Source organism: Tyto alba, unplaced genomic scaffold (genome assembly GCF_018691265.1).
Source record: "Tyto alba isolate M040663 unplaced genomic scaffold, T.alba_DEE_v4.0 Super-Scaffold_28, whole genome shotgun sequence".
Classification (NCBI taxonomy): Eukaryota; Metazoa; Chordata; class Aves; order Strigiformes; family Tytonidae; genus Tyto; species Tyto alba.
This window is the reverse complement of record NW_024881302.1, coordinates 7943287-8087465: the sequence shown is the minus strand read 5'-3', so window position 1 is coordinate 8087465 and position 144179 is coordinate 7943287.

Genomic DNA, 144179 nt, shown 5'->3' with positions numbered 1-144179 from the left:
TTCTCTCTTCCACTCCCCGAGTGTGGGGCCAAGGTCTGTCCCTGTGGTTGACGTAGACACCTGGTCCAAGGCTCATGGGTTTCCAGTGGAAATCTTCATTATTTGACTCCCAGATTATTTTGTGCTGTCTTGACAAAACTAGAGAAAAAAAATCACCGGGTAGTAGTATTTCCAGTTGACAAACTTACTTAGCAAGTTTCTATTAATTATTCTACAAAACTTATAAATTGACCCTTTTGTTTTCATAATCTCAACGTAATTAAGATATTCTGTCTGCCTTCCATACCCATATGCACAAAGAGACTATTCTGTTATGGAAATATGAAAAGCAGTGGGCACATTTTCTTTAAAGGATGTAAGGATTTATTTTAATAAATTTTATAAAGGAATTTCAAACCTACCACACTCTTAATATATCATCTGGGGGAGTGGTTGTTTACCGCTCTTCTGTTTTTTTTGTGTTACTGTATCACTGCTTTGCACCAGTAACGTTTGGTATGTTGTCTTCATGAACTAGTGTTATATTCCCACTTCTCTCCCCCATTTGCCACAAATGGAGACTAGTTAAAAATCCACTCACTTCTCCTGTTAAATGTTTCCAGCTGAGAGACAAATCAGGCCTGTATTGTTTTCGTTTGGTAGCTGTCAATGTCATTTTCCTCTGAGGTACTTTTGTAAACTGTGACCATGATTGTTTTGTAGCTATTGCTTTCAGACATGCCAGGTACTTCATCTGTCAAAGCCAGGAAATATGTCATAGCCTAATTATGGTGTTTGTGAGGAACAAACTAATCAACTGAGTTCTAGTTTATTATTTCCAAAGATAGACTTAAATAGATGTATGTACATAATGCGGTAGCTCTTTGTGTGGTTAGGGGAGCTGACAGTGAAACCTGGGACAGAGGAAGTGGCATGTGAATGTTATAGCTTTTGCTGCTGGTTTGTTTCCGGGACTGACCAAAGGAAATGGATAAAGGATATTTGATGTTTTGCTCCACTTTACTTAACCAATCATGTTTTGACCTGTGTTTTTTTTGAGATGATTAAACTGTTGCACTTGTAGACAGTTCTCTACACAGAAACAGTTCTTATAGTTGATGTAGCATAGACACAAACACTGACCAAGTTTTTAGTTTAATCCTAAAGAGGGGTTGCCTTCTGGAGGTTGATCTTTCTGTTTCTCTTTAGAAATCTACTCCTAAAATGTCAGGTTGCTCTATGCTTAAGAACCACTACCTGCTGGCATGGTGCTTTGTTTTACATGTGGAACTGTGAAATAGATAGCACTACTCAACGAATAAGGTATTATTTGTTGTCTATGAGATTGGCAGGGTAAGAATAGTCATTGGTCATGTGTTTCATAAGGCTTTGTGGAAATCTCCTGCTCTGGGATTTGGCCATTGCATTCCCTGGTATCACAGAACCTCCTCTTCTTCCCTGTATGTCATGAGGAGTAAGTGAAGGGTCTTGAGTTACACTTTCCCCAGCAGAAATGAATAAATAAAATCCATAGGGAGTGTTGTTAGACTCCATCTGGTAAAGAGAACTTTACAACATGGAGAAGTCAACTGAATTAAAGGATCAAGACAGCTTTCTGAAATTCCAGGGCTGACAGTTCTTTTCTGGCTGTAAATAACCTACTACAGGCTTATCACAAAGGAATATATTGCATAATGGATGGTAGAGAAAATGCACCCACCAAATTGCTAAATTAAATAAATAATCTGCAGAAAATAAAATCCGATACATGTTTTCAAAGGGTTATAACTAATAGAAAGTACTTGATTATTTAGATTTGTCTTTCAGTGTGTTCTTTAATGAAATTACCTTCTTGTGGAATTGATTCAATGTATGTCTTCATACACACTGACAGTTTATCGAGCTAGAGTTGAGGTCTTTTCTGGAAGTGTTGACATAAGAGTGAGTCAATTTACCAGAAAAACACTAACCACCTACTTAGCTTTGAGGTCGGTATTTACAGTGGAGCTCTTAAATGCAAGAATGGCACATATATATGTACAACTCCAACCTTAGTATCAGTGTCTTCTCTTTCATTACAGATATTTCTGGTCTGTTCCATGTCTGAGGATGGGTAAGCACTGTTTGCAAAGTTCTGCTACCCATGCTTTTCTTGTGATATATAATCAGTACTTTTTCACAAGGTTGTGCTAGTTGAGTTAGCTCAAGGTTGTCTCTGTGTCAGGGCAAAGTCCGGAGGGTGGCTGCATAATAATATACACCTGATGTCAGAAATGGTCTTTGGAAAAGCAGAAAAACATAGTAATCATACACATATTGCTTACCCAATAAGTGAATCCAGTCTATTCCATAATAAGAGCTTATTTTTTTATCAGAAATTCTGTTATTTCAGAACATAATTCCAATCTGAAATGAAAAACTGAAATATCAAGATTTCCTGCAGTTTGGAAATGAAAAAGTAAATGTCAGATCAGTTCTACTAGTTCTTATTATGTCAATACCGGAATAGTTATTTAAATAAAGTAGCTTTAATTGAAATACTGATTTTAACTCATTTTGAATTTGTGACTTTAGTCGTGCTGTTTAACTTTTATGCTTAAATATTAATTTCTGAATCTATTCTGAAATATATCAAAATGAAACAGATTGCCCATATTGAAGCGTAGATGCTCTGGTAGCTTTGCACCAAAAAAGGGAAGTAAAAAAAAATCAGTAATTTTGAATTTATATTCAACTCTTAACCTATATGTCTCAGACAAAGCTAACCTGACAAGCTCCCTTCTTTATAAATAGAATATGAAGACAGTAGAAAGCTTCATTCTAAACCAGTGTCCTTGAATCCAGATGAGATGGTTTGCTTGACCCTGAGGTTATTTAGGTGTCAAGTGTATAGAAGTGGTTCTTTCTTATTCACTTTCGGGAAATGTCTCTTACGTAACTCAGGTCTCATTTGGATCCAGTTTGCACAGTGCACAATTGCATACGCATGGAACAAATCAGCAGTTTCTGACACTTTGGCTCTGAGTAACTATGGAGCAATGTCACCATCAGTGGCTCTCTGTGCAGGAAATAACTTATATTTTTCATGGGATATTCAAGCTGTAGACAATTTTGAAGAAATCAGTAATTTTTACATCTCTAAATTCTAGTGGTGTTAAATGGAGAAGTTGATACTCAACTGAAAATTGCTCTCTCTTCCCCACCTAAATATTTTTATTTCCTTTTCTTTCTGATTATTTCACCAAATCTCTTCCACTGGCTCATCTTGGCCTTTCAAGGACTTGGTGTTACAGCTTCCTTTCCTCCTTAATAAATCTTTCTGTGGTTTTGAACAATGGGAGAGAAGTGGTAGCCAAGACAGCTTGGACCATTAGAGTGATCACCTGTCGTATTTTATCACTGGTAATTTTTCTCTAGCCTAGCTGCCTATTGTTGTTTGTCCCTTTGTTCCCAGAGTACGAGTGTGATCAGTGAGTTGGAAAGTTTTCAGAGGTGGTGGCTGTATTGAGTAGGAACATCCTGCTTGCTTCAGGTTCAAATTTAGGCTAAGTGTGGCATCTTCCAGTTTTTTGGCAGACAGCCTCATTTTGTGAATGTAAGGGAATTAATAGTGAATGGGGTCATTAGATATAAAGCTTTTCTGTTGTTCTTCTTCAGAAAACATATCTGCAAGCAACAGCTTCATTGTGTCATGTCTGGGGTCCTGATTAAACCAAAGTAAATGTCCTTTTTTGATTCCTGACATTTTAGGACATGGAGAGCCAGAGCTGGTACCTGTGGACTGATTGCTTGGGTATTCTGGTGTCTTGCTTTGGGATTGTATTTAATGGCATCACTAAAATAAAAAAACATACATCATCCTAAGACAAACCATTGTGAATTCAGACTTTTCATAAATCAACTTACGCCTCAGCAGTAACTGACAGACTTTACATTGGCTTTACCTTAAATGGCAATTGGTATCTAGTGCCCCAGTTCTGCTGCATTGTTTTGTTTAGGATTCTCAATATTTCACCTGCAAACCTGCAACTCGAAGTGTAACACTTTTAATTATCTAATTTCTACCACAACTTACCCTAATGGCATTGAGGAACTGTTCAGTATGCTGTGAAGTCTACTGGATAACAGAATGAGACAAGCCAGACAGAGAATGGTATTGTTCTGTATTGTGGCTGATTGTAATTCAACCATATCCTCCTTTTGATTTCTTAAAAATACCCTAAGCAGGAAACATACAGTAAATCATTTTTGCCTAGTGAACCTGTTTATCAAAGGCTGTGATCATAAATCACCAATTATCAGCGGCAGTTTCTTGAGAATTTCAGGGCTTGTGGCATGTATACAAAATTTCAAGGCTGATGCAAACAAACCTCAGGGTGGTTTTCAGAGATCCAGGGAGGTTTCTCTCATACTGTGATTACTGCCAGGCATTGGTCTATGCACCTCAATGTTTGTATTGTGTTCAGTCTTGTTTGTTTCTCATTGTTTACGCTGTGTTGCTTAAAAAATAACCAAGCCCAAAAACTCAACTGATATTTTTTTTATGGAAAAATGTTTTTTTGATACAGTAGGTCAAGGGATGCGATGCCTGGCATGGTTATGACCTCAGGGATGAGAAACACATGAGTTTGTACCTGTGCCTTCACACATGTTCATTTCAGGACAAGTATATGTTTTGCAGGCAGAAGGGGAAGCAGTAACTTCCCAGATATCTAAATGCTTGTTTGGACCATTCCCCATCTTCATTATTACTGCACTTCCAGCCTGACCCTAATACGAGTCATCTGCCTGCTAGCACTTGGCATGAAAACTTTACAAACAACCTGTTTCATAAATAAGTTTGCATTTGGTACAGTTGAACTAGAAAGATTCCCTTTGTGGTTTTCTCCATCTCCTTGTTCTCTTTCTTTTTAATCAGAGGAGCCTTGGATCATATTCCTGTTTGGCTATTCTGCTTCCAGCTCAAATGGAATAGATTACTCCTTGGCATTGGGTATTTACTAAATAAGTTTCAAGTAATTCCACCCTAGGAACCAGGGGAATGTCTGCAGAGAGTGATGGTGTAATTAAAAAAAATACAGTGGGGTTGTACAGCAGCAGTGCAAAACACTGCAGTAATAAGAGTGCACTGAGAGTGAGTTCTGGGATTGGGAGTTTTTGAGTGGGTTCCTGAGTTAAGCACCTAAATCAGTGAACTGTCTTTCAAAACAAATGAACCTCTGACAGATTTCATTACCTTTAATTCTCCTTTCCCTCAGTTTGCCTGTCTGTCACATGAATGGGATGATTTAGCTCACTGCTGGGATATGGCAGGGTTTGATTCTTTTGTATTTTTTAACAACAAAATGATAGTCTAAGGCTAAAGCACCGGCATGAAACTGAGGAGACTTGGGATTTCATTTCTGGCTATATCACACAGTACACGTGACCCTGGGCATCCCATTTGATCTGTCTGTGCCATGGTTTTCAGTTATAAATAGGGCAAATCCTATCTTTCACACAGCTTTTCCCCCTCTAGCTCTAGTTTGTCACCTCTCCAGGCCAGAGGACTATTTCTTACTGTGGGTACATTCAGTCCCTCATACAGTGTGGGACCTAAATGTAATTCTGCTGCTAGCAGGGCAAAATAAAGACCAAACCATTACACAGAATCCAAAGGACTTAGGGCTCACTTCGCTGCCATTGCACAAGTTTTTCTTCCATATTAACTGAAGTATTAACTACAGTTCACTCAGGCTTTTGCAGCACCTTGCCAGGAAGTGTTTCAGAAGCATAAAAGATGAGCATGCTCCAGTGATGAGTTCTGCATTAAAATCCTCTGCACCTCCATTCTCCGCCATTAGACAGACAGTTCTGTGTGGCTAAGCTGCAACAAACTCTCAACACTTTTCTAAAGCTCCTTTGCTTTTTTTTTGTTATTATTTCCATCTTCCAGAATTTTCTTAAATTTGAAGCATTCTATTTAATTGAATTAGACTTGTATGCTTGCTGATGACCGTGCTAATTGTGTTTAATTAAAAAGACCAGCTTCTTTGCCAGGGAACGACTTCCTGACTTATTTCCGACTCAGTGTTCATATTTTCCAAGATAATATTTTATTAACAGACACCACATAAGTAATTTGCTTTGCTTTGACATTTTTCAGCTATCTAAAAGAATGCCACCTTTTGCTATTTTTTTCAGTGGGTGCGTTTCTATCAGGGGACTCCTTTTTCTGCCTGTATATGGTTTATGGTGATACTTTGTTTAGTCAGAATATTTTTTCCAAGCTAGGAAAAAGAATCACTTATTGACCAGACTTTTATTGCTGCTCTGAGCCAAACATCACTCATAAATTGAGCATCTTCTAACTTTTATCTGAATGAAATGCTGTAAATTTTATTAAGCATTTTACCATTTCTCTCTTGCAAGAATGTTGGGAGTGTCATCCAACCCAGAGGAATAGTTTCATTTTTTTATTAAATAATCTGTTCCTGTTCTTTATCAAACTCTACTTTAAATGAGTTTGGTTAAATTAAATGACTCTTTATAGTGGCTGGCAAGACAGAGCGGTTTAGTACTGTGGCCTTTTATCTCCGGAGACCCGAAGGCCATGCTTTTGGTCCAGATAAGCTGCTTTGCACCTCTGAAGCAATATAAAGCGGCATTCAGCTAGCCTCAGAGGACTGTTAGCAGAATCCTTTATAGCTTGAGAGCACTGCACAAAGTCTTTTTTAAGAAAGTTCCTTTCCAATCATTGCAGTGTACCAGTATAGTGCAAAAAGTTGGAAGACTCTTGACTTACTCTCAAGAACAAAGTCTTGTGCTGATTTCCTGCTTCAGGTCACAGGAAATCAATGTTTGTTTGGATTTATCCAAGTCTAGGCGTTACTGGCCATGTCACAGTGACATGTTACAGTTTGTTCTAAGTACAACATGCCTGCTTGCCAGCTTCTGGAGTAACCAGACCTGCAGCCTTGGGCAATGCCTGCAAATCCATCTTGGCAGAACTGTCCAATGCTTTTTTTTATTTTGCCTTACCCTAAATGCCCAGGAACTCATTTTGCCTAGAGGGTAATACTTTTGTTTATATATGTTGGGCCCAGTCCAGCATTCTCTGGTGGTGTTGAGGGTTCTTGAATTCAGCATATGCCAAGACCAGAGTTGGATTTTGTAATGTCTATGGAAAGAGCACATGGGTGTGTGGAACATTTACAGCACAGACATACAGAAGTAATGTTGTACACAGGTTTGATCCATGCTTGCAAAACTTACATAGTTGTGAGAACAACTGCATTAGCTCAACCCCACAGCCTCTATGTGTTGAATATCTGTCTTGCTGGAAACTTTGGGGTTTTTCAGTTTAACAGTCTTGTGTGTTTTGATGAAAAGGCAGTTACTTTCAGGATTTTTATTTCTGTAAGCTCCAGTGAGGAAGCTATTTTGATAATGTAGACATAGAAAAGCTTTACAAAGTAGTTGCAAAAAGAAGGGGAATTGGCTTGCCAAGAAAGATAAGCCTTCAGCAATCTATGAGGGGATCTAATGTAATTGTCAGAGATGCGTAAAGTGACATTGGATGCTGTTGTACTCAGGTAAGTGAATCCTCATTTGGTTGCAAAACAGGCAGGTATGATTGTGTCTCTGAGAACCCTTCCAACCCCATAACTTTGGCTGCTTCCATGGTGATCTGGCTTTATTCTAATATTAGTGGGAGCCTTGCTGAAATTTAGGAGCCCGGGTACTGGATTTTATGTGGTTCAGTGTTACTTGTGAAAAAAGTTCTACCATTTTCCTCTCCCTCCAGTAACAGCTTCAAAAGTTATTCATGCAAGTGTAGCAGGATTGCCTCAGGTGATAGTGCAGTAGTTGAACATTTGCTGTAAGAGGGCTGGGTAAGGAAGCAATTGGATTTATACCATGCTGATACAGCAGCATAAGACAGGGGCTGGAGGAACTCCCAGATCTGCAAACCTAGACTTCTAGGGAAATTCAGATCCTTTGGCTCCTTTCCTTTAACTTGATGTTGGTGCACTTTTCTGTGCTGGACTCTGCTGAACTCAGTTGAGTTAATCTGAGGTAGTAGGAGCATTACGTGCTCCTCTTCTCAGCTACAGAATCAAGGCTTTAATGGCCAATCTCTAATTTAATTAAAAAAAGGAAACGAAGAAAAAAAATAAAAAAGGAAAAAAAGAACTTGCAGTTGCAGAACAGTCTCAATGAACTTTCTAGCTGTCATCGTAATAACCTTTATTGCATTATGTTTGAGATTTCATTATGCTTTAGTCTGGCACTGATTCACATAGACAGTGAGAGGGTATTAAGACCAGCTTGTCAGATAGTTGCAGTAATAAAGTATTTCCTGCCTTTCTGTGGCGAGCTTTATAGAATTAGGGAAAAGGTAGAAGTACATCTGATGAGGGCTTCATGATGCTTCATACCTCAAGTACTTTTTGCATGTTTTTCTATTTCACAGTTTGTATCAGATTTTACAGATAAAAGACTAATTTTGTTGCTTTTTTGGCTTAATTTGTTTTGTCTGCTTCATGCGACTAGGTGACTTAAACGGTCCACAAGCGAGAGATACCTTGGGGACAAAACTTAGTTTTATGCTTTATATTATTCAGAGTCTACAGCTCAAAGTAATTGAATCTCTACTCAGAAATGAAGATTGAGTGTTTTTATTTTAAATTTAAGTGTCTATATAAACATGATGCCTCAGGGCTTTGCTGATTTATAATATATATGTTTTGAAGGGTGCCTTAGTGGCTTCAGCAGAACCCTGTTCATTATATTAGTCTTTGGCAAAAAATATGCAGCCCATAATTCTTTTTTCCTACACTATAATATTGCTAATGCTCTTTTCTATCATGATCCTGTATAATGCTATTAGCTAAGCAGCTGTTCTATACCTCAGACATGTGACAAAACACCTTACAATGTTGGTTCCTCCATGTACTAATGATAATCTCCATGCAGTTTTCCCCCCTCTTTTTGTGTTTGCCTGCTTTCCCCTGCTGCCTCTCAGCCAGGTGTCTTCAGCCTAATGGCCATAATAATAGATGATCTCATGTTTCCAGAGCCTGCTAACGTCAGACCACCGTTCTTTTGAAGCCTATATGGTATTATTGTAAACGGTAGGATGGCTGCCTTCATCCTGGAGCCTGTTCAGTTTGAAAGGCAGGGCCTGAAGGCCTGTGCAGTGTCTTGCTGACTTATGTGGGGCCCTGCCCGAGTCTGGAGGGTGACTGATCAGATTCCCAGTGTGTGATTTAACTGCCTCTTGCTGGAGTGCAAGTTCAGAGATATGAAGCATGTTGAGTGACTTCAGTCATCCTTTTCTGTGACTAGAGTCCCACAGCATCAGGTGCTAAGATTATGTCACCTGCGGGAGCAGTGGCTGAGGCAGCAGGTTGGTTTGATCTTTTCTAGCCTGCTGGCAGGCTGTGTTATGGCTTAATCTATGTCAGATGTTTCCAGACACAATGAGTTCAAAATACATTCCTTTAAATTAAAAACAGTGACAGGTCAGAGAGCACTGCAGTTGGAGTGATTGGAGAAAAGACCACAAGATGCCCTAGTGGGGACCAAAGTGAATAATACCTTGTAAAGATAACCAATTCAGTTTTCATTTGAGACCCAAACCAAAGCTTAAAAGTTGCAGAACTGGCAATTTTAATGTGAGAGCCAGCTCAGCCTGACTCTGATAAGGTTTCATGAGTCTGTAGTTTCCTGTGAGGACCTCTTGACTCTTCTTTCATTTCATAGATGGCCAATGGTCCATCCTTTGCAAAGCAGTCCAGGGTTGAAATTTGGAATGACCACATGTTTGAGTGGTAATCTCATAAATGCAGCAATTTACATACTGTAACCTGATGGTGAGACCATAGTGTTGCTTGAAGAACTGTGTTGTTTTCCTCAGGGAGCAATGGTAAATTTACTACAGGCTTGATCTGGCTTTTTGGTGACACTCTGACTGTCTTATGTTGATGTGCAGTGAACTGGGGAGTTAGACTGGGATAAGTACTCCTAGTGGCACTTTCTCTTAGGGAGTTTGCTCTTGTCACTCAGGCAAGGACAGTGGACAGAATTATCTATTGCTTGGGATAAATGCCTCACCTTCTGCAGAAATGCAGCAGATATGAAATGAGATTTTTTTTTAATTTTATTTTATTTTTGACTTTTTTTTCTCCTAGACTTGCTTACTGGCCACTGAGATACAAGTTGGCCTCCTTTTGTGTGCAGGAGGCAAGAGTCCTTTTGCACAATACAAATTCCATGCTTTTTTAAAAACTTTTTTTCTATGGGCTTCTTAGAAGAACATTCATTCAGTATAGAACTGACAAGAAAATTGGCTTTAAAATTGTTCAAATTATTTAAGAATGGTGTTTTCATTGCTGGTACTTAGATACCAGTGTAATAGGTCCTGTAGAAAAAACCTAAGACAATGAGATTTAGCTATAGATAGAGTAGTATTAATACTTCCATTGTCATTTTTCGGCATGGACTGAAAATGCTTATTCTCAAATGAGTTATAATTTTGCATATTTGCTAGTAAACTTTTACCCAGACCTCTTTTCAAGCTCTGTGCAAGTATTCACGTAGGTATACATACAAAAGAACCTGTATTTTTGTATTTTCTTTGCTGGAACAAAGTAGTTGGCTTCCCATAGTCTGTTGTGCATGTGTGATGTGAATCTGATTTGTATCAAAGGAACGTGTTGGGACCTGTAATTTCTGATGTTGAAAGGTCAAATCCTGTCTCAAGGAGCAAGTGCTAGTTCATGCAGAGTTGCTAATACATGCAAGCACAGGCTCTTTTGGTGTGTAGGAGAGTGTACATACACAGCTTTTCATGGTTAAAAGGGAATGATAGCATTTAAAAGATGAGGTCTGTAAATCACATTTTTTTATTGAACTCTTTTTCTATGTCCCACACATCCCTCAGACCACTGACTATGAATTATCCCACGCTGTTGGCCTATTCTTATCCTTGGGCTTTCCTCATCTTCACATTTGTATAATTGCATGTGTTACCTAAATACACTGTATACCTCAGAAATAATGTGTTTGTTTTTTTTTTTTTTTTTTTTTTATTTTGACTAGTATTTAATTTCCTAGTATGCTTCTTGTTTCCTCAGGAGCCATAGAGTAACAGCTGGGGCACAATATGTACTTCCAACAGATTAGTAGGGGTATATGTGGCTTTAGTTCTTAAGAAAACAAACATGTTGTTTATCATTTCCAGGAGCAGCCTCTTTTCCACCAAGAACAAATATAATATGACAAACTAGGATTATTCCTCTCATGCCTGACTAAACAAAACAAATTAATGTATAGTATTTCTTGCTCTAAATACTTCTGGGAGGCATTTGGACAGTCATTCAGGAAAAGTATTCCCAGTTCTGCCAACTTCACAGGTGAAAAGAAAGAGAAAGAAAGGAAATGCTGTCAATTAAAGAAAAGCTATTATGGCTGGAATGTGTGAGATCAATGAAGAATTTTAAAACATTAGTTATTTGAGTTCTTCACTTTGCTTTGAGTTCCAGTTGTAGTTTTGGGTTCCAGGAAGATGTGTTCCCCCTACCACCCTGCCCCTGCTTTTCCAGAAGCAAAGTTATTATAGAAAGGGAAAATCAGTTATCAAAATCAGGATACAAATGCCAAAAGTTTCTGTTTTGATGTAGTGATCTGTGGAGCAGACTCACAAGAGAGATATATGGTATTTCCTACTGAACCCTGGATATGGGTAAGCTCTCTTCCTTCCCCTAGAATTTTGATTTCTTTCTCGTAGAAGACAGATTGTGTTGTAAAAAGGAATGAGTGATATCCATGGAATGACGAAATCAGTAGATTGATGTGACTTGGCCGTTGTCAATTAAGAGGTCTGTGATAGAGCAGGTAATTGCTTTGGATCTTGTGAACTCCAATATTTGGTGGCCTTTTCTGAGGGTCTTGCTTTATTTACTTTATATATATATTTTTTTCTTTGGTGGTTTGGCAGCATCCCAGATGTGTTCTGAGAGACATCTAAGAAATGAATAAAAAATAAATTAATACAATGGAAAAAGCAGTCAACCATTTCAGCGACAATAAGAAGAGGTGTGAAGAAAAAAAAAACCACCAACAAAAAACCTCAAACCTCCCCTATAATAAAAACATGGCTATTCATGAACCATTACTGAACTTTCTTTCTAACATCTGATTTATTTTTTTTTTAATAGCTTCTTTGAGGAAGAAAGAAAATAGGATCAGAACTGCAATGCAAAATGACAAGTGTTTAGTTTGTTATTGATTCCAGCTAATAAATGTGAATATTGCTATGAGCCTCTTTCAAACTGGTGGGCATAACAACTGAAATTCCATTCAAGCTAAATGAGGGAGCAGTTAAAAACATCTTTATTTAGTGAGAGCTGAAACGATAGAGGCTGCTGCCAAAAGCATAAAATGGTAAAGCACAGCAAATAAGTTAGTCTGGTTGGATTGAGGCGTTTCCTTGGATTAATAGAGAAAATTGAGACATTGGGGTGCTGGAAATGAGGAGCATATTTTGAGAGAAGGAAGCAGGACCAGAACAGCTGAGGAGATGGTCAGAACAAGCATTAACACCATTGGGAATATACCTTGGAGAAATAAGATGGGGGATATTCTTCTTGCAAGAAAATGGGGTGTTATTGTTTCCTATTTTAAAAGAAAAAAAAAAATAATAATAGCAGCAGAATTGCGTTAAAAATGGGTCTTGACTCCAGCATTTGTTTCTCTTTCAAATGTGGATAACAGCTCAGGTTTGGCTCAATGCTCAGGTAAAAAGGGAGGTAACAAGGTATATCTTTTGGGCTGGATTCTCAGCTGAAATAAGTGAACACAACTCTGTGATCCTGATCCCTTGTTAGGACAAGATGTGCAGAAGCAAGTGGGAAAGGTGAATAAGTTATCTTCCTCTTTCTTTAGGGCAAATTAGATGTCATTTAACACAGGATGGTTTCCAGTTTTGACATATTTTACTGCCAAAAAATGATGCTAAGATGAAAATAGAACTGCTGGAAAGAGCTAACATTCATCCCTTGTATGACCAAACTGCAGAAAACAGGATAATTATAGGTGTGTGGGGGATGAGAAACCTTCTGAACTTTGCCATTTTCCCCGTAAACAGTATACCCACTGAGACTCATCCAAACTCTATCTGGAAGTAAACAGTGGGAGTCCATTGCTGTGGTGAGGTTAGGGGTGTAAAAGGCATTTCTCTGTCTTGTTTTCAATTTTTAAGTGAGGAGATAGTAATTTTGAACAGGGTGTATGGTCCCCAGCTCATGTCCATATACCATGGCTATGGTGAGGCCCAGTGATGTGGCTAGGGTATTTAATTTATTGGAAGGCAAGTACTGTTATGAACGAACACCCTGGTGTGTGCTCAGAAACTTTTTGTGGCTTTGAGGATATGTGCAGCGGAAATATTTTTAAATAGTTCAGCTGAGTGCATTCTCTAACCTTCATTGGCACTGAGTAGGAGGAAACCTTGCTGACTCCCTCCACAGTGAGGGCTGGAAAAGCCTGGTTATTGAGCCTCAAGTTATTACCCTCTCAGCAGCAGGAGATGGGGCTGTGTGTGGGGCACTTACTGTAAATAGTTCACAGCATTTTCCATTTACCACCTTCCCTCTAGGATGCAGTCACTATTTATTTAAAATATATGCCAAATACCAAGGAAAACAACTTTATTTCAGCTGTGACATCATATCCTCAGTTTTGCACACTGCACTGCCTGGATGTTTCCTTATATGCACCTAGCATCCACATGGAAGGGCTGGTGAGGGACCTGAACATCTCTTGAATTTATCTCCTTCCTATTATTAAAGGTTTAAAGAGACTATTCTGATCAATTCATCACGCTTGGATCAGTGAGATGGTCTGGTAGCATCCTAGGGGGAGCAATTCCAGTGGGAACATAGGAGGAAGTATGGAGATACCGCTTTGAACATTTTAAGGAGTCAGCTCCTGCCAGTCAGCCCTGCAATTCTGACTGAGAAGTAGAGGGCGAGCAAGGTCTCATCCTCTTGTTTGGCTTATTTATTGGTGTTTAGTGGTCAACTCCACTGTCTGCTTGCTCTAAGGCACTCCTATTCACATGCTGGTGAAAGCACAGATGTTACAGGCGCTCTTATATCTGCTCACAAGAAAAGGTACTGCACATATGATGCTATCTTCAAGTTTGGTCTTCCCATCACTGATCTATTCCGGCAATAACAATGACGTGGCTTTGCAAATGAGAGATTTACAATTGACTACATGAGAGCCAATGTGGTCCTTGCTTCCTTTCCTTAAGCAGTATTCTCCTCTACTGTAAGCCTTTACAGCAAATTAAGGTTTCTTATTGTGACATGTTCTTGCCTGTTTGAGGAAGTCATGTTCTCTCCTTTTGTGATTGAAAAATTCTAGCTGCAGGATTTGTTCATCTACTGACTTTTTTAGTTACACCCATGTCAGCAGAGAAAGCTGTAAGAGAGCACTTGAAGGGACCAGACACTGTGGGAGGAAAGAGTCACTGATCTGCAGGGAAGAACTGTTGTGGTTAGAATAACTCCAAAGCAAGAAATTTACCTCAGAAGCTGTGTGATAGCCTCTATCTTTTAAAGTTTTCTTTGGCTACAGTTAAAATCTTGTCAGGTCTCTCATTCTGGTAAGGCACAGAAAGACTATTACTAGCTCATCTGTACTGTCTTGGCTTCTTTGCTATAAGAGAAATTGATTTATAGCACTTTTAACTGTCTCAGTCACCCCATGTGTCTAGGACTGCTGAATGTATGTTGTAGCATGAGCCCAGGGGGAGGACAAACAGCATTGAAGAGTAGGGAGAAACTGGAAGGAGCAGAAATCTTTGGAAAGGTGACATCAAAGAGGTCCAGGAATGTGCCTTGTCAAGAGTCATTGTAGGACCCTGCAAGTACTTGCCACCTTGTTCTATATTTACAGCCTAATGAGAGATAATGGTATTCATGGTTTTTGGGTTGGGTTTTGGTTTTTTTTTTTTTTTTTTTTGAGGCTGAGTTCTGTTTGAACTTAAACTCTTTCTCCTTCTGGGTTCTATGTCTACATGTATCAAAATATGTATTAAAAAAAAAAAAGTAGCAAAAATATCCATTCTGTAATGCCAGGCCCACAGATAACCACATCTCACCTCTAGGAAGATGTTGGTTTTCCTCATCTTTTATTTTTTAGCCTCAGAAGAGTAACTATTCTGCTTTTGCAAGGCAGAATGTTTGGCAAATCTTTATGTGTAATAAATATGGCATGCTGATTATAAATGAATAGTGCCACTACAGTAAATTCCACTCAGACATGGTAAATAAATCAGTGGGAAGTTACCTAGTCAGTGATTTGCTGACAGACTTTAGTTAGTCAGCTGCTATTTCACTCTGTTTTAGTGACTATAAATTCCAAACCCACAGAAACTACTTTCTACCATTCTGTAGTTATTTTGCAGTTTTTTATGGTGTCAACGTTATTTCCTATTCAATTGCATAACAGCTAATTTAACTTAGATAAATTAGCTGAAATGAAAACATAGTGTGACTGTGGCCCTAATTGCTTACTTTTTATTAAAAAAAGGCCAGAGAGAAAAAAGTTCTAAAACCATGAAGCATATCTGCAGATATGCAATTAGCTCCAGGCTACAGAGAGACCCTTGAAGAAGGTGCTGTGCAAGTTACCCATCACTTTAGTCACTTCTCACTCAGTGTGTACCATATGGGAACATTCAGCAGACATTTGTGTAGAGGTAAACATCATCTTTTTGCAGCAGCTCACCCATGGAGCAAGGTTTGACAGACAGCAATGCTTAGATTTGCCTGTAGAGTTGTACTTCAATCTGAAAACCTTCCTACGTATTTAGCCTTCTACCCACCTTGATTTGCTTTGCTGAATATTTGAGTTTTGTGGAATGGGGAGATAAAGGGAGCTCTACTCTGAGTTGCCTTTACCCGTTGGAGTCTGTTATAATGCAGCTACTATGTCAGAAGACCTACATGGTTAACTTTTGTTAATTTTCAGTCTGCTTACTTCATGATCTGTGGTATAACTGAAACACAGCTGAGTCACCAGTTTTTTGCAAACATCCTAAATTTCTTGAAAGCTTTGGCACTCCTCAGAGGAATAATAAATTCTGGAAGATAGGTGTATTTGGTGAATTTGTTTTGTGTTTGAAGGTTCATCTATAATAGTAAAATCACTTGATAGGAGTGCCCTTCTCTTCTGGAATCTAATTTGGTTTACCTAATGCAGAGACTTGGTGATTTTTATTTACTTTTTTAAAGGTAACATAGGTATAATAGAGCTATGACTCAAGTTTTCCAGGAGAATAAGGGTATAAGTATCCTTTTGCTGAGAAGAGAAACATATTTTCCAGCGCATGAGATGTTAACTGTTGTTTGCTATTTAGATGTCTGTATTTATTTATACCTACTTCTTCCTACTGCATGTAGTTTGAAAGATGCTATTCTACTCTTCAGCTGAAAATTCTGTTGTTGTAGTTCTATAATAACTAACATAATTGGAGAGTGCGTTATTCCACTGATCATGAGGCACAAAGGATGGTGTTAAATGATTATAGGGAGGCTCTTCTGATATTAATATCTATAAGCCTCAGACAGTAGATTACATGCCACATGGTTAAAAAATGGCTTGTGTAGCATGTGAATGATGTTGTGATGACAAGGAACAACTGGGGCAGATATGGTAGTAAAAGTTTGGTAAACCAGCATTTCTGCCAAAGAAATGACATAAAATATTTTATCCTGATTTATGATAAAGTAGAAAACATTCAGGGCATTCGTAAGTTAGGAAAACACCCTGATTTAGGTTCATCTGCTTTTTGACCAGTTCTTAGATAGTTCAGATGAGTCTATAGTGCACAAACTTTTCTAAGAAATGCTCAACTCCCTTTTCATGTGTTTTCCACACTTTGTGTCTGAAGTGTTCCCCTCAAATCCCCTTAAATCACCTCCTACATGCTGACGTTCTTGATCTTCTGACTTTTTCAAGCAAATTAAAAAGACACTCATATACCTCTCTTTAGCCACATTTTTCTGTTGATAAGAATTTAGAATGTTCATCTAACACTTTTCAACTTCAAAGCTCTTCAGAAGTGAGGGGGCCTGATCCAAAGTCCGCTGAAATAAATGAATTGTCTTTCTGTTAGCTTCACAGGGATTTAAACTCTAAATTGTGCTCCTGTTCCTGTCATTTTTTCCCCCATCTGTTCTCTGAAGACCTGATGTCTCTTGCACCTGCTTAAGTTTTAGACTCTGGGTAGTAACTCTCCTACTGTGCTCCTGCTTAGCAATGGCATAATGAGACCATTTGACAGTAGCTTTCTGAAAGATGCTCAGAACTGGGGTATAAATATAGTCTCATGAGCCCTTTGTAACTAAAAGATGTCTTTATATGTGAGCTTCTACCCTGTCATTCACAGGAATTTCTTCAGATGAGATGGCATTGAGGTCTCTATTTTGGTAACAAAACAAGCCCTCCTTTATGTTTCCAGGTAGTTCCATGATTCTTCCCCTAAGCCCTTCTCGCTGTTAGAGAACTCCTCCTTTCCTCTTGTCAACAAACTGAATGGGTAATTCCACTACTTTAAGGGCTAGAGGAGGCTTTATCATTGCAAAACTATCTCAAGGGTCCCGAAGCCCTTTGCTGCTCACAGTTTGATCAGTGGCTGTCTCTGTGCAAGGATGTAGGTAGAGACTGTTCATTTAGCAGCTCCACTTTGGCTTTAATAGTGCCTCTACTTTGGCATCCTTTATAACTCCCAGTTTTTAGCTTTTGCAACATTGATTCTTCCTTTCTGGCAGATTTCTCTGCGCTGGCAAAATACTTCTGCACAAGTTCTTTCCTTGTTCATGTTTTAATTTCCTTGTCTGTTGCATGCATTTTGTTTCTGTGTTTTATCAGCTTTCCTATCTGTTTGTTTGTTTGATTATTCATTCCCAGTATTTGTTTTTCTGCTCTCCCTACAGGATACTCTGCTTCTGGGGAGGTGATGGAACATTGTCAGCTGATAACATGTAGGAAGGTGGGCAGTAGGGATTACTGATACCAAAAATAGTCTTCCTTCAGTCTGTTAACAACGTGCTGTTGCTGTTTTCATTGTAACTTTTTCGGCAAGTCAGCCAGAGCCATTTAAGATCGCTGTGCGACCGTCAGTGTGTATGACTCACAGGTCTGAGAGCTCCTTGGGCATCAGAGTTGTGATTTACCTTGTTGCTGCTGGTGGTTTTGAGCACTGTGGAACCCACATTCAACAAAGTACGCAAGCAGTGCTTTTACACGTGCCTGTGTAACCTTCTGTTCCCATCACTGGTAGGCCCTTAATTATCTCCAATTATTTGTCTTTTCATTAGGTTGGAGCTTGCATTAAATTAGCTCTCAGTTCTGCTTATTTCTGCACTTGACTTCCTGGACCCTACTCAATTCACATTTTCATTTCTCCTTGAACAGCATGACCACTTAGATCTGGTACAACGGATGTTCATTAACCATCCTCATCTTGCAATTGCAATTAGATAATGCTGCAGCTGAAATATGTCTAATTCTCTGTTTTTAATATAAGAAAAATAGATTCTGCCAAGGCAGCCAGATTGCCTCTTGCTTGTTTGCTTTCCTCACAAGTATCTTGGCACTGTCTCCCATTTCCCTTTCTTTGAACTGATGTTAAGTCCAGATTTATTACAAACAAGATGTGGGTTTTATTTACCAGCCAAAGTGATTAACCATTAGAGCATGCTGCTGTAGATGGTAGTGGGAATCTTCCTGATAGAAAGTGAGCATGAATCAGGGGGTTTAATTGTGGCTTCTCTGGGTGAAATCCAGTGTGGTTTGTTTTACAAAATATTGGTCTAAGTGGTGTTATTGTCCCACCTGAATCACTGGTATGCTAGATGCACTGTGAGACATGCTCTTGTTATTCAGTATCCAGGGGAACTGCTGATGGGGCTCCTAACTTTTTCAGAGATGTGTATTGATGGGGTCTACAAGCTGTGTGGGTTTCCTTAACACGCAGTTTAATGATCACTATCTTCTACATGGTATGTAACAAAATGTTGTAGGAAAAAAATACTTCAAGGAAATTATAAAGCTGTGAAAATCATATGTTTGAATGCAGCATTATGGACTTCCGTGCTTTTCTTCAAACATCATCTCAAATAATTTCCCGAAGTGCTATCACCAGAATTATTTATATGTGCTGTGTATGCTCAGCTTCCATTTAAGCAGACACAATACTATGTTCCAAATCTGCATTTCATGACTGAAACCAGAACCACTCCATAAAGATGTGATAACACATCAAAAGAAATAATGAGACACTGTGACATGTGAGTGCATTTTCCTAAGGCTACATTAAATGCTGACTTTAATGTTAAAAAAGATCAGTATTTCACTTCAAAGATTTGTTTGCAGCAATTCTTGCTTATTTGTTAAACAGTGATTATTCTATGGGTGGCTAAGGTGTTTGGAAATAGTTTAATATGGTATTTTGGTTGTAATTTATGTTTCTTGCAGCCGCCATCAGTTTTAAGACTTGTGAGCAGAGAACTGGATATTATACATCAGTTCTTTGGGGGCCAAGGTTGGAAAGGAGAGAATCTACATAGAAACAGTGAAGATGGCAGCTACTAGTGTAATTATTGGAAAATAAGTGGTGATAGACTATGGAGATCATTTATAGCCTTCAGCTTTTTTCCCATTCATTGTAATGATTAATCTAAAAGCTATACATCTCTTTCTTCAACCATATCTCTCCTTGATACTCTAGCAAAGAAACAGGATTTTTCTAAAGGCAATTTTCTTCCAAGGAACAACACAGACCATTTCCTTTTGGACTTCATTGCTGGCAGAAAATTTTCACCCTGGTAATCTCTACAGCAAATTGAAGAGTTTATAACAGAAAAATGAAAGCAATTAGTTTTCTGATTAAATTCACCTTGGCATCAAGGAGAAGGTAAGTATTTTCAGTTTCCATGTGCATTCAGGTGAAATGGACCTGATAGAACAATGGAAGAGGCCTTAGTATAGAAAGTAATGAAAACATAATTGACTCTTCTGTGTTTTTAATAATTGTATTGGGTTACTGCATTCTTTGGGGAAACAAACACATCTTTCCAATACATATGTCACTGTCATCACAGGGCCCTGTATGTGCGTGTGTGCCTGTGTGTGTTGTATATGATCAATTTGGTTTTGCTTGCTCTGAGTTGATAACCAGCATTGCATTTACAATCATCCCACAACTGATACTGTTGCCACAATTACTCTTGTAAGGCATTGGTGGTACGGAGCATAGTTTTCTGCAGACTTGAGCAAGAATCATCCTTGTCATTCTGGAAGGTAAGTAGGACTAGAATGAATATTGTGGGTTAGATCACACCTTGAATAAGAGGACATATGTCACCTGCACCTTTAGTGTTAGCTCCTTGTGGTCTAAGATACCCCTTTTACTAGCAATTATTGGCTCTCCTTTCTCTCCAGGAGAAGGAGCAGGATGATGAATGTCCTGTCACAGCCCCAAATGTGAATGTGCTTCTTCATGTCTAGTGAAAGGATCTATATAATCCAGGGTCTACCTTTCCCCTGCCCCTGTTAACCTCTCCTCCTTGACTGTTGACCTGTTGAAAGGATGTGAAGGAGGCATTTCAGGAATTTGGTTCCTGTGCAGGTCTATTATCCATGTTTAAAATCTAATCTTAAATTGTGATACCTTAAAGATGGGAAATGGTAAGAAGTTCTCAATGGTTTGACCCTATAATAGAGGTAATTGCTGGTGAGATGGTGCTTCATCTTGGCAATGTTGTCATGTTAGAGTGAATGATGACAAAGTATATCACAATGACTGAGTGAGAAACACTTATTTAAACTTCAGTCCTTTTTCCTTCAATGTTTTATTAGGCTAAATTTGCTTTTCTCAAATGTTAGATTTATGCTTGCATTGCCTTGTATGAAAACACAGTTTTGTCCAACTAAAAGAGTTTGTTGTTTCCACTTGCAGTGAGATAATTAGCTGTTGGTTCACAGAACTAGAAGAGGATATTGCCCTTGTGTACTGAAATGGAGAGACATGCTAATTTTTAGAACAATAATTAATTTAATTTGCATGGCTTCAGTAGTTAAAAAGCCCAGGTGTTTGTTGTTAGGTCATTGCCTGAAGAAAAGGCCACCATTTCTTCTTCAGTGCTTTAAATTTAAGGATTTTGTGCGCCTCTCTCAACTCTACTGCCTCAGTCTGAAGTGTGCTTTTGAAGGTCATGATGCTCTAGGTCCTAAAAGGGAGTGAAAGTTGGATAGAGATCTGAATCACTGAAGAAGGCTTGTTTCCTGAAACTTGTATGTTCTTTACAAACTATATTTGTCTAATGAAAAAGGACCAACTTCCTACAAACTTTGCCCTACTCCTATTACAGTTTGTCTTTGGTGTAAAGGCTATAACCATAGGCAGTTCTAGATCTACAACTACCATCTACAGTGGTTTAGTAATCTTTAGGCAAAATTTTCCTTGCTTTGAGCTTGTTTCCACTCCAAGCCAAACTGAGGAAAAAGGACAGATATTTTCTGTTTTGATGACTCTTCTGATTACTCCTGTTATTTTGTATCATTTTTTACCATTTATGGACATGGTGGCATGCTTGACTGAGGAATGAAAAAGGTATCTTATCCTGTCACATATTTCTTACTTTGTTGAAGATGGCCCTTCACTTTAATCCTGGCTTTACCTGGAGCATACTGCTTCCTGAGAAATCATCTTATCCATCATCTGACATGTGATTTTGTAGGGTCATATGTGAAACCACATCACACAATGCATCATCTGACCTGTTTCGATGTGATGTGACATAAGTCATAAGAATTGCTACTTTTTTTTTTTTTGCTGCTGGTACAGTCATTTTAAGGGCACTTTACTGCATTACCCATGAAGTAGATCTTTAGCCTGTTTGCTGACAATACACATTACTTTTGGGATTTTAAGCATATCTCTAGTTTCCACTCTACTTTAAGAAATCTGAAGGATTCTTAGGGATATATTTGCAGTACAATTTCTAGGGATTTGTGGCACACCTATTTCTGTCTGGGGAAGTTATGTTGTTGTCAGTGCATTCATCTCATGAAAGATGAGCAAGTATTCACTTAGCAATGGTGTATGTTGAAATTTGATTTCTAACTCATTAAAAATTATAAGGCAGATAAACAAAAGGGGGGAAAAATACTGAAACCCTCACCACTTCTTTTGCAAAATGAATTCTACTTATATACGTTTTATAAACTCTTTTTGCATTAGGCAATCAGAACAATATTTAACAAATCTTTGTAAGGACATAAGAGCAAAACATACCAGGATATGTGCTTACACTGTAAGCTTTCCAATGCAAATTATAACCCCTCAAACACTCGTTTATAAGACACTGATCCATGTTGAACAGGTTTACAATAGCAATAGCAGTTTCTGACTTAGTGGAGAATTATTGAAATGCCCACTTATTCAGAATCACTTGTGCTAAAAGACATCCTATTCTTCCAGAACTTAAATTAAAAATTATGTGAAGCAGGAACTCACACTGGTGCTTCTGGTATTGCCTAAAATAATAGGAGTCTGATCTGTGATCTCTTATGAGACACTGCAATAATGATAAAAAAATAATATACTTAACAGGAAACTATGAAGAAATACTCATTGCAAACAATTTGCCCTCATGTTTCCGAGAATACCCCCCTTTAAGGCCTTACAGCTGTATACATATATTTGGTACAATGATGTGCAAGTGTATATCAAGTAATTTCACTACCATCTTTGAACAGTTTAAACCATACACAACTAAGTTTCACCACAATTTAGAAACAAACTCATCCATCAGCTCAGGGTCCTTCAAAGTGGGTCCAAGGGTTTTCAAATGTGTTTGGGCTTTCAACCAGTCTCAGCTGAGTTATGACTTAGTAGCAAAACTGCAAACCCGGATGAGCTTTGGGGAGGCTTTGGTTTCACTGTGAACATTTTATTCAAACCTGAAATCTGATGAGACAAAGCATAGTAGAGAGGGTTTTTTTCCTTCTAAAGCTTCTGATGAAAGTTATCTACTTGATCTCTTTGCAAAATCCCCATAGGTTTTACACTGTAATGTTCCTTTATTATTGCTCATCTCTCACCTGTAACACAACCAGAGAGGCTGCAGATTGCCTGGAGACTCCTGGAGTCAGGGATGGTGCCCCAGGCATTGTTACATGTTTTGCGTGTTAAAGTCAGATGGTGGAAGGGAAAAACAAAAAAAGAAAAGCAAGTGTAGTGTTCTTTGTGGCAGCAATTTTTGCAAAATACTTTAGGGGAATTTGTAAGTGAGAAAGAAGCCTGTTTTAGCGGTTTAATTGTGTCTGTTTTAATAAAGAATTTGAAGGGGACTAGAAAAGTTTGTTACAGTTTAAGGATCTACTCATGAATTGCAGTGCAGTGCAATGGATGGCTGTAAAACCTGGCCAGAGAATTTTAAGTACAGGTCAAAAACAGCTCACTGGAGCAAAGTTGTTTTGCTTTGCTCTGGACCTGGGGCAGCAGTCAGTTAAGTGCCATAAGCAGGGGCTCTGGATTCTGTGGAGGGTGTATGTGTGCATGTGTGGAGAGGATATCTGTACTTTAATGGCACTATTTTGGTAGGTGCTGCAATGTCGCTATTCAAAAATGTGCTTTTCACAAATGTCGTTCTTCTAAGCAGTGAACTATGTTCAGCTAGGATTTATTCTGGTTTCATCTCTGTTTCTGTAGCCACTCAGCCTGTCAGGTGCTAAGTACTCAGTAGCCCATAACTCAGATACCTGTTTCCCTTGATCTATACAGGCAACTGCTGGAAAATATGAAACCCCTTTTCCTTTTAATTGCAAAACTGTACAATGCTGGCTCTTGTTTGGTAGTGCATTGTTGCATACATTTCTTTTAATAATGCCTTCTGGATCAGAAACAGCGTACCTATCACATAACGGGATGCTTCTTTTGAACTTGGCTTTGACTAAATAGCAGTGTCTTACAAAAATCAACATGAATGTCTGGAATTTGTATCAGAAGTGACCTTAGGCAATAATCTTTGAAATAACCCTTCTTTGAAATTTATAATCAAGTAGCCTCCTTTTGAGGTCAGTCCATTCCTCTTTAGCTTTGTTGATGTCAAGAAGGTGAACAAAGGTGCTGTATGCAGTGAATGAATACAGATTTAATGAACAGGAGAAAAGCAGATGATACTTATTATACTGTGAGCTGGTTTTGAATAAAGTCCTTGGAAACCATATGCAAATAAAGGAACTCTTTTATTGAATGGACTTCTTTGTGTCAGCTGCAGAAGTGGACAAAGCTGATGTTGGTATCTTCAAGAGGAAAGTCTTTGAAACGGCAATCCTGTTCCTAGGGGAAGATACAGGAATCCTATGTAGTAGCTTGAGAGGTCAAAATACTTTGCATTATGAAAATCAGTAGGGCTTTATCAGTGTAAACTCTATATTACAATAAACTTTCTAGCCTTAGGAACTGATTGCTATGGTGCTCTCAAGTTGTGCTCTATAATTGTCTCCATTAATACTTTGATCTTTGGCTGTGTGCATGAAAAGCATTTTAAATGACCACCAACCCACAGTGTTATTGAACAAAACGACCTTTTATATTTTATATCCTTGTCCATGCAGTAGCATTTGTTTTCCTGTGAAGTTTTGTTTTATGTATATTTCCTATCAGGTTTTTTTACTAGAGAAACCATATGAAAATAACCATAGTTTATACTTGATAAGTTATTAATCTGGCAGCAGTTGCTTGCTAAACAATTCTCTCTCATACTAAAAGTGCTATTCTGCAGTATAGTGGAGACTTATTTTGAGCTTTTGTTTAGAGATAAAGTTCATACCAAGCTCAGAGTTAATGCATGTGACAATAATCATCTGATAGCAAATTAAGTGACACCTCTACCCACTGACAGATTTCTTTTTACCTTTTTTTGGTGGCTGTTGAAATTAGAGGGGGATATACCTTGATTTCTGCATCGTTGATTTCTGTCGGTGATCTTTGACTCTTCAAGCCTGAGTGTGTACTTCTCAGCTGCTGGGAACAACTGACTGACATTCATTTGTCTTTGGAAGATTTAATAGAAGACCTTTATTTTAAAGTGGGTTTTGGAGACCTCTGAAGCTGTAAAGCTAAAGCCACCCCAACTGTTAATACCACTGGACTGAAGTTAGCCCTACAGATAACCAGTAGAACTTCAGTATGAAGCCATAGTCATGTGTTTTGCATAAGGTCACTTTAATTTAGGATTAGTGTTGCTGAGGTAATTAACAAGTCTTATGTATGGAAAATGACTTATCTGTATTAAGGAGGGCATAAATTTTCACCCAGCAAAATTAGGATGTTTGAAAGTGATATGCTGTCAATAAAAAGGATAGAGAAAGAAAAGATCTTATTATACATTTCCTTCCAATGGGCATTTGAAAGTCATCATTCCTATTACAAATACATAACATATTACACTATTTTCTTCTAAGCTGAAGTTTCTTTCTTGGCTCTTTATGCTTTTTTTTATGCCATTAGTCCCAGCAACTTCTGTACCCTAGACCCAGTTAAATAAAGTTATGCAGATATATGCAGAAAATTCCAAGCTGGAAGGAAGAGAGCATATCCTGAAAGGGGAGCTTGTTCTCTCTACTCCCTTCCTGGGATGGGTGCTGAGTGTTGGCAGGTAAGGACAGCACCGAGGAATGGATTTCAGGATCAAGGACACTTCTTCTAATTTTGGGAGAATTGAATGGAGACCCAGGGTTGGTCACCCTGCCAGTTTGGCCATAGAGAACTGAAAGATTTTTGACCTAGTTTAATAGGAGCTCAAGTCCAGAATTGGGTTATAATGATTGCATGTGTGATGGGTTAGAACTGGAAGCAGAGATTCTAATGGAGGCTTAACATGTAACTGAGAAGAGAGTTTAGCCTCTCACCTAGTAAAACATAAGCCTGGAAGAGTTGTGATTCCTCTCTAAATACAGTACAGGCATGAACAGAGGAGGAGGTGACCTTGCTGGTGTAAGAGCAAAGGGTGAGAGTTGTCCAGAAGTGCATTTGGATTTGTAATTAGAAGAGTTTTTCTCAGACCAGTGAAGCAGTAGACTTCTGCAACAGCCTTCCAGGAAAAATCATCAGGGTGAAAACCTAAGCTTTTAAGTTCTATTAAAGCTGACAAGAGTTAAGAGCAGCCCCCCATTCTAAAGGAGAACTTACACACATGTTTTAATAAGTTATTGAAACACTTCTTAGCCAGAGTATTAGAAATGCAGGGCATCACTTGTGAATTGTTGTCATGTTTATTACTTATTACTATCGTATCCAAGTGAGGTCAGCATCTTATTGGCTGGATATGCTGACAATGCAAAGAGCACTCCTGCTTCAGATTTTTTTAATTGTACAAGACTGACCAAAGGTAGCAAGGAAAACATCAGCAATGAGAAACAAAGAAGTGAAGTGACTTGCCCAAGGTCACCCGGCATTTCTTATTTCTGTTTCTGTCTCCCAGCACACACATTTTCTCTTCCTGGAATAAAATCGGTGAATTCTGCAAGGCATGTCTCATTTGTTATGAGTAGTCAGGTGAGAATTCTTATCTTACAGTTTCAGGAGCTGCTGGCATGCTGCTACTTCAGTGAAAGAAACATTTTCCTTAACACAGAGCAGAAGCTATAAAATAAAAGGTGAAGTGAAAAATGGTTAAGATACTGTAACCTGCACAATTAAAATCCAGTACTGAACAACGATAGGAAGGAGAGAATTTGCTGAACAATGAGAATTTCCCCTCTTGTTGTGCATTTGAACTTGCATGTAAAACCAAAGTTTGTCCTATATGCCAAATAATTAACACAGACCATAAAAATAAAGAATAGTTAAGGTAATGTCTCTAATTTTAGCTGAGAAAAACCACAGCTTGCTTTGTCCATGTTCCACCATAAAGAAATTAGCTCCTCTCTTCTTTCCATTGTTAATGTCCTAAACTGAGAAGACATCCTCTTTCTTCTGAGCTCCGGTCCCTCCCACAGATGAAGAGAACCCTACAGTCTTTCAAAAATCTTATTTTTAATTAGCTGTAATGATATAAAGCCTCCTAATATACAATTTTGCTCAAAATAGCACCTAGATACAGTCTGAACTCACAGATCTTGAATAAGTTGATATTAAGATAATTAACATGTTTTGTTTCTCTGATGTAAATGCAAAAAAAGGATGTGACTTGGGTATGGAGGAGTAACATGAACTCCATTGCCAACATTACATGTAAAGCACAACTCAGTGGAAGGATAAAAATAACCTGGTTTTTTTTGTAAAGAAATATTCCTGTTTATTTATTGAAGTCAGTGAATATTTTGTTTGGCTACCACTATCAACATACTTATTTATTTATTTATCTATCTATCTATCTATCTATCTATCTATCTATCTATCTATCTATCTATCTATTTATTTATTTATTTATTTATTTATTTATTTATTTATTATGATAGTTGCTTTGCCTGGAGCGTTTTATAAACAGATACGTAGAAATAAAATATCATGTTCTCTGAGATGTAAAGAGGACTTTTCATCTTTAAAAGGCACATTCTCTGTCCTATTTTAATTACTATGACCTTTCAGATCTAGAGATATCTCGCACATAGGTCAGGAAAACTTCATGACCTCTTTTCCTGTGCTTGGAGCAGCTGCACCTCCTCACAACCTGTTTTACACCCCTTAGAACAGTTTTTGAAATTAGTTTTGCTTATAAATTTTTTGATCAGCTTTGAATCAAGAAGCAGCAGGAGTATGTAAGGACCTGAACTGGTAAAATTCAATTAATTACAGGGTTAATGGAGATGCCACTTCGAACAATCATGGCTAAAAGAATAAGCTGCTTCCGCTTTGTTAAGAGAACAACCCCTCCAAGTTTTGAAGGGGTGGTCTTATTTCTTGTGCAACCCTGATGTCAGGGGACAACACCCAGTGTGGATTGACTGTGGTTTGGGAGGCCTCTGGGATGTACACAAGTGCAATGGTTTACCACTGAGAAACTGTTCTACTTCCTGGTCCTTCAACTTTCCAGTTTCTCACTGTGACATAAATTGTTGGAGTTTAACTCTGGATTTCACTATATTGCCGTAGGGTTTTTTTCTCCTTGGAAAGATTGTTGATAACTCTTGAAGTAGGCCAGTTTGAATTACAGGTTTGGTCTAGTAACTTTCTCATTAATCTTTCTTAGAAGAGTAATTAACTTAATGATTTGCAGTGATTTATTGGTGAAATTCTGCTAAAAAATTGATCTATACAAGGTTCTGTGAGCTGCAATGTAAGATGAATCACATGTTGTACTATATGCTGAAAGGATGGTCTCAGCTGTTCCTTCTGTAAAGTGAGAAAAATAAATCCAGTGCACTCTTTATACACTTTTGATCATAGTTCGCTTGTGTATGTGGTGTTATCTTCTAACAAACATGTTAGAAAAAAGTAAAGCATTCAGGAAGGACCAAATGCATTCTCTAGATGGGAAATTCTTTACAAGTTGAGCAAGGGAAGGAGTGGAATCTTTTTCAAAGTTTATTCCCTACATGAGGAGTTTCTGCCTGAGTTGCTGAAATGAGATGTAGGACCTGTGGGATACTACAGATGTTCAAAATATCTTTGTGTAGTTCTCTGTGCCCACAAACATGGTTCTCTTCTGTGAAGGTGACATATCCTTGAGCTCTGCCAAGCTCCCAGGCTTGCCCAGGGTAAAATTAAATGTCAGTGTTACTTTCCCAAATAACGTCACAGCAAATGACTTTCACTTTGTGTTCAGTGTCAGTTTGTGTTACTAGGGACAGTAAATGGGGCAGATAGAATGATAAAACTTGACAGGGTTTCTTGATTGTCAGTTCTGGTCTCATTATATCTGAGTTTCCTTCTCTTTGCTCTACAAGGAATGAAATGGTCATGAGTGCTGACATATAATTTACCATCACTGCACATCCTGCTGAATTGAACAGGGCAGATTTTGTTTCTGAGTGATATTCCAGATGTGTTCTTGACACCTCTGAATTGTTACACTCTGCTTTTGTTTATGATCACTGGAATTCCAAAAGATAGAAACTTACTTTTTTATTGTTGTTGTTTGTTTGTTTGTTTTTAACAATAATTAAAAAAAAAAAAAATCCAGAGAGCTAGGAGGCTAGCTAAAAGAATTAGCACATTGGACTTGCTCATTTTAATACTAAAGACAAATTTTGTAGACTAGAGGTCAGAAGTTCCTTCTCTATTTCCATGGAAGGGGGTCATATTGTTTTATATATTGAGGTTCCTGTCATGCTCTCTTAGCTGGGTTTTCAGTTCAGAAGAAATTTGAAAATCAGGGTTCTGATGTGGAACCTAATGAAATGAAATGCTTCATATTTGGCAATGGGTATTTCAAGAATTCCATGGCTTGGGTAATGCCTCAATGTAAGCCACTCTTTTTGTTGGCTTGATATTTACTGTGATGTGTGTAAGAATTAATCAGTGAATAGAGAAAAGTACCTGACTTTCTCCTTTTATTTCATCATGAGCATTTGCTCAAGTTTTCACTTGGAGGAAAAAGTAATGCACGTGAGCCAAATAATCATTAAATTTTTTGGTGTCTATGACTTTTGGAAAGTAGTGTGATCCCTTGGTCTTTTCTTGCTGTTACATTGCGCCTTAAACTAGAGAACCCATGAGCAAAGCCCCACTAAATTAAAAAAGACACTGTTCTTTTATGAATAAGCCACTGTGTGCCTGGCTAAAGTTAACTGTTACCTCTGTGTAGGGGATAGTCTATCAGCAATCTGATTATTATGCAGAAGTTCCTCTTGATTTAACAAGAAGAATCAATTGGAAAGGCAGCCAGAAGTATCACCATGTGTCATGTTAATTTAACCATTGTTTTCTGCAGTTGAAAACTTTATAATCATCAGCAACTTGTTAGATTTATTCCCATCCTCCCAGTCTCTAATGCACAAAATTATTAAACTTAATGGGGTTTCTCTGGACACTACTCATTTCTCAAAATTTATTGCAATTATACAATATCCATAGTTCATTTATTTTTTTTTGTTTCCTAGTAATTAAAACTTAAGACACTGAAAAATGTTATATGTGTTTTCCTTTTCATTACAAATTCTTTTCTGTCCCCTACATTCAAGACACATTCTGTAGTCATGAATCATTAAACTAGCAAAATTCACAGGCAGATTTAATTTATAGCTAAGTACAGGAAAACCAGAATGCAGGTCAGAAGTCTTGAAACATTTTTAATAAGATATTCTGGTTTTGTTTCAGACTATGTTTTTCTTAACAGCTAAAGCATTTCTGTATATCTTATCTTAAATTCAAGTAAAAATTAGGTTGCTACAGAGCATCATAGAAGCTGGAGAAGGGAACCTTCCTGTGGGTGTAGCCACAATGTGTTGTGTAGTAATATCCCACTGAGTGGCTGTCTCTGCCAGCTGTGATATTAGAGGTCTCCATGTGGTTTACCGTGAGGAAGGGAGACCTGAGTGAGACATTTTGCCCAGTTCAGAGCACAAGGAGGAATTTAAAAAAAAAAAAAAAAAGTGTCACTTAGCCTCCATGTATCATGACTAGTCACACAGACTTATTCTAGAATGTGTTCCTGTATCTACAGTGAACTGAGAAGACACTAGGTAAATTCACGGAAGAAATCATGTCGACTGTGGGCTCCTAAGCCCAGAGATTCCACTGCTTAGCTGCTGCTTTTTCAAGGCTGGGCAGTATTCCATGGAAACACCATCACATGCTTACCCTGTTTTTATCCTTTTTCTAAGCTGCCAGCTATTAGTGGCTTTTTAAAAAATTGTAGTTATATTTAACAAAAATATTGTGTCAGCAGCACTGCATGATATGATTACACCCAAGCAAGGTAAAGGGAGAGGAAAGGAAGGGAGGTAAAAGTGGTGAAATGTCTTTGGGTTTCATGAGCTGGTGCTGGTCCTGATCACCTTCACATTTGATGTGGAAGGCTAGTTCTGCTTGTCTCCACCCAGGAGGTGGAGGCTGTGCATCTCCCAGGGCTCATTCAACCCCTGCCCTGTTGCCTGTAGCTTCTGGGTCAGCATCCCAGTGATTACGTTGCTTTCTGGGACAAGGAGCACTTCTCGGGACTATTCCCACTGAGTGGCAGCATGTTGGGGCAGGGTCCTCACTCTGCAGCATGAAAATGTGCCAACTCCTTCACCTTCATCTCCAGCCTTGGTTCTGCTGCTCCTCCCAGAGATGACTGAACCCAGCTTCCTGCTCTGTTCTGAGTGCTTTCCTGACAGGTGGTGGCCCCTGGCTGCACCTTCCCCACGTGATGCCCATTGCATTTCCCCCACACTGACTCAGGGAACAGAGCTAGGTGGGATTTTGGTGTGATCCAGGGTAGCTGTTCTGACATTTTTATGTCAGGAGGCATTTGGGAGATCCCATTTAGCATAGTCAATGTGCATTCTATGCCGAGATGCTACTTTGTCATATTGGTAGATGAGTGATGAAGGTGAAGAGGGAATAATTAATACCTTTATAACAACAAGTGATATTTTATCATTAGATAAAGTAGGAGTTAAATAGGCAGAAAAACTCACAAAATAATGCAGCAGAATAATGCGTGTGACAGGGCAGTGATATCTTTTCAGGACAGTGCAAAGTATGCTAATTTGATATATACTCAAATCATGTAGAGTCTTTCCCAGCTGAAACAGCAGCAAAGCTATTCAAAGCAAATATATGCAATGGCTGAACTTCTTTTAGCACTTTGTGAATGGAGTTTAAGTACTGAGAGGTTGGCCTACTTCCAGAAAGCAGGGCTTCTGTTTCCAGTGCTGGCAGAACAATGTTTGAGAAATAAACTTGCATCTGAAATGTAAACATATCCTCTAGTTCACCAGACTTCTGAAATCAGCTGAAGTGAGTTAAAACAATTAAGTAGCATGAGGTGGAGGTATGGTACTTGAAGATACTGTAGAGAAGTGATTTGAAGTGTTCATCTCTGGAACTGAGGAGCTTCTTTGTAGACAGAGATGGGCCTGTGGTGTGTTGTCTTTCCAATTCTGCTTGAGGAGCCCACAAAATTCAGTCCACAGAACTACCAATCATTCTTGCTCTCAGTGTTAACAGAGGAAAATGAATTGGTATGCAGACATTTATCTCTGGACAATTTCATTATATTCTTCCTCTTCTTGTCTCCATGGTGAAAGATGGGTAAAAGCTAAGGCGAATAGCAGCCATCTATTTGTAAGTTGGTTTACAGAGCTTGTTTATAAGGAATCGTTATAGGCCTTTTAGTCCAAATCTTGCTCATATGGCAGCCAATGGAAAACACTCCTTTTGACCTGAATGGGAATCGAGTCTAGTTTTTAATATTTTATAAGTTCTATAAAACGTTGTCTTTCCTCTCAGATATTTTTTTGAGTGAGTGAGAAAAAGAATAAAAAAGTGTTTCATTTCTGTCTTGCCTTCCAGCTGAAGTCTTTTAAATGCTTTAGGACCTGTGCAGATTTAGCTTCACAGCACCCCTTTAATTCTGGTAACACTCATTTCAGCACTATAGATGGGGAGGTGAGAGAAGCTACTTGACATTCTCAGGCCAAATCTGTATGAGCACCAATCTCCTCTTCTGGCACTGTTCCCATAATGCTATTTTTCTCCTTAGCTATAATGGGCCTCTACCAGCAAGCTGGATTTTTTCCTCTAGTGTGAGCACTTGAAACAGCTGAATAAAGTATCTCAAATCATGACTAGGCCTGAGTTGCACAGACTTCAGCACTACATGACCTTTAAGTGCTGTCAAGGAGTCTTGCAGAGAAAGGTGACCTGTGAGGCCAGTTTGCAGCAGGAACTAAAACAGGTGAATTTTGGTGATTATTGGATATGCCACACTCTCCCCAAATTCTAGGTAGCACCCCACTGCACGTATTTATTCTATCTGTCATCTGCCTGGAAACACCTTGCAAATATTAAAGATTGCTGCTGTTTAAAGCATGAAACAACATCCTTTACTAGTATAAAATGAAAATCAAGCTGCCTATATCTAACACCTCCTTGATTTCAAACATTATTTAGTATGTATTAGTGATTATTCAACTCTCCCATGTTTTCATCATCCTCCTGCTCTCAAGTGATAACTTTTCTTTATTTAAACATGTAAGGAAAGAAAAGACTTGTATTCTTAAATCAGGTTATTTGGTGTTTGAGATGATAGTCTGATGAAAAACACCACAATGGTTGAGATGAATCATGGTCTCATTTCAATTGTTGGCATCAAAAATAAGAATTGTGATGGTTAAGGTAGGATAGGAGTATTTGACTGAAAGCTTGAGGATTTAGGCTGTGAACCACCTATGGATATGACCGCCTACAGTGATTTCAAAAACTGACTACTTGCGACAAGTTGCTAGTTGTGTTGTCTTATCCAGATTTATTCCATGAACCAATGAGGTTAATGAGCTTAAACTCCCCACCTCTCTTTCATTTGCTTGACAGGTTTCTGTCAGCTCTGATTTTGATTATCACTTCCTGCTGACAGCGAGGAAGTCCGGCTACGTTTTGTATTAGAGTTGGCTGAAAAACTTCAGCTGAAGTTGTCCACACCCGGGACTCCATTCCACCTAAGGTGGATTTTCCAAATACTATAGTTTTATCTGATGTCAAAGTACCAAATATAATTTGCAAAGTGGCATCATCTTTTCGCTGTGTATAGCTGAACAAAGCAACACATGAGATCTCTAGTTTGAGAGTAGAGGAGCTGAGATCACAGGGCAGAAAACAATAACCTTACAAGAGGATCAGTTTAATTAAAAGGTGAATGGCATATGAAATGCATTATTATAGGCACTATAGCATTTAGTTTCCTGAAAGTAACTAGAATACAATAACACATTATTAATTACATCTTATAAAAGACTTCTGGAATTTACACTGACCTTTTTTTTTTTCTTTGTAAAGCCACTGGCTAACTTGTTCATCAGTCATTTCATTGTGATTTAGACTGTGTAACTCCATAATCATGGGATTCTTGTAAAAAAGCATTTTGGATGCATTTCATCAAGGCATTCTACTTGTGCTTAAGTCGTGGGGAAATGAATGAGCTTCATGTACCTGCTTAACTTTAAACATACAGGAGAGGTGGTGTTTCAGAGTGGATGGGAAACCATTTTCATATTCTGGGAAAAATTATGCCATCCTGAAAAAAATTTTGTCTGTACACAGAACTAAAAAAAAAAAAAACCCAACCTGGAGGTTTTCTTGTTGTTCTTAAACTGAAAATAGTAATGAAATAATTGCTTCTGGTCAACTGAAAGTTTTGTTTCCATTACAAGATTTTATTGTTAAGTCTTGAGTTGTTCTTTTTTTTTTTTTTTTAATTAACAATTTCCTAAATAAAAATTCATACTGAAAGAAAGAAACATAAGATTTCAAATATGCCAGAATTACTACTGTCACATACTGAGCCTCTGGCAGCATGAGCTGAAGATTCTTCAGCTGGAAATCAGCACATCTGTATGCAGGCAAACACTAAAGTTACATGAAAAGGGTTAAGTAGAATGGAAACAGAAGGGAATCTTGACTTGGCTCATGATTCTGGAGTAAAAAACTGTGAGAAGTTTAAGTCCTCCAGCACAGGTCTGTAAAGTCCTACAATCAAATTGATTTCCATGCAGGGAGAACTGCCTTTTGCATTGAGGAAATGAGCACATGCATCATAGCACAGGAGGGAGCAGGAGGATAACGGGCAAATTTAATTTCACTCTGAACCTGATCCTGCTGTGACACAGTGGGGGTGCTCTGTCCCTTGTTCTCTTGCTGAACAATGAGAACTCACGCAGATTACCGGAGCAAAACATCTGGTAAAGTGGATGGTGTAATTATGTGTGCAAATATGAGACAAAATTTTAAAAAATAAAATGAGCAGATATTGATTCAGTGCTGTGCATCTGCAGTTTGCAGTGATGTTGTTCTGTAGAAGTAAATGTAATGCAGTGATGGCCTGTGGCTGCTGTTTTGTTGTCACTGGTGAGGCAAAGTGAGAAGGCAGAGAAGTGGGGTTATATTTATTTTCCTTCTGTTGAAAAGAGCTTTCTCATTCAGAAAAGGCCCCAAAACTAGATTAAAATAACATCCTGGAAATGATTCAGTGAAGCAACATGTGAGATAGTCTTTAGCTTGCTCTCTCATGAGTGTGTTGCCATTACAGTTGAACTCAATCCCTTTGGAAGTTGTCTCCTTGCAGCAGTGCGTATTAACAACAGATTGCCCTGGGTTAGTAATGAAAATGCTTTCAGTACAACTGTGTTTGGGAAAAAACTGTTTCAACAGTGCTACAGAAATCCCTCATCAATTCTCAGTCTCCTGTGGCTGATGTACACAGGTGTTATACATGCAATGTTATTGTAAGTTTGGTCTTTGGTGTGTCTTCAAGGAAATGAGATTACAGTCATGTTCTGAGTGTGTATGTGAGACTAACACATTGCCTCATAACTTTTGAACCTAGGGATTGATTTCAGCCGCATTTGATGGAGAGGTGGACATGTGCAAGGCATTTAAATTCATACATGCTTCATGAAAATAGATGCTGATGGAAGGGCAAAACCTTAGAAGTATCTTTTGTATGCCCTCCAACCACGGGAAACGGTTTTCTTGCAGGTTTTTAAACATGCATAAAAATCCCCACAGTAAAGGGTGACCTATAGAGGCTCCAGCCACGTATATCTTTGCACTTGATTTATTAGAAGAAATGAAAAAGTGCAGCTGTGATTTAAATATCTTATTCTGTAGAGCTGGATGAAAAATAGAGAGAATGTTATCCAAGAACATCAAAACAATTTATTTGGCCTTTTTTCCTTGAAATTCAAAAAAGTGAAGGGAAATTGAAAACTTCAGCCAGCTGTACTTATTTAAGCAATTAATGGAACATGCTCAACCAAATTAAATCAAATATTTTTTCCCTTATGAATCCATTTTGTGACTCTTCAGATTCATTGCTTGAAGATGATCTCATGCCATGATATGAGTAAGACAGACATATCAGTTATCCAGGGCTGACCCCTACCTGACCCTTTGCTCTAACTATTGATTTCTCCTGGTATTTTATTTCTGTATCAGTGATAAGATAGCAATCTGTTTAGGAGGTGATGAAAAACTGAAATACATTGATATACAAAAAGCTCAAAAAGAGCTAATTGAGAAATAAAAGTGAAACACGTAAGCCAACTCTTCTCAACATTGACATATATCTTCTAAAATACAGAAAATCTTTTAAATCTCTCCAGATCTTGATAACTAACAGAAGTTAGATTAGTCAATTTAGATGTAAGTTTGTACCCATGTAATTTTTTTCCTGTTGTACTTGGAAATGGTTAAAGGACCTGGAGATTATTGAAGTACAGTGGATTCCTTGTTCTTGAATTTTTATAGCTAGATGAATTATTTTTAAATACGGTGTGTATTTCTGAAAAAAAAAATCTTCAAAAATGGCAATACTTATTTAGTCTACCTCTAAATAGCTTTTAGGAAGGTACAGAATGTGCCATTCATTTTTGTGCCTTCATAAAAATGTTGCTGATGTGACAAGCAGGGTTACTCTTTCATGTGTACTGGCTTCCTTAAATCTACTGGCGTCACAAAGGTGCTGGTTAATAGCTCTGTCTTTTAAGCTTTAAATAATTCAATTCCTTGGGCTACTACATACCCTTTTTAAAACTTGGCAATGCTTGAACCTTTTAACAAGCCTGATATGAAAATGACACCATCTAAATAGCTGAATTTGAACATAACTACTCATGGCTTGACAGTCAGTTTTGGTTAAAAAAATATCTCAAACTGAAATATTTTCTCTGTTGTCAACTGCTTGATTTTTGTGGAATGTGCAATGCTATTGCCAAGAAATAAAGCACAAAACCTAACCCTGAGTCTGTGGGAAATACTTAGAAACACAAATCAGTTGCACTCCCTGATCACACTAGCAAATGAATTGGTGCCAAATCCTTGAGAAAGCAAAGAGGCTCCAGTGAACAAAGTCACAGGACTGGGAACCCAATGCTTGTCAATGCCATATGAGGATGCATTTGAAGGAATATGATAGTGCCCATGAAACCAAGGGCAATACCCTAGGTCAGTGAGAACCTGCTTAGCTTTTCCTTTAGCAATGAAGTACACAGTGAATCTTCTAAGTAGTGAGATGATCCTAGTTAGCTTTGCAGGAGTAGTACTTTTTCCTATGCTTAATTATTTAAAAGAAGCTGTATAATGGGTCTTTGGAACTGTGTGACCCACTCATCAATCCATCCAATTTTGCATAATGTATGTGGCATCAATGTTATTCCTTTTCAAGATCAGTTAGGAAAAACTTGCCAATCTGCTCATTGCTCCTCTGCAGTACAAACACAAACACACAGCTTGCATGCCATTTGCCTTCTGTGCTTATTTAGAGCCAGCTGTAAATGTTCCCAACAATTAGCATTTAAAGAAGAAAAAAGTCTGTAAATTCCTACCTTTGAGCGAGATCACTCAAAGTGCCTGAGATTTGGACCTGTGAGAGTTTCCCTTCACAATGCTGAGGAACTTTAGACCCTCACTGAGAAATCCTGAAGATGAGTACTTGGTAAGCCTTGCTCTGCAAGATGGCATTGCTGTTCAACTGGAGTTCTTGAAACCTTTCCTTCATCATCTGTCAAAAGAACAAACCTTTCAGGCAACTGAGCAGGACTTTCCTCTTGCCTTTTAAATCCCAATTGCTGCCACAATGTAAACTTAAGGAAAAGGCTACTCATACTTATTTGCCTGTAACAGCATAACTGAGTTCAAACCTGCTCCTCTTCCACCCCTAGGGAAGCTCCTTCAAATGAGGTTTTTTCTGCTGAGATGGAAAAGGGTGTTTTTTACCCTATGAAGAAGAGCGGTAGGAAAGGAAGAAGCACAAAGGAGAATCTGCCTCTGTGCTTCATTGTTAGAAAGTACTTGGGGGGGCAAAGGAAATCCTATGGCCTAGTCTCCAAACTGTTCATCTGATGATTGTCTAGTGTGATCTGTACAACAGGTGCTGAGGTGCTCTGTTCTGCTTACATGGAGGCTGACCTTCATCTGGGCAGATCTGAAGAAAGTACAGCTGTAGGATTTAAGGAGCAGCTCAGCTATGTTTTACACTACAGATTTGGATGAGGGTACCTATTATCTAGCTAAATTAATATACAAGACTAATCTTTTATTAGCTATGGTTGAGTAACATCTAACCAATGCCTTGGGCTCTTGTGCACACTGATGAACTCATTGTCTCAAAGACTCTTGTGAGCCTTTTTAGTTGTGGCAATTTTGTTTGATGGATTTTTTGAGGAAAACATCCCTTTTGATATATACTTAAAAGCCACAAACATGACATGACTCTTGCATTTTATTTATATTTCCATAGTCATTTGTTCTGTCTTCTGTGAATTGGGCCTTTTCTTGCAAGGTTTTGTTTTAAGCTGTGCATAAAAAACACAATATGCCAAACCAGTTTCCTAGAGTTTCATCCTGCATGGTGCTAATCTTTCTGGCCTGGTTGTAATAAACATACGGAAGAATTTATTAACTAGTTAGGATTAAGAATGGGCTAAACCAGTTTTGCTAGCCTGAGGTCAGTGTATAGCACTTTGCAGGACTGCACCTTTAATTAAGAAAAAAATATAACCATCAAGCCATGCAGTAAGCTCGTTAAATACCAGGTACTCTTATTCCATCTCTATTTACATCGAAATGCTTTTGAAATACCATTAAGCCTCTGCTAAACCCCCATTATTTTTGGAATTGCTATAGGATTTTCCATTAAACACATGGGATATTTTTATGGACAATAATGCAATTTGTGGTTATGCAAGCTAAAAAAGGTCTATCTAATGTAACACTTGAGAATATGCTTGCCATAGAAGCCAGGAAAGAATTTATCCTCTTTGCACGTCTATCATTATGTCATTCTATAGGTGCTTTATGAGGATTGTTTGGGTATGTTTTCCTCTTTATTTGGAGCACTGTGAATTGGTTAATGCCAGAGGCAGGACCGCAGAACTGACAGTCTCATGGTTTAGTCTAGTGTCCTATCTATCATTTTCTTGTCTTTTAAACACTGTTTGTTGTCTTGACGTCATAGTGGAAAGTTTGAAATAAACTTGATCGTACAAAGGAATATGCACTACCCTAGAATATGCCCTACTGATTTTTATTTTTATTAAAAAAAAAAAAAATCCACAATAATACATAATAGTGCCAGGAGGCTGAGTTAGATTAGCTACTGGGTGCTTACAGAATATAATTGTTTTCAAAAGTGTTTATGAAGTGTCTACGTAGTTCCTGCAGATCCCTGGAGCAGCAGAGTATCTTCTTTGTAAAATATGCAGAAAACCTTCTGAAGGGAGAATCATCTTTGACAGTATTGTGACCCTTTTGCCAATGAACTGTTTCAAACACAGTACTGGAGAGACATAGATGCGGGAGTTAAGGAAAACTTACTATCTAGCAATTTTCTGTGCCATGTTTTTAAAAATATTTTCCCCCTGCATCTGTTTTCAAGGGAACAGCGTTTGGAGATTTTCTTCCAGAATATTATACCTTTTATTTTTGTTTCCTTCACTCATGTTTTGATAGTAAAGATACATTGCCCTATACATTTTAGCCCTGTTGCCTGATTAAATGACTGATGTACACCACAACAGGGTTAACAAAAGCAAGAGGGAAGGAAGGAGAGAGGCTTCAGGAATGGTAAAAAACTTGCAAGTGACACTAGGTCTGGTAATGCTTCCTTTAGTTGTTTACTGGTGGTTTGAGATGCATGTTGCTTGTGTTGCATTTGAAGTGTGTGTAAGTGCTCGCACATACATATGTCATTAGGAATGGACAGGCTTTTAGTTTCACAGAGGGAAGAACAGATTGTTGTTACAAAAACTGCTTTAGCCTGGATTTTGCTTCATCAGTTTTGCTGAGTTTATTTTCATTTTATGTTTCATTTGGCTTCATCATCAGCTTGCTGGACACTGGTCTGTGGGAACACACTATTTTCTTTTCACTTGGGGTCAGTGCTGACTCTTTCCTTGAGAAAGAGTTTTAATACTTTTAAGGAGAGATGTGACAACATGGTCTCATTCATGAATATGGTATCTTACACTTGTGCAAAGGGCTTTACACCGAAAATGGTACATGTAGTTGTTTACCGGTCAGTTGGAACTACCAGAATAGTCTGGAGGACTGATGCTTCCTCACATATCTCCCAGCCTGAATCTGTGTTTGAACCAACCAGCTATTGAGTTTCTACAGGCAAATTTCTCTTCAGGACAAAGCATTGAAGCCATGTTTGTAGCTGTGCAAACATGAAGAACTTCTTTTGACTTACTGCCTGCTGCCTTGTTTTCTGTGCTTGGTTACGTTTCCAAATTCTATGTTTGTCAACAGAACCTTGACAAATTCTGTTATATTCTGCAGTATTTCATAAGGAAATTTGTCTCCTCAAAATCCTATTGAAAGCTTTCAAGCTTTCTTTTTTTTTTTTTTTTTTTTTTTTTTTTTTTTTTTTCAGAAAAGGATGAAGAAGGGTAGGAAACCAACCTAGAAATTGCCCTCTCAAGAATCAGAAATATACCTATGTAGTCTTACCAGGTTTTACATCTTCAGGTACAGTCAGATAATGTTGTAGAAAGTGAAATTATTCTTAGACTTCATATGTTGTGTTGTTTTAATTATTGTCAGGACCATGGTATCAGCAATCAAGGTCCCATTCATGAGAAAATGAGCATTTCCATCACCCTGGATAAGGGTGTGTCATGGCTGAATGTGTGTTTCTGAAATATATGTCAGCATATGTGTGGCCTTGATAGCAGTTTTGTGGCTAACAGGAAGGAGACTTACTGTCAAAAGCTGCCTACTTACAATGACTGCAGGGAGGGGATAGCTGTCCTCCTCTTCTGATGTCCAGTGAGTTGCTGAGGGTGAGCACAGTATCATTCCAGTCTTGTGCTCATCATCTGATTTTGTGAAGAACATACGTCCAGAACTCTGCACCTAACTGTACCTCCAGAATGAGGAGGAAGCTTTGCTTTGAAAAATGTTTTGCTTTGGAAGATGAGCACAGGATCTTGGACATGATGTGGTCTGGACATTCTTCTTCACAGTTGAGATTGGGTGGAGAAGTAAAGACAAAGTGATAAACAGATCCAACTCTAGCTCCAAAACTGGACTCTGCAGTCTCCAAAATGGACAAAAGCTGAAACTTTCTGAAGTTAAAAAGAAATTTGGAATTACCTATTCACTTCTGCTTTCAGCAGGGCCTGTCCTTACAAATACAGGAAAGGAATTTTTAAAGCAATACTCATCTGACTCAGCTTAATTTTACAGGGATTTCCATTGCTGTTTCCTGTTTAAAGAGGTTTGAATTGTTTATTTTGTTGATGCCTTACCTCAATCAAAATGAACTAGAACAAGGCTTTGCATTTTGTTATTTTTCTTTCTTCCCTCTTCTTCCCTCCTGCAAGTGCTATGCTTATGATCTGGTTCTTCAGTCAGCCCCAGCCTCTTGGCTGTTTTCACAGTACAGCTTTTTAGAAATACTTAGCAGTTGTGTGTTGAGCACAGATGAAATGAGAATAAAGGTACTGTACTGATGTTAAAAATAAAATATTGTTTGGAATCAGGATTTTATTTATATTTTAATTTCTCATTTTTTAACACATGTAATGATTGTATAAACCTTGAATTAATAGAAATGTGTATCTAGCATGGTGGACTAAATCCCTTCCACATTGACTTATTCCCTGCCCTATATCTTTTTAGAGCTTTATGTAGGCTGCCTTGAAATGTTTGGGCCTTCCGTCTCTTTGAGAGGATAAAAAGCAATGTAAGTGAATGCACTATATAGAGGTTTTCTTGCACTTAGTGAAATATTTCCTCATCTCCTTTCGCCTTCTTTATTAGTTGTTGTTGTGACATTATACACTGACAGAAGTACCTAGCAGATTTCCCTGTTGAACAAATACTGAAACAAACAAGATAGTGCTTGTCCAAAAACTTGGAGTCTAAAGACGCTCTACTCTTTGCCTGAGAAGTATCCCCTTTTGGCTTTGTGCTGATTGCTTTCATATGACAATGATCAATGTACTACTCATAATGATACCGTTAGAGTGCCTGCTTACAGGTATTTGCTCCTGAGAGTGGGCTAGTGAAGTACAATTTTAGCAGGAATTTATCTGGGGAACTGAATCATCAGATAAGTCCTGATGATATCAGACTCTGTTACTATTTGCAGTTGGAAATAATAGTGGTGGTAATAGTGTTTTTTCAACTTTAAGTGAGGGTTCCCTCTGTAGGAAAACATCATGCAACTTTTCTACTTTAAGAAGTCTCAGTATAACTTTTTTTTTTTTTTAAATAATGAGGTAATAATGACCTTAATTACTAATATTTTAAGATGGAACATTTTCTAACCTCTGTTACTTTCCATAACCTCCAGGAAATTGTGTAGGGGCTGAGAAGAGGAAACATTAATTAGAGTAGTATCTTGATTAAATGCCTTATCTTGTACTTCTTTAGTTTATTTCTATTTCTGTTAACTTGTTGTTATTTTGTGTAAAGGAAGAAGATTGCCTCAGTCCATGACAATCCTGCCAGAGACAAGGGACTGTAAATAGTAATTTCTAGGAGCATATGATTATTAAACATCAAGTGGCCCAGGAGAGAGGGAGACAGAAAATGTGTTTGTTCTATTGCTTCTCTGCAACTGCCTTTGTGACCCCCAGTGTTGCCACCTGAAAGATAAAATTATTCCCTCTCGTTAGAGTGATTTGTGATTGGTTGATGAGATGTACTACATTCTAGCCAGACCTATTTTCCCGAGAAGTGTGTGTATCTTCAGGATTATTCCATTAATTCATATAAAAGGTTTCTTACTTAGGATTGCTGATTCCTAAGTCTGGACTAGATAAATAAATTCAAATACACCGACTTCCTTCCCATGCTCCTGGTGCTGTAGTGTTGAATATGCTGCAAGTAGGCTTGTCATACCACAGTGCTTATGCAACGTCATAGATAGTCACAGATGATAGAAAGAATATAACCCGATAGGTTTACATTTGTCTGTGTTGGTCCATTTTACAGCTGTGGTCACAACGATTAGTTCATGAGCTTCACTGCTTCAGATTTTGAGACATTTGAATGTATACTTCTAATTTTAGATTATCTATGCTGGGTAGTTTTCTAGGTGAAATCCTGGTCCTCACTGAAGGAGTGGAGTTTTGCAATTGACTTTGTAAGGACTAAGACTTTACCTTTTCTATTTAGTGGTAATGATAGGTAAGTGTACATTAGCCTTTTAAGAAAAATGCCCTGCAGTGCTGCTTCTGCAATGCACAACACACACTAATATATTGTAGATTTAATGATTTGTTCAATGAATGTAAAAGCTGGTTGCATAAAGAAGATTTATTTTTAAGTGATTATTACCATCTGTCACTAGGTTTCACTGTGCTGCAATAAAAGTGTGTTTCAGATTCTCAGCAGTTCAGTCACATCAAAAACCAAAAGGATGAGTTTCTTGTAATGGCATTCCCCAGCTCTACCCTTAGAATTGCCTGTCCAGATGGTAGGTCTGTGAGCATGGAAATGTACAAAAACATGGATGAAGCTTGGCTAAAAGCTTCCCACGTGCAGACTGCAGAACTGTTCAAGGTGAAAGAATTGGCCTGGATTTTGGAAAGTGGATATATTCCATATCTAACTTCTACAGTCTCCCAGTCATCTTCCATCCTGCAAAAATATGGAGACACATATTTGCTTGTGGCTGTTGCTGCTCTCATCTTTAGTCTGTGCTCTTTCTTAAGGGCGTGTAGGGGTAGAATGAGGGGTAATGGTTTTAAACTGAAAGAGGGTAGATTCAGATTAGATGTAAGGAAGAAATTCTTCCCTGTGAGAGTGGTGAGGCACTGGCACAGGGTACCCAGAGAAGCTGTGGCTGCCCCCTCCCTGGGAGGGTTCAAGGCCAGGTTGGACGGGGCTGGGAGCCCCCTGGGCTGGGGGAAGGTGTCCCTGCCCATGGCAGGGGGGGTGGGACTGGATGGTCTTTAAGGTCCCTTTCAATCCAAACCATTATATGATTCTGTGATTCTATGACCTGCATAAACACTTCTGTGCAAACTGAGATAGCTGATAGCCTGATGGACATGGTATTAACTCTTCAGCTTTTGCAGCTGATGTGGGCTTTTTCATAGAAGCCCTATTATCTGTTGTCACATAAGGGAATTCTTTCCTCTTCTTTCCTCTACCCTGTTGCTGGTTTTAACAATAACTAACTTGCAAGTTTAATGTATCTAGAAGATTTTGAAGGTTTGCTTGGACACCTGTATTTCTCATGTTAGTATGAGAAAGGGCAGGATCCATCTCTGTTTCTTCCCTTTGTTTTGTTACATCACTTAATTCCCTCCCCCCCACCCCCCCCCCCACACCTTTTTGCTGAATTTTTTCTCACAGAGGTAAATACAGTTTTGGGTAGGAGCTGGTAGCAGGGACCTGAGCTTCTAATTCAGTCTGCTGAGCTACGCCATCAGCCTCTCTAAGACCTGCCTTCCTCCTGGTTGCCATGAAAATGTAGAACAGAGAAAGTAGAAGGAAAGGGAAGAAGAACACTGACAGGAATAACACTATGGTGGATTCCTTAATTTTTTTTTCCCTATTTTTTTTTTCATCCTGTGATTCTTGTAGTGATTGATGGAACTTCACCTTTCCTGAACTGTAGGTAGCACATGTCTTAGGATGTTTTGTTTTGTTTTGTTTAAAGAACTAGCATTCTCATATCTCCTTTCTTCCTTCCTCTGACACAAAATCTGAAATGTCTTTAATATGACAAGAAGAAAAAGGAAAGGAAATAGTTAATAGTTTTTGGTTGGTTTTTTTTTTTGTTTTGTTTTGTTTTGTTTTTTTTCCATCTCAGATCTAAATTAGAAATACAGAAGGTTAGTATTTTGCTATAAGCAAGTGATCAGGACATCAATCATGTTTTCTATTCATGCCCTGGAAAAACCAAAGCAGGAGAGTCTGATTTGAATCTTACCAAAGACTATTAATGAGTAACAAACAAGAGAAACATGAAAGAAGGAAAAGGAAAAAAAAATGTTATCACTATCATAAAGTTTTTAGCTGATTTCTACTGACTCCTTTTCTTGGTGCTTTTGTCAATTTCCTAAAATTAATCATTTGGTATTTTCTTGGTTTAGTAATGCCTTAAGCTATTGAAAATTATTGCTTGTTTCAATGTCTGTTGTGTCATGGATTTCTGTGCCTAGTGCTTGTGAGGTGCTTTAGGATTTTACAGGATGAAAGGATAAATATTATACATATAAATAATATTTATTGGTTTTATTGTTCAGACACAGGGTTTTCAGCCACAACATAGGCTGATGATTTGGTGAAGTATTCAGCTCCATGTGTGTCAATCCCAGTCGATTTATTTTTCCCTGTAGGGTGTTTTTAGAGCCATTTTGTTTCCTTGTACTTGTGCTTTGTTCCTCTCATCCCCCACTGTCCTTTCTGAAGACAAAGGTGTAGAATATACATACAACATCTCTTTGTCTGTGTAAGTGGAAGCACTGAATAGCTTTTTGATACTCTAAAGAAAGATCCAATTTGGATTCTGTTGTAAAAGTCTGGGACCCTGATCAGGGCTTGTCAATTGGTCTCTGAATAGATCTGGTTGTCTCTGGCTTTGGATTGATTCTTTGTGGCTTGCACAGTGAATGCTGTTACTGAAAATACTTCCCTTAACGATGGCTATAAGTGCTGTGCTTGGACTGTTCGTAAGTAATTTCCTTTGATCAGTGCTAAAAGTATGAAATAATTTACACCCACATTGTTTGATAGTCTGATTTGAAGGTCTTGGTCCTGTGAGGCTCTCTGAACATCTCTTTGCTGAAGGAAATTTTTACAATTGTAGAGTTGAAAAGCTTTGTGCTTTCTAAGGCTGCAAAGAGATAGTGTTTGCCTGAACTTCATGTCCAGGCTGCCTCCCAAAAAGTTGCAGCAAATTATTGACAGAAGAATCAAATGCAAACCTTCACTGTTTTCAAATATATTTTCACTTATTTTTTTAACAACATCAGTGCAATGATGGTATTATTTTATTGAATCAAAGGAAAGAGGTCAGAAAATTTTGAAAGAGGGATGGAATATTTTTCATTAGCAGTGGTGTTATGTAGTTACGTATTTGTCTTATTCTTCATGAAGGTGTACAGGAAATGTGTACATGAATGGATCTGGACATACACTAGTTGAAGCTTGTGAAGTACTGTCCAAATTTTCTATACTTGCTAGTTAGTTTGAAATAATAAAAATAAAATATAGAGAGTCTGGAGTACAGAAAAGATTCCATATCCTAAATTTCCTCAACTTGGAAAATTTTTTGGAAAGGATCTGATTGTGTTATAATCCCATGTTTCTCTGGATGGCTGTGTCCATGCTGTACCCCAGAGAATGCTCAGGAGCACTCTAAACTCCAGGTGACTCTGGAGACCCCAGTTCTCAGCCAGTTCTCACCATATTCTTGCAGCCCATGATATTAGCGTATTGGTGACAGCCTCTGAGACTTCCGTTCCTCTGAATGCCTAGTCACGTAGTGAGTTTTTAAACTTTATCTCACATATTCATGGGTAGACAGGACTTAATTTGTTGTTTTGTATGAGGTTTTGTGAGGATCGAGTGGTTCTGTTTGGAAGTTCCTTAATTTTTATTGTCTTGAAGGTGGAGGAATGTGAGGAAGATGAAGGACTGTATTGTGTTACTCCTAGTCATAGAATTCCTTTTGGTCTAAATTACAGTACAAGTATAGTACTGATAGTATTGTTATTCTCCTATGGTCTATTTAGACCTCAGGTGTCTGAAGTATATATTAATTAAACATAATGGATTTTTTGACATATGTTCAAAGCTCATTACTATCAAAAGATAGGGTAGTGCTCCTTCCTAAGGGAAGAGATCCAATAATAAGAGAGACATGTTAAATCATTATCCGTCGTTTCTCTAACCAAGAGTCCTGGTCAGTGTGAAATTGAAGATATTTTTGTCTTTTGAGAAAATGACAGTAGGTCAAGGGAAGTGTTAACCTTGAAGTTTGTTGTCTAGATCAGCTACACAATGATCAATGCCTCAAGAGTGACTTAGGAAGTATTTCCAAATTGGCTTTGGGAGAATGTTTTTATGTTCCTTCTTGTCTATTTATATTCTATCCAGGAAGACAAATGTTTGGATAGTTCCCAAATAGTCCACTGGAACTCTTGGACACTGTCCAAGAGGCAGAAAGGATCAGATCCTCAGCTGGGGTAGATCACTACAACTTCACTGTAGTAAGAGTCTCAATTGGAGCTGATGGTGTAACAAGGTAAGAAGTTATGCAAGTCAGCAGTGCTAAACACTTAAGATTTCTGCTGGAGAATATTGTATGTATATTTTCTGTGGTGGTTTCCTGCTGTCAAAGTCTGAGTTTCCTCAGACTTTGCCATCAAGAAACTATCTTTGAAAGCAGTCAGCCTTACCTGCCATGGTGTAACATATAATCCTGGAAATTACAGAGAGAGACACACCAGCAAAATTGAGTAGTATCTTGTTTTCTTTGTTGCACTGCATAGCCCCAGAACAGTGATAGTCAGGAAATAGCAGTGAATTAAGCTATGGAGTAAGATAGGAGATGGTGTATTAGCTAAGTATCTGGTCACTTGAATGTTCTTTCTAAGTAATTATCCTTTTTCTCTGTGTAGACTTGCTCTTTGTAATCAGCATCACATGCCGGTCAAGGTTAAGTAAATATTTTTGGATGAAGCAGGCTGAATAATGAGGAATATAGGAAAAAGGCACCAAAATGCCAGATCAGCTCAGGGTAACAGCAAGTCTACTATTTTATCTCTGAGAGAGCTAGAGATCAGATGCTGCAGAGAAGGAGGACAGTACTATGATAACCTGTACAGGGAGGTTTTCTAGCACGTGCCGGTTAATATTTGATGGTGAAACTTGGATGCTTATGCTCTTGTAATTTTTTTGGATGATCGCTATCATTTTTCTCTTGTCATCCAGAAAGCTATAGGTTTAATGCTGATTATTATGTTTGCTTTTAGACTTCTGTTGATATTCCTTCTTTCTCTGTCTACTACACTCTCCTTGGTTTATGGTATTACCATTTGGATATTTTCTTCCCAATCATCAGCTGCATATCAAATAAGTTTCTATTATATACACTAATGCACTGCCATCATTTAACCAGTGATAACTTCATAAACTTATCAGTGATATTCCATGGGTTGGAAAATGCACAGAAGTTAGTGACTATGCAAATGAAAAGTGAAGAGAAAGGCTATAAATTGGATGGATTTGTTTGCATTCTCACTTAAACATTAGCTATAATGAAGAGAAGAAAAGGCAAATCTTTCCTACATTATAAAAAGATACTCAATTTAGGAAAGTGGTGAATTAAATAGTTGTGTTGAACATGCTTCTAGCTTTCTACTATAGCAGTTGCACCAAATTGTTGTCTTTAACACAGAGCTGGTAAGGCATCCTTTGTTAGAAGCAATGCATTTGTACAGTTTAGAAGCTGAAGAAAACAGAGGAATAACAAATAAAGGCTAAATGTAATCATCACGTTTTATTGTTGTGCCTTGAGAGAAGTTTTCCTATTTTGTGTAGCAGAGTGATTCCTGAGAATTCTGCCAAATGGGCCTCTGATGGCTTTTGTAAAAAATGGTTTGCAAATAAAGCCATTTGTCCATTATGTGAGAGTACCTGTGTGAGGACTTCACATTGTAACTTGCATGTGCTATGGTAGAAAATCTATTGACCAAGTAAAGGGCTTGACTGAGCAGTGTTCTAGCAGAGACACAGCTGGGCTTGGTGTGAATAGAAGTAAGCATAAAGACATTCTACTTCAAATTTTACAGACTTGGCTGCAAGGGCCAAGTCAACCTGCCATCAGGGAAAAAAGAACAGAAAAAATATTGCTACCTTATTGATATTCCAATACTGTGTTATATTTGATATACCTTTATTCACAGAGAACTTAGGCATCTGTCTGAATATAAAGAGCAGGGGAAAATGCTGAGCTGCAGTTTTTACTATTTGTCACAATATTTGGGTTGTAGCTCAATAGCTTTTCTATTGTACTGGAAAAATCCCTCTTTGGTAAGAGCACAGATTGCAAGAACAACTTGTTAGGAATATACTTTGCTTATTTTCCACACAAACAGCATTATTCTTCCAAATATAATCTGGAAGAGATCTCTCCTTTTGAGATGTACATTTAGGATTGGGACAGAGACAGTTTTCTGACAGCTCTATGAAAGTAATACTTCTTTATGACAGAGTGTTTCACTGCTTGCTGTATGTAATAGTCAGCTTCTTTCATTGCCACTTATGTTCTCTGCAGGGAAAGAAATTCACCCTTATATGACAGCACACTTTGAGTGTCACTGGTTTTCACATTGTCTATTAAAAAAGATAATTGTGAGGAGCAGATCAAACCTCAAGGAGGCCTTCTGAACTGAACCCATTTCAAGTGGGGAAGCCAGAGCTTTCAAATCTTTGACTTTCTAATTCCTAAGGAGACGTTAATTTGCTTGACTGCATGATCTACTGGGAGTAGAAATGAAACTCCACTTGCATGACCTCTGGTGTCAGTCATTATGGGAGGCATCTGCATTTATATTGTCAATGCACAAACTTTCTTTACTTTCTGAAGCATGAAATCACCTTTCAGATGAAGAAAGAAATATAACCCCCCATTATTGAGAGATGTAACATTTCTGTCTAAGGCTTCAGTTACACAGAGAAATGTTTAAGGACTATATTCTGACTTCAACGTCAACCAATCTCTTGGAAGTTGTCTGCTTTGAAAGTGAAAGTTACGCTATTGTTTTTAAAGATATCTATTACTACTTTATATTACTTTAGGACTTCTAATTCTCCATCCAAGACAAAGGGGGATATATCACTAAGTTTGACTCTGTCAGCAGAACTTGGCCCATAGTGTCCCACATTAAGTTCTCTTTTAGGCCCATGTTCCTGTGGAACAGAAAACAATGAAGAAGTATGTATTTTAATGAAACTTTACAAACCATAAGAGAAAGGTTAGTTCATAAGCTGCAGCAGCAGGGTGCCTGCTAATGTGTTTGACATACAGTCCTTTAATGTCATTGAATTCATATGTTTCTTTGGGCTATTTTAGGTTGTTTTGTGCTAGGTCTTTATGATCTATTATGACATTCATTTTGCTGGTGGATTCACAAAGACAGTTCTGTGGAATCCCATTGAATTATTTCACAACGAAGTCAACAAAATGAGACGTACTCATATATTTTATTAAAATATTCGGGCCAGAGATCCTGAATTGCTTGCTAGGGCAATGGCTTATTTCTTGCTGGTTTTGCTAATGATTATGACAAAGTTCTTGTCCATCACCTGAGCGAGTCAGACACTTCCTATTTACCCTGCAGCTCAGAAGAGAAGTTCTGACCCTAAAGAAAAATATGCTTTTGATAAACTTCTGCAAAGGTTAGCTTTTATTTTCAAAGTTAATGAGATCACAAAATAGACATGTAAACTTTCTTATTCTTTGAAGTACAGAATATTTTTCTTCACTCTAAACGTGCCAATTTGAATCACAAACTTAGTTTGTCTGTGCTGGTACAACCTATATTATTTCTCTGTGATTGTGAGTGCCTCAGCCTTCCAGGTATTGTCGCAGTCATAAGGTGTGCTTCAAACTGTCAACCCTCTAAAAGTAGTCCTCATTTTGAAGTGAATGGGAGGGAAATTTGCTTAATTTTCTAGCTTCTTTTTTTGTTTGTTTGTTTGTTTGTTTGTTTGTAAGCTGTGATTTGCTTCAGTTCTTTTATTACCTGAATCATGTGGTAGAAAGTCTTAGTATCAAATGAGGTAAGATAACTCTCAGGGATCCATAGAAATGAAGCCAGCAAATTTGCTCCAGTGCATGCAGTTGATGCTTTAGCTTCAGTAAAAGAATGATAACAAAAAACTTAGGGAGAAATAAACTGCACAAAATATTTCAGAGCTTTCTCCTCAGGACAGGTATGCCAAAGAACAAGATGGGGCTCAGTTGTTTCCAATCACAGACCAATCTTGAGTCCATTCAATATAGTTGTCGCCTATATCAGTGATAAAGCTTCTGGAGCAGGCACTGAATACACTGAATATGAAGGAAAATATAAGCTTTAAAAATGAAACTTGTGATTTCAAACCCTGGAAATTTCTGTCAGGCCTCGCAGTTAAGCCTGCTGTACTTGCTGTTAAAATGTGGTTATAGTAGGAGAAATGACTTAAAAATGGTACCTCCTTTACTCAACAGATTTTCTATTCTTGGGGAATCAAGCAGGATTATTTTAATGCCCAGACTATACTCCTCATCTTCTTAGCCTTTGCAGCCATTAAAGTTCAGAACAGTCTAGTTCCTTCTTTCCTTGCTCATATATCACTAGATTTACTGACACTCATTGGCTTTTCCTGAAAGATGGCAATTGTTAAGATATAGAGAGTATGTTCATTTGATGAAGGTCATGTTTCCATGACAGCAGCAGCAGTATAGCATGGAGCATAATGCAAATAGCCAAACTCCAAACAGCTGTACCAAACTAGAATGCTTCTTTCTTGTCTTAACCATCCAAGGTACCTGTGTCGAAAGCAAAGGATGCTGTGAGATTCCTGTATAACAGTTGACAGGAGAGAGCCCTACATGTACAGCAGCCTTGTCTGAAGGGCTTTGGGAGGGTGCTAGAAGGGTGTGCCCCAGGATTCCCTGCCTGCAGCAACCCAACAGATTCCATGGATTGAGTCTCTGCATCTTGATGAACCCTTCTGATGACAAGGCTGGGAATTAAATAGGAAAAAAAGAAAATGAAGAACAGTGCAGAAAAGATTGTTGGAGGTAAGGAGAATCAAGTTTTCTTTACTCTGTTCTAGGTCATGATGGACTGGAATCAGGAGTCAGCCAGGAACTGAGAGGATGCTGGGATTTGAAAGCAGGTTGTTTTTCTCTGCCAGCAGACTATAAGTTTGTTTATGAAGGACACAAATTAAACTGAAGATTAAATCTTCCTGGTTTTTTTGATCTGCATATGTTTATATGGACTGACATGAGCCCAGCAGCATTATGCCATGAAAGTCTGCAAGATGAAAAGCTCACAGAAGCCTGAATTTCTCTCTCTCTCCCTAGAAACTTGCTAGAACCCGGAAGGGACATGGACATAATTAGAGGCCGAAGACTTAAAGAAAATTTGTCCTTTATTCTTCAAACCAGAAAGCACTTGGCATGATCTACTTTCCTTTTTCTGATATTCAATAGGATGTGAATATTGCAAAGATAGCATGACAAAATATGAGACAAAAAAAGAATCTCGATTGCAGTATTAACTCTTCCCCCAATGAATATGGTGTCTTTCCATGACAGTTTTGTAAAGGGGTTTTTCACCAAATTGCACTGCAGTTACCCTGTTCAAGGATCAGTTGCATACCAGGTGTAAGATATCCTGCATGTCACATGACACATGTTTTGGCAGGTCTTGTCACATTTCTGTACTGTTAGCACAACTTCTGTTGTCTTCTTGGCATAACGAAGATTCTAGCACACTACCGAACTGTCCTTAGATAATTCTATGTCTATCTTAGCCTAATAACTGTCAAGTTTAGTGTGACTCCATGTTTTACATCTTTTTACAAAAGACCTATCGTTCCTAGTCAGATAGTCTTAGTTATATGCTTATTAGCACATTAAATAACCTGCTTAAAATGTCACCTGAAGCAATGCAGAAAATCATCAATACCAACTGTGAATTTAGCCCAGATACTTTGAACTTGTATCTGATAAGCCTCACATCTAATATGTTCCACAGAAAAATTCAGAAAAACATCAAAGTAGCATTTTCCCATGAGCCTTCACATCTTGAAGAGCCAAGGCAATGGAAAGCAGCCAAGTAAGTTCACACTGCAAAGTCATAACTCACTTTTCATTGAGTGATGAGTCCATCATCTCTCGGTACTCACAGTTTTAAGAAGCAGGAATCCTTCAACCAGACCCCAGGAGTGCAAGCTGCTGACCCTGTTAATCTCTTCTGTACTTCAGTGTCATCTGTCCTTTTTTTTTTTTTTTCTCTCTTTCTTTCCAAAAACCCATCTGTACATCCTGGCCAGCAGAAAATCAAGAGCAAAAAGTAACTTGTCTTCTCAGTAAGTAGGGCACCTTTCATCCTGTGAAACAAAGTAGCTTTTTCTTTTTTAAACTAGAGTCTGAACTGGAAACTTTAACACATGAAGAACCTTAATTTGCAGAAAACTCTGCCAACAGCCTGTTTTATCACACCTAATGTTTACCACAGCTAATTGCGAGAAGAGCTTCTATTTGTGCTGTGTCTTGTTCTGGTGGAGGTGGCTGGTATATTAGACAGGAGGAACGAAGGTGCACCTTCTGGGTTAGAAAAACCTATGTATGGATAAATTAATATATGAATGTAGCTTACAATTATATGCCTACTTTTCTGTGTGCACAGTGGGAAATAAGGGCCTGGCCCTTCAGAATTCCTCTGCTGGCCAGTGCTGAGATCTCTTGGTAGAAGGGGTGGAGAACTCTGCAAGCCAACTTTAGGATGGCTTTGAGCAGTCCCAGATCTATCTCTGCAGCAACTACCTGTTTTATAATGCTATCTGTTGTATTGAGAAGAGGGAACAATGGTACCTATGGGTCCACACAATGTTCAGTTTACCATGTTGTGTTTGTTTTAAAGCTGGACCATGACTTGGGAGAGAAACACTGCTCTAGAACGTGTTCCAGTGTGCCCATTACACTGAAGATTAATGCTATGTGAATACAAGCTCTGTGTGTGTGTGATGTACATGCATGCCAGTATGAGCATGTGTATATAAACAATAGTCTAAGCACTAAGTTTCAAATGCCTTCAGTAACATTGTGAATTTTCTGATTTAGAAAGAATATATAGTCAAATTTGCAACCATGATTAAATCTCTTCCACTTCTATTGAGTTTAGGAAGACTGTATTTTGGTATTTGAGAGTGCAACCAAAAGACAGCTTTTTAAATGAATTACTTCTAAAACCTCTATTTTCTGTAATAATCTCCCATATCAACATAGAATACAGATTTGGGGGTCTTCCAGTGCACTCAGTTTCAGACTGACTACTTGTGCCTGTATTATCTTTTCAGGCTGGAGAACCTGCTGATTAAAGACACAGACTAAATACAGCTTTCTTATTCAGGCCTTTTGAGTTCAGATCTTGGCTTAGCAAGTGACTGCTTTGTGACATGACTAAATGGTTTTTCTAGCACAGGCTGTTTTAAAAATGCTAGGTCTGAAGAAGTAGAAAACTTTGAGACTCTAGGAGGTATATATATTTGTAAAGGAGAGTAGAAAATTGAATGGAGAGCAAATCTTAACATGAAGTGTTTTGTGGAGAAAGAAAACATTTGTCTAGCTAAGTAATAAAAAGAAGCTTGTCTGGAAGAGCATACTAGCTGCTCATAAGCTTAGTATCAGCCAGAAGAGCAAGGACACTAACCTGATTCTTTGTATACCTTTTTATGAAGATGATTGGTCATACTGAAAGTTCTAAATGCAACACAAAAGGCATGTTTTATGCAGAATTATGTGGTTCTTGAAAGTATATTCCTGATCAGAAGTTAAACGTAAAACCTCAGCATCCAGTAAAAGCAGAAGCAAAATTTCCCACTCAGGTAAAAAAAATGTCCGTTTTCTAGATGAAAATGGAAAACAATTGCATAGATTTTTTTCTTTTTCTTTTTTCTTTTTTCTTTTTTTTTTTTTTTTTTAAACCCTTTATTACCTTTTTCTCTAGATATCCTTTATGTAGATTTCAACAAGCTCCTTTGTTTTTGCTGTTGCATTATTTAAAATTATAAGGATTGAGAACCTCAGAAAAACATGTGCGGTTCAGGAACCTGCAGTCATGCTCCTTGTCAAAATTTCTAGTTGATTTTCTGTTTGTTAGTTTTCATAATGACATGTAAAAGGTTCTTGAAATCAACAAGAAAACAAGAACCGGGCAAGGCCAAGGACACACTTCTTAGAGCTCATTGCTTTGGACTTGTTCTAGATACTGGATGTGAATAAGGGAAACCAAGGACCCTGTAGTCAGTCTTCTGTAGCCCCAAAGGCTTAAAGATCTTTTGTGAAGTTCACAATTCTGATTGTTAAAGCATGTATGGAAAAAAAATCCCTGGAGAGAGAGATAATGCTTAGTTGTAGCTTTTTTAATTAGCAGCCTATATTGTGTGTTTATAATAAAATCTTACTGACAAAGCTAGAAACATTTCTTGAGCTCCAGATGGCTGCTTTTCTTTATGACTTGCTGTAGGGTACAGACTTTGATTTTATATATTTTGATAATCTATCCTGATTATTCATCTAATACTCATTGTTCTCCCTATGCTGCAAGAATACCCTTTGAGAAACTGCAGCATATGGCTTGGTGAGGGAAATTTCAAGGTTAAGAAAATCTTCTTTAGCTATGTTATATCTTTGTTATGTCTCATTTCTTTGTTTCCCTTTTCTTAAGGCTAGGACCTGTAACTTTGTTAATATCTCTTTAAATATCTCCTAGTGACAAGATTCTCATTCTAGGCAGCATCTTTCAATGGATGGAGAAAGGTTTTAAAATATTCCCTCATCTTCAGAAGTCTCTTCTAAAGGCACCCAGTATGTGGGATCAAGTTCTAATCCAAAACAAGCTAGGAGTAACAGCAACAAAAAACACATGGGAGAATTCGGTGGAAAGAAAAGTGCAAAGGGCGAAGCTGCACTTATTTTATGTGGGTGACAGAGGAGACAGGAGCAGAGAATCCAAAGCCTTTGTACTGCTGAGTGATATTGCCACATCATGAGGTGAATTGGCAGGATGCAATACAGTGTAATTGCAACACCTTCAGAATCACAATATCATCATTAAATAACTATCCATTTGGGAGGAGGAAATAAGGAGCTTTAAAGAAATTAGAATATGGACTTGTCTGGGTGGTTGGCATTTTGATTTCATCCTTTCTCTCTTTCTCCAGGTTAAAATGTATCTAAATACCTGGAGCTCACTCTTTGCCCACAGATGTGTTCTTCTAAGAATACTGCATTATCTTGCAGTTACAAAGCAAGTAACACGGGGCTGTGCTCTCCACAGAAACATGCTACACTTTACAGTCTCTCTGAAAAGTTGTTTTGAAACAATCTGTGGTTTGAAAAGAAAGCATTCCTCTGGCTACCTGTGAGCCTCATGATCTTTCTCTTCTCCAGACATGCCCTGTTGCAAATAAATCTCCAGTAAAATTATTTCATATGAACTATGAGTTACTTCAGAGTCTTACTGGAGGGAGGGAAATGTATGAATCATGACAGCAGAAAGCACCCATAACACCCTCTGTCTTCCCAGAAAATAACCAGGATGAAATGGGCCAAAGCTGTGTCTGAGAAAGCAGGAAATTATTGCAGTGATAGCTCTTACTGAAATCTTCAGTTTTATATCCTTTCTCAAGAGTGTCATGTATTGAGCCAACATGAGACCTCTGGGCTGCACACCAGTGTCTCTGGTGGTATGCCATTCTGGGCCACGAGGTTTGTTCTGGAATTCTCTGGCAGCTTCAACAGGCTACATTATGTCCTATGTCCAATGGGAATTCCCTGATTGCTGGACTAGGATTAGTCCAGTGGGCTGAATCAGTTAATATTTTACAAAGTCAGATAAAGAGAGCCTCTATTCTGGAAAGCAGAATGGCACAGACTCAAGACTCTGATCTGAGTCAGAATGAAGCAAGACAAAGATTTGAACCTGGGGTCTTCTTCAGTTCCAGTGTGCATGTTGGCCTATTAGCTATATGTAGAGACCCTCTGTTTATGAAGAGTGAAGTTCTGTGTTATTTCTCAATTGTTTTTAAAAAAATATTCTACAACAGAACAACAACAACGAGATACTGAAACTCAAAATTCTAAGTGAAAAGTATTTTTTTTTTTTGTTGGCCCATGTAACAGAATCATTTGAGGTGTCAAAAGAGGGTAGTTAAATTTTCCTAATTCAGAGGTTCAGCTGTGCTTGGAGATGCACACATTTTTCTTTGAGTTACATTTAAATAAGTGACATTATCACAGCAAAATTAATTTTAGAGTCATTTACATTTCTTCAGAGTTGTCTATAGTACTTTCCTGTATTTAACCAGATTCGTAGTAAAACTAGAAAATAATAAGTCCACTAATTCTGGCTTACAAAAATAATACTTGCTTGAGCTTTGTTTGTGCATCCCAAACTAGGAAGCAGGTTTTGTAACTCCTTCGAAATACAACTGCTTCCTAATATACGTCTCTCTCTCTTCAGTGTGTTACAGTGTTAAAATGGTCCCCTGATTAAATGCACTGATCACATTCTTAACAAATGGGGAAAAACTAGTATCATGAGATTCAGAACAGAGCACTCAAATTTTTCATTTGTTTTTGAAAAATGAAGTTGAGCCAACAAGGAATGTGCACAATATTTATTTTTCTTAAGCTCTCCAGTGCTGTTGTCAAAGTAATCAAAGATAATTATTATGATCAGCTGATGAAAGGGGTCTGTGAGTTATAGGCTATATCAATATTTTGTCATCAGTTCTATATTCATACCATGTAATAAACTTGCTGAACCTCTGCGCTGGAACACAAGTAAAAGGGAACATAAGGAATGTTTTACATGGACATTGTTTCTCTTAGGGAAAAGTACTTCATTCATCTCCCTATTTTTCAGATTTTCTACATGGTTCCTAGATATATATAAATCCCAATCCCTCCCAATTTAAAATACAGCATAAAGAAAAATAGACAACTGTTTAAGAAAAATATTTTACTTAACTAGACTCAAGGGGTTGTTTAAACCATGAGAAATCGGTGGAGCTCTTCACTAGAGAGACATTCTTTGTTGTACAGGGCTCCACAAAGTTCTTCTGCACTGCTCAGCTACCATTTAATTGCATAAACTTTTGCCAGCTGTCTGCAAACAGAAGAATTTGATTATAGAAGACATGAATGACACTGGTCATGTTACTAATGTGACTACATTTTGGCCCAAAGAAACCTACAAGGTTAAAAATTTGGGAAGCAATTGCCTTTAAGAAAAGAGTGATAAAGAAATGACAAGGCGAGTAAAGTTCAATGGTATAGACACCATGTATTTATTAAAATGATCTGTATAGGGCACAAGTGGGCCAACATAAAGTGTAAGACCTCTTGAATATTCAGCACCTGGGAAGACGTTAAATGTTAGTTCATCATCTATATTCTCTAGCTAGCTTTGCCCTCAGAGGGCTTGACACTGTAATGGTATCTTCAGATGAGATGAAAAGCTCTCTGACATCCATAATTTTTATTGAGTGAACAAAAGAGTGAATTTGGTCAATCTTAACAAGCACTGCTTGGTTTCTGAGTATTTTCTGCTGCATCCTGCAGTAGTGCCAACTATCAGAAAGCTGAACCCAAATATGCAGACTATGACTAAAATTCTCTTTTCACATTGACCTTGCTGGCGTTACTCTGCATTTACATACCTGTGGGTGAAAGAAGAAATTGTGTGTGTGATTCATAGGTAGGGTAGACTGAGTGTGGGCTCGGCCCAAATGGCTTATTCAGAGACATATGTGTAGTTCTGACTTCAGGAAAGAACTTATAAACAAAGTGTAAATGAGCATGCAGTTTACTTGATTGATCTATGTGTATAGTTTAATGCTGAGGTTTTTCACTTAGTATTCACTTTGCAAATGGGAGATGTAAAATGTTTAAATTAAATGAAACAGGAATAAAAAAAAATATTGATTTTCTCCTTTCCCTCCATCCTTCTTACTAAAAGTTTTTGGCTCTTTTACATTATTGGCTGTGCTATATATTGGCATTTACGCTAATGAAGAGCCCAATATGTTTCCTAAATGTTCCACTACAAGGACCTTGTTAATAGTTTCCATTTATCAGCAAAAGAAAAGCTCCTACAATCTCCAACCCATTGTACAATAAACCAAGGACACAGAAGGGGCATGAAACTGGAGTTCCTCATTTACAGTGCCATCCTTTATTCCAGTACCACTATATACTTTGCTCAAGGAGATAAAACCTGGAACTGCAGGTTAAAATATGCTTGCTGAAGTTCCACTCCAGTGATGGAAATAGACAAAAATGAACTCTGAGTGTGGCCCTGGGGTTTGTATCACAGTGGTTACTGGTAATCTCGCTGATTCATGTGGAGCTGATTTTATAATTAACATAAAGGTGCGGCACTGATGTTGACAATTGCTTTCTTAACTCACCACCAATCTTCATTCAAGAAAGTGTAAACCACAAAATTTGTCATTAATCTTGGAGGTTTTGAAATAGGTGATCTTAGGCAAGTCCAGTAAGGCTACAGCAGCAATGCCAAGGACATAATTCTGTATGGTTCATCTCCCAGCCTGTGCTCTAATAGCTGTCAAACTGAAGAGTAAAGTTGCTTTTCATACTCTAAATGTGATACTTAGTCACAAAGAATAAGAGTAATTTTATTTTTTTTAACAATTATTCGTTTCTTGACACATTATAGTAGATTCTGTAGTCTTCATCTGATCCGCAATTTAGAAATGGTCATTTAAACACTGTGAGACATAAAGATTAAAAAATACAAATACTAATAACTTCCTATGATTAAAAAAATCAATTGGATAGGAAATTAGTTTTATCTTAGTGCGGCTGCATAGTATATGAGAAGTCATAAAGATATACAAATATGAAATAATCAATACCAAAATGTAAAACATCTTTAGAGGACATTAATATTATTTCCATATATTTTCACTAATTTGTCTGTCTTTATTATACTGCAGAATGCAGTCTTCTAAAATCCTCCAAATAATGTAAGGTTTTCCACTGAGGCTGCTGCTTTATAAATATTTGTATTTTCTCTTTGAAAATAGAAGTACATAGAAATTTGCTCTCTGTTTATCTACTGTGTTAACCTCTATTTTCCTAAGAACAGGAAAAAAATAGTTAAAGGCTCTCTAGATCGATTTTTATAGTTTTCTCTTCTGAACAAAAAAGGTTGAGTACAGAATCTTTTTGTTTTGGAGAGCATCTGGTTTTTGTTGATGTTTCTTTTTCTGTCAAAGTTATTAAAATAGTATGTCAAAACTGTGTTTTCAAATTAGTCCTTCATAAAGAGAGATAAACTCAGATGTGCCACTGTGACTTCCACATTCTCTCTATTTCTGGTGTAAAATGAACATCACTGTAAGGTATGCAAATACAGCAAGAACACAGAACTTCATTGTTTTCAACTGACCTGAGATAATCCTCTGGCTCTTCTATATTAATCCATAGACATTTCCAATTTGCTGTATTTTGAAATGAAATCCAAGCCATGGAGTTCTTTGTAGATGGGATGAGTTGGATTTTTATGCCCTTAGAATGTAGACAATTTTGGGAACAAGGAAAGGGATACCTGTTGCAATGTGTTAAAAAACTTTATTCATAATTTAGTGGTAATTGGCATATAATTCTTTTACAATGTATCAGTAATGCTAATAAATCCTACTGTGCACTCAATACAGGAGAAAAATAGAAAACTGCTACATCATATTGGCACTGCATTAGAAACAGCAGGAACAATTTCTGGAAGCACTGCCAGATTTCCCCGAAGATTTCAGCTATGTTTGCTACATGCTAGAGGTACTAATTTGAAAATGGAACTGATGCTTCATGCATTCTAACTCTCACTTTTGCAAAACTATATAAAAGGTTACTGTTTTGCTGTGTATCAAATATAACACAGCTCTTCTGAGGTTATGACATTGTTTTCTCAAATCTACAGTCAGTACTTTGGATCATTTAAATTAATATAAGCTGACTGTTTGAATAGAGAATTCTTTGAAAGCTAACAGAACCCAAACAAAGTTAGATATATCATGTCCTTGTATGTTTTTCAGTGACCAGTAATCTGGTTTTTTTGGGTCAAAGGTCTTGAAGAACAGAAAATACAATGACTTACAGAGGCAGCTTCTTCATTGTTTACCTGCACGAGCTCTTTAACAACAGCTTTGCTGAATTAGTGGTTCTTGAATATTGTTGAAAGCCTACTGTTGTGACAAATGGACAGATCTGAAAAAAACCAAACCAAACCAAAACACACTGACTCAGTTGGATGCTTTCACAGGTTCCTTCAGCATCGTCTTGGTTTCTTAGTGGAAGCAAAAGTCTATAACCACCGTCATGTATGAACACATTCCAAACTTGAGCTGTGTTAGGGAATTCACTCTAGAAAACTGGCATTTTCTTTCCAAAGACTTGATTACCAGCAGTTGTCCAAAATTGTCCTTGTGATCCAAGAAGTCTCTTCCAATCATACTTCTGTACAAGTGTAATGACACATTTCCTTTGTGGACATATTGCCACACTTGAGCTCTGTTTTAAATGCTGTGTGGAAGTCTCAATTATATGCAAAGTAATATCTATAAAATTCCTTGCTAAGACCCAGTGAGACTGTAAATGTGTTGAAATAAGGATATTTTCTTGATTTGTTTTTCTAAAGTGTTTTCATCGTGTTTCTGCTCATTCTCTCTCTTCCACTCTCTTCAGTTTTATGTTCACTGTTATTGGCAGCAGTTTGATTACAAAAATAGTTCACAGGGAAGTAGTTTTACAATGGCACTCCCTTAAACTCACAATTATACCTGCATAAAGAGACTGAGTTACTTCCTTGCTTTCTGTGTTTCCAAACATACCTCCTGTGGGTTTGAAGGAATAGCTACACTTCCAAAAAAGTTGTTCTGCAAGAATAGTTACTGACCGGTCAGATATGAACTACAGACTTGAAATAGTGGTGGCTGGAGGTCAGCACTAAAGTAGAAAGAACTACCAAAGTGCATATCTTTCCTTCCTCAGGATGACCCTGAGATTTTTGCTGTTCCAAATGTAGGAAAATCATAGCAAAAATGCAAGACATAATACTAAATCTGAATGGTGTGTGCTTTGGGGGAGGTGCAGGTTTGGGTTAGGGCTTTATCTTTTGTACAGGCAATATTCTACTGCTTTAAAGAAGATACTTTACTCGAACATCCTGCTGGCAGAATATAAATGTATTAACACAAAATGAGCTGAAAGTAAATTTCAGCTGGAAGTAAATGAGCTGACTCCATTTTTTACCAAGTTAAATCTAAATCAATCCTAGATAAGCACTAATTATGTCAGATCCTGTTCATCTCTTGAGGCCAAATCCCACATATCTTTTTTATATGCTGACTTCAGGGTTGCTGTTCCTGTTAATTTGTTGAACAGGATTTGGTACTCTAGCCATGACGTTTGTCAGCAACTGCAAAATCCGATGTGAATATGGGACCTATTCTGGCTAATGAACACTGTGATTATCTCAGAATCATAGTATCATAGAATGGTTTGGGTTGGAAGAGACCTTAAAGATCATCTAGCTCCAACTTCCCTGCCACAGGCAGGGACCCCTTCCACCAGCCCAGGTTGCTCAAAGCCCCGTCCAACCTGGCCTTGAACCCTTCCAGGGAGGGGGCAGCCACAGCTTCTCTGGGCCACCTGTGCCAGTGCCTCATCAGCCTCACAGGAAAAAATTTCTTCCTTATATCTAATCTGAATCTACCCTCTTTCAGTTTAAAACTGTTATCCTTCATCCTATCCCTACGCTCCCTGATAAAGGGTCCTTCCCCATCTTTCCTGTACCCCCCTTTAAGCACTGGCAGGCTGCTATAAGGTCTCCTCAGAGCCTTCTCTTCTCCAGGCTGAACACCCCCAACTCTCTCAGCCTGTCCTCACAGGGGATGTGCTCCAGGCCCTGAGCATCTTTGTAGTCTCCTCTGGTCCCACTTGAGGAGGTCCATGTCCTCCTTATGCTGAGGGCCCCAGAGTTGAATGCAATACTGCAGGTGTGGTCTCATGAGAGTAGAGTAGAGGGGGAGAATCACCCCCCTCGACCTGCTGGCCACATTTCGCTTGATGCAGCCCAGGGTACAGTTGGCTTTCTGGGCTGCAAATGCAGATTCTCAGGTCATGTTTTCATCTACCAACACCCCCAAGCCCTTCTCTGCAGGGCTACCCTCAATCCACTCATCACCCAGCCTGTATTTATGCTTGGGATTGCCCTGACCCATGTGCCGGACCTTGCACTTGGCTTTGTCGAACTTCATGAGATTCACACAGGCCCATCTCTCCAGCCTCACAGTCCCTCTGGATGGCATCCCTTTCCTCCAGCGTGTCAACTGCACCGCACAGCTTGGTGTCATCACTGAACTTGCTGAGGGTTCACTGGACCCCACTGTCCATGTCACTGACAAAGATGTTAAACAGCTCTGGTCCCAACACTGACCCCTGAGGAACGCCACTCGTCACTGCTCTCCACTTGGACATCCAGCTGTTGACTGCAACTCTTTGAGTGTGACCATCCATTCCACCAAGTGATCCATCCGTCAAATCCATGTCTCCAATTTAGAGACGTGGATGTCATGCTGGACAGTGTCAAATGCTATGTACAAGTCCAAGTAGATGATCTCAAAGTATTCCATTAGTAAGCTGATGGACAAGGTTTTGTTAGCAGTTGTTAGCTTTTCTATAATCTTATGCTACTTTTCAGATAGCCTTGAAACACAGTTCTCTGAAAGTGACAGATGATTTATTTTTGCTGCAAGTAGCTGCTGAAGTCACTCATTAACAGTTATGGATACCATAACACTTTTTGCTATAACAGACTTTCTTTTGATTATATAGAGCTTCTTTTAGCTTGGGTTCTCAAGAGCTTACTCATAACAGATTAATCAATATTTTGGTGTCTAATCTGTTTTGGTTTTTTTTTTTTTTTTTAAACTAATTTGCCCCCTTTTTCTTTATTTTGTAAAATGTTGATTAGAATCAAAAGAACTAGTTCCTCATTTTATTTTCCTGGAGAAGACTTTTTCATAAGTTCCAGTAACTCTTTGCAATAGCTAAGAATCTGAAGTTCTATGTATGGTTTCTTTCTTGGATACCTGTTTGAAATTCTCAAAGTGCTCAGAAGTTATTATATATAGTGTCATCATGCAAACCATGTGCAAATAACATATGGGGATGAATCTAACATATTGTCATAAATATAACCAACTTTGAAAACCAAGCTTTATTCAGAATCGCAAAACCTAATCCAAACTAAACTAAATCTAAAACATGGCATTCAGCACAATAGGTTTTTCCCACCAAAGACTAAGCACATCAGTAATAATTTTAATGTTATTTTTATTTGTGTTTGATCTGACTTTTGATTAAAAAAATGTTGTCAGTAATTTTCCATTCATTTAAATTGGAATACACTTGGACTAATAGCTAGATTTTTTAATAAATTTGCATACAGCTAACCCAGAGAAGCTGTTAGTACTACAAGTTATTCCAATTGTTTGGCTTGCCTTGTTATTGCAATATTTATAATTAAATGTTTTCAACTTTGTTTGTGTTAGAGCTTTGTTCTTTCTAATTTTAAAATGCATTTTTATAGCAAGGCATTTCTCTTGGGTATTAGTCTTTGTAAGAAGTAATCTCAAGCATGCCATTCTGTCCCTAGTTTTTCTGTAATTTGTGATACTTTGTATTGTATGCACAGCGTATCAGGTGGATTCTTTTCTGTTGCTTTGTGTGTCTTTGTAGTGGGAGAAGTTTTTTATTTTCTGTTGTTTGAAGAAGGGAAAAATAGAGTTAATTTGGCTCTTTTCTTTACAGTCATGAAACTGCCTGAAGTTTACTTGGCAAAAACGGGAATGAAGAACTGACATGCCAGAAAGGAGCATTTCTCCTTGATTCATCTAGATTTACCTCCCCACTCATATTCAGAATCAGTCTTTCCCCTCAAATTTGTCAGTTCAGATTAAAAGAAGGCATCAAATTTTGTATCAGTAAAAGAGAAATCTGATTAAATAAATCAAATTCAGGACTTCTATGGTTGGTCAGTTTAGATTCAAAGCACACTCTGTGACTAAAGCAAAATTCAGCAAAATGCTCCAGCATTAGCTTCATCAGGCTAAAGTTAGTGTTCATGTAGTCATCAGCAATTTGAGCAAACCCTGTTGCTGTCTTAAAACTCCTTACTATAGTTACTCCTTTTATACTTAATTATGGATATGTATCTGTAGAAGTTATGCCAGATTCCTAGCTTCATAGCATATGAGATAAGAATATATTTTTGGGGAATGAACATCTATACTACAGTTTGGGAGACTTCTTGAAGCTGAAGTTTCCTAGGCTACAAAACAGAGATTCATGCTCCAAGTTGCAAGATGGTAATGATCATATGTCTATTTATACACACACATACAAAATGTATATCTCTTCCTTGTTATAAGACTAATGGTCCCATATTTTCATTAACTCTTTGATAGCGAATACTCTTCTCCTTTGTTTTGTATCCAGTGAACTACAACTGGCTTAATCCAGAAAAGTACTAATGTGCAAGTGTGTTCATGGTAGAGTGTGAAAGTGTGGATGATGATTGGTAAGGGATTGCCAAAGTTCCATAATCTTTAGGTTTTTGTTTGGGTGATTTTCATAACAATGCGTAGTGGATACAAGGAGGAACATGGAGAAGTATTTTGTTTTCACATTGCAGATATCTGAGTTAGGTTTCCACATGGACCCTTTCAAAGGATTGAACCAGAATTGTTTTAAGGCATATTTCCAACTATTTCAACCTCATCCTAGGGGAAAAAGTTTGGTGTTCAGCCAGCCTAACAATGAGAAGACATAGAGATGGTTTGCAAATACCTTTGTTCAATAGACTCACAGTTTTACTGCGTATTCTGTGACTGGGGCTGAAAACTCAGAGCTTTTAATTCTATCAGACAACAACCCCCCCTTTTATTAAACAGACATTGTTTCTCTATCAGAGTGTGATGGTGGTCTGGGATGAGTATTTGAAATCCTAGTAAGACTGAATTAATGGCTCATTATTGTTCAATATTTTAACAAGAGACCATATTTTTTTCCACTGAAACATTGAAAGGCTCTGTAAGGAACCCAGTCAAACATTGCCACTCTGAGGTCCTTCTGGACAGTATTTCCCATTGCTCTCCTGCTTTATTATGAATTATTTTATTTTCCCCTGAAAAAAAGATTATGTTTTCTTTGAGGACGATTTTCTAACGGAATTAGTCCATTACAAAAGCAAAAGAAAAGTTTGTTTGTTTGTTTGTGTTTCTTTTTATTTTATTTTTTTTTTTTAAATAGTCTTAGAGGATTCAGTCTAATCATTCTAATCCTTAAATCTGTGAAGTTGATAATAGGTTGTTTTTCCCAGTCCACAGTGCTGTCTCCTTAAATATTTCTAGAGAATTATACAAATAGGGTTTGAAGCAGGTGAATATTCTCTTCAAGCTTCACATTATCTAAACATACATCTTCTTTAGGATTTAGCTGTTTTTTAGCAGCAGTAATGCAGAGAGGAATTCAAACCCCAGTGCATTTCAAGGACTGATGTATCTTTCTGGACTCTTTGAAAATCACACCTTAAGTAATGCCAGGACAAGGCATGTCAGATGCAAGTTTTTAGACAATACTGGTTGCTTATTTCATGAAGAACACCTTTTCATATTTCCATGCATTCATGCCGCCAGGGAAACCTAGTGATCCTAAGCTATTCTGCAGATGATTTTACTTACTGAGAACTGAGTTTGGTTTGTCTGTCAAGCTTCTGACATATGTCTCTGAAATTTTTAGTGTGACTGACCTGCTGGCTGACAACAAGTAGGTCTATTGCAGAAAGAAGATTAGAACAGAATTGTTCTGCCTCATGGCCCAGGCTTTTAAATACCTGAGAAAGCAACAGTCTTCCCCATTCTGTAGAGCTGTTATAAAAAGTATATATATATTTTTTACTTTTTTTTTTTTTTTTTTTCCACAGCTGTCAAAATGGTACTTAGTAGGTTTATCCAACAGACTGTGAACTGGAGGTGTAGTCACTGAGCTGATCCTGTTTTAATCATTGACCTTAAGTGGAAAGAAGAGAAAGATCAAACAAATATTTTTTTTTGATCTTTGAAAAGCTGCCAAAACTAACGAAGTTGAATTCATTTGGGACAAAGGAAATGCTTTTGTTTTTCTGTCTCTTTCAGCTTAGTTGCATTTTGGATGGCACTCCGCTATTGCAATTGTAATATAAACCAACATTGCATCAAATCCCTCTGAAAGCTAGGTCTGTCTCATGTAATTACAGTGCCACCCAGAAGAGACTTGCTTGTGTATCTTACATGTGTATACTTCTTATCTTCTTGGTAAATAGCCCAAATTCACACAGTGGTGTTTTTTGGTTAGGGGAAACACTCGGGGAGATAATTTGCCTTTCCTGCAGTTCTTTAGCTTGACCACAACAGATCAACCTAAACCAAAGGTTAATCCAAATACACCTACTTTTTAAAATGTTAGAGGTGAATTTTTAAATATGAATCTCAATTTTTTGTTATCAGACAAACTGCTGACATGAAAACCTCTGGAACCATTGCTTGTGTCCTTATGCTTAATGCTCTGAGGGACATACACCTGTTCATAGTTTAGCAGCCTCATATGCATAAAGATGGCACAGCCTGTCCAGTATTGATGTATTTTACAGGTTCAGTACACTGGGAATAAATCTTAAAGAAAAGCTATTTTTCTTAAAAGGTCATTAAAGCTTTCCAGAGGCCAGAACTGTTTGTTAAGGTTCATGTAGTGAGTGAAGTGGTGCCACATTGGTGATTAATGTCAATTAAATAGTGTGGGCTGATCTTGTATGATCTAAAACAATCTCATCCCATATTGTCTGCCTTGGGACTTTACTGGAGCTTTGGTTCTGGCTGTGGGCTGCTGTCTGCTCTTGAGCCAAGATGATAGATTATGAAGGTCATTTGCAAAGACTAGGAGGTGAATTGTTCATTATTGGAGAGGTTGTTAACATATTCTTTGTGCATTAGTCAGTGCGGCCCATTATATTTTATTCACCGAATTACAACTGAAACAAAAACATGAGAGCAGAAATGAGCTCAGCTGGGCCAGCTTTGTTTCATTAGATGTGTTACTCTGTGTACTGGCCCTGTGATAGAATAATTTGCTTTCACAGGAGTGTAAGCATTTGCAGTATTAAATAAATAAAACCAATATCAACACTAATAAGTGGAAAGCAAATAACTCCCTGAAAGTTTGATGGACGTTAAAATATAATGGCATGTGCCCTACAAGTCATCCTATGGAAAACTTGCACTTTGGCTAGTTATTTATATTATGGAAAGTTCATAGCAGGAGTGAATAGCCATTTTAGAATTTCTTAGCAGAGTGTAAACCAGACCTTTGCCACCACTGTTGTGGATGCTGGGCTGGCTCCAGAATTGGGACAGCCTAACTCAGGACAGTCTGTTTAGTTTAATTATAGAGGAAGAGCTCTGGAGACCGCTGCTAGGGGAAGAGTGGTGACAGCTCTTCCCCAGTATCAGCCACCTTGATAATCCTTAAAGGCAAGTTTTCTATCATTCCCTTAGCAGCCTGTTTCCAAAAACATTTGCCGGCTCTGTCTTCTCTAAGCATGAGCTGCTGAGGCCTAGTCCTGCAGCCAGATGCATGTTGTCATTAGATAACATATTGCCTAAGAAAGTGTATTAAAAGTGTTGGTTACCTGAATTTAAAGGGAGACCCTGGATCAAGCTAGTTCTGAAATACAACAGAAGCAATTTCCTTAGTTATCTATTTAGAAGTGACTGAATATACTTCCCCCACACCTCAAATGTAGTTCATGAGGACAGAAAGAGAATATTTGGATTTAAATATTAACTGGAATCCCTTCTCTCCCCTGCCTCCCTTGGGTGATGAATGGCTCTGAATCATACTGGGAGACTACAGGGACTTGTATGCAAGTAAGTCAGGCCTTTTGTGTCGTTAAACCACATACTGAATATTGTGTTAAAGGACAAGATGAATACAGTTTTGAAATAAGTAACATGCACCCTGAAATGTAAGGATGTTAGCCAGTATTTGATGTAGGAAACAATTTTCACTCACCAAGGACAGAAGTCGTATACAAAAAAGAATCATTTGAAAAGACAGTACTTCAGAAATATGATAAAATATGTTATTTTCAACTGGAATTTGGGAAGTTATTAAGCAAGTGCTTGTAAATTTATTCTGTCCTGCAAATTTTGTAAACAGATGAGGTATTTTTTTTTCCTCTCTTCTGACCCCCTTTATTTTTATTTTTATCTATTTGTATTGCATATGAAGTCCAGACAGGCTATTTTCTGTAACAGTTTTTTTGAGAATTCACCAGCAAAGATCTTTCAGTTGCACTGAAGCCAACAATGCCTGGTTTACAGGTATATCTGTTCCTTTCCCTCATATTTTATCATTTATTCATCAAAGCCTACAGCTTGGGGGAAAACAAAAATTATTTCAAAATCATTTTGTCTGAGTTGTATGGGGGAAAACATTTTTTAAATTTCTAAGGCTTTTCATTAAAAGTAGCGCTTCAGTTTTGTGAAGCTATGAACATCATATTGAAACATGGCTAAAAGTTCCAGTACTTGTTGAAACAGAGGTCTAAGACATATTTTTTTTCAAACAGGTCTGTAGTCAGATTGCTTGCCTCCAATTGTGGGTATCAGTTATTCTGAATCTTTCTTCTACACACTCTTCTTTAATTTTCAGCCTAAATATTATACTTTTTTGTTCTTATGCCAACGTCCTTTAGTTTAAACAGTTCTTCTGCCTCCATAATGCTTACTCCCCTGGGAATATTTATAGAAGGCAATTACATTATCTTCAGTCTTCATTCTGCTAAGCTAAACAAGATAAATTCATAGTTGTTTCTTGTAAGTTGAGGTCTGTGTTCCCATCATCCTTCTAGACCATTCCTTCACCAGCTCCAGTTCTGTGCTATCTTGAAGAAGAGTGAACACAACTGTATCTCAATATTACCAATAATGCTGCAAAAATGTCTTGTAAATACTGTTAATATGTCTCTCTAATTTCTGGAAATTACTTTCCTCAATTGTGGTAGACCTTAATTTGTCTCTTCTTCAAGACAGGGATGCCACAACTTAGTAGCTCATAGCCATTTTGATACCATTGAGGACCTTCTCTTCCTCTGTCATGTGGAAATCAAAATGGTTTATGTTCTGATGAAATACTTTCTGACCAGCCCATAAAGTTTTTGGATACCAGGCTTCTTGATTTCCTGAGAGTTTACTGACTCCTGGGCTCTACTTCTGGGGCAACTTTGCCAGGCAGAGTCCAGTCAGGTGTATAACATTTCCCATCATGGATAATGAATTCAGAAGACCAGATCTCAAGCAAGTAACCACCAGATCCAGGCATTCTAGTCCTCACCTACCTTGGTCTGAGGTAAACTCCCAAACTGTAGCTTAGCCATCCCAGGGCTGTTGACACATGTGTACGAAGATTCTCTAAGGTCCAGTTTTATAATGAAACAAAATCATCTATTTCCAGTTGAAATTTTAGTTTCTTTTGAATGCTTATTTCTTTTTTTTTATTTTTCATTCTCAAATATTCCACAGAACAGAACTATTTCTCTAGCAATAGTAAATATCATTGTGCTCTGGAGTAGTATGTTAAAAGAGAAAGCCTATCTATATCTATATCTGAGATTGGATTAAGACACCAGCAATGAGTACAGCCATTTATATGTCTCTTCATGGCTCTGCTATTCTTAGCTGTCAGCATTTTCTTGAAGGATATGTCCATTGTACATTGTCACCTTCAGTTTTTTATTAGCTAACCACACTTTTCCTCTGAAAAACAAGAACCAAATATTTAAGAAGAAAGAACTTTACTCCTTCAGCCCTTAACCTTGATAGTCATACTGGTAGCCATATCACACTAATTCATCATGTACAGCATTTTATTGTTAGAATTCCTCAGGGAAAGACAATTTGTCAATTATCGTGTTATTGTATGCCAGATACAGCGGCTCAAGGCTTCCATTTTAAAACAACACCTTATGTTATGTCAGTAATCTTAAAATATTAGACTTCATTCTCTGGTAGATTAATCATCACTTTTCTGCTACTACTGATTTTGCAAGCTGGAGTTCCTTCCTAGGAACACCCCCAAACAGTTATCTGTGATGATTCTATATTGCCTATGATTTTCAACAATTCACTCAAAAACGGTTTTGATAAGGCAAATCACACTGCAAGATGCTTCTCTCCAACCAAGTAAATGTAAAGTTGATACATAGTAAAGTGAAGCCCAGTTTAACATTTATTTCCTGTAAAACATTTGTTTCCTATAATGCATTACCGTCAACCTTCCAGACACATTGTTCAGGAGTCAAAATAAGTTGATTCACTTATAGGAACAGGCAGTTTTTAATTTTATTGTTTATATTCATACATTGTTGAATTATTATCTACCAGTTAAATGCCAGATTACCCTCCACTGCCTCCTGAAAGGAATGATTGTGCATGAGTGGTAAACCATAGTACATATGACTGTAGAATAAAGCATCACTGGAAATGTGATTGACATATTTCACTGCCTCACTGGGTTGACTCTTTCTTGGTTTCTTTTCTCCGCTTCCCTCCCTGTCTCCTTCCCTTCCTATATCAACACTGATGTGTTGTGTTTTTTTCTGTTAAAACCTAAAAAATCAAATACATAGCTTTCTCTAGAGCACAACTTTGTCTCAGTACTTCATGACTCATTTATGTTCATGAACAAAATGAGTAGAACTGTCTGCTTTTATGAAGACTTGAGACTTTTTTTTTATGTCAATAAGAGATAAATTGACTGGATATAATTGAGAGGAGGATGTGACAGATTCAACTGCTGTATGTGAGCAGAGAACTTTGTTTTCTACCAATACAGATAGTGTTTTCATGATTGTGATGTCAAAAAGCCTGATTTTTTTCAAGGGAGTTCTTGCTTTGCATATTCTCAAATTGAATTACTGTAAAGATATACAGAAATGAGCCCCCAAGATATCTACACAGTTCTGAATAATCTGGGGAGTTGGTTGTCCCAACAGGTTTAACAGGGCCAGAAAGACAAGAGAGGACAGAAATGTGAAATAAGCTAAAGCTTTTTGAATGCTGTCAGTGCTGTACTGAAAAGTTTTGAAGGGGGAAGAAACAGAAATATCTTCAGGGATCTGCTTGGTAGAGTAGCATGGGATAAAGACCTGAAGGGATGAGGGGTTCAAGGAAGCTGGTTAATATGCAAGGATCACCTCCTCCCAGCTCAGGAATGATGCATCCCGACAAAGAGGAAGTCAGGCAAAACCACCAGGAGGCTGCATGGATGAAAAAGGAGCTCCTGGACTTCCTATTTGAGAAGTCATGGCAGTCTGGTGAAGTTCCCGCTGACTGGAAAAGGGGAAACATAACCTCCATTTTTAAATAGGGAAAAGTGGACCTGGGGAACTACAGGCCAGTCAATCTCACCTCTGTGCCCAGCAAGATCATGAAGTGCATCCTCCTGGAAACTACGCTAGGGCACATGGAAAACAAGGAGGTGATTGGTGACAGCTAACATGGCTTCACCAAGGGCAAATTGGGCCTGACAAATTTGGTGGCCTTCTAAAATGGGATTACAGCATTGGTGGATAATGGAAGTGTAATTGATGTCATCTGCCTTAGGTTGGGCCAAAGAGAGCTTTGAAATGCAGGACTCTGGCTGACTTGAGATCACAGGAATCCAAACTTCTGTAAGCACTGGAAAAAAGACTAAAAGCCAAAAGCAGTAAGATAGTATCATAGTTTGAAGAAGTGCTTTTTATGACACATTTCTAAGGAATACAGGAGAACTTTGTAATTTTTCTAGATGCTAAATTTGGAAAAAAATTGTGAAAATAGTAGATGCTGTGCTTTTTCTCTTTATTTTCCCTTTAAAATATTAGAATTCCAAATACATTTTTCTTTTTTTTTTTTTTTTTTTTTTTTCCCCTGCTCTTTTCTGCATGTAGTTAATATGCAGGATATCTGCACAGTATTCTGTTGCGCTTTTTTATAGAATATTAGCTACCTCCTCATCAGGATATAATTTTCCTGTACCTCAGTTTTGCTAATAAACTCCAGAGATGGATGAAAAAGTACCTCAAGAGAGGAAATGGGATGCTAAAATCTGAGTTATGCCTGGATAAACTGCCACTTCTACTTTTGTGTCCGCCCTGATTCCCTTCCTATTTCCTTCCTGGTACTTGCATCACTTTTGTATCTGTCGTCTCCACATGAGTCCCATCTGACATAAGGATTTTGAGTTCTCTGACTTCCCTGTGTGTTGCACAGCATAACAGGGTCTTTTCTGAGGCTACTGGTTGATTATATACAACGATGGTTATATGTTCTGTCTTGGAGATAAACATTCTTGAGTCTATTGGGATGAATGTATGCTCACTTTCAGATTTTCGATGTGTAACATCAAGCCTCTGTACAGAAGATTCCTGCTTAGTTCTTTGAATACACTTTTCTTTCAAAGCTACCTTTAAAAAAAAAAGAAAAAAAGAGAACCCATTAATTTGAAGGCATGATCTGAAAGTTTGTCCCCTACTGCTGTAAAATTTAATGTCAAAGTCTCTGTGTTGAAAGCTTATTTCATATTTCAGATTCCTTTGTTTGTACCATTGGTAGTGTTTACAACACTCTTCCTTTTTAATAAGGGTTATACTGAGATTTTAGAAGAAATAACCTTTTATTTATTTATTTATTTAACCCAAGATATTACAGGCTTCTTAATGGTGTTTAGTCACAAGGAACATATTCTATATGAGTGCTGGTGTTCTGGATAAATTTTACTGCTTTATAAGGGTCAAATGATGGAATTTACCTTTGGATACATGTATGTGTGCATCAAAGGAAGAAAGGAATGTGTTTAAAAGAGAATTTAATTTAAGGTTGGATAGAAAGCCTCTTAGGGCCATAGGAAGCTGCCTATTGATTTCAGTGGATTGGCAAAACCCCAACCCAATAGGTAATTAAGTTAGAAACTTGACCTAATTTTTATGGTATTTGCTTAATGATCATATGTGTTGTTTACTTGCTGTAGTTCCAGAAACAGTGTGTTGGTTATCATTCATTGAGTTTCCTTTGCTCAGGTCTATCTGATTATTTGCTTTTAAAAGTTTAGGGGTGAACAAGAAGTTCAGGAATTTCATCACGAAAGGTGTAGAATGTAAAGGAATTGACACCTAGAAAAACAAGCAGAGTTAAACAAGATTTGACAGGTTGCAGAAAAAAGAGAGTGAACAAGATGGGAACAATGAGCAGCAACTAATTATTATTTCACTGGTCACCACAACACATTAAAAACTTCCAAAGGCTGTGAAATTAATTGCATGCAGAACAGCACTCAAGGTGCTTAATATTTTGTCTCTCTGGGACAATTTGCTAGAGACATCTTTTGAACTACAAATACAAAGCAGGAAAGATGGGGCTCTCTCTGGCTGTGTCATTCTTCATTTTAATGAGGAAAAAATGTCACACAGAGCAGTGTGGATTTGAAATATTATAATATGCTTCAGTTTTATGTCAGAGTAAGTATGTTTCTTAAAAGAGCCCTAATGATTCTAAATTCTAGACCTTGTTGACAAGACATCTGCTTACTTGGCCTGTGGTTTGTGTCTCATCTATAAGCTCATTATCATATATATTAAAAGAAACCTATTAAAATATTTGCATTTTAAAATGAATGATAAAAACCCCCTACCCATCTTTGAGAAACTTGTTCTTTTTGTCGTGCAAAACATTCCACTAGGGAGAGAGAAATATTTCAGTTATTTTCAAACCATTTAACATTTGGGTAATTCTTATAATTACTTTTCTCTTTAATCGTTAAAGCTGGAAGGCTTATATAATATTATTTTTTAAATTCATAGTTCAATGTAAATAATCTTTTCTGTACCCACAGACCGCTCAGCTGGATGCTGACTATAACCCTAAGGGTGCTCATTCTTTCTTTTTGTCTTATTTATTATTTTCTTCTCTCCTCATCAGTTTTCTATTATTCTCTTTCCTGCCTCTTCAGCTGTCTAGCTGCACATGTAACGGGTGAAATGACACTTGACACCACGCTGGCTGTTTATTTAAACAAATCACATTGAGATGAAGAGAGTAGATGGTTGCAATCTTCTGATGATCTTCTGATCTAGAAGATCATCAGCCTCTTGAGAGGTCTTACCATTTTAGACAATCTCCCCCCTGGGCTTGTGGCTCTGAGAACTTTAGTGTCAGCCCTCCTGGTCTAGCACAGTGTGCAGGAAGTTCCTTTTGTTTTGGCTGTCTGGGTCTCGTCCTTAGTTGTCACCATGTGAGGACAGGCTTGGGTGAGTTTGGCTGCTCAGCCCTGTCTCAGCTCTATTAAGTTCCTCTGAGAGCAAGCTGGTGGCTTGCAAGTTGCAAGCAGTTCTTTTGGGTCTCCTTTGGTGGTAGGATTGGCCAGTGTAAGAAAAACATTAGAATATACCCACCAGCTAAGGGGCTGCTTCTGTCCAGGCTATTTCCTAGGTCCTGTTTGTTCGAAAGCCTCTGCACAAAGGATAAGAGGGGTACTACAGCAAATAACAGGGAAATAACCAGCTGAGAAGATTCAGCTGCTTTCTAGAACCTACTAAGCACAAAATGGCATCCTCAGAGCAGGATGTTTTCCCCAGCAGGTTTAGCTAGAGGAAACTAAAAAGAGATAAAACTAGCTTCATCTGCAAAACCAGAAAGGTGGTCTTCTCTGAAGATGTACATCAGCTCCTGTCACCTCTGCTGGAAGAGGTGTGTGGCTTGGATGGCATGTGTCTGTTAAAGCTCCCACTATGACTAGCATCCCCTATCACCGTGCTGTGATTTTTAGTTCAGGAAACAGATTCCCCCAAAGGAGAAACAGTAGCAAAGATAAGATAAATTCACCCTGGAGTACTCCAAGTTACCATGAGATAAGTATTTCTTGGTGACAAGACTAGCAAAGAACAATTTTGGCAGCTAAGGTTCTCATACCTAACAAGGAGACATCCTTATTGTCTGACACTCCTCTTCCAGTCTTTTCTCTTAAAAAGCCCCTTTATTGTGGCAGTTTCTTAAAATATACTTAATGCCTTCTCAGGCATTTAAACTATTTTGTTGCATATTGAAAGCAGCTGTATGGGGAAAGGAAAGCTCCTGCTGCTTCTCAAAAGCAGTATGTATAACATCACAGCTGGAAATAATGTGCTTTATGAACTTGATTTATCCCCTCTGCTGTGTGGTATAAATCCTGCTTCCTCACTGCATGGCCTGCACATGCATTTTTGAGGGCCTTATCCTGCCAGGTCCTGAACAAGGTGCAGTGGAAGGATTTAATTAAAAGCAAACATTGGTTTGGGGATTGCTAACTCCTACACACCCTCTGATGCCTGGCAGGGGAAGCACTAAGTAGAACGGTAGGAATCAGTAAAAATATTTCCTACCCGCTGGAATTATTGGTACTTACCATACCTAATACCTTATTTCAAAATCACAAGTATAACCCATGCAAAGCAGTGCATAATAATGCCTCATGCAAGACAGCATGGTCTGTTTTTTCTGTTTCATAGCAGCTAGTGGAGGACAAACTTCCATGACTTCCATTTTATGTTGTTTTTTCCTCTCAGACAATGCATTTTGTTGCCAATTTTAATGGACTGACAACTACTTTTTCTTTTTTATTAAAAAAAAAAAAAAACACCAAAACCGAAAAACAACAACAACAAAAAAACCCCGGGCAGCTGCACAGTCCCTATTCTTAGAATACCTGAGTAGCTTGTTTTCTGTCCCTAGTCCCTGTGTTGGAAAGGTTCACAGATAACAGAAGCAGAGAGAAAATGAGGTATGTGAGCACCTTAAGTGATTGAAATCTGTAGGAGTTAAATGTTTGTAACTGAGTTGTTTGCTGTCATGCAGGACTAGAAGTAAGTAAATCCCAGATGGAGCTATGTTCCTAGCTCCTGGCCCAGGCTGCCATTTCCATCTTACTTGTACTGCTGGTTGTCTTTGGATGTGATATATTCTATTAAAACCCAGGAAAGTTGTTTCCTGTTTCTCATCTTAGAAAATCTGGTTATTGATTTAGATACCCAAACATCTAGACCTGTGATGAACATTAAATATTGAACTAAAAAACCTTGAATAGCTCTCTCTCCTAATTGTGTGCAGTATGTGCAATGTGATTTTTTTAATGAAGGTAGTACTTTACACAGTGATCAGAAGCCCATTATTGTTGTTACTGTACAAACCTGCAGCGAAATGTCCCTGTCCTGCAATTTGAAATATCTAAGATGTTTAAGAGGTGAGGAGCTTCGTTTGAACAATGGGGGAACTGCAGCACACTCATTAAATATTTCACCTGGCATCATGAAAGCAGTCTGTGGTGGAAAATGCTTCTGTCTTTGGTCTTATGCCTATATCTTAACAGCAAGGCTCCTGCCAGTCCTGTATGCAAACCTAATAGATACATAGCCCAGTGACAGTTACTGATTAACAAAAAAAGCTGCTACACTGTATGAAGTGTTGGAATATTTTATCTTTTCATGTCTGTTGTGGTGTCCTTCCCTCTCAGCATGAGAGAGAAAGGGAGCAAGATCATCCAGATAGCAGTGTCCTTATTAATGAGAAGTTCAGCCAAGCATGTGCTAGTTTGTCCGTCACTCTGTGCTGTGGTTATCTGCAGAACAGGAATAGAAAGCTAATATCTAATCTTTAAAAAGGGCTTTGGAAGATTACTTCAACCTTTACCCTGCCCCAGCTGATCTTCGCTTAAATCCTAAAATGATCTAACTTTTGTTTCAAAGATGGACATTGGTGTACCATGGTGGAACCATGAAAAGCTGCCAGTCGGAACTAGCTGGTGAGAGATTTTCACATAAAAACAAAAGTGGGGATTGCTTCCTTTTCAACTTTCCTTTTCTAACAAAAAAACTTTGAGCTGTGCATATTGGAGCAAACCAGCGGGAGAGACTGAAGGTCAGATGAGGAGGACTATCACCTGAATGTTAACAGGAAATGCTAACTCCTAACTCAGAGTGGGCTGAATTCTTTCCCTATGTCATTGTGATTTCATGGGCTCCCAAAGATTTACTTAGATCTTGTTTTTCACTGAAACTTCTAGGAAAGAGTAAATACATTTTCAGTAGGTTGTGAGGATTTCACCTAAGCCAGTATCAACCTTAATTATTCCTGCTGCTGGAACACGTTCAGTTGTGCTCTCCTAAGACACCCTTGTTCCTTCAGGATTGTCCTGAATATATGACCTGAGTTTAGGGTGGAAGAGGATGAGATTGCATAACCTTGTGATATTGGCTTGCCTGATGGGAAAGAGAAGATGTAAAAGACCAATTCCCAGAAGAGAGTCCTTTCCTTTGGCATTGTGGGAAGAGAGTGGGCAAAGCTTATGCAGTTGGAGGGTTTTTTCTTTAACCTCAATTTCTACTAGAAAAAAATGCTTGATTTATGATTGTCTTTATTAGGTTCAAACTCATTATTAATTTGCCTGTACGTTTCCCTTCAGTCTGGACTGTGCTGTCATATAGAGCAGAGCAGTTGCCCCATCTAGATCACGCTCTCTGCTCTTACAGAGCTGGAAGAACTTCCCTGGTAAGTGAAAGGGAGATTGCAGGGCCTGGGTTACTTCCTGGCTTGCACACTCCAGTTGTTAAGTAGTCAGGACAGCAAGAAAGAGAAGCTGGCTTATGAACTGAAATAAGATTTAAGGAGCGGGCTCTGCAGCACTGGCCAATTGTAGTATTTCAGGATGTTTCAGTGAGATTTATCTCAGCCGAACACAAAGTGCCTCTGGCTGCTCCACTTCATTAGGTACCTGCAGACAGTCTTGATGGTATTCCTAATGGATCAAGGTTGATCTGACTGTAATAGAAACTTGATTTGCTTTCATGTGTGTACTTTTGGATTCAAAGTGCTGTCTTTCCTCTTCCCCAAACAAAGGCAGAGTAATGAAAATAACTGCTGGTTACCATGTATACAGAGGAGATTGGGAATAATGTTAACAGTTCTCCCGTCACACCACTGCCCCTAGGAGATAGACACTGGGGAGCGTCTGCCACAACTCACAGAGTCTGAATGCTCCATATCACCATAGGAGTCAAAGGCACTTAATACTTTTCAGGAGGTGTTTATGGCATCAATCTCTAGGGCAGCATGTGAATTAGAAAAATGATCATGTGTGTACCTGTCCTTGCTGTTAATTACCTTGCCATTGAATAAAACACAGCAACATAAAATGGCCTTAGGAAATATTTAGACTAGCTGGAACATAAGGTTAAAGGTTTCTAATCTACTTTATGATGGATAGTCCCAGCAGTGCTTGGGGGGATACAGGAGGAGGAAGGGCGGGAACAGTTCTTTCTCTTTTTGGTTATAATATGGCTAGAAAATTTTCAGAGTGCAAACTAACTGCAAAGTTCCAGCACCTCCCCATCTGCAGTGCAGCTGCAGTCCCTCTCCCTGATGTTTGCACAACATTGCAGCAGTCTCTTGTTGCTGGAAGAAGAGAAGTAAGCTTTCCTAGTGAAGCAGGACCATATATTGTCCCCCTGTATGTTTTCCTGATAATAAGTGTATGTATGTTGCAGTTGCTTTTTGCTTTATTATCCATAAAGTTAAATTATTCACAACCAATTTCACTCTAAAGAGCTCTTATGTACATTTCAAAAACAGAACATATTTAAATGAAAACAAAATCTTGTTTTTAATTTATAGAAGAGTTAGTGTTTCTGCTTCTAAGAGATGTCTTTGAATTGCTTTGAGGATGTTACTTTGTCCCTTATAACGTACACCTTGACCTGTCAGCTGGTCCACCTCAAAGCCACTCTTTCCAGCTCAATAATTTCAGTGTACAAATAACATACTATGAAAATATTGTGTTTTTTTAAGACTTTTTTTTTTTTTTTAAATTCTTGAGTCTTTCCTTTATGTGAAAAAAATTCTGTACCTATAGACAAGAACTTCAGTAGTGAAATGATCTTCTCCATTATACTGATCTTCTCTAGAGTCCTTGTAGATCTTAATTTTTTTTTTTCTAAATTCTAAAATACATTAGAAATAACTATGCCAAAAACCAGGACTCTGACTTTGAAAATATCTAAGGTCAAGGGGGGAAGAGTCTACTGAGTAATACAAAGCAGCATTTTGCTACTCAGAACTCCTTGAACATTCACAATGCAGAATGTCAGTCAATACCTTTCCTCTACTCTTTTCTCTTTCTCTTTTTCTATCAGCAGTTTTTAACTAATAATCTTCAGAGCCCAGTGATTAAAAAGTCTTTCTTGTGAGCAGTATGAAGACACTACCATTCTTCATGTTACTCCATGAACATCAGCAGTGATCATCTCTGTAAAAATGTGCACATTTTGTTAAATGCTGTCATTTATTTCAGTGCATTTATTGCCATAAAACATCAATGACAGTTTAATTAAGAGCTTAAATTTTTTACATTATGAAGTAGAAATATTTATGAAGGAGCTCGTTAGAGCCAGAATATTGAAACAAAACAGGTGTTTTTGCAGAAACACAAATAAAATGTCTAACAGTAAACATTAAAAAAATCAATTATTAATCATGATTCTTTTCATTCCTATTGAATTGCCTTCCAAAGATTTTGTATCTAACTAAGTCTATGGATCTGCAATATTGTCTTATCCCACCACTTAATCTTCCTATTTGTATCCTGTGGTATAGCTGGATAGATTACTTGCTTCTTCAGAAAAAATCTTGAGACCATACTACAATGAAGGTTGAAAACTAATGAGGTTAAGTATCTGAATTCTGTCTTTGCCATTTCCTTGGCATGAGCAAATTTTCACTGTTAATGTTAGTATTTCATCAAATTCCAAATGCAGAAACTTCATTATGAACCCTTTGGTGGCTTGTAAAAAGGCATGATGTTTTCTAGCTTTGACTTATGTTTCCACTGTTAAAATAAAATCAGATAAAGTTGTTTATCATCTGAGATACCTTGGGTTTCTTACCCAGTCCAGTTAGGAGATGTCTGGGAGACTGGAGTGTGACGGTGGGGCTGCAATGTCATCCCTTGGTGAGTCAGACTCTATCTGGTATTTAATCACTGCTGAAGTTGCCCTTTCTTTCCCTCTCCCTTTGGTGGCAGATCCTTCAATGATCAGCACTATCTTTATTTTTATGTCAACACCTTAATGTTTCTAGGCTTTTGACTTACTGCACTCTGTAAGTTTTCTTCAACTCAGTTCCTTTCTGGTGATACTGTTTTAAAGTTTGCCCCCTACTACCTCTTTGAAACACTGGGGGTTTATTACAGCAAGCTATAAATTACATATTATTTATGGCTTGCTCACATATATTATGGAAAAATGTTGCTATTGGCTCCACTGAAAAAATGACTGGATTGTAACAGGATTCGTAAATTACAAAATTACAAAATCTCTGCTGTATTTTTGGAGAGAAATTTGTGTATAATTGTCTTTCAAGTTTCTGATTATCTCCAGACTTTTGAGAACAGAGTCTACCTCTGTACTTAACAGCATAGTGTCATCAGCTGTGCTGAAGTTGTCTGATTCACAGCAGGTGGCAATAAGGAGAGAATGCAATCATGGTAATTAGCAGGAGGGAGAGATGTTTTACTTCCTATAGCTCTGAGAGCATACTCCAGGGAAGTCCAAATTTTCCTTGGTGAAAAGAAGTGTGATGTAGTGAGAAAACCCACGTTGCTAAAACTTACAAAGAGAGATCAGGCAGGGGTTGTTCCTTGTGCAGGGAGGGACTGAGAACCATGAACAGCTGACCAGGTGTTTGCAGTTGCCTATAAAAAGCTCTCAATGGGGTGGAGAAGGCACCTGAGTTGCAGGGAGAAAGGTTTTGGTGCTGTAGGTCAATCTCGGTGTTTGGTAAGAGGTATTGGGCTGAGACAAGATGTCAGCACCTGGTTCAACTGAAAAAGCCTTTCTTAGTGTGGAAATCTGCTTCATCCTAGCAGAGATCAACTACACATCACAGCTAGCTGTGAGGCAGTAAAGAGAAATGGAGTAATCTTGAGATTGTGCACATCTGTGGTGTAGTCAAGCCATCAGAGTGGATTATAATCAGCTGCTTTACAGGAGGTGAGGGTACAAAAGGAGACAAGGTGCTTGGAAAGGAAGAAGTGTATCTTTGTATAAAGCTCTTCTATAGCGCTTTGGATCAAAGGAAACAGAGCAGTGCTGGTATTGGAAGTGGTTGGTCAGCTAAAGGTAAGTGAATTGCTACTGCTGTTGTGATAACTCCCCCACTCAGTAAAGAGGAAGATGGTGAGGGCTGATGGTTTGGCATAGTTAGGGACTGGGGTCAAATGTTTGAGAAAATGGAGTTTGCCCACACCTTGCTACATGCTTGTGGAATGAAGCCTTCCTTGAGGATGGATGACCCTTGACTTGATGATCTATAGCTGTTTGCTTTTTGCCCTTTATATAAAGCTAAAAACACAAGATGATAATACTTACTGAAGGACTTCAATCCCATAGTTAAACTCTGTGATTTCCTGCTAAATGTTTTCTGAAATGGTAAGACTGGATAGGTAAACTAATCTTTACTACATTTCCACACTGATGGCAGTGTATTGTTGCAAAACTTAGCATGCCAGGTAAGTGTTCTCTCTTTCATTGATGTATCATCCTGTTCCACTATAATCGACTGCCAAGTGACTTTGTTTTCTCACTCCAAACTCCTAATGGAGCTATTTGTGTTTTTTTCCAACAACTATTGTTAAACTCAGTGGGTGAACTTGGCTGGCAAAAGTCCCCTTGGTTGCAGTGGAGGCCAGATTCCACATATTGCTGTTTGTCTGTTAATTAGTGGATTTATGTTTTTTCCCTTCCCAGTCTTCACAAACAATTGTGGGTGCTTCTCATGCTGTCTGCCGCTTAAGAGAGTGAGGGAAGGAATTAAACTCTTTAAAACACATTTATGTTTTGTGATTTAAATTTAATGACTTAATTCTAGGTACAAAACAGCTAGTGAGTTGGTCTGCCAGCTTTGCCGATTTTGCAGTACATGAAAATGAGAGCCTCAAATATAGAGGGTTCCAGTAACTTGAACAGTGGAAACAAGATTGTTGTAGCTCTTTGATTAGATGCTCAAAACTCTGTATCTAGTGCTGGCTGTAATACCAATCCTGTCTTCATCTCGAGTTAGAAGAGAAATTGGGCTATTGGTTAAGAATCTTGCTGCCTTTGGAGAAGCAGAGCATTTTCCCTCTTAATTCTTTCCCCCAGGGAAGTTTTTACACTAATGCTGGGAATCTTTTCTTTTGCTAAGCTCTCTTTAACTTTCAAATTATAGAAATACTAATCTCTTTCCTGTTTTAGTGCCCAAATTCTTTACTTGCTGAAAGCTGTAGAGAATAAGTGACGACTCAAAACACAGGGCAAAGCTCTGGTTTTGCTGATGGGTAGGGGAGGGAGAAGAAAAATAGCCCTTGTCAGAGCAGCCACTGCTTGGTTAGGAATAAAATACTGCATAGTTTCACCTGAAGCGTTCCCTCTAGCTTCTTTTTAACTATTTATTTTATTCAGCTACTTTAAGTCAGTAAACTAGTGTGGGAAAGTCATGTGCCAGTTCAGAATCATTTTTCCTGTGGATAACATGATCAAAACTCCCTTAGGATGACATTAACCTTTGTATTGATTCAATCAAAGAGCCTCATGTGATTTCTCAAGCTGCTGCATGCTATGTGTGGAGGGAGTGCAATTCAATATTATTCATCTTGTAGCAGTGTAATTAAGCAATGTTTTGGTAAGAGTATTATAGCGAAGATGCTCACTCTGATATAATAGGTTATAGTTTTATAATTACAGAACGTTATTTTGATTCTTCTTCATCTTTTGAAGTTCAGAAGGTATTATACTGAAAAGCATAACTTCCTCTTTCTTTCCTCCCGAATCAGTTGCTGCTTTAAATGCAGCTGTACTTTTAATTACCCTTCAGCACTTGTTTGACCAGCCTGAAAAATACTCTTTCTTGTTTTGTGACTTTTGGATTGTGTCTTACTAGATAATTAAATAAAGGAAAGTCTGTGTAATACAAAGTATTGAAGTCATCTCTCTGAACCCCAGCAACAGAATAGTAATGTTAGAGTAACACTACAAGGCAAGATGTTCACTAATATAGATGGAAATAGTGGACTGAAATCAACAAATCATGGGTATATGTCTTTACTAATGCTGCTGCTGCTTGTTCACACCCTTGTTTTTAATGCAATGGGCTTCACTAGTTGCTTGAATCTATTGAATATTATATTTCAGTAGTATTTTTTCTGCTAAGGAAGGCTTGCTTTAGAAATGTTGCATGCAGTAAAAGTAAACTCTTTGAGTATGCAACCCCCCACTCCTGTACCTGCACAATTTGTTTTGAGAGCAGTGGTGTGCTCTAGTAAGAGAAACAGCTATTTCTGATACTTCAACAGAGTAGTGTCAGAGGTGTGTGTTACAGGATGTACTGCTTCTAGCAGAAGATAAGGTAGAATCTAATTAGCCAGGAATTATCTAACGTAAATTTGCTACAGCAATAGATTTACTACTGCTAATTCAAAATACAACATCATAGAAATCACTGCAAAGGGCTGCCTTGAATTGACTAGCTTCCTTTCAGATAGCTGTCATTAAGGGGAATTTCCATTCAAGTCCCTTGTTTGCAAGGTTTGAATATGGCCCCATGGTGTATAGCAGGTGAGCAGCTACAAGTTCCTAGAAATCTGTTGCCTTGCTTCTGTAAGTTGTGATTTAGGTGGTGGGGTTTTCTTTGTGTTTTGTTTTTTTTTTTTTTTTCTTTTTGGTCCCCATTGGTATGCCTGTGTTCTTCTAAAACTGAAGAATGTTCATAGCTCTGGGAATATTTAGCTGCTGTCAGTAGAGTGTGCTCATCATACTTGGTGGGGTTTTTTAATAAGAACTTTTTAAGGAAAAAAAAAGCACAAACCAAAACAAAAACAGACAAAACATAACAAACATGAACCATCCTCACTATTGTGTGTGATTTATGGTGTCAGAGGAGCTAACTAAAAATAATAGGGAGGAAATTGCCCAGAAGAGTATCATTGGAATTGAATCCAAATGGAAATCTCCATTTTGGCCCTTTTACATTCTCCTGAATTTTGGAACTCTTATTTGAGCATTGTGGGATAAAATTTATTATATAATATGCCTAAACTAGGACACAGAATCAAGAATTATTCGAGTCTAAGTTAAGTAAAAAACTCTTGTGGCTTGTGTATCTGCATAACTGCAACTTTTTAAATGTGTATTTTAACTATTTGAATACTTCTTTTTGAAATTACTTACTAAAATAATACTACTTTACAGTAGTTTTGTATTTTATAGGGGCAATCTGAATAATCTCTTGGGAAAACTTTCTATTCCTATAACATTAGCTTGATGTTCCTTGTTGCAATTCTTGTATAATTTCACTGTTATTGTAAACCTCTTATGTTCCTCCACATAAAGTGCAAACAAGTGGTTTGTGGGCTGAAAAGAAGAAAAGGTTCTACTCACAGTTCTGAGAGTCTATTTCAGATGTTTTATGAACAGAGAAAACTATGTTTAACAATGGTAGTAAAACAAACTGAGAAGCTCCCAGGCACGTAGACAGTAAACCACAGGTTATAAATATCTGCCTAAGACTTATTTCAGAAGAAAGAACAGTGTGGACTCCATTGCAGTTAAACACAAATATTCTTGTGGCCAGTGGTAAGTGATCCAGCTGGCATTTTGATTAGCTCTAGATGAGAACCTTGCATTCAAGGTTATTATTGTCATCTCTACAAGCTTTCCAAGTGTTTATGCCACATCCCCATGGAAAACAAAAGATGATGTATATGCAATTTGGTTCTGATGGGCTGACTGTTACAATAAATACATGTGCTGGCTTAAAGGAGAAGAAATATTGAATGATTAGGGTTTAAAAATATATTGCTTAATAGGAATAACCTGAGTGGCTTTTTTATCAGTATAGCACAAGGCAATAGAGGGTTTTGCAGTCTGTGGTCTTGCCATTGCCTTCTTCTTTGAACGACAGAGGACTCAAAAGTGTTAGAACAAAGATTCATCAAAAGAGTTCATTAACTTCAAAGCCCTTGCACTCTAGTGGGAGATTACTATGCATCCTCAGTGCTTTGTTGACTTTTTGCCCTAGTAAGGTCACTGCTTTGGGTACAACTGCAACCCTTCCCTCACACACTCCTTGGTTTCCATTGCCTTTGTAAGCCTCTAAAGGAGCTGAACTTCTTCTGAAGCCAACCCCAACCAAAGCTTGAGTTTGTGTTGTGTGGTATGAGAAAGGAGGAGGTAATGGCAAGGTAGCAGCCTACCCAGCTAGCCAGCTCTTATCCCACAGCAAGCCCTACTCCCATTACCTTTTGAGTTAGTGTTATTATCACCCAGGAGTGCACTAGAGGGATGAGGACAGCGGAGAGGAGTAAAAGTTGGATGGGATTTGGAGTCATACTTGTGCTTCTGCACTTCCCTCCCCAGAAGAGTCATCAGCATTACCTGCCCACTCTGCCTTGCTGGAGAGCCAATGCTGTAGCACAGCTCTGTTTTGCTATAAAGCTGTAATTACAAAATAAGTTTTTTCCCATGCATTCAATTGATGTCAGAATGAGTGTGACCTGCAGTCTCTGGAGGACTGTATATAACACAGTGTGTTCTCACTTGTCTGTGGGTAGCATAATGCTAAGATGCCTGTTGCGCTCTGAGACAAAACCTGATACTTTTCCCCTTAAGCAGGGTAGGGAAGTAATAGAGTTTAACTTACCAATTTGTGCATCCTTCATATATCCAGAATGTCAGGGCCTTTTATGTAAGAGATGTGAGTAATAAAAACCCTAGACATTGTTACCTGCAGGTATCTGAAAACCTGTGTTGATAAATCAACTTTTTGGTTTACAGTGTAAATTGAATTCCATAGCTTCTTCTTCCATCCACTCTGAACACAAACAAGGGTCATCTTTCACTGCCTGTATTTAGGAGTGCACCAGAATAACTGCTAAGGAATATCTTAAGCATTAATACTTATTGGCTTTGAGGCAGTGATGATTTGACTCTTAAGTCGATGCTTTCTTGGTGGTGTGGTCAAAAGCTAGCTGGCCTAGTGTGAAGTTTGGGCTGTCTTCCTAGTCCATCCTAGGTGACTAGCTCTGACCATTCTCTGAGTTGATGAGACATTATGGGAATGTGTTTAGTGTGGTGACTGGCCAGAGCTAGTGTCCCTAAGGGGGATGACATGCAGTTAAGTACAGCTTAGGGCATGGCTGAGCATACTTACACAGAGAACTTGCTTGTGTCTGCAGTAGATGACATGGACGCATTGTTAGAAACCACCATGTAGTGTTTGCACACCAGAAATATTAGTCTAGTTTCTTAAAGGGCTTTTTGGTGCAACATCATCGACTGACCCCCTTCCATATCTCTTTGAGGTAGTCGGCAAAACCACTCCAGCTTCTGGTTCCTGAGCAGTAGTCTTTGAGGAACTTACAGGTTTTTGCTAAGAGCTGTCTAGTAATAAGATGTATGTGAGGATGACATGCTTAGCCACTGATACTGAGCTGAAGCAATTCTAGTGATAGCATTAGGAAATTATGTTCTCTAACTTGATGTGTGGATGACTGTAGGGGAACTCTTTCCTGTGCTGTGAAATGAAGAAGAGAGTTCAGTTCTTAAATTGTCACATAATGTTTCTTCATCAAGTGATTCTGTATAGGTGTGGCAGAACAATATGAATTATCTGTTCTAACCACTGTTTCACATTGGTTGGTGACCACCTAGTGTCAGTCACAACTGTTGCACCTCTTTCCCCAAATCTATAGAAACATGAAGTTAAATATTATCTTGAAATATTTTTGTTCTTTCAGAACTGTGGATGAGCTGATGTTTAAAACCCAAGATTTATTTTTAAATATCCCTGAAGTCTCCAGCAGTGTATTCAGAATGCAAATTAATCAAAGGTCCTGTGGATAAAATATTGTGTGATCATGTAATTAAAACCATGCATATATACAGTGGGGCCAAATTGAAGTTGCATGGGCAGTTCTAATTCTGGCAATGCTTAATTTTGGAGTGCTTGGCTTAGCAATAAAATGCTGTTTTATTGTAGTTCGTAGATGTAATTGAAAATATACTGGGAGATGAACAAGTGAAGTAGGAAACAACACTGAAGATAATTACAAGCAGATCTTCATTTCAAGCAGAGAAGTTAATCTTCCTTTGGGCTCTTGGGCCTGTTTTAACAGGGTAATTAGCCATAGGCCCTGTGGCTTTTGACTCCCAGTCCCAGCTCAAACCTCTGTGTCCTAATAAATGAGGACACACAGTTCTGTGACTGGTAGAAACTGTCAGAGGCACATGTGTTATGTGTGTTTGAACCATAGGGAAAGCAGTTTGAGTTCAGCTGGACTCTGCTTACTTCAGCAAGGACATATATCCAACTGGTTTCAATGGAATGAAGAACCACTAAAGCAATTTAATTCATGTGAATGGATGAGTTCTATTAGCCATCTTTCTTTTCTTTTACATTGTCTTTTATTTGCAAAAATATATAGTCATAGCTGAATTTAGCCTGGCTGAGCCATAAAACAAATAATTTGTTTTCTTGTTTAACTTTTTCCACATTTTGTTTTTGGGTCATCATGTTCAGCCCTTCTGTTTCCTTTAGTTATATAGGCATTGCCAGAGGTGAGTCACACTAGAATTTCCTTTTGTTATGAATCTGGTACAGATGATTATTTCTGTCTCTCTCTTATTCAAAAGCAGGTCCTGCCTTCTAGGAGCAGGCCCTTGATATTTTTTCACTTGTTCATTTCTTTTGCTTTTTAAGGCTCAAACACCTAGTAAAGTCTCCTTTAGAAGACGTTTGAGAGAGAGGTCTCTAGCCATCATTGCTGCTGTAGAAAGGGAGTTTATGGGTTTGCAGTAGCAGTGCAGGGTTCTCATCTCCAACAATAGCTTTCTGTCCCATTTCAGATGATCAAATCCAGCCCTTTTAAAAACTGAGTGGACCTAACAATGCGGGGAGATTTGAGTATAGTGGTCCTGGGCTGAACTGTGTGATTAGTGGGCCTGATAGATACAGTCTGTGCTGCCAAGCCCTGCAGGATCATGCTGAAAAATCTATCAACCTCAGTGCTGGCTTTTTTTTTTTCTTCCCCAAGAATACTTACAATAAGAATGGATAAAGATCAAAGAAAAAAAAAAAGCTAAGGATAATTTGTGACACGTCTTTCTCCCAGGCAACTGGAAAGGAAGGCTTTTGCCAAGCTAGAAAGATAAACAGTGAATCCAAGTTCTGCAAGTTGAAAGGGTAATTGCAATAGGGTAGAAAAAAAAATAAATGCTACTCTCTGCTTCTTATGAAAGTTAATGTTTTTTCAGGTTTACATAGTGATCAGTATTTAACACTGGCTGATCCTTTTTCTAAAACTGTTGACATGAGCATGCAATTCAGGGATTACCATTAACGTCAGTAGGAACAGGCTCAAACAGCTGTTGTTGCTGTATTTTCACACTGTTTCTTGGAGGGTGGAGGAAGTCAAGGTTAAAAGCCTCCCAATGAGACTATTGAGGTGAAAACCAAAAGAGTTGCTATTTCTATGGGAAAATTATTCCCTTTGGCAAAAATGTGTGTGCATTGAATCATCTACAGTTCATCCTTGTTCCATTTCTAGTTTTCTAACTTATTTGTAGAGAACTCACTGGGCTGTTCATTAACGCTTTCCCTTTTTCACAACCTTGTGGGGTAACGCTCTTAGTCCTGTAGTCCTTCAGCTAAAACAGTGTGATATCAAAAGATGTTCAGCAGAAATATAGAAGCCCACTCATCATTCTCCCCATTCTCTCTGGGGAATTTCTTACCCTTCTAGTTCTTGGACATGTCAAATGTTTTGTTCTGTAGGTAGCACGCTTCAGCACTTTTTTTTTTCTGGAAGAAGCTGTGTTGTACAGCTCTATCGTCTCACTGTAAGACTTCAGCAATGCCAACTAATAGGCACGGTTTGAAGCTAAAGAAATATTAAGCTGCTCAGTTGTTCTTGTGTGTGTGCATCTGTGTGCTATAAATGGAGGAGGAAGGATTAGAACTTTACACAGTCTGGAGGTGGCTAAATCTACTAAATATTGTATGACTGTATTTGCCATCAATAATTCAAAAAAACTGGAGTCCAAAATGACAAAAATCTCACTTGGACAGCTGTAGCTGCAGACAGAACAAAAAAAAGTTTTGAGCCAATTGTGGACTTGGTGCTTTGTTGACTATAAAGGTTGAAGAACACCTGAGGTCCCTGCAGTCATTAAAAGAAAAGAGAAAAGAGCAGAGCAGAATATTGCTGCCGAAAAGGCAAAGTATGTTTTAACATTCACTACAATTGTATTGATAGATGTAAGGGTGCTGAATATCTGCTGTAGCATAGGTAATGCTACCCTGAAATGCCATGTTAATTTAGGAATGTACTGAACATGGGATAAAATTATTTGTGTTGTGAGATCACTTAGACCCTGCTCTCTTTTAATCACTGGATTGGATGCAGAGACAGGAAGATAGCACATAAATTTCTGTCACCTGGAGGGTGCAGGTATTGATCCATGTGCACACAATGCCAGCAGGAGGATGGAAGAAGTGAGAGTTGTGGCATTACTCCAAGACTGGCCTCAGTGTGGTGCACAGCAATGCTGGGCTGTGACTATCATTCTTGGGTTTCCCCAGCCTTTGCTGCAGGATGTAAAGTTACAGCAGTGACTGTGCAAACACTTGTGGACCTCAACAGTGGCTTAAGGAACTCCTTTCTCCAAACCTTTTGGACTTCTGTCATGGAGGCTTCAGATCTATCCCAGTGGTAGGATACTGAAAGTTGGGTGTTTTCTTCCACTGAGAGCTTGAGAAACCACCATGAGAAACTGAAGTTGCAAACTGAATTAACTGGAGTGCAGGAGAAAGCTTTCTGATCATGCTAGATGGAGAGTTTTAAAGTGTTTAAAGTTTGTGGAATCTTTTGATCTCTTTGTTCCTTTTTAAAGTGATTTTTAGTTTTACACTAACACATCAGAGTAAAAAGATGTTTTGAGGAAGAAAACAACATCAGAATTTCAGGAATTTTAAGTGAAATTGGTCTATTTGTCTGGATGGAAAATGTGTCAAAAGTGACTTTTTTCTTTCTTGAAGGAAAAGAATGCTTTACTCCATATCTGATAGCTTTTGGTATGAGGTGCAGTTGTCCTGCACCTCAGTAGATATATTCTTCAATCTGTGTGTCATCAGGAGGATGTATTCTTGAATTCTCACTTTTCTTCAGAAGCAGAACCAAAGATAGTTCAAATGGAGGAGGAGAAAGGTAGTTTTATTAGTTTGTAAAATGGCTGTAGGTATATGGAAGGACATGTCAATCACTACTTTGCTTTTCATCTACTACTACTTGGGCCCTCAAATGCTATGATTGTAGTCCAGTGCTCACAGAAATGGATGGATTTCTTTCTAAAAGATTTTAGTGGCCTTCATGTGTTGTACTTTCTCTCATTATAGGGATCAGAAATAATTAGCTTATTTCTGGTGAGACTAGTACACTCTGTTCCCCTAGCAAGGAAAGGTGCCAAAGCTACCTTGACAGTAAGAGCCTGTTGCCTCAGACAAGATGCACTACTTGGTCACGTGCACAATCTTATTCAGTTATATTACTGCTGAAAGCTTGAAAAACCACCATGAGAAACTGAATGAATGCTCAGAAGGGGAAGAAATTCCTAAAGGGACATTACCAGCTAAGGAGACGTGGTGTTTTTCTGACCAGACCTCAGTCCGTATTGGCTCAAAGATGAAAGTACTAAAAACCCAATTCTACTTTCTGAAATGTGGTTATTGCCAGTTGCAAATTTAACTTCCATCTGGAATGGGTTCATGAGTTGGCCCTAAAACCCATCAGGCTATAAATTCAAGAATCTCTTCCTTCAAATTGTCCTGATTTATATAATTTCAAATGAACCTAGGGCCCAAAAGAGAAGAATATTCAGTTCACAGCTCTGGTCTTCATAATCACAAATTGTTCTTGCAATACTTCTGCCTGAAGTGAGCAGATTAGAAAAGCTTCATCTCATGAAGTTTTCAGCCTACTTTTAAGGTGCTACAGAATCTGGAGCAAGAATTTTTCTTTTCTTGAATTATCTGAACTTCATTGATACAAAGGTTTTTACTGCTAACCTGCAAACCTCTAATGTATATGTGAGCAATTCTATTAGATTTAAACATCAATGAAATTACTCAGGTGAATAACTCTAAAAGATCATTCCCTTTAAAGTGTGCAGATAAAATTCTGATCATTTCTCAGAGCTCTGTTTGAACTCAATGATGCTTCTGAGATCAGAAGATGAAATCTTGGTTGGACATGATTGACATTTTGATGCTGTGTATTGTCTGACTTCTTCCAGTAGCTTCATACAAAGCCTATAGAAATAATTAGATCAATACTTCAGTGAGTACGGCATAGGCCTGAGACCCAAGTTATCACTCCACTTCAGGCTTGGGAGTGAGTTCAAATTGTTCTTCTCCTTCTAGGACCTGACCGAAGTCCCTTGGACATTAAGAAAGATGTGTTGTCTGTGAAAAGGTCTGGTTTTTGCCATGGTGTCATGCAATGTACCCTGAAGCCAACTACTGCCTTTGCAACTGGCCCTTGACGGTTTTTATATTAGACTAAAATGCAGTATGTTTAAAACTCAAATTGTCAAAATTTCCTCTTTAATATACTTTAGATTAAGACCTTTACTACTGCTGACATACTGCTAGCTTTTAAGTAAATATATGCTATGCAAGTAGTTAATGCAAATAGCTAGTTTAATATGAAACATTTTCCTTTAAGCAACATGGCTAAGGATATAAGTAGTAAATTTCCTTTAATGTGTTGTAGCTGCATTATATATTTCACTTACATTTTAATGTAATTATAGGTACAAATTGTTCACATTTGGTCTTATGAAGCCCTGAAAAGTTATGTCTCATGAGTCAGCATGTAATTTCCTTCTGCACAAATTGCAGAATTATGCATTGAAGCTAAGTACATTGAATAATGGTAATTTGCAATTGAATTCCTATGGATTTACATATTACAATCACATTAATGCCAAAGGAATCCACAATATTGTCAAATAGGTTAATAATGATTACTGTTAGCATAGAGAATACCAATGGAATTAATAATGATTAACCACTTACTTTAAATGTATGCAAAATTATGCAACTACCTTGAAATTATGAAAATTACAAAAATGTCATGAAAAGTAAAGGCTGGAAAGTGAATTAAATGTCTCTGTTATGAAAGGTCGCCCATACACAACTCTGGGCTTTCCTAGGGAGCTCTGTTCTCATCTGAAGGCTGCTGAAAATTTGACACTCTTGAAACTAGAATTTTTCCTGCTTTCCAATGTACTACTTGTCATCTGGCTTGCAGCTCTGGTGTCTGCTCCATTCATCTTTCTCATGCCTTTCTTCCAATGCACAATGCCAGACTGAAAGAATTATGTACTTATTCATGTGTACCATCCTAAAAATCCCTTTTCATCAGTTTGTCACTGTTAAGACCACTGTTCATGAAGTCCTGTAAGAGACTCCCAGTGACTTTGAACTGGCTCATAAATAACCTGGCTGTCTTCTTTCTAATCTTTCCAAAAATACAGCTTGTCCATGGGAAGCTTCAGAGATAAGCAGCCAAAAATAGATGTTGAGAAACTGGTACTACTTGGAGATTAAACCTTAAATCTAGACATATTACAATTTCTGCACTGTGGTGTCAACTTGGGAACTTCCAGTGCTGTCTCCTCTCAGTGGCTGTTTCCCCTTGTGTGCACACAGCCAAGTGTACTTAGCCTAGATAGAGTCTTTTCTACTGTGGGCTGGGATGAGGCCAAAAGTGTCTTTGAGCAGAGGTGACCAGAGCCTCAATTCTACAATGAAACACTTAATCCAGCTAGTTCATGGACATATTCAGCCTTGCAGCCATCTCAGAGGACAACAAGGACCTCTTCTTTGGGGGCTATGTCTGAGAGAAAAGCAGAGTCTGAGCAAGGAGCAGGGGCTCCTACATCAGGAAAACTAGCACTGATGTGCTAATCAGCAGATTTGTTCAGACTCATTTTATGTGCTTGTGATACAGTGTTAGCATTCAACTCCTCATGTCTGAGTATTCACGTGCATGTCAATGTAGTGACATTAAAAACTTGGTTGTATTCTGTTTTATGAATTGGTGTGACAAGCCTTATTTAGGTCTCTTCGAAGAAGAGAATGCAGATACATTCTGGAGTGCGTGGAGGAGGGAAATAAATGGCACTGCAAATGGATGAGGCCTATTATTTGTACAGTCATTAATATTTAACTGTCCTTTTTCACAGGCTATTACCACTTGAATTTGTAGGATGTCAAAGCTTTCCTGCTTTGGATGAAACATAGATTTGATCCTGACAGACTTGAAAGGGGCTCAGATTTTATTTTCTGAATCACAATACATATAGTGCCTTTGAGACACGTTTACAACTGAAACGTGTCCCTGGGCCTTGGCAGCCTGGGCTTTGCAGCAAGCTTTGTTTCACCTATTTGATTAGCCTCATACAAAAGTTTGGAGATTTCTTTTTGGTATGTTTTTGTTTTACTCTCCTGCTCAACATGAGTTAATGGTATTTGAGCTGTAGGAGTATGTAATAATGCTTCAGTCAAAGAACTGATTTTTACTAATTGTTTCAGCCTGTTCAGAGTGGATGACCACATCTACAAAACAATGAGGCTGAACAAAACATTGAGACTTTGCACCTGCTTTTAAAAAGAGAGCAGGAAGGGATGATATGAAAGATGTTTGTTGCTTCATTTAGAGTCAACGATTGCTGTCTGTTGAAAAGAATCCTATATAAGAATTTCTTACTGCCAAAGTTTGGTCGTAAATTATATTACGCATTATGCTTTTGTGAAATAGGAAAAAAAGATTAATCCATTACACAACCTGGTCTCTGTATAAGCAAATGGCTAACAAGCCAGTTCCAGAAAGCAGCTGGTTTGGTTTTTCCACCAGAAAAACAAAACCGTACTTAAGCTTTGATTTAGGACAACCTTTTGATGAACAGGAAGAATATAAGGAAAAAATATTCTTCTAGTTAATTTGCACATTTTATGGGGATCTATCTAGAAGGTGGCTGTTACAGGAAGATAAGGATTCTAATTTTGTAATTGAGTGCACTCTGAAAAGACAATTAGGAGCTAATGTGATAAGTAATTGTAAATTATAACAGCAGAAGAAACCTGATTCACAGTCCTCTGTGGAAACTGTGTTTGTATATTCAAATGATGCATCTGTATTTTTATTTTTCTTGCATGTACATTTTTATTAAATAAAGTTAGAAAAATATTTCTGTACACTTTTGATTTAAAAAACAAGAATCCAAAAAATGCTGGAATGAAGTTGCATCTCAGCCTCATGTTAATATCAGTGCAGTACTGGAACAATGCTAGGTAGGATAATTTGGCAGCTCTGCTACTTATAAAGAATTATATGAGTATGGTGCCTGGTATCTCTAGTCATATGGGTTTACTGGATTTGATCTATATTTCTTTGTCAGGTATAAATGCCCAAGTCAGTGGAGAGCAGGAGGAAGGTTTAGTGCCTTTGTTATGGCAAGAGAATGCACTAGGGTCTCTCTGTGTAAATCCTTATGGAGCTGCTTACAGCAGTATTTCCAACACTATGGAGCTGAAGCCTCAGGCTAAGGAAAGATGCTTCTTTGATTATGGTGCTGCCTTATTGCTTGGCAGAGATGTGCACAGTTCCTTGATATGCTCTGTGGTTTTGCCTTGCTGTAGACTTTTCACGTGGTATTGCTTCTATTTCTGATTGTTAAAATAGGGATCATATTTTTACACTGCCAGGGAAGCACTGTGATTTTTAGGGAATTAAGTACTCTGTGCCCAAGGGCAAGGTGCCTCAGCTTTGCTAACACTGTCCTCCTCTAATCAGGTCTGCACTGGCTCTGCATATGGTTCTGCCATAAAAAGGTCTCAGTAACACCTACCTCATTACACTTACTGCTTTAGGCACATTAAAAAAATTCCAGGAGCCTTATGTCAAACACAGCTAGAGCAGTCACTGCTTGAGATTTGGATAAGTGTTTGTGATCTCTTTCTGCACTCTGCTCTGGTTTTTATTATTTTTTTTTTTTTTTTTTAATTCTGCCTAACTCTGTGAACAAGCTATTTGAGTATCTTTATCCCAAAGTTGTTAACACAAGTAACAAAAAGGTTTCAAGGAGGTGAAAGTTTATTATTGAAGGAAAAAAAAGGCAGCAAGGGTCGTGCTTTCTTATCCTCTGTAATCTTCCCCATGAGCCTCTGCTCCAAAGATTCCCATGTTAAATAATCTAGGAATATTTGGGTGAGAGTGGAGGTCAGACTTGAGCAGAAATCTAAAAATTTCCTGTGACATCTAGATGGGCCAACTGTGTTCTGCTTCATGGACTGAACTGTACTCCAGGAAAAGTGCAACCTGAAGCTATCTACAGCTGTAGACCAGATGCTCTCATTGAGGGAGGGTATGTTGGTCTTGTACACAAAGTATTTTTATCATCAGCTACCAAGCTGTTAACCCTGCTGGATAGACTTTGAGCTCTCTTCCTCTAAAATATTTGTGTACCTGTGGATGCATGTTCTTAAAGCATTTTTCAGTTTCTTAGGGCCCTTTATCTAGGCATCATTCTTTGATCTTTGTCTGTGGTGCTGCTAGCATCATTGAAAGGAAATTCAGTTTTTAAAAATATGTCAATGCTTTATTATGCTGATCTTAATCATCTCGATGTGGCTTCATTTTGGGATCGTATTATCTGTGACTTTTTATTTCCTTGGATTTTATGCTAACATATGTCAATATGTCCTTCAGGAAGTAAAGCTACTGGAATTTTTTTAAGTTTAGAAATAACGAGCACTTTGAGTTCTTGGACTACAAGAATACTTTTGAAAACTTATACCCTGTTTTCCCCATGTTCCTGTAACTGCAGTTAATGGAGGTTTTTATACATAATCCTTAAATCTCCAAAAGTAAAGTCGTATATAGTTTGAAATATCTTTTATTTGATCCTTGTGATGACAACAGTTCCCTAAGATTCTCATCACAGCAATAATTATTCAATTAATAAAAATGTAGTTTTGTCACTTTTCCTTATTAATGTCAGTCTTTTTCAGGGAGTATTAATCAGACACTTTAAAAAGTATTTTTATTATGAAACTGTCACAACAAGTAATAATTTTAGCTATGAGTGAAACACTGTGTAAATGAAACTAAATACTTGTGTGAATGGCTTCTTAATGATAGGTTTAAGAAAGGGCCTGTAAGAAATAATCCTTGCCCATTGAAAAGAAACAGTAAAATTGCTCTGCAGTTGTCCCATACTAGCAGCCAAATCATAATACTGAAGTCTGAAATTCATTTTAGAAAATAAACCTGCTCTTGAGTAGGGAAGAGGGGAGACTATGATTAGTTTATCACTACTGAAATTGGCCTAGTTCTTAAATCAGTCAAACCTGTCACATCACTTCTCTCAATTTCCCCAGTCTATAGACTGAGAACTGCTTCAAATACAGCAATGCCAATTTAGCAGGTGCTAAACCTACAGTAATTTCATGTATCAGCATTTTTTCACTCAATAATAAAACTTCAACACTGGTGGAAGCTGCTAGTACATGGAGACTTTAGTGCCACCATAAAAACAACATTGTAAGAAAATAACCTTAAGCTGAGAATGGATGAGCAGTTTTGAGGTTGTTATACTATATTTCTAAACAGAGCCAGGATGGGAGATCAGAACAGAATCCTAAATATTATTCTTCTCTCAAGTTTTGTTGATATATGGTGAAGGACCATGTTGTGATTTTGTTGAAAGTACACCGCAATGGTGCCATTTGTCATATTAAGCCAAACTTCCTGGGTATTGCATGGAGTTAACTATTCAAAGCTTACTAAACTGGTACATACTGGCAGTAACTGTCTTCATACCAGACAGTTTCCTCCAAGCTTGTATCATTTGTTCTCATGCCTACAGGTTCTCTTCTGGTAAATATACACTACAAGGAAATTAAGGTAAAGCAAAATGAGAACAGGAAAGCTTTTTTTTGCATAAAAGAATTTAAAGTTACGGGCAGGCTTGACCTAAAAGAAATCAGTACTTTCAAAGGCTTCCTAAATCTGTAAGTGATTTACCAATCTGGAGACTGTTATCCTGATTTTGGTTATTTTTTGATGTGACCTAAAGATTTTTTAAATGTGACTAACATATATTGTGTAGTCTGGCAGTCTTGTTCCTGTAACTATTGTGATGGACTCTATCCATACAGATAAGAATTCAGTAGGTATATTTATATGGGCTTAGTAGCCTTCCCTGGGCATCTGGAAAGGCAAAAAGGCATATATTCCAAATATGCAGTTAGCAGGTTAGATGTATGCAAAGCAGATAAAAAGCCATTGTTACTTTCCAAAGAGCAGTGATATTGAACAACGTAGATGCTGTCTTGCTCTGAAAATCATTTAAGTTTAGATTATTGCTATTGGAGTTTATCTTCTTTATTTTTCTATTAAATGTCACTAATTTCATCAAATATAAGTCCTGACCTCATACAACACCAAATCAGGCACTAAGTAGAGACACCAGATATATGTACTTATTTCATTCAATATCACTCATTTCTGTTATTTTAGTGTAATGTCCTAATGTGGTGAGCTGAATTAAAACTATAATTTACAATATATTTGGAGTTAGTCTCGTTGCTCTACTCTGAACAGTGAACTAAATGCTTCCTGGTTTGGTGTATAGTATTTTTAGATTCAGTGACGCAATAATCAGATTTTCTCTGTTGGTGACAGATTTCTGGGACGAGAGCAAGAGGTGATTTTGAGTGTATAACACACTCCTGAGCGAGAGGTTGAATGTGCCAGTCAGCAGCCAGTCTAATGCAAAACAGGTAGCAAACCCTCAGTCTGACACTTTGATCAGAAAGGCAATCGTAGCAACAGTAATATCTTGTAACAATAATAATATTACAATGTAATTACAATTGGTTTTTTTGGGAAGAGGGTAAAGGGGAACTTCTTTTGATCAGTCATTGGGTTAGAAAATAAGTGGTAATTCTGAAATGAACTAATGCAGCAACTTCTTTAGAATGTGATCTACATAAATAATTTTGAAATGGAATCTTTGTGGAAAAAATCCATATTTGTAGGAGCGTGAATGAAACAACAATTTCTACCTATGTCAGGGAGCATATTAGCAAATAAGTACAGTGAGAACAGTATCAAGCCAATGTCTGCTATATAAACCTACATTGTTGTATTAGTTGTTTCAGGAAGCTTTTAAAAAAATGATGGGACAGGTTTTGAAACTCTTATCAAAGTATATAATCAACTTATAATCAAAGTATAAAATCAACTGCAGATGAGCTGAAAGCAGATCTGATGATTACCATGTTTAGACACTTGAATTTTGGTCCCATAACAGCACTAGATCTCCCCTTTAAAAACTGGGAGCAGATTTTTTGCGTGTTAAGTGATTGCTATCAAGTTAGTGTAATGAAAACTATATGAATCTTTTGGTGAAAATTCCTGAGTATCAAAGAACAAGTTAGCAAGTCTCTCCTCTAGCTGAAGTCAGAACAAAAGTGGTAGTAATGGTGCTGTTTTTACTGGGTTCATAATTACATGCAATACTGTTAATCAGAGGAATTAATACATATCAGTCTCACCTGAACTAGACAGACAATTAAAAAAACAAACAAACAAAAAAACCAAAACCCAAAACAAAACAACAAAACCCCCCCAACCCAAACAAAAAATTAAACAACCAAGAAACCCCCAACAAAACAAAAAACCCCCACCCAAACAAACTAAAAATCTTTCAACATGTCGTTCCTGAATATTATCAAAATTCCTCCTGATGTGGAAATTGCCATGTATACCTAAAAACTGGGGCCATTACCTATTGCTTTTCTCGGATGCTTTTGGCTAACACTATGTTATGAACCTCATCAAGGAGCACTTTGCTATTAAAACCTTTCTTGACTGTAGAATGATTTAATTACATTCAATTAAATACCCCTTGCTTAAACAGAAAAAAATAAAGGTTTATTTCATTGATGAGAAGAATTGCAAATGTCATCTAAAAAAGATGCTGAATCAGATTCCTCTGGGACATTCATTTCATTCAGATGAGCTATCTGGGTTACAGGCATATTATTTATTAGACAACAATAGCTCTGTTTCTTTCACAAGCAGGTAAAAACCTTCTGGCAATTTTACACTGCTGAAGTTCCCGTCACATTCAGAACCTCTTACGGAAAGCTAAAACGTCAGTACAAGATTAAGTATTAAAATTTAAAAGCTTTTATGTTTGTCAGGAAACTTCAAACTGTGATTCTTGTGAAAATATATATACATTATCGCATGCACTCACACATGTACATATATGTATTCACAAGGAATACCTGATTTGAAAATATATACATGTATAATACAGGAATCAAACTCTTGACGATGATTTTTTTTATTCTTTTCTATATTCAATTTCCTAAACCCAACTACTTGCTTACTATGAAGCTTTTATTCTTCTATACAAAAATAATTGCTGGAGACTTATGACTAAAACTATGAAGCAGCACAAATTACCTTTGGCCTCCCTGAAGTCTTTGATGTACTGTTTGTTTGGAGCTTGTGCTCACTAGAGGGATGTGATGCTGTGGATAACACATAGGTGAATTCCCTGCTGTGGAGTGGCTACCAGCTGCTGCTCTTACAACTTTAATACACGGCGATTCACTGTCAAGCCAACAAACGCCATCAATATGCTCATTACCAAAGCTAATACAGGAGGTGGTGAACTTCTGGCTATATTAAACAAGGAGAATTTCAACTACTGCCTGTCCTGTCCATTCCCTTCCCCACACCCCACCCCACCTCCCCACCCCCCCCCTCAAAAAACAAAACAAAACACCAAAACAAACAAAAAACCCCAAACAAACCCAAAACAATAAATACAAACAAGGCCTTTTCTCTTAGAATTCAAATGAGTTTGTTTCTAATAGCTTTAGTTAAAATGACACTTTCTCAGTATGTTTAACAGGTACTATCAATCTCCCATCCAATAATTAGCTGTCTATTATGCCTCAGACAGGATACTTTTTCTTACTGATCACATATTTTTAGTGGTACTGTGTAATTGAAACAAAAATCCCATTTCGTCAAGCCAGGAGCCATTTCTGATTTTTAACAATGTGGGACTCTTCTATTGCCTGTCAGTTGTCATCAGATAGGAGTACCGGTCTACTGCTGACAAGATGGCATTAGGACTATTGAGCTGGGTATGAGTGTATGGTGCTTTCTCCTGAGTAAAAAGATTAGTCTGTGTACCTGTCATGATCTTGCTGTGAGAATAGAAAGTATACATGATCAGAAAAACTGGCTGGTTACTATTGATTTCCATAATCATCTTGCTAGATATTATGGATGAATCTTTGAAAATTAATCTTATTTCTGTCTTTTGTTTTACCCATTAAGTTGCACTTAGAGAAGGCTTCTCTAGCTTTTAGTAGATGTCTTCAAAGTAAAGTTTATTGGTCTATTAAACTAGTTACATTTTCCTTTCAAATAACATGCTGGGTGTTTTTTTAAAAAAATGAGCATTCCATGTTATGACACTGTAGTGGCTCATTCTGTAGTTGAATATACTTTTTCTTTGATGCAGATATAAGCTGCTGATGCTGTGAACCTCTATTGTGTACCTGTAGACATACAAATCCCATGAATAGTATTCATTATCAGTGTGGTGAGGCTAGTATTTATCAACTAGGACTGTAATTGTTGTTCTTCCAATGTACTTTACCATAGAAAATGCTAAATATAATGGCTGTAAAGGATTTGGAGATGATAATGATAAACAAGTAGGCATACTACATATATGCTTATTGTAAACATTTTAATAATGCTTCATAATTATTCTCTTTCTGTCTTTTCTCAGTTCTAAGATAGGATTTTATGGCCACCTATTTGCAATTGCTGGTTTGGCTGAGAAAGGAGTTAAAGGGCCACTGTTGTGTTCATGATAACAATTTGGAGAAAAAGTAGAACTCCAGGAGATCTAGAATGTGACCTGAGAGAGGACTTCTCAAAACAGCTCTATTCAGAGATTAGTTGAACATATATATATGATTTTACTATTCTCTCTGGTAATAATGCCATTTATTGCAAAATGCTGAATTCTGTCAATGTATGATATTCAGACTTTGACAGCTGAAGAGGAGGTCTGGGAAGTCTCCTGATGACAGATCTGTTTCTGCAGTGTTGCTTTTGATAAATGGAACCAAATTCAAAAAGCATGATCACTGCTGCCCCTCTCAAGGATTCAATTACTTGAGACCTGAATCAAGATGCACTTGTGAAACAACTTTCTAGTGCTTAATGACACATGCTTTCAATTACACTGCTCACAGCTCAATTAATGGAAGTTAATGATTTTAGTGAAAGGGGTTGAATTAATTTTATTTAACATGATGCAGAATTTTGTGAAAAGTTTTCTTCTACAGAAGTTATATGCCCAGACTGGCTTTCTTGACTATAAGATATTTTCAAAACATATAATTACAATTTGCCATGATGAGCTAAATTTATTTTTGTCTCTAACTAAAAAAAAAAAAAAAAAAAAAAAAAAAAAAAAAAAAAATACTACCCTGGGAAAAAACTCCAAGTTTTACTCAGTTTTTGAGATGCATCTCTAGTAGGGAAAGCCAGCTGAAGAAGAAGCAGCCCTTCAATTCTGTGCTGAGCCCTGGGGCTGTCATTTTTTTAATATGACTAGATGATAATATTGATTTGTTTTACACATTTTCAAGCCCTAACTAAAACAATGGCAATTGGCACAGCTAAACATTTCCAAAGTTGTGAATGTTTTTTACTGAATTCCCTTTTTTGGAAGGAATTGCTTCCCTACGTCGTGCATAATTAAGAATGGGGTCTAACTGAATGTACAAAATTTCTACCTTCTAAAAGACACATTCTCTTTCCAAATATGATGTTTGGCCCTGCCAAGGCTTATCGTAGCTGTTACAGTTCGTAGTGAGAGAAGGGCACTTCCAGGAGGTCACTTCTCCCTATCCTCAGTGGTGATGGAGGGAATCCACCCTGTGAATGAAGGCACTGGATTACTGAACAGCTCAAGAAAATGGAGGTGCATTTTGGTATCTGTAAGAGATTATTGATTCCCTGAAGAACTTAGTGTTGCCTGGGTGTTATCTATTCCTGAGATCCAGCAGTAGGAGGCTGAGGAATTGATCTCCTCTTAAAGGAGTAGTTGTATTAAAGTACTCCTATTAAAGGGATTAGTTTTATTTCTGTTCACTTTAACAAAAGCATGATTAAGTACTGGAAGAAGGAATCATGACCCCAGTCATTGCTGCCCTTAATATATTTAAACACAGTGGTCATCCTGATCACCCTTCTCACACGCTCTGTAATGATGTGGCATTTTAAAAAATTTGAAGTAACTTTAAAGGAGTGAAAAATAGGTTTCCCCAAACTACAGAAGTCAAAGCTGTAAGATTTTGTTTTGTCTGGGTTTTTTTTTTTTGTTGTTGTTGTTTTGTTTTGTTTTTTTTTTAAATAAAAGCATTAGAGATTATATTTTTCTAGAAGATATCACAACAATACTCCTTTGGGCATGGTGACTGATCTACATAAGAGTTAAATGAGATTAGAGCTAGTAGCACTTCAGAGGCCTGTCTGTGAGCTGGCAGGCAGGGTGTTAAAGGAAAGCCCTCTAGCCTTGTACTTTTATGACCACACAGCTAAAGTTTCATGGAAAAATATTTTCAGTGCTGTGATTTCTGTCACCACTCCGAGAGTTTCTGTGTAATTTGACTCAAGCTGTTGTTTGGCATGTTTTTCTATTCATACTGAGCAATGAGAGTCACCAAGGGTCGGAATGAGGTTGGGATGTAGCAGTAATGTGTTTCAGTGCCTCCTTGTTACTCATGCAATGACTACTTAGATATTCTGAGACAAAGATTTTTCCAAGCTATCAGTTCGGTGAGAAGGTCAAACTGTGGTACTGAAATTACGTCTGTGTGGTGAAAGTAGTAAGCTAGTTGTGTTGGCAAAAAAAAAAAAAAAATCATTTTCAGGGATGCCAACAATATGGCAGGATTTTCCCAAACAGGGAATCTATTTGTTGCCTGAAGTTTCAGACCAGAGAGAAAAAACAGAGGCAAGTAGAAGAGGAACAATGAATAGAATGTTCTAGGTGACAACTGGCTATTCCCTGCTAACACAGGTTTATGTTAACATATTTTAGTTTAACAGGGTTTTAGAATGTCAGCCTTGCTACTATTAGTGTTTTAGCACTCCAAACATAAAGTAGGGTGTGTTAAAATTTGAAGGTCTTGAAGGGCTATGCAGGTTATTTGTTCAGGGTTTAATGAGCATCAATTTGGTGCACACATGTAATTATAATCATCATAAACAAGAGTATATGGAATGTTCTAGTACATGAATCTCTAATATTGAGTAATTCCTTATAAAAATAAGGCAACCCATATGGGTGAAAAGATGAAACACAGATAAACACTGAAATAGAGCAGATGAGTTCTGCCAAAGGTTCTTCACTCCTAATATTTAATGCCCATGAGAAGAGAGAATTTGTTACACACCTCTGAAATTGTAGGTACTAAATACAACAGTGGCATTACAAACCTGAATCGCCAGAGGTATTGCTATACAAGGAGGTACTGTTTGGTACTGTTTTAAGGCTGTATTTGGAGATGATGATGTAATGTTGGTTAGAACAATCATGAAGGGAGTGTTGGATTGCTATCCTGCTGAATGTCATCTAAATAATGGAGCAGAATGGTACTTTGACAGTGTTCTCTCTAATAACTTTGTTCCTATTGTTCAAAATAATTGATGTATATTGAATAATTTCATCTAATGCATATTTCAGTTGGAATAAGACAGTTGCTTATTATAGGCTGATTGACTTGAAGTATTCATTCCACATGGGATATGCTATAGCTTAAAAAGTAAGAAAGCATTGGTACTTAAGTGTTTATGAATTACTTTATTCATTTATGATGAGTTACTTAAGGCAAATATAGCAGGTGGGTACATAGACTCATGGCTTATTGGTAAACAAGGAGAGATTCATGTGTTTCAAGAATTTGTAAACCAGGTTTTGCATGATTAGGATTTGTAATAAGGCCCAATACCTTAAAAGATGATAAATAATTTTAAGAGTTTTTTGATAGCAACAGCATCACGACGTATGAGCAGGTGTTGCTTCCTCTTTCCCTGCTCCTGACTTCACTGGGTTTCACTGGACTCTGCTATGCTGAGTGAATATTACTGTTTTTTCACTTACAGAAGGTACCCATGCAGCCAAGCACTTATGAAGCTCAGATTTGCTCAACTTTTATTCTTTGCTGCAGTGAGGAAATGCTTATTCAGTGAAGCCCAGTAACTTTGTTTGAACCTTAATTGTCACACACTTATGCCCATAGATAAATGAATATTGTTTTGGGCTTGATTAAACTTGCCATATATATTCTTGTAACAACAAAACTGGTTAATGCCTCATGTTTTGACACACATAGGTGTTAAGAGTACAGGTAATAGAGAGTGGAGCCTGCGGCTAATTTCTGTCTGAAACCAAGGTTGCCTTACTGCAGTGAGACACAGACTTCTTAATGCAATAATCTGATTGACTGTATTTGGTAATGTTCAGGAAGGCTTCTTAGCCACAAAATTGGAAAGGGCATTTTGGGATGTAGGTATTAAAGTGTCTCACAGCACAGCAAGCTAGTGTTTCTATAAGGATTAGAGTCAGCAAGATTTATTTCAAAGATATTGAGGAAACCCAGCCCATTAAATGTCTATTACCAATGATGACATTCTGGAGATTAAATTTGTTGTGCTTAGCAAAGAAATGAAGCCTAGATTGTTAGTGTAAAGATCGGTTGGTTATTTAGTATTTGTTACAGGTTAGTTAAAATATTGAATGAAAAGGTTGATCTGTCTGAAGGATTTGCAAGTGAAATAGATGAAAGTGTATGTTCTATTGAAACTAATGAAAAGCAATGGGGAGAGAACTTGTAGTGAATAATTCATTCATGAAACTTCCTTTCTGTTCATAAAGTTGTTGCAGACAGATGGCAGTAGTCTAGAATGCATTTGAACTTGTTCTTGTAACTTCTCTGAGTAATTCTCCATCAGGAGCTCACTGGTAAATTGGATGCATTTTGTATAATTTGAGCAATTTTGATTGGCTCACCGGTGTCACCAGAGATCCTGCTCCCTGATTAGAAAAATGAAACTTGCTGCAGTGCTCTTCATTCAAACCTAGGCTAATTCCCTGTGATATTTTGCCAACTTACTGTATATAGATGGTATTTTTATCTGAGGGCCAGGCAGGAATCAGCAGAGCAGAAATAATTAAGCTTGATGTGCAGAGGGGGGAACTTCTTTATTTCCATTTTTTATGGGTTTCTCTTGGGGTGAAAGCAGGTGATCAGCACCCAGGGTGGCCGCTCAGCCTGCCTGCCTTTGTTGCCTGCTGGTGAGGTAGAGAAACACCAAGGAGCAAGTTCTTAGTGCATGTCAGAAGGGAAGAGGGCTACTGAAAGGATGATAATTAATTTGTTAAATAGCAGGACCTCTTATTGCCTTGCAAATCACAATAATCTGCAAATGCAGCTCATAGTACATATGTAGCTGCTTCTCATGGTGTACATCAGGAGGGAAGGGGTCAGCAAGCTACAGGTTTTTCATAACAATCTGAATAGGAATGTGGCTCCCAGTGCTGTTAGGAGAGGTAGCTCTTAACATCTAGCTACTACTAGATTCTGGAGGCAGTGAGACTGGGAAGTGCTGCCTTGTACAGAATAAAGCACTGTAGATAAACTTGCTGGCAACAGTGGCCTTTTTGGTGGAGCATTTCCTGATGTTCATGGGGTTTCTGCTTAATCTGTACCTTGCAAAATAGAAATGTAAGCTGGCATATTTTCCTGGGAGCATTGCTGCTCCTTGTGCCAATCAGTGCAAGGGAGAAAGATAGTAAAGTGCCTTTTATAACCTCCCTAGGTCTGATAGCACTCTGCTCCATTACTATGTGTCTGAAAGCCAATGAATCCTAGAAGTATGCTTGCCATTCATTTATATGTCTGCTTAAGTAGATTGTAAAATCAATGAGGCCAAATTTTTCATTAAAAGAAAACAAGAAAAGTAGGAGCAAACAATGTCAGAATACTCCTTCAATTGGCTTTGTTTTTTTGCTTGTAGTAATGTGCACTCAGTCTTTTATATACAGGACACACTGTCATATGGAAATAGCTGTAAACAAATTAATATAATATTTAATAATAAATCTGACAATATTGATGGAGACCCATACATTTTGCTTTTCTGGAGTACTCGGGAGTGAGTAATACTTCCATAATCTAAATTCATGCTCTAAGAGGACTGTGTCTAAGTTACATAGAATCATAGAATTATGTTTGACAAAATGTGTTTATTGCTATAACTATCTTTTTTTTTTTTATAGTTCATTTGTTAAGCTAAGTAATGATGTATAGCTGCTTACACTAAGGCAATAACAATTCTTTCACATTCTTCATTCTTACATTCTCTTCTTCTCCCCCTTAAATATCAATACTCATTGTTAAGTCTTGGTGATGTATTGGCAACATTTTTTTAAAAAAAAAAAAAAAACAAAAACAAACACAAACAAACCTAGAAAAAAAAAACCTGTTACAACAAGAAGTTACTGTAACTATTACCAAAAGAGATGAGACAGCATAAAACAAAAGTCTCCCCTAAAAGAGTTGGGATTACTTTTTCCTTTGAAATTTGGACTTTTAGAAACACTAATGCCATAGGTAGAAATTATCTGTAGTCTAAAATAAAAAATAATTTCTAAGAGAAACATTACATTTGAAACAGGACTACAGTACAAATTGCTCAGTAATATTTGACTTTTTATCTTGGTGATAAATGTAAAACCTGGAGACTAGATCTTCAGCTGCCATAAAGGAAAACAGCCTGTACTTGACTTGTGCTTATATAATACTTCTAGATCATACTAAGTATAGCAGCTCCTAAATTTCAGAAATCATATGGTGGAAACCCTTCCCCTCTAATCAAGGAAAGGTAGCAGAGTGGCCAGAGTGGTAAAAAGAAGAGGAATACTTTCTGTATTAAAAAAAAAAAAATAAAAATCCATCTGTCAATCAGTATCCTTCTTACCAGTAGAGCTAAAGAAATTTTATTTCCCACCCTTCCCCTCATTGCTTAAGTCTGGAAATAACACCTACTAAACAGCTTTGATCATAGTGGCCTCAGCTGGGAGTTTATGAGGTGCTGTATGAATTTCTCTGTGCGTCTGAGCGAGAGGGTGTGGTCTCTTGGGGAGAGCTGAAGTTATATGCACGTTTCTTCCTTTGGTGCTATTTCCCATTAAAGATTCATGCAGCCTAAATATTAGCTTAAATATAAACAGTTGGAATCCTGAAGCTTTCAGACCTGTTACAGGCAAGCTTATATGGCTATGCGCTGTGTGGTGAGAAGGCAAATCAGTGTTGTGTCGCGGTACCATAGGCATCCCAAAGTAGTAATTCATATTTCCCCCTCCTTGTTTTAATGCTGTTGATTGTTCCTGGTTGCTGTTGTGATGGATGACCTTATGGTTCTCCAGATATCCCAAACCGAGTGGCACTGAAGATAGGAGCTCTCAGCAGTTGATACCTTCAGAATAGGGTACATGACAACAGCAATAAATATGCAGCTGCTTCTGAGGCAGCTCATGGAAATGGAAGTTCCTTAACTGACAGCATTTTCAGCAGCATAGGCTCTGGGGAATCTCAAAGGAAATATTCCACAAGACTTTAGAAAACAGTGTCCCATTCAATTATTCCTATTTTCACTGCGCTTCCATTTTTTGAGAATGACATAAATTGCTTGGTTTAGTATTGAGGATTTTTGTACGATTACTTTAAATAAAAGAATATTAGAAACACTATTTGAAATGGTAACTATGCTGTGAATTTCAAAGGGGTTAGGGACTGCCTGGAAGTCAAATGGAGTTGTGAACTGAAACCCTCCAGCAAAATCTTAGTTCTCATGTCCATCACTAAAATTGACCTGTAAATAGCTTACAGGCAAACAGAAGGCAAATTAAGTTTTTCCCTTATGTGCTAGAATACACGCACATATTTCAGGAAGGTGATACACAGGCTGAAAGGGGAAGTCAGATATCACAGGATACTGAGGTTTTGGGGAGAGAGAAGTGAGATGGGGACAATTCCATTATCAAACCACAATCCTCTGGTATAGTTGTAAAGCACCCATGGTATTTCATCACCATCTATTTGTTTTGTAGCTTCCTTGGCAGTTTTGACAAAACCAGCAGCTGGAGCAAAGTTTTATTCTGTTAAAATGAGTGACTTTTTCTTGGCTTTTCTGTGCTTGAGGCCCTTATTTAAAATGCATCATCTGGAACATACAGCTGTCATGCTTTTATGTTTTATAACCTCATTTTACAAAAGAAGAATGTTTGGGGATTGACCCTTTTCAGTGTAGGCATAAGAAATGGGAATGGTTCTGGGACAATTGTGGTGTTAGTAGGTAATAATTTGGAAATACTGCATGTTGGCTTTGGTAATGAGTGTTTACTGTATGAATACATCAGTTTACTTTAAAGATGTTTTCTTGAGAGATGGGATGAGAGGAGAAAGGTATGCTTGAGATGGCAAATGCTTCTTGTGACACAAAGAGAGGCATTGAGTTTCTAGCTCAACCTTCTGTTGAATTTATCCCACTTCTTTGAGGAGGAGAAAGAACTGGGTAGTCATGGCTATGAAAGGAGTTGGTGCCTCACTTGAAGGAGATAGTTAAGAGGATTTTCTTGACCAACAAGAGGGAGTCCTGGTGGGTGCCGTCCTAGATGTGCAGACAGTTCCTCTTGTCTCTTGGAAAACTAAGGCTGTCTTGGGTATCCTCTGGAGACAGTAAGTAAGACACACTGTCTGGTTTAATATCATCTTTCTGTTATGTCTTATTCCTTCTGGGAGAATAAACTATTTTGAATATGAGCAGACTTTTTGTTTATGGTGCACAGCAGGAAGAGCAGCATGTATCAAACAGAGTATGCAGGGGGCTTGTAGGATGTGGTCTAGAAATGGTAGAAGGATCAAACATTGGCACAGCATAGTGGGAAGGGAGAGACAAGCATGGAGAGGAGCACATACTCTAAAGACAATGGATTGCAGCCCAAATTTGTTTGTGAGTCCCAGGTACTAGGCCTCACAGAGGACTTGCTAGGCGAGATGCATGTTATCCATGAGGTAGGATGGAAATACAGGTCCCCTCTGATCCCAACAGTTACATAATTTTTGACTTGGTTTTAAAACTGGGTTTTGCTACTTTATAAAGGGTGGCTTTCAAAGATAATAGAACTATTTATTTTAATAAGTGATGGTTATATCAATGAATCAGTTTAGAATGATTGACACATACCATCTTGATATCTTCATATTTTCAGAAAATGAACCCAATATCAAGGCAAAGGAAATTTTTATTTGCAATTTTTTAATGCTGACATAAACAATACAGCTATTGAACTGTGGGTTGTTGTTTGTTTGGTTTTGTTTTTTTTTTGTGTGTTTTGTTTTTTGTTTTGTTTTTTTTTTTTTTTTTTTTTGTTAAAAATTACGATGTTCTTACTCTACAGAATATCTGCATTAAACCAATTATAGTGCAGTAGTTTTCTGGCACTTGATTTCAGGAGTGAACGTATTTATGGCAGAACAAATGCAAGTATTGTGCCTGAAAGTGCTGCTACTCATTTATGTGTTGTGATCTAATTATTTAAGAAACTGAGTCTGCTACCTGTTACTACAGTATGTTGAGACTTCTTTAGTGCAAGCAAGAAACATTCTTATGAACACTCCCCCCCACGGCCGCCCCCGAACTATCTCTATACCTGAAGTAATTTGCAAGCTACTGATTATTCCTGGAGTTTAGTAATTTGCTTTCAGATGTATGGTTAAGATGTGTAAGAATCATAAGAGCTTGCCTGGCCTTTTTTCATCTAGTAGATTAGAATCTAGATATTCCAGCAATGGACATGACAAAGATTTTAAATGACTTTAGAGGTATGATTGTGAAAAGATTTCTTGTGGGTAAACAGATTATCTTGCAAATGGTATCTTTCTTTCCATCCACTTCAGGCAAGAACTATGCAGGTTAGGATTTACTTAGTTCCTGTGGTCTGACACAAGTGCAAGGTAAACAAGAAGACTCTTGGGAGTTGCAAACTGCATATCAAGACTTGTACAATGTAAATTTTACTAGATGATTTGAAAGTTTTTCATAGTCCAACACAGGAGACATTTCCCACTAACCACACTGTAAAGAAAATGGGAATGCAGAGCAATGAAATAACAGTTCCTATGAGTCACTGTAAAGGCATTTGAGAAGCAAAATATCTTGAGTTTTGGCTGAAATGTTTGTGATTCCTCACAATTTAAACAGCATTCTTTCCTGGTATGAGACTCAAAACATTGGAAGAAATAATATGCCAGGAAAGGTACGTTTGTGTTCAAATAGGATTTGACTGTTGTGGAAATCAAGGAAATAAGATATATGATTGCTCCCCTGTTATGACATTTCAAACTGTAGTTCTCCATAGTAATACATGAGAGAGATTAGCAAATACAAATGAGTAACACACTTTGCAAAGCAAAGTATAGATTTGTTTTATTTCCAAGTTAGGGTGATGTAAGGATATACAAGGGGCAAGAAATTGGCTTATAATAATGTCGTGTACCCATAAGAATGAAATTGCAAGAGTCTACCTCAATGCACAGATTTCTCATGTGTGAAGTATTGTCAGAAGATGAGAACAGAGAAGGAGGAAGGGAATATAATGGAGAGATGCAAAGATAGAAGAGAATTGGGGGGAAAAAAGGAAGGATGGGGCAAAAGAGAAAAAAATTAGAATAAGTTTTGAAAATTTTCTAGGTGAAAATCATAAGGTGCTGCTGAAGAAATAGTTAATTTTTTGTGAAGGCTGTGGTCTCCTCTCAAGGAGAATGGGAGCTGAAGGGAGTATGGTGTCCTGAATTAATGCTTGAGCCCACAGGCCATAATTAAATAGGGAATCTGGTCCTCTTCCAAGTGAGTTTGATACCTGTGCCCTAAGCACCAACATCTACGAAGTCAATCAAATGTGATGTCGCTGTCATACTTCTAATGGTAAGTAGTGATGAGAAATTATGCATTGTATTTGCTTGTGGTATCTGCTACTAACGTGACTGGTGGTTACTTTTTTACGTACAGGCAGCATCATAATCAACTTTCATTAAGACTAAGGCTGACTGTTGATTTACTACAAAGAGTATTTTGATTAAATTTAGCATTTTGGATAGGACATGGTAATTATCTGGTGTTGACATTCAATTTTGTAGGCCTGAAGTTTACAAACAAATCCCATATCTTTGTTAGGCGCATTAGCAATCGAAATACCCTCCTAAATCACTGTCTGTGTAGATGGTAAATCTCTGCAATCAATCTTCCTTTTCTTTAAAAATAAATTTCTGAGGAATTTGCATAATTGGCCATGCTTGATAAGTCTGATGTATAATGTTGTCTTTTAAATGCACTGCTACCTGGAATCATGATGAAGTGTCAACATGCAGGAGGTAAATATAAAACAAGCATTTAGTAAAGGATGCAGCTGATCTCATGAGGTGAGAAATGGCATCTAGCAGTGTTATAATTTGAAGTGGCTTTATAATTTGATGTAGGGCTTTGACTATGAAGGATGCGTGAGAAAATGACAGAACTCAATTGATTCAAAAGCTTTAATTTGCACTGAACCTTGAAGTAAAATTTACACTGAAAAGTGCTTTTAAAACACAGTGAGGATGATGCAGATCAATGTCCTCACTTTTGTTGGAAAACATGTGAAGCTCACTGTATGGAGTTAGTATGGGTTAATGCCTGTGTAAAGGCATGGGTTTCTCAGTAGCTTGATAGTGTTCCAGCTGCTGCCCTGCACTGCCTTGCAAGCTGCCACCATTGAATTAGGCAGCAGGATTTTACTTGCATGTCCTCTAGCAAGTTATGTTGAAGTCATGATACTTTACTATTTAAATTCTGGCTGGTGTGGCCAGTGTTGTCCCACTCTAGCATGTGCCCCTAAAGCTGTCACTGTCAGTAGTATGTGCTCACTAACACCACTGTGGTACTCACTATGACATGCCTGAGACTACAGTTTTTTAACATACCAGGTGCTATATATCATACTACTGCTCTTATTGTCTGATGTATGTTCCATATGGGATGAACATCTGCTATGATCCAAGTCCCATTAGTGGAGCAAAGTATAAAGGGACAGTGAAGGGCTGTGCAAAGGAAGTGACCGAGAGCTACAGCAGAAGTGTGGATGTGACTTGCTGGCTATCCAATATGTGATGTGGCTCAGCCCAGGGTCAAGTGTAGGGAAACCCTGGGGTCCTATAATGACAAAATAAGCCAAGGAAACTCTGCGTTGGAATATTGCACAGTAGCTGAGTTGGTGGGGTACCTGTTCCTGTAAATCAATACTGCACTACTACTTCAGATGCTGTCGTAGATGATAGTCTGGTCTTATATTTTGCAACTATCTGCAGACTAATGCTGCCTCATCCTTTAAAATTGAGGGAAATGTGCAGTCATTTGTCTAATAAAATAAGCAGGCATTACTTCAATGATATATCTATGTGCTCACTCTGTTAATGACTCAAAATTTTTGTGCAGCTAGATAAGTGTAGTTCCCTATTCTAATTTCACAAAGTTAGGGAGTAACAGCAATGATCGCATAACGGTTTGTAGCTTAACATGTGCTAACAACCAGAATACGTACCTGGGGCCTGTGGAGGGTTTGTAGTCTAGCACAGGTGAATATGGGTTTGTTCCCATTTGCTGAACTAACCAAATGAAGCTGGTGGCTGGTGTGTAATAAATGCTGCAGTGATGGTTCAGGTGCACAGTTCATGGGCATGGAACTGGTTGGGAGTATATATCCAGGAATGCTGGCTGCCCGAAGGTCCTGTGGTGGCAGCTGGGGTTGAGAGGGGGCTGACACAGGTTGAATAGGTAGGCCAGAGAGCTGGCTCTGCTGAACTGGAGGTGGGGATCAGACCCCTAGAAGAGTAGAGATCATTGTGTGTGTGCTTCTTTACAGTGAGTGTGATGTTACTTGCATGTCTTTGTGTTTATATACAGAAACTCTGCAGCGACTTGAATGCTTTTTCAGTGACTGCCGTTTTAACTGGAGTTTGTGAAGGTGAACTGCCAGGATTGTACCATTTAAACAGTCGCAGATCAGGCATCCAGGTTAGATGACAATTCAATGCGTGTTTTGTTTTCTACAACTAGTCTTTGAGAAAATGGACTGAAATACACTGATTATAGCAACAGATGTTTGATAATCAGTCCAGAATAGACAGAGCCCATTGGAGATAGCTCTCCTCATCTTGTTTCCTCTTTATTGTTTCCTTGCCCAAGATCTTAACAACTTAGGTCAGAGAGCCTGATTCTCCAGAGAGGTCATACGTGTGCAGCTTCAGGTAATTTAATCTCTGAAATACAGATTTGTTTTGTCTTCTGTGGATGCAGCAACACTTTTGTAAGTAATAAAGAACACAGTTCTGATTTTAAGTACTGGTCTGTTAGACACCAGTGTTTCACATTGGGACAGTGTCTTCCCTTAAAATACAAGGTTTATAAGGGTAAAAATAATAATTATCTGTTGTCCTAGAAATAACATGCTCACTGAAAGCTACTCCAAAATCTCCATCATTTTGAAACAAGAAAGGGTGGTAGAGCTTGACTTTTTTTTTTGTAATGTAAGCTTGGAACATTATTTTTTTCACTGGATTAGAGAGGTGAAATTTCTGCTAGCATCAGAGTTGTGTAGTCTCATCTGCAGTAAGCAAACTGAAGGAATAGGTCAGTTTTACTTTTCTGCTACAGTGTAAAGACTGTATATTGTCATAAGACTGCTGACAGCTCTGCTGTAACATAAAGCCATGCACTCACCCAAGGGCTGATTAGGATACTGTATGCCTGTGCAAGCTACTGATGGGGCAGTTGTGAAGTGGAAATGACCTGCCCAGACCACTGGTGGGGTCTCTAGCATCTCTTTCAGACCCATAACTTTTGTTCTTGTCCGTCCTTTCCCTGTGGGTCTGAAAACAAATATAATGAGTGCTATCTGCTTTCCATTATCTTCTATGTTCTGTGATGGATGTCTTGTGACCTCATCTCTGCAGGTGCTATGGTGAGGTTACTGTAATATGCCTTGGGCTTTTACAGTAAAAATATCTGTTGGTATATTTAAGAATCTGTATTTATGCTCTCTAAAAAGTGATGCCTGCTATACTGAATGATCTTTATTTCAGCAGTTCCTTTTGAAAAGATAACAAGAATATCTTCCAGCACCCTGGCTATTTTGTAAATCATGACTCATGGGCCAAAACTGACTAATGTAATCTGAGTAATGATATGTAATATCCTCAGCTGTCAATTGTTAAAGGCAAGAAGTTCAAATAAGGCTGCAAGTGTGATGAGAGATTAGATAATGCTAAGTGAACTGTGTGCTGCATGTGATATCAGTGTGAAGATCTTAAATTACAGAAGAAGCATGAACTACCTAATAACCATTCTTCTGTACATATGTTGGGGAATCTAAATTGTGAATGGCATTCACGCTGTGGACAGGGAGTTCACTAGTACTTGAAAAAAAAAAATTTAAAAATTGCCTAGTAGAACCAAAGAATTATCATACAATACCATGCACAAGCAGAGTTGGGATTTATTTTTTTTTCTTTGAACCATGACTGTACATTAAAGACAAACTTAATTGATCATCTTTTTCTAGTTGAAAGAATTACCCATGCCTGTTCTTTAATCTAGTTCCAGCTTGTTCTTTGTATTTCAGTTTGTTCTTTCTTTTCAATCTGCTGGGGTTTTGATGTGCATAACACATCAAAGAATCTAGTTGATGGGATTTCTGTCACTTTTCTAACATACGACATTGTAAGAAATAACTTAATCTGTTTCTACATTGTATATAATATGTTGTAAAGCATCATTGTCATCCTGCCATGGTAAATGCTGATACGTAGGATTGTTGTTACAGCATTGCACATGAGTGTATGAACTCAGGAGTATGCATTGGAGTTGGGGGAGGAAGGACAGAAAAGGTTGTGTGTAGTCAGATGGTGGACAAAGCTCAGTGAGAGCTGCTATTTTTGGTGTGCTTTTTGTTTTTCTGTAGCCTGACTATATGCATGCACTGATGAATCAGGAAGGCCTGTGAGTCTTTAAGGGTTCTCTAGAGTCTTGTCTAAAGGATTTTTTTCAAGTCCTTTCATTCTCTTCCCACGAGAATGAGACAATCCACAAGAAGCATACTGATTTTTAAAGCCGAATGGGTAAATTTGCATTTCTACTGAAACCATAGTTAAAGCCTTCTTGACATGGGTGAAGGTAAGATTATTTTCCTTTTATTTTTCAATTAAAATCAGCAGCTGAGTAGACTGGTGATGTCAACAGACTTCGATGTGAGAGCAATGGAGGTCAGCAGCATGGTTCCGCATAGCCATGCGCACTCAGGTTCATTTTTCAACTCTGCCACTTCTTTGCCCTCTGGATGAGTAGGACCAGAGTATATAGAAGGGATGGGGGTTGAGTGTGCAGAAGTTGTGCAGCCTTATTGATCAGTAATTTAATTAATTCTATAGATAGAAACACTGATGGCTTTGCTGAGAATCCATTTCGTTTTCTGTGGCTGATAACGTGATGGATTTGGGGGAAAGACTTATGGAAATGAGAAGTAATTAGTAGTATTGACAGAGATGTCAACTTCCACTATTTCTATCTTTTTTTTTTTTTTTAAAAAACTCTCCTATCGATTCCAAGTTGCTGTCCAGGCTAACCTCCTGATTAGTGTTCTGCCTTTTTCTGACCATTTCATTATTTCTGCAGGCAAAGCTACAGAAATCTGCCTTCTCTGTTGAAGGCTGGGTATATTAAGGAAGCCATATGAACATCTTTGAAGTACTTACTGTGCTCTCCATGTTTAAAATGGGTGCATTGGGTTATGTGATTTCATCCAAAAAAATCTATTTTCTGTCATCCTGCGTGGAGTCAAAGCAGTAGAGAGAATGCAGTGTTGAAAGTCCTGTAGGTTCTTACTTTATCTACTCTGTTTACTGGGAAGCTTGAAAGGTGCACAAGCAAAGACACATCTGTTGCAAATAAGGAAGTGATCTTTCCCTTTTTATTTATTTATTTTGATACCACAGCTGTTTATCCCCAACCCAGACCTGCTATAATTAAACTGTACCAATGGAATCATAGAATCATTTAGGTTAGAAAAGACTTAAGATCATTGAGTCCAACCATAAACAAAACACTGCCATGTCCACCAGTTAAACCATGTCTCTAAATGCCAAATCTACACATCTTTTAAATACTTCAGAGTTGGTGACTCAACCACATACCTGGGCAGCCTGTTCCAATGTTTGATAACCTTTTTAGTGAAGAAATTTTACAAAAAATCCAATATGTTTATGGGATAAACTGGCATTGCTTTGACTGTGTTGGAACTGCTCTGATTTAAATATTTTGAGAATCTAGTCTTTTCTCTCTCGATCATTGCTCTTGCATACTTTGGGAAATCTAGCTGTAATCCCAGTTGCTTTGGTACAAGTAAGTAGTTATAAGAAATATTTTATTCTCAACCCAGTTCAAATCTTAAAAGGCGATTTTCTGGACTAAATTTGAAGGACAAAATTTCTCTCTTTGCCTCAGGGCCAAATTAAAGTTTGCTGAATGATGCTTCTCGAAGCTTGTTTAGGCAACTCCAAAGGCTTTCTTCTGTTTGTGTTCTTTCCTGATTTAAGCCACAGATTATTCTACTTCTCATGATATCTTGGCATGTTAAAAATGAAGGATTGTCTATTTCTTCTGTCACCAGTATTTTTTTTTTATTGTGGGGGTAGATTCCCACTTGAATATTTTCAATGATTCTCATAAGATAATGAGTTGAACAACCATGTCTCTTGCAATCCATCTTGAGAGGAGTAAAGGGGAATTTCTCAGGCATGTGGTTGAATGAATCAGTTTGTTAATGTTTATAAAACTTGCAACTAAATTGAATCCTGATCTAATCCTGCAGTCAGGTCAATACGGACATTGAATCTTTGAAAGCAGTTGATGCTTTTCCCTTGCTCTTTTTTCTTTTAAGATGGAAGGTTATGAAAGAAATTACTCATGTATGTGAGGCTATAGTGTCTGTAGCCTAAGAGCCATTTGTGACCCTTGTTTTACACAGAGTTGTTACAACCTTAATTGAATGGTTTAAGGCCTGGTGTTATGGTTAGGGTGGCCATGTAAATTGGGGATGTTCATGTACTTTCAGGCATCCATGTTGCATGTGTGCCAGAGCACTCATGCATACGAAGTTAAGTCAAAAATCTTGAGATGCTGAAAGGGTTAGAGAAGTTCCTTGCGTTTTACATAGAAACACATGAGAGTCCAAAATTTTAAGCACTTTTGTGGATTTTACTTTTCATTTCTTAATCCTGTAAAAAGCATTTTCCTCCCTCTGTAAAAGGGGCTTGGGAAATGCTGTAACTTGTCCATGTTTAACTTCCTTATCTAATGAGATACTAAGGTGGGGTATTACTGTCTGTAAAAGATGAAGGAAATAAAAATTACGTTGTAACATGTTTATTCTGAAAACATGTCTAATCATTCTATACTGCCATGGAAAATTACTTTTATGGATCATGACTGGGGAAAAGGACTAATTTCTGCATTTTAATTTCCTTTGCTAAGACACACTCTTCAATAAAATATTTCTTTGGAAGACAAGAATTTTACTTACTTCTAAAATGCTAAACAGAAGAAGGAAATAGGAACTGTGTTCCCAAGCCAGAACTATGCCGGTTGATGCTCAGAGGTCATATGATGATACATTTGTTTTCAAAGGGGAAAAGGAACACTATGTGCAGAAGACCTGTACACTGCATAAACACCTGACGCTGCGAATGGAACCAGCACTGTACCTCTGCTATAACATGGTACAGCCAAGAAATCAAAACAAGTCTTTAGGTATAGTGGTTTTAAACTTTTTTTGGGGGAAATATGTAATCCATAGTTGCTAGGAGCATATTGATGTTACGAACAAATCAATGTTCCACTTTAGAAAAATAACTTTTTTGAATATTGGTGTTAAAGTCAGTTGTCTCTAAATTTGTGTATCTGCTATGAATAATCATTGCTGCAAAAAAGTTGCCAGGTTATCTTCCATAAAGTAATGCCCTGAACCAAGTTGTTTACTAGCCACTACAGAAAGCCACTGGGATATTTCAGAGTTTTCTCTGACTACTCTGGGCTTTAAAGGGTGTAAGAAGGACATATTCTCCATTTACTAATTACAGTCAAACTGGAATAAAACAGGCTTGTAAATAGAAGACAGATAAGAGGCAAACCACCTTCTTGATGACTTTTATTCAGTGGTGAATACTAGAAGATCAATGTACATCTAAGTTTAGTATAAGAATGCAGTTGCGTTGATCCTGGATTACAGCTAAACTGCAAGCGGTCTTATTTAGTTGCTTGTTCTTTGATATTGTGAGCAAATGGCTCTTTTAAGGAGGTGTTTTCTGAACCTTCGGACCTTCAACACAATACCTTTTTTTTTTTCTTTACACATCCCTATTTCTGTGTGTGTATATACGAAAGGAATAAAGAGTTCTTTGCTAGTTATCTCCAACATACATATACTGTAAACACATTTAATTTTTAGATTATTTTTAAAATTTTTCTTTGTCACTGATTTTTTTTTATTATTATTCTTATTATTATCAATGTACATGCATGTATGTACATGTGATGAGTCCCACTGACTTCAAAGGAATTTAACCAGAATCGAAGAAACTTTCTGGACCAATCCCTTGTTAAGCTCAGTGATCCTTGCAACAGGTTAAAACAGGATGAAAGCAAGCATGTACTTCTGGATGAATGACTTTGCATTTTGGGTATCTTTGGAACCTGTACTAAATTTTCTGACTTTAGGTGGCTAAAACCAATGTCCAAAAACTTATTTTTCTGCATGAAATATAAAGCAGTGTGTGCTGGGATTTAAACATGGGACCGATGACTGAAATGGCAATTGATTATTGATAATCTTGGTGAATCACAAAATCCTTGACTTGCTCTCCTGACAGACTGCATATGCCTTAGACTGTGTCTTGCTTCTCTCCTCCATGTGCCAACTTGGATAAGAAAAAACCCATTTGAGATCCCGATCAGAGTGCTGTGCCACAATTTTCAGAAGGGCCTTTTCTCCTGACTACTTGGCTTCAGAGAAAGGAACTGGACACCTCTGTGGACCATGGAATAAATATCAACAAGGAAATGTGGAAACAGAGGATTATGTCTCTGGGTGCTCACAACCACTGTTCTTTCCCTAAAAGTACCAGGAGACCATAATGAATGAGAGACGATGTGACAGTGTGCCTGGTATGTATTCAAACGATAACGTAACTGCACAAGAAAATTCTTCTAAGCAGAACTCCCAGGTGTCATGAGAACAGCCAGTCTGGCTCTGATCATCTCTGTCAGAGCAGGAAGGGAGTGTGGATGATATGAATTTGAACCTCCATTGATTTAAGATTCATCCAGAATCTTGTCATGGGTCAAACTAGAGCAGCCCTTAGGCTGCTCAGATCCTGCCAGGGCTACATGACTTCTTCCTACACCATGTTGTGTTCAGAGAATTTAATCCTATGTCTATGAAATGATAGTGAGAACCTAAAATCCATATCAAGCCTTTTATGGCTAGAGGTAGAACACTTACTCATTTAATAATTTGAAAAAAACTGGCTGAAGATATATATAAAATTTTTGTTTTGTTAGTTTGTGGCTTTTTTCCCCCTCTTCCTCTTTGCTTGTGTTTGCATGGAAAAACCTTTCATCTGTGCTTAACCTTGATCAACAGCAGGACAGAAAACCTTAGCAAGTGGTTTGATGGTGTGAAGGCCAATCACTTTCCAGTGTGGTCTGCCTGTGAATTAGCAGTGATGGGCAGCAATTTTGGTGATGAAAAACCTGCTTAAGCTGCACTGATCTCTATACTATGTGTCCTACTGAACTGCTCTTCAAAAACTTCTCATCAGTGTGGGAGGGAAAGAGTCACTGAAGCGGTATACTAGTACTGGAGCTGGTGTAACACAGCATTAGCAATAGATAGTGAGCTCTAGATGGCTTCTGGAAGGGATGACTTGGATGCTTCATTGTCCCATGTGACACTCAGCAATGGTGTTAAGATTTAGCAGTAACAGAGATAGTAGTAGTATATTGTTCATTAAACTGGTACTACAGATTATCTGACAGAGCTGTAAAAGGATAATAATTCTTGTGGGTGTAGTTTTGGTTAAGTAAGGGGGCCTCCCAAGATTGGGACACTGCCTCAAATGGAGTAATGAGTTCTTTTGTAGTTAAAATAATCCTAATTGCAAGCAGTGACATTTAATGCCAACCAGATGATCCTTCTTCAAGGGGATTCAGAAGCAGGGAAGAAAATGTCTCTGAGTATTTTTCTAGGAACAAAGGGCACATTTTCAGTTCTGCTCTCAGTGGCCATACCTAATGATTACCCTGAGGAACCTTGTCTGTCAAAAACATGCCACTCATCACTGATCTCATTTAAGCTTTAATAAAGCATATGACCCAAAGTCTTTCAATTGAGTTATGTAGATGCAGTGCCCTATGCATTTAATTAGGGATCTTATAAGCCACTAGTATTTAATTCTCTAACCTACTTTGCCTCTTCTCCCATGTCCCAGCCTTCCTTTCGATGCCGAAACTGTAGTTGCATTGTGGGGAAAGCAGCCAGCTGAGATAATTGAAGGGCTAAGATGGGTGGTCCAGTGTGTGACCGTGTGTGTATATATGTATAAATATATATTTAAAGCAAAAGGAGGCTGAGCTAATGAGGTTCAACCTACTCTGTGGGTGAGACATAGGCATTTGACAGTAGCACAGGAAAGTTGTGGAGTACTTGAAGAGTAAAATCATGAAGGAGGATTGTACTGAAGGATTGTGTTGTTTTCTTCCCATGCCCAGAATACCACCTTTTTCATCATCTAAGAAGCTTATTTTAAATTAAAGCACAATTTGTTTAAACTTGAATGTGTCAGACTCTTGGAGAGAATCAGTAGTTAAACACATTAGTCAAAGTGTTTGAGACTAGAAAAACAACGGTTGTGCAATGAGAAATTGAAAATATATGACTTCCAAAAGATTATCAGTAGTAAAAATTTCAGGAGCCACTGCCTTGGGATTACCAGCCAGGTAGAGTTTGAACTGTGGGATGTTTTCCCTATCTCTTGGGAAGATAAAATTATATGCATTAAGATTGCTATAATAATCCTATTTTTTTTTTAATGATCATTGGAAAATTGTTCCCAGCAGTTTTCTCTAATGCTTTTTTCCACTCCAGATTCAAATGACCCAACTGATAGGTTTCCAGGACTGATTTAATGCTTAAACTGCAGGTATTAAATCTCTCCTTGAACTTCTGACTGAGCAGCAGAATTGAGTCACAATTCTCGTATGTTAAGAATTAAAGACCAGATTTCCTCTGCAATTTGCATCTCCAGAATTCCTGTTGAAGTTCTGCTTTCTTTTTTTTCATTTTATTTTTAATGTGAGACAGGGATTATTAATGGTTTTTGTATCAAGTTAGTTATATTTTTGTCAAAAACTGTGACTTAAAACTTTAAGATGAATGTCTTAATTCTGATAGAATCAGTAGTTTCAGGTGGGCAAGAAGAGTGTGGAGCAGCTGGTGATAGTAGCAGCACCAACAAGCTGGCAAACATGAAGCGACTCAGTTATCACTTGTCAGACCTCAGATCTAGTGAACTGCTAACATGATTTTTGTCTTGAACAACAATGCTACTGAAACTTTTTTTTCCCTATGGAACTTCTTTTAGTGGAGTTAAAGATTTCTGAGCAGAGTTGCATGCAAGCACAACTGGGCAGCTTCAGAATCAGTCTTTTAGCTATTGCTAAGGTGCTGGAAAAAGCTTTACTCTTTAACTCTGGTTCTTCTTATAAAGTGTATTATGAAGCTGTGCTACGTGGGGAAAAATGTCTATACAATGCAAGGAAAGTTGAAAAGGGCAAAAACTCACAAGGTAATCAGATAAGTAAACTCTAGCCATGCCAAACACAAAATCCCATATGTTTTCTTTTTTTAAAAGCCTAGAACAACAGAGAGGCTACATTCAGCAGAAAAATAATAGTACTGTGTCCCATGAGATAGAGTTGTGACAGCTAAAAAAAGCCCAACTTCCTTCCCATGATGTGACTGGCACTTCTGAGGTATAGTTCCTCTCTGCCATAGGATGATCAAAGTATCATAAAGTACCTGGTCAAAGCCGGTAAATCTTACTGCCTTTCAGCCATATGATGATCCTTGAGAGTAGAAATGAAAAAGAGAGAAGTCAGGAGATGTTCTTCACTATGCCTGAAAATGCTCAAAGACTTCTTGCCTCCTGAGAGCCTCCCCTCCTGCAGCTGTTGTCTTATTGTGCTGACTTTCATAGTGGGGTTTGGAACTGATCCAAAATTTATTCCCCTTACAGGAGGCGTTGTCAACTCAAGATCACTTCTTGTTGCCAGCCATTGCAATAGAATGAATGGTAGTCCATAGGTGTTAGAAACCCAACTGTATTGTTGGATTTTTTCATTCAATTAATTAATTGTATGGCTTTAATGATTTGACATACACAAACTTCTGACACGTTGAAACTTCAGATTTTTAGAAAATCACATAGGAGCTGAACGTTAGAGGCTTTGATATTTTACATTTTTCATGATAGGATCTTTTTCCTCTAGTTGAAATGTATTTTTGATTCAGTATCATATGCATGTGTAATGTAAGAATTACTATTCCCACAAGTGTTCTTTGAGTTGGGACTATTTTAATCTAAAATGCAAAGCCCAAATTGATTAAATTTTTATTTTAAACTTTGGCATTACTTGTTTGAAAGAATATAATGCTCGGAGATGATATTTTAATTTTCAATAATAAGATCATGTCATTTTGAACCATAAAGTAAGTTGCCTGTGTTTGAGATGGCTAGAGAAGAGACCAGTGTGGTCACAAAACACAATAGAGTAAGTGCAAAATTATCTCCACAGCAATTCCTATCATTGAAAGGAAAAAGAACTGTCATAAATTGATCTCTTTTTGAAGACTTCACCTTGAGAGTTGGCTGTTTGGAAATTCCTTTGAGAGTCTATGTTCACAAATCAAAAACTGTGTTAGTATCTTCTTGTGAGAGATCTAGAGAACATTTCCTGTGATTAAATAAATCTTAATTCCAGGGAACTGCAAAAATAGCTATCTAGTAATCAAGGAGGGTGTGGGGGGGAGAAAACGTAGCATGAATGTTTTAATCTTCATCCAAGAGAGTCTTAAACACAGGGCATGTGGAAGATGAGAATTCTAGCCTGAAGGTTATTGTATGTACCAGGATAAAGCGTAAGGAGGGACAGAGGCCACAGGCATACTTATTTAGACTGAGTATGCCAAAAACTATACAGGGAAAAAAACCAAAAAAACAAAAAAAACCCAAAAGGAAAACCAAAGGAAAACCAAGGGCGTAATCACAACTCTCTGGATAGTATTAGAAGCTTAGTAAGGAGATAAATATCAGGATGGAAAATCACACCAGGTATAGTTTTAAGCTCTCCCAATCTGTGGACCTCTGGGTATTTTCAGGGAGGGTGCAGACCACATTTAAAGTGACCAGAGAATTGCTTTTATTAATTATCTTTTCTGGAGCATATTAGAAATAATTTCAGATACCCAGTGACCTGCAGACTGACAGGCCTGCCAGCTCCAGAAACCTGAGACTGCTGTGAAGTCTGCTGTAGATGGGCTATGAGAATTGGAGAAAATGTTGACTGAAGTGTAAGAAGTTGGAGATACTTGTCCTCTTCAAAGTACTGCAGAACTGTGCAGTTCTCCTTTCCCCTCAAGGACAGAAAATATGATCATATAGAAAATGGATGCTCTTTTACAGCTGCTGCACCTGGTTAGCCTCTGCTGTACAAAGGCCAAAGCAATAACAGTGAGCAAAAGGCCAGGGATCAAATAGCTTGTTATATTTTTCTCCTCCATGTCTCACCAATCAACATACTAGGGGTCTAGATTTATGACATTACTCTATATTCAAACATTCACAAAGTTCAGGGTTGGTTGGATGGAGCAGAGAGGATGAGAAACTGATCTCTGACACTTATGAAGTAATTCTGTTGAAGGGAATATATCTGCCTACAGCACCAGACTGTGTCTGCATCAGGTGCTCTGAATATAACTATCCTGTGCTGGCCAGTTGCTAGTGAGCAGGATTTACTGTATCCTGAACCAGCCTCACAACTCTGCCTGTGGCAAAGACAGATTTGTGAGTGAGATCAGAATTGGGGCCACATATTTGGAAATGCATTAGTATTTTGTGCTTTATGGATAACCCGTACCCATTAGTCTATTGAAACAGGGCGTGTGCTGTATCTTTGCTTTGAAAACAGCCTGAATAGAGGAAAATATTCCAGAAGCAAACAGAAAAAAGCTCATCCTGCATTATGATGAGTTTCCTCCTGACTCGATTGCCTTTATTCTGCTGCTGCTACAGGAAACTCATTTAAACTATGAAACTTCTTTGGCATGGATTCTTTATATTGATGAAACAGAGCTGACTTTCTCTGGAGAGCTAGAATGTTATTAAAGCATTTAACCTAGTACTGCTGTGGCTATCAATTATACCCTTCATTTACACTATACAAGGCTGACAGCTTATTTGAAGTTCAAGAGGTTTTTTTAATGAGATGTTAATTGAGTACACCTGCAGTTGGCTAAAATTTTCATGGACAATTAAGTGTGATCTTTTTCCCTTCCTAAATTCTTTGTTTTTCCTAGGTTCCTATAATGTATTTCAGTGTAGAAGTATGGACTCCTAATACACCTACTAGAACAATAATCGATGTTTGTGATTTATGACTAGCACTTTAAGCTTATTGTCAAAGTCACCAAGTGTGGTGGGTTGACCCTGGCTGGATGCCAGGTGCCCACCAAAGCTGCTCTACCACTCACCTCCTCAGCTGGACAGGGAGAGAAAATATAATGAAAGGCTCATGGGTTGAGATAAAGACAGAAAGAGATCACTCACCAATTACTGTCATGGGCAAAACAGACTCTTCTTGGGAAAGTTAGTTTAATTTATTACAAATCAAATCAGAATAAGATAATGAGAAATAAATCTTAAAACACCTTACCCCCACTCCTCCCTTCTTCCCAGGCTCAGTTTTGCTCCCAGTTTCTCTCCCTCCTCCCCACAGCAGCGCAGGGGGACGGGGAATGGGGGTTGTGGGCAGTTCATCCCCCGTTGTCTCTGCTGCTCCCTCCTCCTCAGGGGCAGGACTCCTTGCACTCTTCCCCTACAATACAGCGTGACTTTTCTCTTTACATGAACTAGAAGGCTAAAGTTCTGTGACTCATCATTTGATTAAGCTAGAAACATTTTGTACTCAAGCAACTAAATCACCTCGCAAGCAGAGATCCAAATCTTGGAAAGCCACTTTGGTCCCTCAGCATCCTGAAGTAACTTCTGTGTTCCTTTCCACTTCCTTCCAAGGGAACTTGATAACAGACACATCTCCAGATATGTGATAAAAGCCAGATTGTATTAAGAATATAGATAGATCTTTGTTGATTTTTCTAAATGGGCCAAAGTAAAATCAACCTTGTATCTGGTGTGTTTCAGAATGGTTGCTTTTGGTTGCTGTCTGGTGAATCTGACATGTGAGGTTTACAGTAGTGCTTGGTATAGACACTTAGGTGTAATGGAATTGTCAAAATGTAAAACACCTCTTCTACTACTTTTCTATTGCTGCTTCCAACTTTGTTAAAACTGCATAAACTTAACAAAACAGGAGATAAAAATAGATTTTTCTGTGCATTGGTTTGTGTCAGGTTTAGAGCATAAGCATTTGGCTCCAGCTCCCCTGGATAAGCTTTAAGACAGTGCTATGTTCTCATTTTTTGTCAAACAGCAGAGTTCTTGTACAAATAAAAACTGTCTTCAAGTGAAACTTTTGTTACTGGACTTCCTCTGTAATTCTGTGGTTCAGCTTATCTGGCCTAGTTTGCACTGAATTAAAGGGCAAATTTAGAACAGTGTCTGCCGATAGGAGGAATGTGGGGGATGAGAGAATTGATCTAACAGACCAAAACAAAAAACAAATGACCACTTTATAAAGTACCAGCTTTAAAACAGACTCTTTGTTGCTAAACACTAACAACAAAAAGATGTTTATAAGTATTTTAGTTGCATGAAGGAACTCGCAAGGATGCTTAAGCCTGCAAGGGTGCATGCACCTGCAGATTATTCATGTTCCACTCGTTACCAATTCAGATGCAAAAATTTTAGAAATATTACTGGCTTTAACATCTTTTCCTGATAAATACCTCAGTTTTCCAGGTCCAAGCGTTAATTAACCATATTCAGTGCAAAGGATTATTAGTCTCATATGAACAATATGTATGTACAGAATTATAGAACAGTTGAGGTTGGAAGGGACTTTTAGAGGTCATTTGGTCCAACCCCCTGTTCAAGCAGGGCCATATGCTGCAGCAGTTGACCACAGTGATATTCTGTATTTGGAAGCTGAAGTCTAAATTGCTTTAAAGATACCATAATGGAGACAACTGTGTGGTTATAACACTTACTGTCTGAGAGCCCATGGAACCAAGTGCTAAAAATTTGTTTATTTGGTTAATGAGTTCTAAGTGCCTGTACAGTAAGTCTTACTGCTGATCAAGGCCATTTGTGTTGCCTACGAATAAAGTCTTGGTGTCAGTCACTGATATGCTTCAGAAAAACTAGAGACGCAGCCCAGACTCTCCCACTGTTCTTGTCTCTAAAAAGTTATCAGTTTCTACAGATTTTCATTAGAATACCATATTTCAGAAAAAATCTGCTCATTAGAAGAAATGGCATGTAATTTAGAAAGGCAAAGCACAGTTCAGAGCATGGGGAGGACAGGACTAGGACCACAAAGTAATGAAGAATGAGTGAAACTGAAGACATTAAGAAGAATGAAGCTACAATTGAACAGAGGGGGTTAATTAAGCACTAGATCATATAGCTATGGTGGGTGATTCATCATCCCTTAGTCTTTAAATTGAGAGTGGATGATTTTTTGGGTGGGGGATGAGTGCCTAGAAATAGGATTTAGTCAACACTACAAGTTTTTTTACCCTGAAAAATATTTAGTAGGCATCCCAGTTAAATAAAACCACATGAGCATATGCATTAAGTATGTGCTTAATTACTTCTGATTTTAGCTTCAAAGCATTGTTATGATCAGCATTATTTTCCTGTAGCAAGTTATACTTGTTGGTTAAATAGGTTGCCTCTGCAGCATTCCAGCATGAGATTTTTAGTAGTTGACATTAAATGGGTCAGGCGGGGTTGTTGGTCATAGTAATTCTTGCTAACCTCAAACTATAGTAATCAACACAGAGAACTTCTGGCACTTTGTAGTGATTAATCCGTAGCAGGGGAATAACATTTGTTAAAGCAAAGGTCAAGTGATCTAGAAAGGGAAAAGGAGATTTGATTTTTTTTTTTAATCCCCTGGGTTTGCATAACAGATGTGCTTGCTTTACATACCTACCACTTTATACTGAGGAGTCTGAGATTACTTGAGTGAATGTGATACATAAACCACAAATGTGTATCAAGGAATAAAAAGTTTATAATGACATTGAACTGTATGAGAGAGAACTGGAAATAAAACTGAGCAGTAGTTTTTGGTCAACATCATTGGACTTTTTGACTTGAAGTTGCAAACATTCCGAGAAACATGTCACAAGAGGAAAACAAGAAACATTTTAGACATTAAACACTGTAGTAGTCTAAGTACCTATCCTCAGCTTGGACAAGACTGAACACATATAATTTCCCTCTGTAGGTAGATGCCTTAGCCATCATCCAGTGGGATAGCTAAAGAGAGGAGGAGAGAGGGGCATTGACACACCTCTCTTCCCAAGTGATACTATTCTCTGTATAAAGCTATTGAGTATTCACTGAGCTAGAAAGCAGAGAGCAGTGAGTTTCTAATTGGGCACTTAGGCTGCTTAGCTGGGAGATGGCGTAGTTCGTTGTGATGAATCCTCACCCCTCTGGTGCCAAGGTAGTTTCAGCAAAACAGGGATATCCATGTATTTCTCAGGTTAATGTTTTGGCTACTGAGAACTGGGTTACACAGGAAGGGCACTGCTGGTTATGCTTTGTTAGCCCTTGGTTTACATTAAGTTTTTTCATTTGAGTGAGAACTTTTTTGAGCCGTGCAAACCTAAATATTTTGTTTAATGTTTGGTCTAGATGGCAGCTAAAATTTCAGTAATTAGTGGAGTCCTGTTTTCTGTATCGTTAACTCTGAGTGTGGAAAAGGGGAAGAAAAGAAATCTGATCACAGATAACTTACTACTTTGTTTTGCTTTACACAAGCTATTTTTTGACCTGTGATCTATGGACCTGGGTTTTCTGTATTGCTTCTAAAGGGTTCAGGAAAAGCAAGTTTATATGCAGAGTCTACAGCTGTGAATGTTCCACACTCTCACTGGAACATTTTTTAGGGTTCATAAATCAAAAGATTGAAAATCCCTTCTCTAAACATACTAAGCATACAGCAATTTTCCACAAGAAAAGACTAAAGTGATTTGTTACAATGCAAACTAATTTTAGCACCAAATTCTCTCGTGTATTTGCTGCAGGCTCCTTATGCCCCCAGAGCAGCAAGTCTGCAGAGCAGAAATGTACACACAGCTCTAAAGCAGAGTGTGCTCATTTATATTCACAAGCCCTTAAAACCACAGTGCATAACTTGATTGGTCTTCAGTCAGTGCTGCACCTCAGTGGTGTGTAGACCAGAAAGCTCAGAGTCTTCCAGGAGAGAGCATTTCAAGCTCTGGTAGGAATTATCCACTAATAAATTGAAGAAAGGCTTTGAAAAGTCTCCAAAGAGGCAGGTGTTCAAACTAAAACATTTGCACTATTTTCACCTGAATGACTGCTTAACCTGAAGTCTTACCAAAACATAAACATGGGGGTGAATTCTGCTCTGGTACAATGATGTGACTCTATTACAATGATCCTGATGTCTATGAGTAGATGCCAAGATCAAATAAATAGAATGATTTTTAATTTTTTTTCATCCTCTAGAGGGGACTAATTGCATTTTTTGATGAAAAAAGGGCAGTTTGTAGAATTTATTAAACATTCTTTAATTAAAGTTGCATGAAAGTTCAAAACCCCATAGAAAATTCTGAATATATTCAGGAGGATTTTTGAGAAGGGGCACCTGGATGAAAAGAATAAAATAAAAAATAAAACATAAAAACACAAACAAAAAAAACCAAGCCAACAACAAAAAAAACCAAAACCAAACAAACAAAAAAAACCCCAACCAAAAACCAAATACCACCATATATATGGAAAACATACTTGTTCTGGGGCTCTTGAAGGCATGCTAGTACAGCCAGTATGATCATCTGTCAGTGAAATGGTCTGCATCAAGCAGATGCATTTTAGCTGTCTTTGCAAAATAGAAGAGGATAAATGCAAGCTCCCTTTGGGGCCTGATCTGAAGTATGTGGAAGTAGAGGGGAGAGTTTCCCCAAATCCAGTGGCGTTTAGATTGTGTCCTTGAAAGGTTAATGGTTCTATTATTTGGGAAGTATTCTCACTGTTGATGTGGCCAAAACCATGGTTAGTGTCATCCATCTTTGTGTTTGCCAACTGCAAGATTCCCATGGATTTTAGCTAAGGTATGATTATAATCTTTGTGCCTAGTGAATTGCTTATTGCAATATATAGCAAGCACTAATAATTAGAAGATGTCATTCTTCTTGTCTGTCAAGTTTAAACAATTCTTTTTTTTTTCTTTAATGTACTTTCAATGTAACCTAGACCTTACTGCTCCAACTCTATTTTTCTGTTCGGTTGATAACCGGTGTTGTCCTTTACCCTTCAGTCAGTGAAGTCTGTCATGTCAGGAGGAAACTAAATGCTAGAACTATTAAAAAATATATCTGATTCACATTTTATATGGAAGAATGACCCTTCTGATAAAGACTTTTTTTGGTTTTGGACCAACGTCCAGCATATTAAAATTGGTTGAGTTCCTTTCTTTCACTTAATTTCTACCTATGTGACAGAACAAGTCATCACAAGGATGCTTCTGGTTTATTCCCCGCCATTCTTAGTTTCCTAAATTTGGTAAGTTGCAGAACAAAGAGAGAAAAAATTGAAATTACAGCTCTGCAGAAGTTTCACCAAAGGTGGAGAACAACTTAATAACTCAGAGTAGGTTCAGTGGAGAAAGTTTGTGCCATTTAATTGGATCAACACAGTTATCTTAATGTAGCCATTCTTCTAAATTAACTTTAAATATCATTTATATTAATGATAATCATTATGTATTAATGAGAAATCATTTGTTCCTTCAGTATTTCCTAATTGTATAGTGTTTTCCATAGCTGCCAAAATGTGCTTGGTGATGATGATTACCAATCTGAAAAAAATAAATAAATCAACTTCATAAGAACAGATCATTTCTTTAATATGACAAATGGTAAAAGAAGAAATAGATCTTATTCATGGAAAAGTCTATTTTACGTTGTCTTGATCTATCACTCACACTAAGGGACATGGTTAACAACAGAGATGTAAGTCTGTATTGTTATGTTGTTAACTGCTTCTAAAACTTTCATGGCACTTGAAGACAAAAACATGCCAAGATGACTTAGCCTTAAAGCTATTTGGCTTCAACACCTGACAAGAATTTGCTGGTGTCATAAAAAACAAAAGGAGGATTTGCAATATATCCAGAATTTTCCTATGTGATGCTACCTGAGCTAGATGTCTGGAGAAGGGATGTTCAAAGCTAGCCAGTATGGATTTGATCCAAAGGGAGCTAACCTTAAAACAAAGCTCCTGCTAGCTTCTTTCAGCTTTGACTGAGGCCCAAGAAGAGATTATGAAAGCTTCGTTTTCAGGTGGTTCTGAATACAAAACCAGGTCTGCTGATTAGAGGTTGGAATGATTTTGGAAGAACAGAGGTGTTCATTTACTGGTTAGTTCTGTGACCTTGTACACTGTGAAGGTCAAGAATGTCATCTGAAATTATTTATTAAAAGGTAGAAATATATCTGTGAAATCCTTGAAGGTAGCTGCTTCCAGAAATCTGAAGGGTGATGAGACTTGGTTTTCCTTGCAGTATTTCCCCGGTGGCTCAGATGTGTACGGCATAAGATCATTGTGTGAGGTGCAGTCAGATCCTTGTCACTGACAGCAGCCTTGGCTGGGACAGCAATTTAGCTCTTACAGATAATGCATAGTAGCAAAATGTCAGTATGAAGTCTTGTGCTTTTCTAAACAGCTTAATTTTCCAGACACTTCAAACCTCTGCTGAAATCCTCTGGAGAATAATTTTTGCAGCCAGGGCTTCAGCTTCAGCACTTCCTTTTTTCCTTCTCCTGGGAACAGTTTCCTCTTAAAAATGGGTTGCTTCAAGGTTTTCTTCTGATCCTCCATGTGGGTTAATGTTCAAAAAGACTGCTTTTTTTTTTTTTTTTTTTTTTTTGTGTGTGTGTATCACTATTGAGTTTTTAAGATAAATAACCATGGCTGAGACTTTCAAATGCATTTAGGGATATGAGAGCATTGTTAGCTATAAACATTCTATTTCTTATGGTCTTGCAAATCTCCACCATTAACAGTGTTGTATAGCATTGCCTATATTCAAGCAACCCAAATCCTTTCATTATGAATTTATGTTACTCTACAGGCATCAGTAAAATTGTACAATCTATACCAGGTCTGTCATCTTGTTTAAAATTGTTCCTTTAAGAGTTTTCTAGACGCTATACCCATCCTGTATAATCAGATTAATTCCTGAAAAGGAAACAAATGATTCCTTTGATCCTGCTCCAGATATTTTTCTGATTTTCTCTGTCTTATCTAGGTATGTCAGAGTGAGCTAGCATATACAAAAATCTAGCTATTCTCTGAAGACCTCCAGGTGTTGAGATAAGGAAGTGGCCTGGACTGTCCTATAGCATGCTTTAGCTTCCATCCCACAGACTGAAAGGTCGAGTGTTTTGATGATATGGAAAGAAACAGGCAAAACAAACACAGCAAGGTCAGGGAAGTGAAAATCCAGCTGATTTGTGTAAGAACAATTCTTGTACCTATTGGGAGAATTTACTGAAAGCAGTGATCTTTTCAGCCATGCTGAGTTTATATTATAATGGTCATAAAAGATGTGTTCCCCTCCCCTCTACTGAAAGGTAGTTTAACTTTATTTAAGGTATTAACCCTTTTTTTTTTTTTTATTTTGCAAATTTCTGAGCCCGTATAGCAGCTGCTTTTTCTGGTCTCAGCTATTAAAAATGTATCATTTTTATTGGTTGCATGGCAACAGATAATCCCTTTGTTCTGTTTTGTTTAAACAGATGCTGAGAACTCCGCCTGTCATAATAAGTAAAAGCCCTACCTTCAGGCTTCTTTTAAAACTGCAAAAGAGTGAGAGTATGAGGCTTGAATTAATGTTACTTCCAAAAGTAAAACTTTTGGTTGTAGCAAGCAACAGACCCATAATCTTCTTAAATAGTTAAGTTTAAAATGTACTTTGATGCCATAACCTAATTGGCTTTGGCAGATTTGCCTGGAAGGTTAACTCATATAGACCAAGACTGGGATTTCCAAGTCAAAGGCCATAGCTCCTTTGACCAGAATAAAGGAATTGTTCTGCAGAGAAGCAGTAAATTGAGACCAAAAATCTGTTGGAAATCCGAAGCATTTTTCATTAACTTTAATAGGCCATAAACTCACTGATGTTTAATGAGCCTGTTGGATAGCATAAATTTTAAGTGGCATGTTGAGGCTACAGTTCTGATTTTGATTTCTCTTGGACTGATAATTTCACTGATGCCTGGGAAATTTCTCCTGAATTCCTTCAGCTTCAGTAAGATAAGAAGCAGGCTGTAAGAGTTTCACAGAAAACCAGCATGAGTGTTTCAGTGGCCAATATTACCTGTTATAAAATGGATGAGGGTGTCATTGCATCACAGGCTTTCATGACAAATATGAGTGGAGTGCAGCCCTCGAGACAAAAGGAAGAGAGTTGCAGTGTATCTGTCACAATAGAGCCGTTATAAACACTTAATTTTGACACCTTTGAACATTACCGTAAGGAATAAACCTCAGTGCTTTTTTTTTTTTTTTTTTCTTTTTTTAAATAAAATGAACACTGACATGGTGCAGCCAGATGTCTAGGTTTTCTAAAGAAGATAAATGAACCTGTAGAAAGTTGTTTAGACTTTACTGTTGCCCTATATGATGTATAGACTTGGAAGCCTATGAAGCATGAGAGAAGTGACAATAACGTATGCATGTTAGTCACAGACCTAAATTAGACTAACAACTCTCCCATGGGATATTTTTAGGATGACTGCGTTGCTTGGATATTAGCATGTCTCCAATAAAAATTCTCCCTAGCCACTTCTGTGGGGCCACAGGATTTCATTCCTGAGTTTGAACTGGTGCCTCAGAGGGAGGCTTTTTTCTAGTTTATTTAGAAAGTAATACTGTAAGACAATTTGGTAGATGAGAAAAATTTCACCTTCTCTGGGTTTACTCTAAACTTGGAGAGAATTCTATGGCAAATGGAGGAAATTAAATGGGTCATGAGTACTGGTTTTCAGTTCTCTGAATAACTGACAGGCATGGCGCAAATAGGGAAAACATGGGCAAGTTCTCAGCTTCTAGTTAACAACTCCTTGGAAAGGAGGAATGTGTTCTGAGCAGTCTCTGCTTCTGAGGGGCTTGAAGGGAGTAGGTAAGGATGGTTCTCAGTGATTTTTTTTTTTTTGAAGCTGCACAGAGATCCTTGAACTCAGACTTATTGGTAAGATGTTTATACGCTCTCTATGGCTTAAACTTTGATCCTTTTCAATGTGAGGATGAAAGTGTGGCTGAGATGACAAGGGCTTTTTCGTCCTTCAGAAAGATAATATTTGTTTTTCCAGTGTAGTCTTTACTAAGCAACTGTTCAGATGATGTCCATTCAGTACTAAATCTGCCTAACACTGAATCTAATTTGAAACTTGTATTTCTGCTTTTGTATACGTTATCACTGAGAAATGACACCATTTCCATTTTGTTGTAAATAATAAGAAATCCTGCTGTGAATCATTACTAATACTGTCTGGCTTGGGCCTAAGGAATAATGTCTGTGTCTTGTAACAGTTTCTACCGGAGTCTTTTATAGGCACAGATTTCATTCTCTTGTACCTTGTGAAATGCTCTGCTTGAGCAATTAGTTGTCTTTTGAGTATCTATTCTGTTGTCTAGAGCCACGGCTTTAAGCTGCATTTTGAAATGAGAAATTGAGTAGCAAATTTCACAGTAACTTTCCTAGCTTGTGTTTACACTATGTGTAAGGAGATTGCGAAAATGCTCTGCTTTGCAGTATCAGCTATTTTCATAAGAGTTTTTGCTGGGTTAAGTAGCATAGTCCCAGCAGTTGATCTTGCATACAGGAGTACAAATCTGGAATGATTTTGTTGGCGTGAGATGAGTCACTTTGAGTTTGCACAGATATAAGAGAGATTATTGTCTGACTGCTGAAGTGCTTTGCAGAGGTAAATCTGCTGTTCTCATTCTGGGGGGAACATAGATGTGCCTTCTCTTTTGCTCTTTCTACATCAGGTGTCAGCTGCTGTAAGTGGAAGTTTTGCTGGAGGTAAGCTTTATGCAGTTGTTTTAAGTGTAATTTTAAAGCACACATTTTATTGACCATTCAGTTCAAAAAAGTGCAACAATTTGTGCTAAGGAGGCGGTTCATATGCCAATCTTGACTCTTCTTTGTATATTCCTAATGTTGTTATATCATCTAATTTGCCAGATTTTATTGTCTTTCTCTGTGCTATGGTACTTCTAGAAAGTTGCTTTCTAATTCCTTTTACATGTAAGCCATATCTCTGAAGCCTCCATAAATTCAGACAGGCTCAAACACCATCTGTCTCTCCATTCATCCATCATATCAGCAGGGACTTTGGGGTCTCAGTCTCAAACTGTGTCCATGTCTCTCACCTGCCTAATGCTCTGGAAGAAATAATAAAGGAACCCCCATGTCACAGTCACAAAATTGTCTGAAGACATGAGGTAAATAAAAAAGAGCTGATTTATTCTGATGTGAAGGCATTGTTAATTAAGTCATATAGGGGGATGAACACTAAGAAAAGAATGCTTTCTGACATCAGCAATTATTTTATTGATGCCTCCGCATCTCAATCAAATGCAACTCTTCCTTGACAGGTAGTATTTATCAGTGATGGAAAAATGGTAGCTTTGAGAGGAAGGGGAGGTGAGGGTCTCCAGTGAATGGTGGAATATTTCCATTAGCATCAGATTTTCTGGATATGGTTTCAGTTGCAAAACTCAGTTAACTCCACCTGGGGAGCTGCATGAGTTTATTCTAGAAGATGAGTTCTTGGTTGATGCAATCCCAGGTTTTGATCAAATCCTCATACAATTGATACAGTTCTGAATTAATGGAATGGGATCTATTGGCATGATCTTTTTTAATTTTGGGTTGTTTTTGTTTATTCCTCAAAAGTGCCAACAATTCTGTGTTGTGATCAAAGGTGTTTCAATTTTATGGTATAATTTTTGGAAGTGTCTAAAGCAGAGGTTGCTGTGAATAGTTGCTTTGTCATATTTGAGGATTCAAATATCAATTTTACCTAGGCTCTGGCAGATGAAGTTCATGTTTGTAAGACCTATATTTGTATTTAATTGTTTGTTTAAACACCAATTAATCATCTACTCAAGAGGCACTTCTATGGCCGCCAGAAGACAAGCCAACATAACTTTCAATATGAACTAAAGTCAGTCAAAAGTGGAATGTTGTGCTGATGAAATAAGCTACTAGGTATAGTCCAAAAGAAGCTAATGCTCGGAACTCAGTGGACCCAATTCTTTAGTACCTAAAACATGAAGAAAAGAGTAAAATGGACCAAAATCTTTTATGTAAAGGTGTCTTACATTAAGAGAGCATGCCTTGACCAGCAAAAATTTTATTGGTGAGAAAATAAACTTTATAGACTACGTCAGTGGAATAAAGGCAGACTAACTGTACCTTAATAGTTATCCCGTCCTTTATACTGTTAAATTCACTATACCATGAAAACAAAGAGGGAACCTACTGAGCACATGAAATTTGCAACTGTAAATAAGAAGGTATGACAAATGAAGCTTCCAGTTGCAGAACAACAGTAGTTGGAGACTGTAGATCATGTCAAATATCTAGCTTACAAATTATAATTACAGGCAGGAAGAATGTCTGTATGAAAACAGTTTCTCAAGTTTCTCTACCTCGCAGTTCCTAGTGTACTCAGAATTTTATTGTGTGGTGCAAACAATGTAAGAAAGCTATTACTTGCCCATGCACTGAACGTGGGCTCTGAGTCAACTAGATTTGTACGGGCTTGGGGATCACCAGCTGGCCTCTTGCTCTGAAATCACCACAACAGTGGCTGTTCAGGTCATCAGGTTCTCTAGAATCCTCCAGTATGAAAAGTGCTAATTTCAAGAAACCATCTTTGATAAGCAAGCAAGAAAATCTCAAATCCTCTATTCATGCATTTATACAGCTTGGCTATGAAAGGATGTCTGGAAAACTCAGTAATAACTAGAGAAGAAGTTGAGAAAGACTAATAACTTTCTGCCTGGGTCCCCACTATTTACTGTGCTTGTGCTTTCTCATTGGAAAGTCTCATAGGACTAGTTCATAAAGTCATTTTTTAGATAAGTGTAAAGAAAAGGGGGGATGTTGTTCAAGGTATCCCATGACATGGAGGACAGAAGGATGTTCTTTTGTACGTTAGTCTGGTGCTTCCTCATGACTCTGTTTATTTTTGGAAGCAGGAACAGACAAACCTTGTCAATTTAGGCAGCTGGGTTTACCAGGAATATATGAATATTTGCTGAAATTGAGGAGATAAACTCTATTTAGATGGTGTGAAAACTCTTTTGGTTTCATAGCACATATCTGATGGAGAATCAACAATGGACTAATAGCAAGGAGAAGTCTCAGAAAATCAATTTATCCTACTTATAAATATGTCTAGAAAGTCTTCCCTTGGTAATGTAAAGTTTCAAAGAAACCTTTTTCCAACAGTGGCAGAAACCTCTAGGGCTGTTATTGTTGCTGGTGACTGTTAACACTCACAAATCAAAGCAGAAAGCTTTATTCTCAGCAATGCATTTAATTAGTGAGTTAACGGGAGTGGGGGTTGTTTTGTTTTCACTTGCCATGTATGGTGCAGCTCAGTTTTATGATGGTGCAAATCAGTTTAGAATGTGTTTGTCCTTATGAAGGTTTCTCCTAGCAAATGAGTTGTGACAAACTGCTTGATATCTGCTGTTGAAATAAATCATTCTAAATGAGAATTTGATCCTCATATCATAGGTTATATGTTATCTTGGCAATGAGTGTAGGATAGTATGAGTAAATGGGAACATTTCATTGTAAAAATCCCTTATCCCAGCACTGACCTTTTTAGCAAACACTGAGTATCATCAAATTTGGGATATATTTATTTTTTTTAAATGTTGGAAATACTCATGTTTCTATTTCTTTCAAACATTATAATGTCTGTGTAGTGATTTAATATGCTGTATGTGTATGAGGGCACTAATTCAAAGATTCCTGTAATACTGTAGTAGTAAAAGTGCTTACTATTAGTCTTCCTAGATTAACTAGCATTCCTGTAGACAAAAAACAACTCATAAAATGGCTTACACCTATATGCATATGGCAATGAATGTGTATGTGACTTCTATTAATGCTAGCAGTTGTAACAATACTATGCTTGTGCATGTAATGAATGACAGAATAGATCCTCACTAAGAATTAGTTATGTCTTAAAGCCTTTTTTTCTCCTTTGCTTGGATTCACTGTGTGTAAGTAGGCTTATCCCATTTTTGATAGCACCCCCAGCAAGCATATTGGTAAATAACACAGGAACGTACTTTTAGGGCTCACTTAATTGTACCCTCCCCCCTCTTTGTTTTTTTGTTTTTTTTTGTTTTGTTTTTTTTTTTGTTTTTTTTTTTTTTGTTTTTGTTTTTTCTTGTGGGTTCTTGTTTTGTGTGTTGGTTGTTTTTGTTTGTGTGGGTGTTTTCTTGGTTTTTTTTTTTTTTTTTTTTGTTTTGTTTGTTTGTTTTTTTTTTTTTTTTTCTGTTAAGCCCATGTTCTTACCTCTTAAAATTTGACAGGTTTTTTTTGAACTTTCCCAGACACACATTTCAAGATTTCTGGATACCAAAACCAGAAGTATTCTGGGGGTAGTTATGGCAGTGCCAGACAGAGAGCTGATAAAACTGCTCTACTCCTCCCTGATCTTGTATTTTTACCTCCAAAGGACACATCAGGTTTTTTTTGTCAACACTGCACTGGAGGGGTCATATTGCACCATAACCTCTCCATGGCACACCCTCCTAGAAGAGACTCCTTCCTCTGTCAGTGTGGACTTTTCTCTCCCCTTACTGTATGTGCAAACTTAAACATGTTCTTATTGAGACAGCATGTTATTTTTTTGTGCTCAGTTTACCAGGCAGTACAGAAAGCTCCCTACATGGAATTCCTTCTTTCCTTCTTACTACTTTGTTGTGGTCATTTTGTAAAAATCATTCCTAAAAACCTTTAGAGACAAAATCTTCATTCGTGTGACTGATAAAAATATATAATAGCAGAGGAAAAAAACAGGTATCGGACAAAGCTGGGGTTTTAATCATTTATTATGAGCCATGCTGACATATATTTTCTCATATTTTAGTCAAAACTTCACATAAGATGAAAGCTTTACAGCAGACTGTGCATATTATACAAACGCTATTGTCTGCATCAGCTGAACATAAAGGCTTTTATTTTGAGCTCTGTTTTCCATAAACCCACAGGCATTAATTATGCTGCTATTGCTGAAATCTTTTTCAAGCTATTCCTGACACTGCTTCCTCTGTGCTTTGTAGTACTGGCAGGCTGATATGCCTGGGATCAGCTCCCTGATTCTAAATTTTAAATATTAGAGCATCTTTAGCCTTCATCAGCCCTCTGGAAGTGCTGTGGTGCTCTAAAGCTTTTACTCAATAGTTTGTACAAGAGGCCCTCTCTTACATTTTGACCACCTATTTTAAAACTATTGTATGCAGGAGTGGCTTTAGTTTTGCTGATCTTAAAATATCTTCTAATATACTAGCTTTTGTTTAAAGCTTTTCTTGTCTACTGTGGTGGAAATACAATACTCATAATCATTATCTTCATATATGACTGTTTTGGCCACCTTTTTACATAGAGGCATTGTGTTTAATGAAAACAGTTTCCGTTTCTGTGTGGTTTTTGACTTTTTGATGCTTTGATCTGTGTAGAAAGAGTATCAATATACAGTTCCTTTTTATTCCCATTATAGCTAAAAATTTCCTTCTGCTGGCCTCTTTTTTTTTTTTTTTTTTTTTTTACACAGCTGGAGAAAAGGTGAAATCTGCTTTTCCTGTATTTTTTTTTTTTGGTAATTTCTGTATTCTGACTTGTATTAAAACTAAGAATTTTGCCTTTCTTGCATTTATTATATGTATGTTTTATACCTGCTTCCACTTCTCCCTAAGATAACTTGTTTTTTTAGCAGCTACAGCTTTTTTTGACTCAAACTGTAGTTTTTCTGGACATCCAGAAAAATGTTTTTAAGCTGTTCCCAATTACTGTGACGTTTTTCTTCTAAAATTCCTTCTCCCAAATGGTTTGTCTCTTCTACTCCCTGCCCTCCTTCCCCAGCTTCATGAAATTAATCCTTTTTAAGCAGCAAGCTTGTATATTAATACTTTTAGCAAAGTAAAAAGTCTTCTGTTTGCACTTGAAAAACGTAATCAAGTCATGATCACTTCTTTGGATAATACCTTTCTTTTGTGATCAATTTACTCCTTATCACACAGACAAGCTCTAATATAGAATTATCTGTGCTGGATGCATCTTTTCTGAGTTAAGATTTTGTCATCCAGAGTTTCTTAGCAATTGCAAGGACAATTTAACTCTGACAGCATGAGTTCTCTACATAAATTACAGATTGGAGTCTTTTTTCTCCCCTTTGAACTTTATATATTGATGTTCAAGGAGCTGCTCATACTGATTTGTACTGTGATTTGATCCCCTTTTCAGAAGGAGGTAAGGTACAGTAAGGAGGGGGCATCTTTTTCTTAATTATTTGAAAAGGGGATGGCCTCACATGTTTTTACTCTAAGACCATTTTTATTTTTAGCGACATGTGCAAATCATAGACTTAATGACATTTGCACAATGCTGTGCTAAGCTGAAGAAACTGGCCACGCTAGTCCCTGCACCTCTCCCAAAACACACACACCTTCCCACTTCCCCCTTGCCCTCAAACCAAATGCTGTTGACCTCCTGACTGCTGATACTTTCCAGAAATCAGACAAAGCTATGCTGCAAACTGGATCTTGTCTCCTTTCTGCTATTAGGTGGCCATCCCTGATGCCTTACTATGCTGATCCTGAAATGAGATTCTTGTTCTTTAGATACTTGGAGATCTTTAATTAAGTTGCTCTGAGAATGGAGAAGTCTAACTCTACACGGGCTGTGTATTTTTCTTTGTGGAGCAGTGCTACTGACTATCTGAAAGAAACTGTAGTCAAAAACTGTGTGTGCCTCTGACCAATTCTCTTTGTGATTAGATACAGACTGAATCCTCCAGGATTGCTGTGAGGATCAAGATGACACACTAATGCATGCTTGTTCTCAAACACATTCTCCCATCCCCCAGTAATTAGGCTTCTCTTCACTTTAAAGCATACTTCTTGACAATCACCATGTTTATTCAAAAGAAGCAAATGCAACATACACAGTAACATGAAGATTTGCATAGGAAAATAGTAACTTGGGGTCAAATCATAGAGTAGAATTATTGCTGTGGTTATCACTTTAGTGTGTGTTAAAGTAATTATTACAATCACCCAGGAGACACACAATATAGTGAATGCATATGTTTGCCTTGGAGAATACAGAACCCACACTGGAATTAAAATGCTTAATAAAAAAGGGTAGTTTGCATTAAATTTCAAAAGGGATTTATGAGAAGCTGTAACAAACTGACTAAAGAGTATGGATCAGGCTGTGAATGAAGGAAGGCCTAGAATTGACACCAAGGCTTTTATTCTTAAAAATGATCCTGTGTAATCGAAATCTGTGGTATTACCGTATTTTTTTTTTCCTCGGGAAATAATTAAGCACTCCCTTCTGATCATTTTATAGAATTGATGCTCTTTCAGCAGTGTTAGCATTATTTGTCTTTGGGAAATGCACAGTGATGGATGGTAATAATTTTTAAATAGCTGACATTAAATACAAGATAGCCTTCTTTTCCCATGTTAGCACAGCCTGCCTCAGTTAGCTGTGAGTGGGCCATAGTTCAGGTCACTATTCAATTTTGCTTTGATTTGGATTGTCAGGCACTTGTTTTACTTTTTTCTGCACAAGAGTGGGAGAGGGCAACACTCAGTGTCTCACAAGAGTCATCTTTAACCTGTGCAGTCGGAGCTTGGCATCTGAAATCTCCTGGAAGCATTGAGTAAGACCTGAGCAAAAGTGGGCATGAGTGTGGAATAAACTGGTGGGAGCAAAGGGAATAATTTCAAGTGCATGGAGGACAGCAGGAAAGGAAACAGTGAGTTAGCCATCTGGAAATGTGTGCAAGAATGAAGCAGCAGATCAGTTCTTCCCTGGTCTTGTCACTTTTCTGTTTTCTCCTTCAAACTGCACAGGCAGATAGGCCACGGGACAAATTAGGGTTTTTTTTCTCACAGCTGTTTGCTTTGTTTGCACTTGTCTTTTCATGAAACTAAACAAATCAAGTGGGTAGAGATGGAGAAAGATGGGATGACTGTGATGCATATGGGGGAATTCGTTTGAACCCCACTAGCTGCTTCTGCAGTTGCTCAGGAAAATAAGATGCTGGTGACAGAGTGAAGAGTTGACAGCAGAAAGGTGGAACAGGAGCCTGGGAGGAACCCAGGGAAAGGTGCAGGATGTGGGTGAAAATAGCTGATCCAGTCTGGTGAAGAATTACTTGCCATGTTGTTCTCCCACAATTTAGCCTTGTCCTTTCCTAATGATTGTGAACTTGGGCACTTACTTTCAGTCTTCATCTTGTCAACCTCCCAGATATCCACTACTAGTTGCAGAAAAAGCCATAGCAGAGAGTGCCTCTGCCTTCATCTTGTGCACCTGCATGCAGTGAGCTAAGGCACAGTGTTCTGTTACCGTATTTATTGTCCTTACCCTTTTGTGGGGTTTCTTCTTCTTCAAAACTTATTAAAAAACTCCTGCTAAAGCAGTAAAGCTAATGCTGCTAATCATCTTTGTGCTTTAAAATACTTGTAAATAAAACCTAAGTACCAGCCAGTTCTTGAAGTCTAATTATGTGAATTCACTTGAGATGCAAGTTTCTTTGAATTTGTTAAGGATGGAACTGGAATAGAAAAACAACAATTAACAATGACTGACTTCTGCTTGGAAGAAAGTCACTGCACTTCCCCCTCTGCCATGTTGCCCATGCCTAGCATCAAGCCAATATGTCACTGGGTCATTAGGTCTCAGATACGTAGCTAAATAAGCTGAAAGTTCAAAAAAGATACTAGAAATACTGTGTTGTTCTGGCTTCATTCCTTCCTCTGCACAGAAACTGCTTTAAGATTCTACTGAAAGTAGAAGGACTTTAACTCCCACTGTGTTAGAGTACCCATAAACCGTGAAAGCTTTTATTTTGAAGTGCTGTATTGTATGTGGGACATATAGAGCTTCTCAGAGCATTAACTCTGTGTTGTGCCACTGGGA